The sequence below is a fragment of the Benincasa hispida genome, chromosome 2, assembly GCF_009727055.1.
Source record: "Benincasa hispida cultivar B227 chromosome 2, ASM972705v1, whole genome shotgun sequence".
Taxonomy (NCBI): Eukaryota; Viridiplantae; Streptophyta; class Magnoliopsida; order Cucurbitales; family Cucurbitaceae; genus Benincasa; species Benincasa hispida.
In genome coordinates, this window is record NC_052350.1 from 12,057,590 (window position 1) to 12,201,768 (window position 144,179).

The 144,179-nt window shown below is 37.1% G+C and overlaps 7 protein-coding genes across 14 annotated transcripts; 4 read left to right on the forward strand and 3 right to left on the reverse strand.

Annotated features, from left to right (window-relative positions):
* Positions 1 to 30,512: 30,512 nt before the first annotated feature.
* On the forward strand, positions 30,513 to 40,942 carry LOC120071410 (ATP-dependent Clp protease ATP-binding subunit ClpA homolog CD4B, chloroplastic). Its single transcript, XM_039023681.1, has 10 exons — positions 30,513 to 30,671; positions 31,160 to 31,739; positions 32,361 to 32,476; positions 32,569 to 32,691; positions 32,792 to 32,977; positions 34,247 to 34,462; positions 37,668 to 37,885; positions 39,100 to 39,175; positions 39,258 to 39,347; positions 39,497 to 40,942. Exons 2-10 carry the CDS (start codon positions 31,172 to 31,174, stop codon positions 40,673 to 40,675), a joined length of 2,772 nt encoding a protein of 923 aa, XP_038879609.1. The 5' UTR covers positions 30,513 to 30,671; positions 31,160 to 31,171; the 3' UTR covers positions 40,676 to 40,942.
* An 880-nt stretch (positions 40,943 to 41,822) lies between these two features.
* LOC120071110 (dual specificity protein phosphatase PHS1) lies at positions 41,823 to 63,003 on the reverse strand. Of its 2 annotated transcripts, none has more exons than XM_039023169.1 (12): positions 62,822 to 63,003; positions 62,523 to 62,671; positions 62,359 to 62,436; positions 62,111 to 62,253; positions 61,716 to 61,920; positions 61,082 to 61,258; positions 60,398 to 60,558; positions 48,466 to 49,537; positions 47,897 to 48,043; positions 47,575 to 47,802; positions 42,582 to 42,739; positions 41,823 to 42,457 (listed from the first exon to the last, which is right to left on the reverse strand). In XM_039023169.1, exons 2-12 carry the CDS (start codon positions 62,550 to 62,552, stop codon positions 42,097 to 42,099), a joined length of 2,760 nt encoding a protein of 919 aa, XP_038879097.1. In that variant the 5' UTR covers positions 62,553 to 62,671; positions 62,822 to 63,003; the 3' UTR covers positions 41,823 to 42,096. The 2 variants fall into 2 exon arrangements, 1 of the variants encoding a protein (XP_038879097.1); XR_005480157.1 differs by lacking the exon at positions 41,823 to 42,457 and adding an exon at positions 44,413 to 44,615 and having other exon boundaries at positions 42,601 to 42,739.
* Positions 63,004 to 63,110: 107 nt separating this feature from the next.
* Positions 63,111 to 90,220, forward strand: LOC120071111. 2 transcript variants are annotated; one of them, XM_039023170.1, is made up of 5 exons: positions 63,111 to 63,245; positions 83,271 to 83,443; positions 83,841 to 84,266; positions 86,909 to 87,097; positions 89,723 to 90,220. In XM_039023170.1, exons 3-5 carry the CDS (start codon positions 84,015 to 84,017, stop codon positions 89,810 to 89,812), a joined length of 531 nt encoding a protein of 176 aa, XP_038879098.1. In that variant the 5' UTR covers positions 63,111 to 63,245; positions 83,271 to 83,443; positions 83,841 to 84,014; the 3' UTR covers positions 89,813 to 90,220. The 2 variants fall into 2 exon arrangements, with proteins under 2 accessions (XP_038879098.1, XP_038879099.1); XM_039023171.1 differs by lacking the exon at positions 63,111 to 63,245 and adding an exon at positions 64,505 to 65,422.
* LOC120071973 lies at positions 72,860 to 73,942 on the forward strand. The gene has a single exon (XM_039024404.1). It carries the CDS (start codon positions 72,860 to 72,862, stop codon positions 73,940 to 73,942), a length of 1,083 nt encoding a protein of 360 aa, XP_038880332.1.
* Positions 90,221 to 119,049: 28,829 nt separating the features above from the next.
* On the forward strand, positions 119,050 to 120,605 carry LOC120072320. Of its 2 annotated transcripts, none has more exons than XM_039024785.1 (5): positions 119,050 to 119,288; positions 119,452 to 119,632; positions 119,723 to 119,781; positions 120,120 to 120,237; positions 120,333 to 120,605. In XM_039024785.1, the coding sequence occupies exons 2-5, from the start codon at positions 119,475 to 119,477 to the stop codon at positions 120,409 to 120,411; spliced, it is 414 nt and encodes a 137-aa protein (XP_038880713.1). In that variant the 5' UTR covers positions 119,050 to 119,288; positions 119,452 to 119,474; the 3' UTR covers positions 120,412 to 120,605. The 2 variants fall into 2 exon arrangements, with proteins under 2 accessions (XP_038880713.1, XP_038880712.1); XM_039024784.1 differs by having other exon boundaries at positions 119,054 to 119,288; positions 119,448 to 119,632.
* On the reverse strand, positions 120,387 to 128,930 carry LOC120072319 (serine carboxypeptidase-like 45). Of its 5 annotated transcripts, none has more exons than XM_039024782.1 (10): positions 128,486 to 128,927; positions 128,293 to 128,394; positions 128,100 to 128,195; positions 127,782 to 127,874; positions 127,598 to 127,686; positions 127,236 to 127,517; positions 127,046 to 127,170; positions 126,863 to 126,955; positions 126,625 to 126,742; positions 120,387 to 126,535 (listed from the first exon to the last, which is right to left on the reverse strand). In XM_039024782.1, exons 1-10 carry the CDS (start codon positions 128,736 to 128,738, stop codon positions 126,386 to 126,388), a joined length of 1,401 nt encoding a protein of 466 aa, XP_038880710.1. In that variant the 5' UTR covers positions 128,739 to 128,927; the 3' UTR covers positions 120,387 to 126,385. The 5 variants fall into 5 exon arrangements, with proteins under 5 accessions (XP_038880710.1, XP_038880711.1, XP_038880708.1 ...); XM_039024783.1 differs by having other exon boundaries at positions 127,598 to 127,677; positions 128,486 to 128,925; XM_039024780.1 differs by having other exon boundaries at positions 120,387 to 126,742; positions 128,100 to 128,192; positions 128,486 to 128,930.
* A 1,461-nt stretch (positions 128,931 to 130,391) lies between these two features.
* Positions 130,392 to 131,444, reverse strand: LOC120071555 (acyl carrier protein 4, chloroplastic-like). The gene is made up of 4 exons (XM_039023884.1): positions 131,236 to 131,444; positions 131,036 to 131,107; positions 130,835 to 130,957; positions 130,392 to 130,726 (listed from the first exon to the last, which is right to left on the reverse strand). Exons 1-4 carry the CDS (start codon positions 131,314 to 131,316, stop codon positions 130,598 to 130,600), a joined length of 405 nt encoding a protein of 134 aa, XP_038879812.1. The 5' UTR covers positions 131,317 to 131,444; the 3' UTR covers positions 130,392 to 130,597.
* Between the last annotated feature and the right edge of the window lie 12,735 nt (positions 131,445 to 144,179).

Genomic DNA, 144,179 nt, shown 5'->3' on the forward strand with positions numbered 1-144,179 from the left:
CAAGAAATATATTCAATATCAACATACTTTCATTTTTCTTATTACCTTTCCCCTTTTAGAATCAATAAAAAAATGAACAATTAAAAAAATTAAGATACATGAAAGGTTCTAAAATTATGAGCAAATACTATTTTGCATATTTCTTTTCCTATAATATGCCTTCAAAAAATAAGCAACAACATTGTAGATTTAAAAGACATCATAAAGATTCAACTAATTTAACAAATTTCTCCTCCTTTTGAAATCAATGGAAACACTCCCCTTAATAAAGGACAATAAGGCATTTAGCACATAATCAACTTGATGGTAGAAATAACAATAAAATTTTACTTTAAAGATAAATACTTTCCTAAAAGGATAAATAATATGTATAAGAAGGGTACATAACAATAAAAGAATATGAGAATCAATTTTATTTATATATAAAAACATAATTCCCCCTAAAAACAACCATCTCCTTCTAATAAGAAATTAAAAAAAAACATGGAGATAAAAGCTCAAGCAAAATTCAAACAATTGAAATATCAAAATGTCAAATATTATAAAATAAATACTAATTGTTGGAAAAATAAATATTGATACCAAATAATAGCAAATCAGTTTTAGCCAATCAATATAAGTATGGTGTCAACAAAAATGAACTTTTACCAATCTTGAACAAAATGCTATCGAAATTCAAGAAAGTATTAATTTTAAAAATATTGTCATATAGAAAAGAGTTTAACAACTCTTCAAAATAACATACTCATGGGACAAATAAGATGCTCCAAATAATTTTCATTCAATAAAGAAGTCAAAATAAAATACAACTCATGTTCAAAAAAAATATCTAATGAAAATCTACTCAATTTCCACCAAGGATAAACAACATATTTCAAACTCAATGTCCTTTGATCCAAACTTTCCAAGAAAACACACAAGCAAAAAACAAATATCTAATTGACCAAAAAGCTAAAATATAAACAATATAGATAAATTCCAAATAGATAGATATTCAATCATTTTTCATGGCCATTGAATTCTATATACAATATAATTCAAGAAAACAAAATTAAACTTTCCAAAACCCTTCAAGAGATATAATTTCCATAAAGATACCAAAAGCATAATTATCTCAAGAATAAAAAAATAAATGTTACCAAATATGCAATTTTCTTTGTTAAATTCAAGCAAGTTTTTTAATTGCTCCAATTTGAATTAATTCCCTAATTTTGAAGTCCAAACAACCATTTACTTCTTGAACTATACCTACAAAGAAAGTTCAACCAAAAGATTTTGCTATCCATTTTTTGAGTCCTTCATTGTTAGTGAGCAAAGATTTTGGAATCCATTTAAAATTAGTTTCAATCTTACTAGGATTGATTCTTTCTTGGCAAATAATAAGTATTAACTTGATAATCAACTTTGCCACAAGAGTAACAAGTCACATTAAGCAAAAGTTCATTTTTAGCCAATTGATTTTACACCTTTTGTTGATTTAAGAAATTTTTGTTGAGAGCATTTTTTAATTTAAAAACAGGTTGGTCTAATTTGACCTTTAACTTCACAAAAATGAGGCACAAATTTTGATCTCACATACACAAATTTAGTATTTATATGTTTAGGCACAAAATTAGCACTATGCGTACATTTTGATTTTTCATGGACACATACACAAACTATGATTTTTCATGCATATATTTACCTTTTTCAAACTTAGGCATACATAATCTTTACATTATGAGCACAAATTGATTTAGCATGAAATTATCTATGCACACATTTTGATTTTTCATGGATATATCTAACTTTTTTATGCTGTGGCACAAATTTAACTTTAACAAAATTAGGCATATTAGATAAAATATCATTAGACATATAAGGGGTTCCTTTAACAAAAGTAGTTTTAGAACTAGATGGTGAATTTTTATTCACACACTCTAATCTCCTTTTGTTATTAAAAGGTACACCTAAGTCAATAATTTTATCCAATTTTTGTTCACCTACACACAATTTTTTATAGGCTATTTTGCAACTTCAAGCTCTTTATTACCAAGCAATTATTTCTCTTTAAGCATATGCAGAAGATTATTTTTCTCATCAACATCAAATTTAAGAAATTTAATCTTATCCATAAAAGAAACTTTTTCTTTTTCTAATGTTATGTTGCTAGTTTCCAAATCGATAATTTTATTTTTCAAACTAATAATTTCATCTTTTAATTCTAAAGAATAAGATTCAATTTTTTCATTTTATCCCTCAAATCATTCATTTCACGTGATAAAAATTTGAGTTCATTATTCTCATTTTCAAGCAACTTAATTCTATCATTCAAAACATTTTTCTCATCACAACAATCAATTTTATTATGCAACATCACATTATTAATGTGAACCCCAAATCCTATTCTCCCTACTTTGATATGTTTATTAATGTGTTTGTTTGATAAATGGGTTAACTTATGAGTTAATGTCAAATTGTAGGGAAATGGGTGAGGAATAAGGAAGTAAAGAAGAAAAAGCTAGGTATTGAAGCATGACTCTCGGAATAAGTTTAAGTTAGCCTAGCAAGGAAAAATTTTGGCTAAGTCTTGCCATGGAGTTTCCTTATGCGTTAGCATTATGATGGGCGTGGAGGTGAGATCAAATGTGTTGGTCTTGCTCTTGGAGGTTAGGCGAGCTCTTGTGGAGGCCAAGTGTGGTCGAGTGTGTGGGAGCTAGGCGTTGGAGTTGTATACACCATGATGGTCATGATGGGCGCATGTGACCTATGCATTGACAAGGTGTGTGGCAGTCAAGGGTTTGCGAGGTTAGTGAGCATGCGACAAGAGTGTGCTAGGCGTTGGCAACGGAAGACGCAAGGCAAGGCGATTGTCTAGGCATTGACGTAACGCTAGGTGATGAACCTAGCGTATGTGTTCAAGGGTGAACGATAGTCGTGAGCTTGTGCGTTGAAGGCAGCGCGCGTTGACAAGAAGCCTTGGAGATTAGCATGCGTTATGGGCATGTAGCAAGGCAAAGCCTTGGGCGTTGGCATGATGAGGCACTAATTAGGTGTGGTGCAATGATCAAAGGCTTGACATGTGATGATGAGGGGTTGTGTTGGTTAGCCTTGCAAGGTTAAAAGCTAGATAATGCGATGGTGTTGAAGGCCAAGAAGCCAAGGCGTCAGCCTTAAGCAAAGGTGTTGAGTGAGGCATGAGATGACACATGCGTTAGTCCTAAGACATGCGTTGAGGATGGCATGTGGCATGTGTGTTAGGGTTGTTATGCGTTGAAGCTAGCTGAAGGCAAAACTTGCTTTGATAGCAAGGGAAGATGATCGGCATTAACCACCAATTAAAAGGCCAGCTGTGTTGATTTAGTAGAATAAGCCCACTTAGGGGTGAAGTGACAGTTTATTAAGGATGCATAACTGGCAGATTCAAGTATAAAAGGGAAGGTTGAGTTTAAAAACTTTTTTTGAGCAAATTACTCGAGCAATTGAGGAGATTCTATCTGAAAGCTGAAGGAGTCTAGTTGATGGTGTGGGGCTGCCAGAAGAAGAATCCAATGGGAACTAGCTGAGAATTTAAAGAAATTGCAAGAAGGTTGAGTTCTCGGGTTACCCAGGGCTAGTGCTAAAGTTTTGAAGTTTTCAACTAAACCACGAAGAATTCTAAGCTCAAACTTTAAGGTAAGCATCTTAAGACATTTTTTGAGCAAGTTTTTAGAAGGAAAGTTCTTAAGAAAATATCTGAAAAATGAGTTATTTAACGAGTAAGTTGGATTTGGAATTCTTTGAACAAGCAAGCAACTGCTTAAGTTGAACAAGTTAGTAGCTCAAGGCTGGACCCATGTGTGTGGGCTGAAGCAAGCCTTAGCGTGCATTGGGGCTATGCGTGGGGCTATGTTGCGACCAGAAGTTTCACGAAAGCCCAAGGGAAGTGGAACGCCTATGACAAGGCAAGGCCGAAGGGAGGCATGCGTTGACACCAGTGTTCCCGCCTAGCCAAGCTTGAAATCTAGAATTTTTCTAAGTGTTGAACATCTAAAAGGTACGCGTTTGGAGGTGAATTCTTTTAATAAGAAGATCATGAGTTTATTTATGGAAGTTAGTCTCAAAAGGGAGACCCTTTCTAGTAGCTAAAGTATAATGTTGTGTCCACAGGGTTGACACCAATAGAGGAAACTTATCATTCACTAAGAGTTGCCAAAAGTTGTGTGTGACTAAGTGTTTATGATGTTTTTAGAAATTCATGTTTCAAATGAAAGATTAATCTCATGCTAAGTTATTCTACAAAGAGTTTTCCAAGCAAATGTATGAACTTATTATTACAACACAAGCTAGTTAAAGAAGTCATGAAGTATGTGAAAGAAATCAGATATGAGGATTTTCGTGAGTAACAGAATGATCGTTCCAAATTTCATTTGTATATGAACATTAACAATTACAATCGAGAGACGGAAACATACAGGCTATGCACAAAACGAAATTACAACATGCTTTACTAAGATCAGGGGATAGAATTCACATACCTTTGAAGACTCATCTTTAACACCCTTAATCACGAATGCTCGAACAACCAGCAAGACGACAACACACGAACGCTCGTACACCACGACCGCTACAATGCACGATCACAGTGATCATGAACACAACGATCACCTAGATCACAAACACAGCAAATGGCCTCCACAAAAACCTCGGTTGTGTCGAGTTGAGTACAACACCACCACAATGACTACCTTGGTATTTTCGATGTGAGAATCCAAAAGTATGGGCTCTGTGTGGACTTGGTTAGAGGACGAGATCGGAGGAACAATCGTATAAACGATTGAGCAAGTGGGAGACGACAAGGTCTATCGTATAGACAATGTCCAATCGTTTAGAAGAAGCTCCGCAATCGTTTAGCAAAAGTTGCACGATCATTTAGCTAAAGGCCAGCTGAGTGAACTATCATATAGAATCACTCCACAATCGTCTAGTCTCTCTATCGTATTTACTTGACAGTCACCGTGAGAACTTTCGAGAATAAAAATCTCAAATCATCAACTACTAAATTTAAGTAAACATTTTTCCTTTTTATCTCACGGTTACTATGAAACCACCAATACAATTGGTTCTTAGAGAAAAAGAAATAATTATTCAATAATTAATATTATTATAAATATATATGATAACCAACTTACCATACTATATTTATAACCTATAGTTTTAATATTTCATCTCATGAAACACATAAACCATAGCTCTTTTTCTATTTCATGGTCCTTAATGTAAATTTCATTTACATCAATCCTCCACTCGATGTATTTCATACATCACACCGATCATACCATATATAATCGAATTACCTCTTGTCAATTTGAACATTTCAAATCAATACCAAGAACTGATCATCAACTTGAATCAATTGAGCTACTAAACAGACCTTATGGACCTGTAGCTCGAAGCTCTAACGATACGTGAATAACTGACTAAACTCATTAGTCACGGGATCCACCGACAACTGAATTCTCCTTATATAGATATATTATGTTTCCATATCAACCAATCAACAGTGTGATAACCCTTCACAGATCGCTCGTAAGTACAGCTGGGCTAGTAACTGTTATGCCCCTATAGTTACATCTAACTCCTTAAGTACCACTGATCCCTCTAATGAACATAAATCATAGTCCTACTATGATTGAGTCCTTTCTTCTAAAGAGAAGCTGTGGCCACTATGTTCAAGCCCTGGAATCAGCACTTAAGGGAGCAATCTATCTACTTATCTCTACTTTAAGGAAGGAGTGAATTCCATCTTGTGTAACTGAGTTCCCAGATCCCAAATCAGACAAGTCCCCTAAAAGGTAGGCATGTTGAGTTGGCAATCATGCCACTCTCACCTATACTAATCAAAGGATCGCCCTCAAAGGTAGAAGTTTCTAAAGCACTCAGGATTGAGGTCATGTCACCTATGGTCGTTTAGGTGAGATGTAAGTCTTTAGTGTCAACGGCGTTATATACAGAGACGAGTTATCTTATGGTCCGGTCTTATACAAACTCTTTATATAGAACACCTCTGTTCACATATCTCCACATGAATGGTCAGGATCTACCATCTGTAGTAGTTCACAACACTTGCAAACCTCTACAAAGTGGATCATATCCATAGTGCAACCAGGATTAGGAATCCCTCCTTAATCCTTATACTACAGATCTATTTAGGTTATCACTTAAGGCATGATCCGCTTGTATATCTCATATACATGCTTAAGTTTACATGCAATAACCATGGAGCTTTCTTTATTGAATATGAGTAAATGCTAGATAAAATAACTCTTATTTATTCATAACAATGTATTTATATTACAAACTACGAAATTCCAGAGAATTAAGACACCAATCCCAACAATATGATGTTTTCAAACGCATATCAACTCTTCAAAGTGAAGCTTTATAACATGTTTTGGTTAGAAACTATTTAAAAAACATGAGGCATGCATTGGTAGTTGTGTTTTGAGCTTGAATGTTGAACTTAGCTCATATTATTATGATTTGAGCTTACATGACTCAGTAAAAGAGATTTTGATACATCAAGCTCGATACTGAAGGACTTAGAGAAGGTATTTGAGCAGTAGTATTTAAGATATGATGGTACTTAGTTATAACCACGTGCACGTAGGTAGTTTGACATCGAGGGATCGAGCAAAAGGGTTCTCTCTCGACTAAGGCTAAATGTTAAGGGTTTGAGCAAAAGGGTTCACTCTTAACTAAGAATCAGTTTAAGCTATATGACTAAACATGTTATGATAAAAGTTTTTCATGTTTAGTTGCTTGGAAAGATTTTATATTTCAGTATGTTGTTTTCTAGTACAGTTAGAAGCATGAGAACTATGTTATATTAAGTCACTCACTGGGCTAGTAGCTCACCCCGTTCTACATGTTTCCTTTCCCCAGGTAGTAGCCAACTCCCCAAAAGATAACTTTATTGTTGTTCCGCCACTCAAGAACAAGGACTCTAGTTTCTGAATTGTTTAGGTGTTTGTCTGTAATTATTTGTACACATGTTTTGTGCATATAAGGACTAGGTTGTAAGTTAGGGCCCTTAAGATCTTGTATTATGATCACTTATTTTATGTTATTTATGTATGAGGCCTTGATGGTTATGACTGTTTGTCATTGAGTATTATATACATGTTTGTTGTTATCAGGTTTATCAACACGCTAAGCAGGTTAGTAGGCAGTAAGTGCCAAAGGTAACTGCTACAATCATATCTACTTCCAGGTCAAGAGGGTAGTCTGGGAGGGGTGTGACAAGTTGGTATCAAAGCCCAAGGTTTTGGGAGGAAGAGAGAGAATTCATGCATTAGTTTAGGTCCCTAAAGTGAGTCCCTAACATGTGTACTTATTAATTAGGTAAAATGCCGAGAAGAAATGGCAGGCTGAGCAAGCAGAGAGTAGAGGAGGATTCTGATCTTACCGCTAGAGATTCTGAAGTTAAAAGAGATCCAGACTCTAGTAGAAGAAGAGGTAAAGATCCAGTGATTCCATAAATGACCTCAGAGAATGAGTCGAGTACCCCGTAGGTGAGAGCAGATCCTCATCTAGAGGATAGGGTATTTGATAGGATCGCCTAGAGGTTGGTGGCGAGTGTGGGTTAGGTTCAAGCAGACCTAGAGAAGAAGTATGGCATCGAAAGGCTAAAAGCCTTTGGTGCAACGACGTTTGATGGTGCCACAGATCCAACGGATGTTGAGGTCTAGTTAGATCTGATTGAGAAATGTTTCAGTGTGATGAGATGCCCAGATGACCATAAGGTCAGGTTGGCAATGTTCTTATGACAGAAAGAAACAGAGAAATGATGGAAAGTAGTAGGGGCTAGGAGAAGTAGAGGCTATGTCTTGGCCAGAGTTCAAGAAAGTTTTGGAGGATAAGTATTATCTGAGTTCCTTCAGGGAAGCTACGAGGGACGAGTCCCTCAAGTTGGTTTAAGGATCGATGATGGTCGCTGAGTACGAGCAAAAATTCACTGAGTTATCATAGTATGCACTTTCGATCATAGCAAAAGAAAATAAGCGATGCAAAAGATTTGAGAATGGATTGAAGAAGGAGATCCATACTCCAGTTACTTCTACAGCTAATTGGGTGGATTTCACTCAGTTAGTTGAGACGGCTATCAAGGTCGAGAGAAGTTTAGTTGACATAGACCAGTTATAGAGAGACAAGGATGAGCAGCAAAGGTTCCAATAGAATCGAGAGGTAGAAGTTTTAGACCTCCATTCTCTAGAAAGTCAGCTCTGAGAGATCACGGTGGTGCAAGCCAGCAAGGTTCGAATAAGAAGAGATCGAGACTTGCAGCTGGGACAGCTAGTAGATCAGTGATGGGACGTACTGACGAGTTAGTGGCTAGTACAGGTAAGAAGTTGAAGGAGTCAGATAACATACAACGAAAGAATTCAGAATCAATAAGCACTCTAACTACTCAAAATTTAGGATTTAAACATGCTACTTATAACAAGTTTACAAGAGGGTTTGAGTTACACATTACCTTTGAAGAAACCTCCACGAATTCAGCAGGATATCTACTAATTGGAGCTTGAATCTTCTACGATCTTCTTTACTAATCTCAAGTGAGGATTATGTGGTGGAAACACTCAAATTGAGCTGGATTTAGATGTATTTGAGAGAGGGAAGAGGGTTTCACTTCAGCAAAACTTTGGTTCAAAATCACCGAATACATGCCCATTTCTCAGTCTTAAGCTTCAATTTATAGGGTGTTTGTATGGAGGCCAGCTTATGCTTCACCAATTTCATGAGATCAAAATGGATTTTGGTGATTAACCACTTAAATGAGATAGTGAATTTTTCCAAAAAATGGGAAAAGTCCACTAAATCTCATTTAATCATTTTTAACTAATGTTTAAAAAATGATTTTCTATTTAAATAAACTATTTTATTTAAATATTTAGTTTTATAAAATTAATTCAAATTAATTAATTTAAATAAAACTAATTNTTTAATTTTAATTAAATTATTAATTTAATATCTTAATATTAAATTAATAAAATACCAATTCACTACTGTGATTCAATTTCATATAATTAATATTTAAATCATAATTTAAATATTGATAGATTCTCCAATTTCGTTTAATTTTGATTAAATTAAACGTTTCAATTGTACCGTATACAATTAATTGAAACCCTAAAATGAATTTGAACATTTCAAATTCATAACCCTAATTTCCAACAAATAATACTCAATTTATTAATCCAATTTACAAGCTAGTAGAGGAACCTAATGAACCTACAGATCATGAGCTCCAACAATTTGTAATTAATTGGTTAAACTCTTAAAACCGAATTAATTACTATTTGTTAACTATCAAGATATACCACTATAGTTCGATAGTTGCACTCTCCTCACTGTAGATGTATTTCTGTCCATTTTAACCATAATCGGTAAGTCGATCATTCACAGGTCGTTCGTATTTACAACTGGGTCAAAAAATACTGTTTTATCCTTGTGAATACATCTTGCTCCTTAAGCTCCCACTGACCCTCTATTGAACAACTGATTCATAATACCACTTATGAATCATATCCCTCTCTACCAAGAAAAGGCGGGACCCTGTTGTTCAAGACCAGGAATCAGCGCATAAGAGAACAATCTATATGCTAACCCTAATATGTGTAGGAGTGAATTCCTTCTTGCAAAGTTATGTCCTCAGCTATCTATCTGGTCTTATCCCCAAAATGGAAGCCTTATTGAGCAATGTTGTTGGACTACCCTCACCTATGCAGATCAAAGGATAATCCCGAATAAAAAGGAATTCATAGTTAACTCAGGATTATGATCGAGTTATCCTAGGTTATTTTAGTTTGAAATAGTTAATTTTAACAGTAAATGATCGTTATAAAGCAAAGTGACTATTTTAAGGTTCAGTCTTATGCAAACGCATTACATAGGATGCCCCCTCATTCACATGTCTCTACATGAATGATTTGTGGATCACATCATTTGTATTAGTATACAAAATGGGCTGCATCCAATAGCGTTACTAGGATGAGATACCCAACTTCATCCACATACTTTATAGACTATTTAGGCTATATACTATAACTTGATCTTGTTTATGTCACCACATAAAGTTAAAGTATTCATACTATAGCCATGAATTTGTTTATTGGATTTTCATAATAGAATGAAATATCAACAACTTTATTGAATAAAATACTTAGTAATATTTTGTTGATAAATAGAATGTTTAATACAAAATTTACAAACTACGAGTTTTAGGACATTCCCAACAGAAGCCACTTTGCGCGAGTTGTGGTAAGCATCACTTTGAGACATGTTACAGCGGAAGAAACGTCTGTTTCCAATGTGGACAAATGGGGCATTTTAAGAGGAATTATCCACAGTTAAGCTGTGAGGCCCAGACAAAGTAGAGAGTAGTCTTCAAGACTGTAGATCAGCCTAGAGCAACAATAGGGTAGAGTTTATACAGTGACCCACCAGGAAGCTGAGAGTCTCTAGACGCCGTGACTGGTATAATAACTTTATGTAACTAGTCTTCTTATGTATTATTTGATCCTAGTGCTACACACTCATTCATATATAGCATGTTTGCATTGCATATGGATAGAGTGCTTGAGAGTATGCTTGAGGATTTGTTTATCTTGTTGGGGTTGATGCCCTAAATTCTCGTGTCCTGTAGTTTGTAAACAGTTTGTACGAACTCTTGTGGTGTATAATAAATAATATTTACTTCACTTCTTGTTTTTGCTCATTTGAATGTTTTAATTTGCTTTACCACAAACCGATAAAGTAAAATCCCTGGTTGTCTTTATGTAACTTAAGCATATATATGGTGATATACAAGTTGATCATGTCTTAAGAGATAACCAAAATGGTCTGTAGTGTATGGATATAGGAGGGAAACCTTATCCTGGTAATGCTACGGATGTGGCCCACTTTGTGGAATAGTTACAAGTGTTGTGACTTGTCACAGATGGTCTGATCCTGATCATTCGCGTAGGGGACATGCGAGCGAGGGCGTCCTATACAAAGAGTTTATATAAGACCTGACCACGAAGTGTTAACGTTTCGTTATATAACACTGTTCATGACAGAGACTTCACTTCACTAGGATGACCATAGGTAACATGACCTCAATCCTGAGTGAGTTGGGAACTCCTAGTAGGGCTAAGTAGATAGATAGCTCCTATAAGGGCTGATTCCAGGGCTTGAACGATGTGGCACCATACATCTTCTTGAAGGATTTCTTACCGAAGAGTTCCATGAGCGCGTTCAAATCGCTCCGATCTCACCGTGACCAAAATACACAATATACATTCAAACGTGCAGTTATGCAAACAAACAATAATTATCGGCATGCTATGAATAAGAAAATAACAAAGGAATGAGTTGTCATACCAGTTGAAGACAGTCTTCAAACTTTGAAACTCAACGCAGCGGAACCCTCCACCTGATCAACAACGCCCAGCAACAACGTTGACTACAACAGCACGAACAATCACACAAACACGAACGTTGTGAGAACGACACCCCCAGAAAAGAGCCCCAGGTATTCTTGGAGTGAGAACCCAAAGCGTGGTCTTTAATGAATTTGGTAGAGGAAGGAGGAAGCACGGATCGTGTAGGCGATAAGCAAGTGGGAGGGAAAAAGGCACTATCGCGTAGCACGATGTTTATCGTTTAGGAGACACTACACGATCGTGTAGGTTTTATTGAACGATCATTTAGAAAATGGTATACGATAGTTTAGCAAACTCGACACACATTACGATCGTTTAGGGAAGCTATCTGATCATGTAGGAACTAGTGTGCAATCATTTAGGCGCGAGGTGGACGATTGTTTAGGCAGAGAGTAACAATCGTATAGGCTCTCGATTTACTTAAGCGATCGTTTAGGATTCACCAGCACTTTCTCTCTCACTTTTTCGGATGACTAAACGACGAACTATTCAAAAATGAAACCAATTTCATTTTAATTCATCAGTTACAATAACCGACGTATTCCCACTAACCTACGTCCGAACGTATTCAATTGGCTTAATTATCATATAATTAACCAACTAAAATATTAATAAATATAATCATATTATATTTTTAACCTATAGTTTGATATCACATATTTACTATAGTATTTTCTCCTCTACTTGATATAAATCATATTTATATCTAATTTCCTCCAAAATAATATATCTCATACATTTAGCCAATTATATCATATATAATAAACTAGTCCAATTATATCATATATAATCGAACTTCCTCTTGTCAATTTGAACATTTCAAATTAACCCAACTCTGTTTCTCGACTTTATCCAAGCTACCCAAGGGATCGAATGGACCTATGGCTCAATGTAATGACCCGACCTACTAAGACTTAAGTTAGGCCGTTACTAAATACATGCATGCATGGAACTCAATACGACATTCGGTTATGGCGAAATAAATGCTAATTAAATAAGGTAAGTTCAAAAGACTTTCATTAAATTCAAATACTAAAACATTAGTAGGGTACCCATAAATCATAAAGGATAGTAAATGAGTCTGAAAAACGATTCTTAAAGTAAGTTTTAAACATCAAAATTAAAAGTTAAGAGAATCATGAAAACAACTCTAAATTTCATGATGCGGAAGCATAAAAACTAGTCTTAGTGGCTCGATCATGAATTCCACTTGTCCATCGTTAGTGCATCTCTACCCTTACCTAAAATAACAACATGATAAAGAATGAGTACAAAATACTCAGTAAGTAACCCCACTACTGGGGTCAGGCTAGGCATCTATGTCTCCTAGATACCCACCTCTGGTGAAATATATACATTGCTCTAGTTCTCATGGGACACATATACAAATGAAACAAGAAGGAGACTAAGTCCTATCCTACTATAGTTAAGTATGTCCACTACCACTAGTGAATCCCGAAGGAGACACAAACTGGTGAATCCCGAAGGAAACAAAAACTGATGAATTCCGAATGAAACACAAACTGGTTAATCCCGGAGGAAACATAAACTGGTGAATCCCAAAGGAAACACAAAATCTAATGGGCATCTAACTAATTAGTAAGGACATTTGCACAATTTCAACATCATAATCATCACTGTACGAATTTATGACATACATATAGACCTCAACATCATGGTTTTACAACATACATGTATACCTCAACATCATCAGATCAAATACAACCATACAGAAGCACATACCATCTCATACTAGCATTCAAGTGTCAATGTGCATAAATAAATAATTCAAATCTTGTACTAGATCATATTATACTATCAGTATATCATGCTAATATTATGCCATAACATACATTTATCATGCTAGCATACATCTAATGCATGACCTGTGGGCAGTTCCAATAGTAAGATTACTTACCTTGATATTAGGTTGAACCAAAAAGCAATTGAATCTTTGTGAAATTCTTGAATCCTTAATCAAGCCTAAACATAAACCAAGCTTTAAAATTAATAGTTAAGGCCAAATTCCAAACACCCAAATATTACAAAATATTTCCAGATAACCTTACCTAAGGTGTGGTCCAATTTGAATTCACCTTCCAAAACCTTCAATTTTAAGCCCAAATAATTAGCAAACCAAACTCTTCTTCATCTTGAATGAAATTCTTGCATCAACCCCTTAATCATAATTTGAAATTAGGCTTACATGATTAAAGTTTGAATCAAATACATACTTCACTACCAATGTCTCAAATAAATTATCCATATGTAGCTTCGTAAAAAAAAAATCACTTCCAAATGACTTTACCAAAATTTCTCAACAACCAAAATTAATCCACAACAGGGTAATCAAAGCATAAAACTTACCAAAACTTGCTAAAACAAACTCCAACTTCATTGAACAACACCTCAATACCTTCACAAACTTGAATCCAAAGTTGAAACATAATGGGTATCAACCAATTGATGCCAAAAGTAAATGAGTATTCAAGAATCAACCGAAAACAAACCCAAACAGCAGAATCTTATCCAAATCGATAGATCCAGTGACGACAAAAGCGAACAATGCTTGAGTGGTGGTGGACAGAGTTCATGAAGAAGAAACTGACATGGCAGCTTTAGGCGGCACTGGACGGGCTCACGAACGTGAGGAAGAAAAGGAGGTGAGGTTGACTTTTTATTTAAAAAAAAAAACATAATAATAATAATAAAACAAAAAAAAAAGAAATAAATATAATTACATTTAATTCCTTTCCATTTTATACTATTAAATTCCTTTTCGTTTCAAAAGAAAATTAATTCCTGCCATTAATTTCCAATTTGAATAATTTCACGCCAACAATTAAATTCCCGCACTTACACTTGAAGTCCAAAATTCCAAAAATGCCCTCCAACTAATACCAATTACTGAAATTACATTATTACTAAAAAAAATGTGTGTGGTGTTACATTCTTCCCTCCTCAAAGAACTTTCGTCCTTGAAAGTTCATTCTTGAAAAAAAAAAAAACTCCGGAAGTGTTACATTCTTCCCTCCTCAAAGAACTTTCGTCTTTGAAAGTTCGTTCCTGAAAAAACTCCGAGTACTGAGCCCTCATCTCATTCTCTCACTCCTAAGTGACCTTCTTGAACTGATGATTCTTCCACAGGACTTTCACAAGTGCAATCTCCCTGCAGCTCAATGTCTTTACCTCTCTGGAGAGAAATTCTACAAGCTTCTCCTCGTAGCTCAAGTTTTCATTCAACTGCAATGGCTCAAAGTCAACTACATGGGACGGATCTGTCACTTACCTTCCTCAAAATACAAATGTGGAAGACATTATGAACTGAAGACAGTGCTGGAGATAATGCCAATCAATAAGCTACAGGGCCAATTCACTCTAAGACCTCGAAAGGCCCAATGAACCTCAAACTCAGCTTCCCTTTCCTGCCAAACCTCATAATATGTACCACCCTTAAGAACACTTTATCACCAATATCAAATTCCAGGTCCTTATGTCTCACATCGACATAGCTTTTCTGTCTGCTCTGAGCTGGTTGCATACGAGCTCTGATCTTCTATATTGCCTCATTCGTGGTCTGCACTAGCTCAAGACCTAGTAACTTTCTCTCACCAACCTCACCCCGGTATACTGAAGACTTGCAACTTTTTCCATATAGGGCCTCAAATGGCAATGTGCTAGTGGCAGTCTGATAGCTATTATTATATGAGAATTCCATTAAATGCAGGTGAGAGTCCCAACTCCCTGAAAACTCTAGTGCACAAGCGCACAACATATCTTCCAGTATCTGGTTCAGACGTTCTATTTAACCATCGGTCTATGGGTGAAAAATTGTACCAAAATCCAATCGAGTACCCAATGCTAATTGGAGACTCTTCAAAAAAAAAAAAAAAACTAGATGCAAAACGAGGGTCATCGTTTGACATAGTTAAAACTAGTGGCAAAAGAGGTGTAACAACCCTTTCCATAAATAACTATAAAACTTAAGATGTTGAAAATCAGCAACGCTTCTACATGTCCGAGTTGAGAACTGTGAAAATGGTCATGAAGTTAAGAAAGTCTTATATACTAAAAACAAATATCTGAGCTTACCATTCTGTCATAAGGAAAACTTCATATATGCAGTGAAGGAACTGGTCATACTATATAATGCGTCATCTGAAGATACGTACCATAACAAATCTAGTCAACTGAAAACTACTTCTACTCTAGAAGCGCCAACTGTGATGTCTTTCCCAGGGTCTGCCTGTCTGAGAATAACTCTGTCTAATTAAGTCTCACATTCATGAGAAACTCATCATGAGGCTCTATGCTGACATGAGCTATAAAACTTGCTTGAGCCATCCTCATATTATTCTTTAAGCTTGAAACAATCACATATCATTACTTAGACTCCGCTGTGAATGAGTCCAGAATTCCCCCCGAAAATGAGGTTTTGAAGTCCCTGGATGCTAAAGTATAAGTCAATTGATAACACATTTTCATAACCTCGTAATAACCGTAATTGATCCTTGAAGTCATTTTTTTTACGATAAAACCTTCTTGATTCATAAGTCCTAGCTTAGATTACTCGTACTCCCTAAATCTAGTTAACTCATTGCCCATGCAAGAGAATACATACTATCTTGTAATGCTCCAAACCCACTTTTAGTAACTTCTTACTATCAACTCAACTTTATTGTCGAGTCTATCTCTTATACCAATGGTTATATTGGAAGATCCAACTTACTTATTTTTGTGCATATACTATTATTGTCTACCTTGAGTTGAATTATTTTCTTTTCTCAATCCAATTGATGGTCTTGCTAGTTCATGTTTCCAACACTTGCACACAATGTCAAAATCCCTTAAATCTTACTAATGCCCTCAATGTTTTACGTCTTAACTAATGAAGCTTCAACATACCATATCAATAGTTCTCGAACATCTACTGTTACTAGTAACTCCATTTTAACTAATCCCTTCTCAACCTTCTATTTCGGTAATAGATTCTTGTGTTAAAACAAAGTTCCATACCAATCATCTACATAAGCTATCTTTCCATCTAACATATATTGTCTTGAAATTCCACATGATAATGAGGTATTCTTCTTTTACACCAAAACAAATACCTTGTAACCCCTCTTATCAAGCCTTCAAACCATACTTAACTAGGAATTTCGAACACATTAAATTTCTTTCTCTTTTCAAAAGAGTAAGTTTTCTTGGATACTTTTCTCTCATTCACACTTATCTCTGATAAAACCACTAAATTCAAGACACCTCCCTTTTTTTTCCCACTTTCCATATGGAACATAATCTCTTTACTAAATTATATTTTACTTAACTTCTCCATAAATCTTATCTCTCTCACTAAGAATTTCCATCTTGTAGAATTCCTCTTTGCCAATTTGCATACGTTTAAACTCCAAAAGACTTTTGTTTCTTCAAATCTGTCTAACTTGGATCTCCTTAACACAATAAGGCTCTGGGTATCCTTCAACCTAAACAAATAACACCTTGCTTTAACCCCTTTAAGTCCAAGGTCATGTCCAACTATTTTAGCTTCCTTTAATGACATCCACCTAGCTAGATATTCTAAAAGAATTCTTTATATCATTACACATATTTTACCTAGTTCATCAAGTTGTAGTATTACCCAAATGATTATGACTTATGAATCCTTTCTAAAATTCTTCTCGAAATGTTGGGTTCTTAATACCTCAAAACTTCAATAAATTTATAGACTCTTTTTCTTTTCCTTCTTATTCATAAAACAACTTTTAACCTTATACTTGAGTACTAGTATGTGTATTTATACTACCACCGATTGCACTATCCAACACAAAAACATAACACTAGTCCTTGATCAATTCTTGTCTCGATAATTTTATTCTTTGACTTATTTAAATACCTTCATTCCTAAATTATCATAACTCTACATAGTTTCATCAACCTTTAACATTGTTGAACTGAGGTATATATTTGTTTGTTTCTAACATAATTTCCATGAGACCTCATAATTTACTAGTGCCAAGTAACCTCATAATTTACTCTATTTAATTTTTCTCCTTTTGTAGTGTCGTACCTGATAATCCTCTTATAATAACTTCTAACGAGTCACTGACCTAGCATTAGAACGTAACTGGTGCATTTAAGCTAAACAAATATTTTAATGCACAACTATCATAAAACTTGTAATTTATAAGATGTACCTGGTGATGACGAGGAATCCGTTCATGAGCCACAGGGAAAATCTAGACTTACATAGTAAGTCAGTCTACAGAACCTAAAACATGGGCTCTGATACCAACTGTAACGACCCGAACCCATAGGACTTAAGTTCGGCCGTTACTAAATACATGCATACATGGAACTCAAAACGACACTCGGATATGGTGAAATAAATGCTAATTAAATAAGGTAAGTTCAAAAGACTTTCATTAAATTCAAATACTAAAACAATAGTAAGGTACCCATAAATCATAAAGGATAGTAAAAGTTAAGAGAAACATAAAAAGAACTCTAAATTTCATGATGTGGAAGCGTAAAAACTAGTTCCAGTGGCTCGATCACGAGTTCCGCTTATCCATCGCCAGTGTATCTCTACCCTTACCTGAAACAACAACATGAGAAAGAATGAGTATAAAATACTCAGTAAATAACTCCACTACTGGGGTCAGGCTAGGCATTTATGTCCTCTAGATACCCATTCTAGTGAAACATATATACTGCTCTAGTCCTCATGGGACACATATACACATGAAACAAGGAGACTGAGTCCTATCCAGCTATAGTTAAGTATGTACACTACCTCTGGTGAATCCTGAAGGAGACACAAATTGGTGAATCCCGAAGGAAATACAAACTGGTAAATCCCGAAGGAAACACAAACTGGTGAATCCCGAAGGAAACACAAACTGGTGAATCCCGAAGGAAACACAAAATCTAATGAGTGTCTAACTAATCAGTAAGGACATTTGCACAGTCTCAACATCATAATCATCACTGTACGAATTTATGACATACATATAAACCTCAACATAATGGTTTTACAACATACATGTATACCTCAACATCATCAGATCAAATACAACCATACGGAAGCACATACCATCTTATACTAGCATTCAAGTGTCAATGTGCGTAAATAAATAATTCAGATCTCGTACCAGAACATACTTTGATCATATTATACCATTAGTCTATCATGCTAACATTCTGCCATAACATATATTTATCATGCTAGCATACATCTAATGCCTGGCCCGTGGGCAGTTCCAGTAGTAAGATTACTTACCTTGATATTAAGTCGAACCAAAAAGCAATTGAATCTTTGTGAAATTCTTGAATCCTTAATCAAGCCTAAACATAAACCAAGCTTTAAAATTAATAGTTAAGGTCAAATTCCAAACACCAAAATATTACAACCAGATAATCTTACCTAAGGTGTGGTTCAATTCGAATTCACCTTCCAAACCTCCAATTTTAAGCCCAAATAATTAGCAAACCAAACTCTTCTTTATCTTGAATGAAATTCTTGCATCAACCCCTTAATCATAATTTGAAATTAGGCTTACATGATTAAAGCTTGAATCAAATACATACTTCACTACCAATGTCTCAAATAAATTATCCATATGTAGCTTCGTAAAAAAAAAAAATCATTTCCAAATGACTTTATCAACATTTCTCAACAACCAAAATTAATCCACAACAGGGTAATCAAAGCATAAAACTTACCAAAACTCGCTAAAACAAACTCCAACTTCACTGAACAACACCTCAATATCTTCATAAACTTGAATCCAAAGTTGAAACACAATGGGTATCAACCAATTGATGCCAAAAGTAAATGAATATTCAAGAATTAACCGAAAACAAACCCAAATGGCAGAAATCTTACCCAAATCGATATATCCAGTGATGGCAAAAGCGAACGACGCTTGAGTAGTGGTGGACGGAGGTCATGAAGAAGAAACTGACGCGGCGTCGGACGGGCTCACGAACGTGAGGAAGAAAAGGGGGGTGGGGTTTGACTTTTTATAAAAAAAAAAAAACAATAATAATAATAATAATAAAACAAAAAAGAAAATAAATAAATTACATTTAATTTCTTTCCATTTTATACTACTAAATTCCTTTCCGTTTCAAAAAGAAATTAATTCCTGCCATTAATTTCCAATTTAAATAATTTCATGCTAACAATTAAATTCCCGCACTTACACTTGAAGTCCAAAATTCAAAAAATGTCCTCCAACTAATACCAATGACTGAAATTCCAAATAATAAAGTTACTAAAATTACATTATTACTAAAAAAAATGTGCGGGGTGTTACATTCGAAGCTCCAATGGTCCGTAAATAGCTGACTAAACTCTTTAGCCACGAGATCAACCATCCGTTAACTGTCAGGCATTCCACTATAGACCAACAGCTGAACTCTTCTTACCACAGACATATTTCTGTGTCCATCGAATATAACCAATCATGATACGATGAACCTTCACAGATGCTCGTAAGTACAGTTGGGCCAAATTACCGTTTTGCCCATGTAGTTATATCTCACTCCTTAAGTACCATTGATTCCTCTAATGAACAATACAACATAGTTCAACTATGTGTGAACACCTCTTCAGGCCAAGAGAAGATGTGTGGCACCACATCGTTCAAGCCTCGGAATCAGCCCTTAAGGGAGCTATCTATCTACTTACCTCTGCCTCGAGGAAGGAGTGAATTTCATCTTGTGTAGCTGAGTTCCCAGCTCCCAAATCAGACGAATTCCCAAAATGGTAGGTTTCAATCGGCAACTGGCCACTCACACCCATACAAATCAAAGGACCGCCTTCAATGGCAGGAGTTTCCAACTCACTCAGGATTGAGGTCATGTTACCTATGGTCATCCTAGTGAAATGAAGTCTCTGTCATGAATGGTGTTATATAATAAGACGTTAACACTTTGTGGTCAGGTCTTATACAAACTCTTTATATAGGATGCCCCCGCTCGCATGTCTCCAACACGAAATGATCAAAATCAGATCATCTGTGACAAGTCACAACACTTGTGAACATTCCACAAAGTAGGCCGCATCCGTAGCGTTACCAGGATAAGGTTTCCGTCCTATATCCATATACTACATACCATTTTGGTTATCACTCAAGACATGATCCACTTGTATGTCACCACATACATGCTTGAGTCACATACAGATAACCAGTGATTTTATGTTTATTGGTCTGTGGTAAAGCAAATAAAATAAGCAACTAAGCAAAATACAAGATGTGAAGTAAATATCATATATTACACAACACAAGTGTTCGTACAAACTGTTTATAAACTATAGAACACGATACTTTAGGGCATCAACCCCAACACTTCTCCTGGCTCGAGAGGTGTTCACACATAGTTGGACTATGTTGTATTGTTCATTAGAGGGGTCGGTGGTACTTAAGGAGTGAGATGTAACTACAGGGGCAAAATGGTAAATTGGTTCAATTGTACTTACGAGTATCTGTGAAGGGTTATCGTACTCATGATTGGTTATATCCGAAGGACACGGAAATAAATCTGTGGTAAGAAGAGTTCAACTGTCAATCTTTAGTTGAATGTCTGGCAATTAACGGATGGTGGATCTTGTGGCTAAAGAGTTTAGTTAGATATTCACGTACCGTTGGAGCTTCGAGCTATAGGTCCATAAGGTCCCCTTGGTAACTTGGATAAAAGTTGAGAATCAGTTTTTGGGTTAGTTTGAGATGTTCAAATTGACAAGAGGGAGTTTGATTATATATGATATAATTGAACTGATTAATTATATATGATATGATTGACTAAATGTATGAGATACATTATTTGGAGGAAATTGGATATAAATATGATTTATATTAAGTAGAGGAGAAAACACTATAGTTGATATATGATATCAAACTATAGGTTAAGAATATAATATGATTATATTAATTAATTAATTAATTAGGCGGTTATGAGATAATTGGCCGAGTTTTTCTCCGAATTCGTGTGAAAGTGGGAAGTTCGATTCAATTCTTGTAATTAAAGATTAAAATGAAAATAGTTTTCATTTTGTAAGAGATCCGAAAATTCGCTCACGGTGTGAAAGCCTTCGATCACTTAGTGTTAAGAGCTTATATGATAGCATCCGCCTTCCTAAATGATTGCACACCCGCATAACTAAACGATCGCCCGTGATTATCTAAACGATCGCTTAGCTATACCTACACGATCGTGTACCCCGATCTAAACAATCAAGCACACCCGACTATATGATAGTCTTCCTTTTTCTCCTACTTGCTTGTTTGTAGTACATGATCACTTTTCCTCCTCACCTCTACCAATTCCATCAAAGTCCACTATTTGGATTCTCAATCTGAGAATACTGAGGGCTTCGAGTGGTGGAGTTGTCCCTGGTTTCTTGTTGTTCGTGCGCTGCTGATCGTGTAGACGACCCTAAACAATAGCTTCCTGGACGAGTAGGAACGAGAGGAGTTCGCTCACGTTGGACTGAGTTCTTGTGAAAAAGTCTTCAACTGGTACATTCTCTCGGTCTTTTGCATTTATCTTTTAAAACATGCAAATAATTAGTGTTTACAATGCATATCTGTATGTTAGAATATATATATATATATGTGGTAATTTTGTCACAATGAAATCGGAAAGATCCGCTTCCGCTCATAGGCACTCTTGTTTAAGAGTTCCTTCAATTGGTATCAGAGCCAGGTTTCTGATATTCAAATTTCATTGATGCAAAGAATTGCATATACATTCTCGATGGGTGTTGCATATCTACTCTTTGTTTAATGGTTAATTCGTTTGTGGATGTGCAGATTAATGGAGTTTTCTAGGATGAAACCTCGGTTTGATTAATTCTTTTACATTTCCAGTTAATTGTAAAGGTCCCTGTGTTTTTGGTGTTATTGAGTCTGTAACTCGAAGTTAGTTTGAGTTTTGAGTTGTTCATGAAGGAATTAAAAGTTCACCTAGAGGAATTGGTAAATAAGGGGTATATGAGACCTAGTATGTCACCCTGGGGAGCGCCGGTCTTATTTGTTGAAAAAAAAGACGGTACTCTCAGACTATGTATAGATTATAGACAGTTGAACAAGGTGACGATCAGAAACAAGTACCCATTACCCCGTATAGATGATCTCTTTGACCAGCTGAAGGGAGCCACGGTGTTCTCTAAGATAAAATTGAGATTAGGCTACCATCAGTTGAAGGTAAAGGAAGCGGATGTTCCAAAAACAGCATTTAGGACCAGGTATGGGCATTACAAGTTTCTAACGATGCCATTTGGGTTAACGAATGCCCTAGCAGTGCGCATGGACCTTATGAATAGGGTATTTCATCCCTACCTAGATTGGTTTGTGATGGTCTTCATTGATGATATTCTAGTGTATTCCAATAGTAGAGAAGAATATGTGGAAAATCTGAGAGTAGTATTGCAGATGTTGTGAGAGAAGAAATTATATGTTAAGTTTGGCCAATGTGATTTCTAGTTAGATCAAGTGGTTTTTCTGGGGTACGTAGTCTCAGCAGCAAGAGTTAATATAGATCCCTAGAAAAAAGAAGCCATAGTTAACTGGGAGCGACCCACTACTGTATCAAAGATACGTAGTTTTCTTGGTTTGGCAAGTTCTTACTATAGGAGTATATTAATATGCAATGGAACCAACAAGGATCAATAACCATTCTAATTCATTAATTCTCGCTATAAATAAAGCATGCTTATAGAATAATAAGAGGGATTCAAGTCATACCTTTGTAAAACCTCTTGAATCTCGATTCTCAGCTGCAAATCTTCTCCAAATCTCGTTGTGAACCACCTCAAGATCTTCTCCACTATCCTTTGGAGCTTTAGATTGAGTTGTGGGAGTTAAGATAAGCTCAAATGAAGGGAACTTGGAGAAGAACTCACTGTACCAACCACTTTGAAGAACAACTTTTTCGACTCAAATTTTTTAGCAAAAACTCAATTGATGCATGCCTCAATTCCACCATCTTCTCTATTTATTACAGGACTTTCATGCAAAGAAGATGGTTGCATGAGATGCAGCTCATGCTTGGAAATTTGAAGCAAAACTTAAGTGGGATTAGTGTGAGCTAGTTGAAGGTGTTAATGGAAAAATCTATAATTCCATTTTATATTTTTCAAACTTTTCCAATTTTACAAAATAATTTAAAAAATCAATTTGATTTCAAAATTGAAAACATTATTAATTTTACAAAATTAATTTTTTAATAAATAATAATAATAATTAATTTAATATCACATATTAAAGTAATTTTACACAAATTCTACCTTCATGAATTTAATATTCAAATCAAATTTAAATATTAATAAATTCTCCAATTTCATTTAATTCCAAAATTAAACGCGTAATTATATCTCATATAATTACTAATTCCCTTATTTCTAATTTGAACATTTCAAATTAACTTATCACGCTACTCTAAAGCTAATCCATTTACGAGTTAGTACGGGGATCTCGTGGACCTACAGATCATGGGCTCCAACAATCTGAGATTAATTGGCTAAACTCTTTACACCAAATTAACATCTATTCGTTAATTAATGGGTCACTCCACTAAAGCTTATAGTTGCACTTCCCTCACTATAGATATTTTATGGCCACTTGATATAATCATGATTAGTAAGTTAACTCTTCACAGGTTGTTCGTAATAACGGCTGGGTCAAATGTCTATTTTACCCCTGAGATTACCTTTTGTTCCTTAAGTCCCACTGATCCTCTAACTCTTTACACAACTCTTATTTAACAGTGTTAGTTCAATAACTCTTTTATTGATATATGCAAGTTTTATGAAATAAACAATACAAGGTGATCTAGAAAAATATTGCAATTTTTGTTGAGAAACCAATTTAAGGCAATAAGAAAGTTTATCACTGGATTTCAAGTTCTATCAAATAGATCTAGAAATCGTTAAACTTGCATTGGTCTCATTAAAGCCATCAGCCATATGGGCCTTAATTTGTCTAAACTTTGTTGACTTGTGAAGGAGATTGTGTCTCTGTTTGAGGCCACCTGTGTTGAATCCTTCGTCTAGTGTCCATGCTCGACGAATAGGGTAGCCCAATGTCTTGCTCATGCAGCGGTATCATGTGGTAAGTTTGAGGTTTGTTTTGCAAATCCTTCTTCTTCCTTTTTTGAAAAAGTTTAATTCTTTTCCAATGCGTGGTTTGTTTTCCTCTGTTATTTGTGAGGAGGCTCATTGTTCGAATCTTGTTTAGTATTTAGTGAATCTTTCTTTCGGAAAAAAAAGGTTTAGCACTCACACTTTAATGGTAAGAAATAAGTCCTCAAACTTATATACGTTTTTTAAATTGAACCCTTGATAACGGGTAGAAATACAAGTTATTACAGCTTAAATAAGTAAAACAATGAGAGAATGCGATGGTAAAAATAAGCAATATCATGTCCAAAAGCGCTAAACTGAAGAAATTGTGATCGCATGTGCCCATCGCATAAAAGCAGTTAATTTACTTATTGTGTGCATGAAAAATGCGATGGTGCAAGTAAAATTGCGATCCAAAGGAATTATGCGTCAGCACACTTAAAGATTGCGATCGCAAGGCATACGATCATATGCGATCGTGAGAAGCTTCTTAAAAAGGTGGCTACATAAAGACTGCGCATCAAGTTGACAGCATAATAAATCATGATGGGACGTAGAGCTGATGATGGTCGAATCTAAATTTAGTTGACAAGTTGTTAAAGCCACACTGTAGCAAGTACACTCAACTTTTGGTGACCATTAATCGGCGCATCAGAGCATGGGATTTAATGATCGCCCATCATTGCAATCATTAGAAAGAAATGCTGCTTCACCTTGAGCTCTATAAATACCGAAGGCCACCATTGTAATAGACATCAATATATAGAAGAAGTTAAAGGGTTGTTAGTCTGTTCACGTAATATTCATACTTATACTTAGAGGATAGAGACGAACAAAGAGACGAGGAAGCCGAAAGATCATTCCCGGATAGATCGAGAGATTGCCAGAAAGCGCTATAAAGGAGAAAGGGCCAACACTTGTGAGAGCAAGAATATACATCTGGAATAGAGTTGGAGTCAAAAGAGAATAGTGTAAAAGGCCACGGGAAGTAAGACATTGCTTACCGGGCTTCTTATCTCTAAAGTCCATTTATTATTTTGTATTCAGTACTTATAGAAAATGGAAATCTCATTTCAATCTATGTTCAATCTCTCCACACTTCGCATGAATAGCTAAATTTTTGAATGGGTTGAGAAGTACTTAGCTAGCATGACTTAAGATTTACATTTTTATGCGATCATCTTGCCTTATGTATGTGTCATTCACCCTTTAGAGATACTTGAGAGAGTAGTCTAAAGATAGAATCTAGACTTGAGAGAGTTATATTAGAATCTAGGCTTGAGAGATTCAGATTAGAACCGCATAAGCAAGAAATAGAAACTTAGACGTAAGTTCTATTGCTATTTACACATCGCATGTACCCTAGAAATAGGATATGATAGTACATGGTCACCTTGTTTTATGTGTGCATCATTCATCATCGCATAGACAAGAATAGAGGCTTAGACATAAGTCCTATCGACTTTTTTGTATACATCGCATGCGTCTTAGAAATAGGAATTATGGCATTCTGCATTGAGAGATGACGTGTTGTTATTTGTGTGTAGCATGATTGCATAATCTGTACATAATCTTAGGAAGTGTTAGCTAAACTCCTTCGTCGCATACTCATTGTAACTCTCGATTTTACTCTTCATTCAAACTTCGTCGCATAGGAAATATTCTTAATCAAAACACCATCTAACTCATTTGTTTTCACCACCACAAGAAAATCAAAGTAAATGTCACATATTTACTCAGTAGTCTCTGTGTTCGACCTTGGACTTACTAGGAAACTTAGTGAGGCTTATACTTGGGTCTTATTAGGAAAACTTGCATGTTCACCGCATAACACACCACCACAAACTCACACCATAATCGCATCACAATTCACACGCATCAACCCTCAAACTTACATAGTTGTCAAAATTAAACCCTCAAACATTTAATGATAGAAGTTGAACCCTCGAACATATTCAATGGTGAAAATATGGGCCCTTAAACTTGCAAACATGTATAAATTTGACTCTTAAATATCTAATTTTAAAAATTAACCTTTTTATTAGGTATACATAATCTAGTTAAGACTTTTGTATCTACACTTTCTATTTCTTTTGTTGAACTAATGATATATTGTTAAGTTAAACTGGTCATTTGAGTTAGCATGCTAATAAAGTCTTAATACTGAGAAGGTTAATGTCACACCACCTCCCAAACTACTCTCTTAGCCTAGGAAAGGACATGATTGCAGTAGTTATCAACCCTTTTATGACACTTACTGCCTACTAACTCTAGCAGAAATAATCTGATACCAACATGCAATCTCAAACACAGTGGCTGCCTCTATGGCCAAAATAAAAATTAACTATTAAACACAAAACATTTACAGAGATTACATTACAAGTCTCATAAGTCTCGACACCTAGACTTAGTCCCTACATGGACAACTATAACATGTGTACAACTATTTACAGTAACCATCTAGCCAACGGGTTACAATAACTCGTCTTTTAGTGGCAGAGCAGATGCAGAGCTACCTTCGAAGGATTTGACTGCTACCTGGGGAAAAGAAAAACATTTGATAACGGGGTGAGCTTGCTAGCCCAGTGAGTGACTTGAGAAAGAAAATTGATTATCATTCATAAGTCTCAATAAAGAAATCATACTGTAATATAAATCTTTACAGTAACCTTGTACTGAAATATAAATATTTTCCAAGCATAAAACATGTAAAGTTGTTTTCATCATAAAACATTAAATCGTTCCTTAGTTGAGAATAACCCTACTGTGGTTAAATCCCAACGTCAACTGCCTAGTTAAGAGAAAACCTTTTTGCTCAACCTCTGACTTTAACTACCTATGTGCACGTGATTATAACTAAGTACCATCATACCTTAGGTACTACTGCTCAGATACCTTCTTAATGTCCCTCAGTATCGAGCTGCTCGGATACCTTCTCAATATCCCTCAGTATCGTGCTTAAAGTATACTAGTCATATTATGACTTCCTCTTTAAAGAATGTAAAGAAAAATGCATAGAAACATGTCTTTAAAGGATTTAACGCATACTTTGTGTATTTAAACACATAAATAGTTTTTCAGTAAACTTTCATACATGACATGTGTTTGAAAACATAACTCATAGTTTGTTTGGAAAACTAATTTGTAAAACTAGCTAGCATGAGAATAATCTTTCTTAAAAACATGGTTTCTTTAAAAACATTGTAAATATTTAGTCACTCACAACTTTTAGGACTACTCCTCAAAGGTTGATATGCTTCTAACACTGGTATCAATCTTGTGGACATAAAAGCATATATTTAGCTACTAGCATTGGTCACCCTTTTGAGACTAACTCTGAAATAAGCCTTGCGTTTAGCCTTCACCTAGAAAATCTTCACTCAAATGCATACCTTGCTGTAGGTCTAGTACTTAGAAATTTCCTTGAGACTTTGGCTCTTGCTATGCGTCCAACCACACCTCACAAACGCATCTCACTTGTGTAACCAACACTTGCTCTAAGTGTTCCTTCTGCTGCATATGGTCATCCACAAAGACTGCTATGCATCCAAGACTTCAAGGCAAGCCTTCCTCAACCCACAATGCAGGTCTAATGCATAGGAGTGCTCAACCCTTAGTTTGTCCGAGTGTCCACTTTGAGATGTCAACTTACTCAACCCAAGCAGCTGCCTGCTTGTTCATAAAATTTCATATTCTTCTTACTGTATTAATAACTCAAATTCTAGAGTTCATCTCAAGAAATTTCCTTCTACAAACTTGTTTAGAGTCGTATTAGAAAGCTTACCATAAAATTTCAGCTTCAAACTATTTGTGGTTCGTCCTGGAGCCTCAATTCTTCATCGACGGCCCGGATTCACCCGTGAATTGAACCTCTGGTCACTTTTTCCCTTCTTCGGCCTTATTCCGGTGATACCTTCTTCTGGTAGCATCACCTCTAAAACTAGACTCTCAAAGCTTTCCAACGGCACCAATATCTCTCAATTTGCACAGAGGAATTGTTAAAATTGAGCTTTGAAGTTCAACCTCCCTTTTATACTACTTCCCACCGTTTACCATTAAAGCCTAGCATGACACCTCCAACTTAAAGGAGTTAAATCTGGTGCTTAGGATAGCCGTTGCCCCTTAATCGGTGGTTAAGACTGATACTTCACTTACTAACAACACATGCTTATAACCAGGTTCAACGCACACCTTAGTTATTCACGCAAACCTTTTCCAACGCATGTGTTGTATGCCTTAGCCTCCTCTCGGCCTCAATAAATGCACATTCAACCCTTTTAGCTTTGTAAAGCCTGGCCCATGCAAGCTCTACTTATCGCATGATAAGCTTGACCAACGCACAGCCAGCCTTACTCCATCGCACAACTCTAACGCACACTGAGTAGCCAGCGCTCAATGTCCAGACTGGTCCGCTTACATGCAAGCCTCAATCGTTTAGCTCAGCGCCTATCGCATAGATCTCGCTGTCGCTCATCGTGTATCTCTCATTGTCGCTCATCATATAACGCTGACCCTATCGTCTAATGCATCATGCCCATTGTCTAGCGCCATCGTCTAGTGCATCACCTAGCGCTTATGCTTATCTTGTAGTGCTATCGCATATAATGTAGTGCCATCACCTATCATGTAGCGCTATCGTCTAGCGCATCCCTTAATGTCGCATGTAGCTACACGATCGTTTGCACGAACAACACTCCACCGCCCAGCGCCCATGCTCGCGCACACCTGATTTTACCGTATGCATGCTAACCTCTAAAACTTGATTGCTGCATGCCTTGTCCAACGCATGGCTTTTCTTCATTCGACCACACTTGACTTCCTTAAATGCCCAACTAACCTCTCAAATAGGTAAGACCAATGCCTAGCACAAGGCCAACACATGGGCAAACACTTAACTAATTTCTAGCTTTCAACGTATGGGTTACACTTAGCCAATTTTCTAGTTTCACCCAAGAGTTAAGCTTTCAAACTTAAACATTTCTTCTAACTTTTACCCTTTTCCCTACAACTAAACATTAATTCTCACATTAACCTTCTCAACATACTGGTCTTAGTAGGGAATATACACAAGTAGAGAAATTAGGGTTTAAGGTTTACATTTAAGATAGAAGTATGAAAATTTCTAGTTTCGTTTCAAAAAAAAAAAAAAAAAAGTGAAACTTATGTAAGAATATGAGACTAAAGCCTAGATATAGGTTGTCATGCGTCCTTGACATAAGATACACCAAATAAGCGATTGCATTAGCTATAGAGATATAAAACTAATTACTTAGTCTCTTAAAAGAACTTGTAAAACAAGATTACATAGGAGTTGATGATGCAATTGCGATACATCTGCATAGCCAAGACAGGTTACCTATGAGTTGAAACCCGACATTTAATCTTTGTTTTCATATACCGTTTAATTTTACTATTAGCAATCAAATGCCAAATTCACTTCTTCATTGGCTACCACTTGATTTGCATTGAAAGATTTGTTTTAAAAAGATTTGAGTTGTTTACAAGTTTGATGAGAAATAATATTTGGAATATTCCGAATTTTACTAGTTTCACTGGAAAATCATATTTAAAATACTCTTAGTTTACTACTTCATGATCGTGTATGCTTACACTAACATTGATGATAAAACCCATTAAAGGGCAAACATCAATATTTGAATACCACATCATCATAACTTGAGAGAGATAAATATAGCAACGAGCCAATACTAAATAGGTTCCCAAAAAAAAAAAAAAACCAAATCGGCGAGCGTGATATTTTTAAAATTTAATATTGAAATTAAAAAGAACGAAATTAATAGGTATAAAAATATAGAAGAGATATTTGTAATATTTGGAAAAATAGGAGTGGAGTGTTGAAAAATGACTCGTAATATTTGTGGTCACGAGACTGGCACACCACATCTTTGTATTTTATATATGTTAAGAGCGGAAGCCGACTTATCAAATAAACTCATCATCCATCATCAATATCATCATAATCATAACAATAGAAGAGGAGAGGCTCTTTCTCTCAGTCTCATCTTCTCCGCCTTTCCCTTCTCTTCCCTTCTCACCGAACGCCTTATCAGTATCAACTATCAAGTCTCAAGTTCAAGGTCTCTCTCTCTCTCTCTTTCTCTCTGCCTGTGCTCTATCTTTCATTTTACTTCTGATTCTTAACTTTTATCTTTTTCCCTCACCATCTTCCTTTATTTTAATTATGTTGTTCTTCGCTTCTTCCCGAATGAATTCACCTCTTCTTATCTGTTTTTGGCAACCGGATTTCCCCCTGCTTGCGTCCATCTTGGTAGATTCATAAGAGGATATGCCCGCTCCTATATCTTATTACAACAACCTTTGGAAGCCCTAATTCAGAAAACTCTACTCACTTTTATATAGTCTTTAAGATTCTGTCCGTGTCCACACATTATCTCCAATTTCTTTAATATTTTGGATTTTGCAGACTCCCTTTAATGTTAAAATCAGTTGTTTTTTTTTTTTTTTTCCCAAAGAAATTTAATCTAATGGATTATCTTCAGGCTAGCAGCACTAGCAACACCTCCTTCGAGATCCTCCATTAACATTTTTTCTTTAAACGATGCAGTCGGTGGAAATCATGGCTAGAGTTCTGGTTCAGTCGACAAATATTCCTGGTTTGGTCGGTGGAAGAAAGAATGGCCTATCGTCAAGGGGGTCAGCAAATGTAAAACGGGTTGTTAAAATGATGGCCACCGTACATGCACCTGGTTTGACAATAAGAAGTTTCTCTGGACTCAGAGGATTTAATTCTTTGGATAACATGTTGAGAACTGGACGAGATTTTCATTCCAAGATGGCCATTACAATCTCTTCTAGGCGACGAAAGGCTAGCAGATGTGTTCCAAGAGCTATGTTTGAGCGGTTCACAGAAAAGGCAATTAAAGTCATCATGCTTGCCCAGGAGGAAGCAAGGCGGCTTGGTCACAATTTTGTTGGCACAGAGCAGATACTTTTAGGTCTTATTGGCGAAGGCACTGGCATCGCTGCTAAGGTTCTTAAGTCTATGGGAATTAATCTTAAAGACGCGCGCGTGGAGGTGGAGAAGATAATTGGTAGGGGCAGTGGCTTTGTTGCTGTAGAAATTCCATTCACTCCTCGTGCAAAGCGTGTTTTGGAACTTTCTCTCGAGGAAGCTCGCCAACTTGGTAACCTCTCTTTCCCATATCCTCCTGGGGAAAAGAAAAGAAAGAAAAAGAACAAAACTGGACAGAATGTTGATTTAATTTCTCTCTGAATAGTTGTCAATTTCAATTTAATTATTTAATTATTTATTTCATTTTATTATTATCATGCATGTCTGTATTTTGGTTCTTCATTTAACATGACTTCACCCCCCATGGGCAGCTTTGTGGTAAGTAAGGGCTTGAGGCTTTGATGGGAGTTTGACTCAAGATCTGGGTTCAAGTCGGAATGCTTAATAAGAGAGTTATTGTTGTCTCCTGGAGCTAATGTGGAGCGCACATAATCTCTCCGTGTAATAATAGTGTGTGTGTAAAACTTCATTTGAGCCATGCTATTGATATTGAACTTGGCTAGCATTTCATTGAAGTAGTTTTTCTTTCAACTTGAAAAGTTTAAACATTTTACTCTTCTATTTTTGTTTTGCACTGGAAGATCTTCTTTGGCTCATAGCCAATAGTTTAGGGATGTGTCTATAGATATGTAGGTCTATGTTTCATTAGTTGGATCCTGTCTTATATATGCTGACTTCTTATCATTGTATTGACTATTGAACTTGTGTGGAACTTATTTTTCTGCATTTCCAGGCCACAATTATATTGGGTCAGAGCACTTGCTTCTGGGACTACTCCGTGAAGGTGAGGGTGTTGCAGCTCGTGTTCTCGAAAACCTAGGTGCTGATCCTAGTAACATTCGCACCCAGGCAAGAATTTCATCCTGACACTATAATTTAGTTTATTTACTCTAGATAAACATTTATTTTTTTAACTTAATGTTCTTTAATTGAGTGAACAGGTTATTCGAATGGTTGGTGAGAGCACTGAGGCTGTTGGTGCTGGAGTTGGAGGAGGAAGCAGTGGGAACAAGATGCCAACCCTGGAAGAGTATGGCACAAATTTAACTAAGCTGGCTGAAGAGGTGCTCCGAAAATACATTTCACTGTGACTTATGATGTGGAATTGTTTGTCGAATGGAAACATGGGTTCTAAATCTTCATGTCAATTTTTTGCCTCTCCAGGGTAAACTAGATCCTGTTGTTGGAAGGCAGCAGCAAATAGAACGTGTAACCCAGATTTTGGGTCGGCGGACAAAAAATAATCCTTGCCTCATTGGCGAGCCTGGTGTTGGGAAAACTGCTATTGCAGAAGGTCTGGCACAAAGGATTGCTAATGGGGATGTCCCTGAAACAATAGAAGGAAAGAAGGTTAGAATTCTTTTTCCACCATAACAGGATCCTTTCTTAAGAATTCAAGAAAATACTTCCTTCTTGTGCATAAAACAGTTAAGTACTGGTATCCTCATTAATAAAGCAGTAAGTTTTTTTGGTTTCCAACCGTGTGTGCTTCTCTTGGAAGGAAATGAACTATAAAATTGATAGTAGGGTTAGAGAATGGGTGAGGTGTGTGATATGATTCATTCTGTGAGCTCTTCCATTGGCATATTACCCCTTCTCCCGTGGTTTTTTTCTCTCTTACTTTCTTCTTATGTGCTCAGTAGATTTAGAACCTATCTGGATCGTCTTTGAATGAGCTCCTTCAGCTTCCCTCCGTTTTGTACTTAACTCACCTTTTTAACTGAAAGTATCTTTTCATCTCCTAAAAAACACGGGAGATGAACTTGAATTTGTGTAATTTCACGCCATGTACTTTCTTGTTTGATTTTTTCATCGAACTATTTTAAGATTGTGGTTTTAACTTTTGTTTAGGGATGCTGAGATGGTATAATGTTATAATTGCCCGGGCTTATAAATAAAAGAAAAGAAAAGGGAAAATATATATACACCCAACACATATTTAGGAAACTAACTTGATTCCAACAAACAGTAGAGATCCTTTGGTGATCTGTAAACACTATATTTATTCTGGATTTGATAAACTGGAGAACTTGTTCTTGACCTCCATTTATTTGTATGATTGGAACATGGACATCTAGCCCCTCCTTTTGAAGCTTTTGTTCTGCTCTTGTACTCGTTTTGAGGCTTCTTGTAGAAGTCCTGATGTCATTGGAAAATGCTATATTTATTATATTACTATTCATATTCTACCTTTGCCGCCAAGATATAAAAGTTACATTTTTAATGGTAATTTTTTTTTGACAATATATTAACCTGTATTGTAATATTTCTGGAATGATTTTTTCCCCAGAATAATATATTTCTTTTATGCGTTCATTACTGGTAAATCATGATCTGGCTTACGCATTTTCAGTAGATTGCACTATCTTTCAACCTTTCAAGAAATTATGCTAGATTTATGTAATTATCGTGCAAATACCGTAATTGTAGTTAAGCATTACACTGCTTTTTGTTATGTTTGCTAGTACCAGAGGTTCTATAGGCCATCTTTGTGGCCTAACTTGAATTAAAAATTGTCTTTTGATCTGTAAGTTGGCAAGCTCTGATAAATGTTCTCTTGATACGATCAAGGGATTGCTTGACGGATTGTAGTATTTGTTAAAAATTTCTGTTGTGTAGGTTATAACCCTGGATATGGGCCTTCTTGTCGCTGGCACAAAATATCGTGGAGAGTTTGAGGAAAGATTAAAGAAACTGATGGAGGAAATTAAACAAAGTGATGAGATTATCCTTTTTATTGATGAGGTGCACACATTAATTGGAGCAGGGGCTGCAGAAGGAGCTATTGATGCAGCAAATATATTGAAACCTGCCCTCGCAAGAGGTGAACTGCAGGTAATTCTGGGCTTCTCGTTAAGATAATATAGTTTAATCTCTCTTCTCTTTAATTTTGTGATAAGAAATCTTATAATGGAGGCCTCGGTAGAGGAAGTTCCCACTAAAGAAAGCTTATTGCATGAACACTTTCCATTGTAGGTTAATATTTGTTGAAAAGATCAAAGTAGTTCTGATATCACTGTTGAACAAATTAAAGTAGTTTTGATACCATTGTTGAATGCATTTTCAATCATTTTGACCCTTGTAATCTTCTGCTCCTTGGGGGTCATAAATGACACAAACTTGATCTTTGAAAAACATATAAACTTTATTATGCAACAAATGAGCAATACTAAGCAAGTTTTGAGATAACTTTGGAACACATAAAACATTGGATAATTTATGTTCACCTTGCTTAGTATGCATGACAACAGTACCTTTGCCTTCAACTAGTACTATCTCGCCATGTCCGCGAACCACCTTAGACTGTATAGATCTATCAATCTAGCTAAAAGGATTTACATCTTTAGCGATATGCGAAGTGCATCCACTGTCAATAAGCCACGAGGTTGTTGCTTTGTCATCAAAATGAGATGCCATAAACAAAAACAATTTGCTTCTTTATTGTTATTTATGAAATTTGCTAGTTGTTGGGAATTTTGGATTTGGTTTTGTTTACTATAACAAAACTTCTCTATATGACCATCTTTGTTGCAATAATCACAATGGTAGACTTGCTTGTTTTTTAACCAACAATTTTTTTTAGCATAGTTAGTCTTTTCACAAAAACAACGAGGAGGAAATTTATCTTTTCCCGATGCTCCTTTTTCCATACTCACTTGATTTTTAATTGCATGTTTATCATCTTCTCCAACAAGTTTCTTGTCTTTAGACTTTGCACGAGATGCATCCTCAACTTGCTCCTCATCACACATTGTACCCTTTGTTCATGGGCTTGTAATTTGCTAATTAATTCAGCTATAGAGAGAGTTGTTAGATCAGAAGACTCTATGGCCAAGATTATTGACTCAAATTTATCAAAAACACTAACCATTTTTTTCCAGAACTCTTTGATCTGGAAAATTTTCACCAATTAGTCTTATTTGGTTTACAATGATCATCACTTTTGTTGTGTAGTCCCTCACAGAATCTGAATCCTTCATTTTTAGCATCTCAAACTCTCTCTTGAGAGTCTAACAATTTGATAGCTCTCCCACCCTTACACTTCCTTTAAATTCCTCGTGTAATTTATCCTAAGCTTCTTTTATCGTTTTACAATCAATAATCCTAGAGAATATAGGATTTGATAAAGTGGCATGAATCATAGATAGAGCTTTGGGCTTCTTTAATTTCTCCTCTTCATCTGATTCTACGTTGGATTTTCCCTTAATGGTTGAGGATCAACATCAGTTGAAACAGATTCCCAAAGGCCAAGTGTCTTGAGATATGATTGCATTTTAACAACCCAAAACTGGTAGCTTTCACCATTAAGATGTGGAGGAAAGGAAACACCAAAATTGGAAGACATTTTTTCAAATACAAAAATGAAAATAAATCACTTTAAAACAAAATAACAGGCTTTTAAATCGAAGGCTCTGATACCACTGTTGAAAAAAATCAAAGTAGTTTTGATATCACTGTTGAGAAAATGGAACCGATGAAAAATAAATAAATGCTGCGGAAACAAATCAATATCTCAATCTTTGTTAAACAAAGAGAAACAAAGAGAATAAAAAACGAAAATAAGAGTAATATTCAAACTTTTTATTGAAGTAGGAAAAAAATTGATAATACACAAAATGTTGTATGTGAAATGTGATACTAAAATTGTGATACAGAAAATGTGATACTCAAAATGTGGTACATAAAATTGTGATACATATTTCACATGAGACATCACCCTTTTATAAGAACAAGGAGTAAACTTAATATCTTACGAAGTAAAGCATATTAAAAGCATAAACTTAATAACTTCAAATTAAAAACTTGAAAACCAAAAACTGAAAAATAAATCAAACAATACAGTAAATAACTTAACATTAAATTTGAAGAAGAAAAAACTCATAATTCAACAATATTGTTTAATTATCAAACAGTTGCTTGTGAAGGACACCCCAAAATGAGGTATATGAACAATATCACAACAAATGTATATGGATTTCTCTTTATCGTAAAAAAGTTTCAGGTTTCATTACAACCATATGAACCACAAGAAAAGCTCCAGGCCACACTTCTAAGGATCTCTAGGGTTTTCTTTCAACCACCATGGGATAGGGTTTCAAATAACCCCAATCTTCAATGTGATCCGTGAAGCAGAAGTGGACATCAACGGAACTCAATATAACAAACCAACTGGTAGAGGTAAAACGACAGTGTATGAAATGATGATCAGGCTTTCTCCATCAGGAAAGGAAAAACAGTAACCCTGAGGGGAGGAGCCCAACTTCGAGGGAGTCTTTTTTTTTTTTTTTTTTTTTGGAACAAGGGATAAAACTTTTCATTTAGACTAATTAATGCTCAAGAAAAACAAACTCTGCAAGGGAGTCTATCTATAGTGTTTAAACTTCTGTATGCATGGGACCACAGGAAAGACTCAACTTGGAGAATGAAAACTGTAACCTTAGGGGAGAAACGCCCAACTTCAATTTTCTTCCAGGTCTAGTATTTAAACTTTTCAGTGGAAGGGACCATTGAAAAAACTCTACCTCGAAAGGTAAATCAATAACCTGAAAGGAGAAGGCTAACTTCAACTTTTCTTTGGGAGTGTTAACTTGAGTATTTCAGCTTCTATATATAACAAGGGACCCCTGAAAAAACTCAACGTGTATAGCAAAAATAGTGGAGAAGAGCCTGACTTTGATTTTTCTTTGGAAGTTGGTTAATGGATATGAGATTTAAGCTTCTGTATGCAAGGGACCACTGAAAAACTCCACTTCCCGTATCTCAGTGAGACCAAACACTATTGACATTGTTCTTGTCTCTACTCTTATCCGCTCAATTTTATTTTGGGAAGATTCTAGGATTTTGTTTAATGGAGAGATATCCATTATGACATGAAGTACTATAGTTGCTAAATATAGGATTATAAATGCTTATGTATTTGAGTTTTCTAAGAATAGTTGGGTAGTTTTCAATCAATGCAAGTCCTAAAATGTTTCATTTGGAGTTGGACCTATTAATTCTTGTCTCCCGGTGCTGATTATCTGGTTCTCTATTTTGACAGTGCATTGGAGCCACGACATTGGATGAATACAGGAAACACATTGAGAAAGACCCAGCCTTAGAAAGGAGATTTCAGCCAGTCAAAGTGCCGGAACCATCTGTGGATGAAACCATACAGATTTTGAAAGGCCTTAGGGAGCGGTATGAAATCCACCATAAACTTCGTTACACAGATGAAGCATTAGTAGCTGCTGCGCAGCTGTCATACCAGTACATCAGGTATGTTATCATTGAGTGATTCGTCTTGAAGTATATCTGTTGCAAAAACTGATGAAGTATCAAAATGAAAATGTTCTAGATTGTCTGCCATACTTCTTATTTTCTTGACCAACAACTTCAGTAATGGGGTTCATTCTTTTTCATGTGAAAAGAAGAAACACCACACATCCTGTTTGAATATCTATTCTGGAATCAAGGATCAAACTTTTAATTTTAATTTTTTTTCCCAATTCCTTGAGTGGCTGTGCAGTTAATGTCTGAGGTTAGCTATTTATAGGGTTCTCATGGAGCTATGCCTTCCCATATTTGTTAGTTTGGGGGGCTTATATGGAAGCATCATGGGACCCTGGAACATGCGAGGTCAGTGTGACTGATGATATCAGCATGGTGCTGAGGCACCTGTTGTAATTTTTTAACCTCTCACTCTTCTTTCTTCTCTCTTGAACCCCATTTGGGGGACTTAGAACAAAAAGAGGGAAAACAGTTCGTCCGTGTATGCTAGTCTTGGTTCAAATTTAAATGTTTGTTAAGTTTCAGTTTTGGGATTATAAATTGAGTCTCCATTGAGGAAAATGAAAGAATAAGAAAGTCAGAAAAAAAATTCAACAAAAAGGGAGACCAAGAACTTACTACAGGACTTGTGGACTCCAATCCAACAAAATGGAACCAATATCACAATGTTGTCATTGAGTTCTAATTTCATCAGGGTAGCATATTTTGAATTATGAAGGTTTTCTATAATTGTGCACCTCACCTCGTTAATGTATTGAGTACTAATTTCATCAGGGTAGCATATTTTAAGTTATGAAGGTTTTCTATATTGTGCACATCACCTCGTTATGGCTCATTTCTTTGACCATCAGCTTTATAGAACTATTGTACCCAGTTCTTCTCGCCCTTTAAAAGAAAATGCCTTGAAAATCACGTTCTGATGTTTTAACGCTGACTTGTTCTACCTCCTAACTATTGACTAATGTTTTGGTAGGATAAAGATTTTATAATATTCAAGTTCACATATTTTAGTAGATTATAAAGTAAGATGAATGTGTGTGAAATTATTGCCTTCACATGTCCTTGCATTATGATAATATTGACTTTTTTAGTTGATGGGTTGCTTTTTCATATCTCTATTGTCTGATATTAGTTTAGATTCTAGTTGCTTTTCCTAATCGGTTTGTGGAAAGTTTGGTTTGATGGATAACTGTAAATTTCAGTGATCGATTCTTGCCTGATAAGGCAATCGACTTAGTTGATGAAGCAGGTTCTCGGGTTCGCCTTCGTCATGCTCAAGTATGTTTTCATCATCCTTGCAACTTCTCCAGTCCTCTTGTTCTTCTTCCTAATTATGCTACCCTTTTAATGTTATTTACAGCTGCCTGAGGAAGCCAGGGAGCTTGAGAAAGAGCTGAGGCAGATCACAAAGGAGAAGAATGAGGCTGTTCGAAGTCAAGACTTTGAGAAGGTAAATTTCTTCTCTTTCATTTTTCTGGTAACTTTCCACCATTTGGGTTAGTTTTCTGGAACTGCATGATAGTTAAATTTTTAGTCTTGCCATGCCATTTCTTTAGTTAATACAGTTCTAGCAAATGAAACTTAGTGAATTTAAAACAGGCTGGAGAATTGCGTGATAGAGAAATGGAACTCAAGACTAAGATCTCTGCTCTAGTAGATAAGGGCAAGGAGATGAGCAAGGCTGAAAGCGAGGCAGGAGATGTAGGCCCTGTTGTGACTGAGGTTGATATTCAGCATATTGTCTCCTCCTGGACTGGCATTCCTGTCGAGAAAGTCTCTACTGATGAATCTGATCGCCTCCTCAAAATGGAAGAGACCCTCCATAAGAGGGTCATTGGTCAAGATGAGGCAGTTAAAGCCATCAGCCGTGCCATACGACGAGCTCGTGTTGGTCTGAAGAATCCCAATCGTCCAATTGCAAGCTTTATATTTTCTGGTCCAACTGGTGTTGGTAAATCTGAGTTAGCGAAAGCATTGGCTGCATACTATTTTGGGTCTGAAGAAGCAATGATTCGCCTTGACATGAGTGAATTTATGGAAAGGCATACTGTTTCCAAGCTCATTGGTTCGCCCCCTGGTTATGTTGGTTACACAGAGGGTGGTCAATTAACCGAGGCTGTTCGTCGTCGTCCATACACAGTGGTGCTCTTTGATGAGATTGAGAAGGCTCATCCTGATGTGTTCAACATGATGCTTCAAATTTTAGAGGATGGAAGGTTGACAGATAGTAAGGGTAGGACTGTAGACTTCAAAAATACACTTTTGATAATGACATCAAATGTGGGAAGCAGTGTTATAGAGAAGGGAGGTCGCAGAATAGGGTTTGACCTTGATTATGACGAGAAGGATAGTAGTTATAACCGGATCAAGAGCTTGGTGACAGAGGAACTGAAACAATACTTCAGGCCTGAGTTTTTGAATAGGTTGGACGAGATGATTGTCTTCCGTCAGCTCACAAAACTGGAGGTGAAGGAGATTGCGGATATAATGCTGAAGGAGGTATTTGATAGGTTAAAAGCAAAAGAAATAGACCTTCAAGTGACAGAGAGATTTAGAGACAGGGTGGTGGAGGAAGGATATAACCCAAGCTACGGTGCGAGACCATTGAGAAGGGCAATAATGAGACTTTTGGAAGACAGCATGGCGGAGAAGATGCTGGCAAGGGAGATCAAGGAGGGTGACTCGGTAATAGTTGATGTCGATTCAGACGGAAATGTCACAGTGCTCAATGGCAGCAGCGGTGCTCCCGAGTCATTGCCGGATGCCATCCCCGTGTAAACTGCTCCATTTCATTAGAGACAATAACTTTACCAGCTCCTATAAAATGTATTTCCAAACTCTCATATTTAATTTAGTGGATTGTATACTCGGAGAAGAAAAATCCTCTTTTCTGTTTTTTTTTTCCTTTCTGGTCGTCGTTTGCTTCTAGATCGATGCTTACCCAATTGTGGATTCTGGATTTATTGCTTCTGTTCTCTCAAGTTGGAATATTCAAAAGAACACAGAAAAATCTCCAATGAAAAATTCATTTGAACTTCTTTTTAATTTTAGTATCTATACGTTTAAGACACAAGGGACTGTATGTCGGATTGTATGTATACACAAGGGACTGTATGTCGGATTGTATGTATGTCTTTTCATTTTCTTCCCTTGAGTGGATTTTTCAAAAATAGAAAAATAAAGAAAAATATTTACACATTTCTCTCATCTTCGATCTGATCTCCATCTCTCTCTCTTAACGTTCACTAGTCATTACACTCATACTTAATCAATGGTTCAATAGTCATTGCATTCATGCTTCTGTCGTTTGAGTCTACATCACAGATTTGGTTGGTTGATGTTGTAGTTGGTGAATCATTTTTTCTCTCTACCCAATTCACTCTCTCTTCCTTTAACTCTTAAATTCATATAGTCCAATCATCGAATTTTTTATCGTTAGGGGTAAAATTTTTGACGTTTTGGATTTAGTTTGGTTCTTGAACACATTAAATTTTGGTGTTAAAATTGATTTACTCATGAAAATGGATGCTAGATTTAAATTTTGTTGCTTTTAGATAATTGTGATAAACATTATTATCAATGTTTATCACGACTGTTTATCAATGTTTATCACGACACTAATGGATTCTATCAGTACTATCAGTGATAGAAACTGATACAAATTTGTCATTGATACTATCGTTGACAAAAACTGATACAAATCTATCATTAATAAATACTGATAGAAATCTATCAATGCCTATCCGTGATAAAAACTGATAGAAATCTATCACTGATAGAGGTTGATAAAAGTCCATTAGTACCTATCATTAATAGGGACGGATAAAAATCTATCATTGATATTATAGTGATAAAAACTGATACAAATCTATTACTGATAGATGTTGATAAAAGACCATCAGTATTTTTTTCCAATTCCTGTAAATGGTGGAAATAATTTGACATTTTTTTTATCGGTGAATAATGAATATTTCTCTAAAAAATTTCATACAATAAATTTAGTCATAACTTTGTATTAAAAGTTTCTACCGCGTAATCTTGCAATAGAGAGAGACTAAAATAGTCATCGCCTTTTAGTAGTATAGATTAAGGGAAACGGTAGGTGCTCAAGTGATGAGTCAAATCGTTCCTATACCTCTTTGGCGTGATCGCCTGGCAGGGGAATGAATCCAAAAGAGACTCCAAAGTTCCATATTTGCCTATTCATCCAAGATGAGAAGAGATTGTCTCTGGGTTGGGCTCACGCTTCCTCCGCGACTGATTCTCAGAGCTGTCAATGCTTTCTGTATTTCCATGGTCATTGCGCTGTCTACACTCCCAGATGATAGCTTCTTGTGTGATTTTTGCAAATGAAGTTTCAGTGAGCTACTGCTCAGTCCAGCATTTTTCCCACAAATTGGGCAAACTTTCATGGTTGGTTTTCGTGATTGCCACTCCATGGATACCTTTCCATGTATTTTTCGATCCAACTCTAATAATGTTTTAGCAAACCCATCATTAGGCTGAGCTCGACGGTGAACCCGTTTCAAGGCATTCCATGCTTTTAACAGTGTGTATCTCCTGCAACCGTGGCATCATAATATATATCGTCAGTACGAGTACCCAAGCCTTGGAAGTCGGTAATGGGGTGGGACGGTGGTGATAAACTAATGTAGCAATATACAAATCGCAATTGAACATTTACTTTCTGAGCATCAAGTAAGCAAGAACTAATGTGGCACTTCTGCTTTTCCCTTCAAAACAATGAACCAGGATCTTCCCACCCTTTCTTTCAACGTCATCAACAAAATCAGAAGCTTCTTCAAAGATGCTGCTGATGTTTGAGTCTTCATCATCACTTATCTGTTTAAGGCAACATAGCTTTATCAGACATCTGACAGATAAAATGATTTTCTCATAAATGGGGAAAAAAAAAACTTTATTCTTTTTTAGAACTTAACTCCTTTTCCTCCTCTGAAAAGGAAACTTGACAGTAGAATGTATGTATTGATGATATTAAATGTACATTGACAGTCACTTTATTGCAACCAACAAGCATATATGGACAATGACAACAATTTCTATTATTATGCATCTAAAATTTTACACGATGTGAGTTATGAAAATTGAAAGATATAAATAACATGGATCAGCACAAGGCTAACCCATGCTAAACAAATAGACAGATTGCTGATCTGTCTTCATTAGAATGAGAAATAAAGATGGTAGTGGTTCGAGACAAAGAAGGAATTAGTAACTTCTCTATGGCCGCCCCACTCTTTTTCAGGTCCATTGGACCCTCACTTTAGTCTTGCTGACAAATGGCAGATATTCCCAGAGTCCGTGGTCAATGCTTTGCACGTCCTTTCTGATGAGCAAAATGTCAAGTCACGATCTTGCAAACGACAAAGCTCATTTTGAAATTTCCCATCAAGAGACTGACCATCTTTCAGGAATTGAAGACGGGTTAGATGAATTTGAAAAGGCAGGCCAAAAATGCTCAGAGAGAAGAGGGAATGTGGTTGATTAAAAAAACTGGATCTTTCAATCAAATTGCTCGCCTAGACACTTTAGGGGAACAAGCTAAGAAGCAAGAATACGATACGTGACACAAATATGACACTGACACGGCGATGCGTCATTTTTTAAACATTTAGGACACGGACACGGCAAGGATACATTTTTTAAACTATATATCATTTTTAAACACGATGGAAATTCAAAGTTAATGAATTCTATTCATTTCTATGCTTCAAAATCAGTTTAATGTAGTTCGCTCTCAAAATTTATTATTTTTGTCATATATCTGTTGACTTAGTATATGCAAGAATTGTTTGATGCATGTCTATTAAATGTTAGTCTTATTTTCACTTTGTACAACTAGTGTCTAACATATCTATTGCACTAACAAGTGTCCGATACGTGTCAGAGTGTCTGTCATGTGCTGGACACGGACACGGACACGTTAACCAAACTAAAGTGTTCGTGCTTCTTAGAGAACAAGGCATTATTTCTCAGCGGCAGCTAGATGACAGAAGCAGGTCGAAGGATTCCTTTCCTTGCCTAAAGTTGCTATCAGTGAGCATCGAGTCATGAATAAGAAATGTAAAATCAAGTGGCTAAAAGAAGGCAATGAGAATAATTCCCTTTTTCATAGATGGGGCCTCATCCAAGAAGAATAAAAGCTTCATCTCCACCCTTGAGAATGACCATGGCACTTGCTTACTGTTGATCAAGGAATTGAAGATGAGATTGTGGTTTTCAAAATCTTCACACAACACGATGCACTTTCTACAGTAGATGGAGTTAGCTGGAATCCCCTTGATAGACAAAGTAGTTCTGAGTAGGAATACCCCTCCCATGAGGAGGAGATTTGTATGGCAAATCAGAACATGGGTAACCTTAATCTAAGGGGCTAGACGGAATGACAAGTGAGTTTTATAAAAACTATTGCAACATCTTTAAGCTTGATTAGGTGTTCCTAAGAGTTTTTTTTTCCAAAATGGTATTATTAATAATGCACTAATGAAACTTACATATGCTTGATTCCTGAGAAAAAAGATGCTCCTGAAGTCGGTGACTTCTGATCCATCAGGTTCGTTGTATAATATTATGGCAGAAGCCCTAGCAGAAAGTTTGAAAAAGGTACACCTTTTAGTGATTGCTAGGCAGCCTTTGTCCAAGGAAGCAGATTTTGGACGTCATTCTCCCGCCTTTTGAAGCGGTTGAAGATTGAAAACTGCCGAAACAAAGGAGCTATTTGTTAAATTAATGATTGACCCAAAAACTTAAGCTGATGGGTGAAAGTAAATTTAATATTATATCATCTAATATTATTTATTAAAGTTGATCATGAAAAGCTTACGATAAGGTGGATTTGAGGTTTCTTGACGTTATTATCGAGCTTAAAGGATTTAGTAGACTTTGGAGAAAGTGGATCACTGGTTGTATTAGAACAACCAACTTCTCGATTCTTATAAATGGAAGACCAAGAGAAAAATTTGAGGCCCAAAGAGGTCTGAGGCAGGAGATTCCCTCTCACCTTTCCTATTTACCATTATAGGGAAAGTGTTAAGTCGTATAGTGCATTTTTGTCTTCAAAAGAGGATTTTGAGGGGCCTCACTGTTGGGAAAGACTTGGTGGAGGTTTCACATCTTAAGTATGCTGATGACACCATTGTGTTCTGCCCCAAAATGTTGTGGCTCCAAAGAAGTGATGGGACATCAGACTTCATTGATTGGGATTAACGTGGATAAGGAGGAACTTGATAATTGGGCCCTTATTTAAGTATTAGGGGGAGATCACGGGAGGGAGCAGCTAATTGAGAAATTAAAAGCTAAATTGGATGTTTGGAGATCCATCCTTGATCCTTCTCTCTAAAGGTGGCAGGGTGACTCTAGCCCAATCCATCCTTAACAACTTTCCTCTATATTACTTCTCGCTTCTAAAGGCTTCAAAGAACATCATGGTTTCTATTAAAAAGTGTTCAAATATTGATATAATATTATATTTACCTTCACCCATAAGCTTAAGCTTTTGGGTCAATTGGTTATTTAACATGGTATCAAAGCTCATGAGGCCCAAATGGGGCATTCAGTCCAAAAACAAAAATTGGGATCCGATCCAAAAATGGTGAACCAAAGAGGTACCATGTTGAGGATCCCACATTGGAAAAATCAAGAAGCCTCCCACTCTTTATAACATATGGGCAACTCCTCTCATGGCCAATTGATTTTGAGATGGAACCTCGTTATAACTAATATGTAGATTTGTGTAGTCATTTATATATTTTAATTATTTTTTAGATGTCCTTTTTATACTGAATTCCTTAGATAGAATTTCTCACGTGTTATATTTACTCATTATTGGGTCTTTCCCAAAAATAAGAGAAAATACAGTATTCCTCCAAATATAACATGGTACCAAAGAAGTAAAACCCTACTTTTTGAAAAGAAAAACCCTAGCCGACGCCTGCCCATCTCTCGCAAAATCTTCAAGTAACCTCCAGTGCCGTCTCACTCCGGTAATCCTTTTCGTCATCATCTTTAGCGTCATCACATAGTAGTAGTAGTAGTTTTTTTTTCCTTTTTTTTGATTGGAAACAAAACTTTTCATTGATATAATGAAAAGAGAATAATGCTTGAGTTACAATGAGAAAAAGAAACCGTAGAGTTCTAAATGAAATAATAATAATGGCCAATAACCTATAGCCTAAGGGTCAAATCTCGTCATCATCTTCAGCGTCGTCGCATAGTAGTACATCCATGGGTTTCAAATCTTGCATCGTGGGTTGTTACTTTGCGTGGGTTTCGTCCCCATCTCTAATCGTTCTGCCATCGGTGAATAGGTCTTTCTCTCTCCCTCACCTCCTCACTCTCGGTTTTCATTTGCTGCCACTTCATCTCTGTCATCTTCTCCCACGAGAATCTAGCGAATTATATATTATATATATATATATATATATATATAATAAATAATATATTCTCTCTCCTCCCGTGGTACAATAGCCTCTGCACTCCGTGGGTTTCTTGTCAGCCATCAGCCATGTTATCTATAATTTATTTGATTGTTGGGACAATGACAGCCAGGTTTGAGACCTTGGTCTTAGTAGAGGGATTTTTTTACCGTGAGCACAGCTGGTTGGCCCTGTGGAAAAGCTTAATGGAGCCTTAATGCTATTCGGATAGGTGTGGGCAAGGATCATATTCCTTGGTCCCTTGAAGCCCCTCTATCGTGTACTCTACCAAATCAACTTTTAAACACTTTGCCACTACCGTCGTTAATACAACTCTAAGTTTCTAACCAAAGTAAGATTTGGAGGTACAATTACCCAGAAAAAATTGAAGTTTTAGAAGTCTAAATATCGATGACGAACTTTAAAGAAAGTCTAGAAGGTGGTCCCTCTCGCCTCCGAACTGTATATTATGTTTGAACATGGAGGAACCACTTGATTGGCTCTTTCTACATTGTGACTTTGCCTCGAGATCGTGGATTTACTTGGCTGGAAACTTAGGCTTGTCTTTTTGTCTCCCTGAGAACGTGAGCGATTGGCTTATGGAGCGCATTCACATGGGGAATTTGAAAGGAAAAGCCAAGATTTTTGGAAGTTGCGCTTTTAGAGCTCTCTGGCACATTTGGAAAGAAAGAAATATCCACTCTTTAGAAGATAAGTCCTCTAGCTTTGGCTTTTTTTGATCTTGTACATAATACGACATCTTGGTGGATAAGAAGAAATTGAGACATTTATTTTCCTGTTTTCATTTTCCTTCCCTTCCCTAATGTAAGACTAGTCACTGGCATTCTCTATCAGAAAAAAAGAATATAAAAGAAACGGTGAAGGCATGATAATCAACAGGCTAGATATGTTCCCACAAAATTCATAATGCACACAGTGCTGTTCTTATAGTGTTTGACCCAAGAAAATCAAATGTTAAAATATGAGCCAACATTAGGACAAACGCAACCCTAATGAAAAGGTAGATAGACAGTTCCTATAATCTCTCCACTAAAATTAGAAATAAAGAGGAGCTTTTAGAATATAGTGACTCTCAAAGGAGAGAATATAAAGAAACTGAAACACTTATTTTTCTTTTTCCTATTTTTACCCTTACCTAATGTAAGACTAAATGGCCAGAGAGAGAGAGAGAGAGAGAGAAATTGGAAACGGAATTAGTTATGGCAGGAAAAAAGCACTTACTGAAAAATTTTTGTATTCAAATAGATCAGGAAACTGAGAATCTGACTGCCCAATTTCATTTGAGCAGAGACATAAAATATGAGTAACTCCCAGATGCTGAAGGGTGTAAACAGATCTTGCAGCCAAGGCACCGCCTATAAACAAGGCAGGTGTAACTGAAGAAGGCCTTTCTGTATTTGCAGCCTCGGATATCAGTGCAATCCTTTCAAGAATGTGCTCAAGTCTCACCTGAAATATATATCAATCAAAGGATGGAGGTATTTGGCCGATTGGCTTCCTGGATACAAATTAGATATTAAAATGAGTGGAGTGGATATTTTACCTTCAATTCATAAGCATCCACAACTCCATGACTATCGCTGCCCTCAAAAAACCCAGTATTAAATTTATTCTCCTGGCAGAGTTTAACAGCTTCATTCTTTAGCACTTCATTCCACATATCCAATTCTTTATTTGATTCAGCATCAACCTATGCAGAGAGAACGTGAGAAGTCACATTTATGATGGTGATGGTCACTGAATGGCCGCACATTTGCACATAATCAACAGAGTTCTCTAGTGATTTAATGACTCACCATGTTTGTAGTCATGTGCACTGAATACATTACAAAAAAACGATTAACCTCGGAATGAACCGACATGACTTTTAAATTCCTCACAACTCACAAGGTACAGTATAAAAGCTAGAGAAAGTAGAAACCATACATGCAAGTATAAGTACCATTCATTAGAAAAAACATAAGAGTCCCAGTTGATTGATTTTATATATTTTTCATGAAAGAAAACATTTCATGAAGCAATTGCTTTTCTAAGTTGATCATAGATAAATGACATGGGAAAGTTTTGACAATAATTAAGAGAGAGAACGATCAAAAGATTTAAAAAGTTTACCTTGGCAAATTTATGAAAGTCTCGGAGCTTTGCAGTTAAACGAAGGCTATGAATGGGCTCTGCACTTCCCTTGTATAACTTTCCTTGTGAGCTATCTCGTGACAAGGGAGAAGATAAGTCTGAGCTTTCTTTATTACCTGATGATGATGATCTTGGAGCTGACTCAGTAACATCCATATTACCATCACTAGAGGCTCGTTCCTTACCACGTGGAGATATACAATGAATATTTGTAGAACCCTGCAAATGGGACTCAGGAACCCCTGCATCCTCTTTGTCAGATTCCCCCATGGGAAACTTATTTATGATATTCATGAACGCTCGTAATGAGTTGTCTAACTTTTGGTGAAGGGTAAGCAAAAATATGTGAAATCCTTGCAAATCTCTAAGAGCAGCACGAAACCCATATCGAAATTCATGGACAATAGAACTCATATCCATAAGCTGAATGCCACAAGTTGAGTTGGCATCCGGTGATGAAGGGAACCCTAATTTCCCTCCTGTAATGTCATGTAACAGATTAGAGGAGAACTCAGAACTATTAAGTAGTAACTCAACTAATTTTGGGTAAATTGATTGGTCATTAGCACGTTTTCCAGCAGGAGGTCGACGAGGAACACCAGAGTCAATAGCCACAATATTAAAATCACATGCCATTGCTTCATCTGATATTTGACTTTTTATACTTAGGTTACTAGATTTTGGGGATTCAACAATATCACAAAGTTCAGAGACCTCTGAAACCAACCCTGAATTAGAACTTGATCTATTATCCACTGAAGTTGTCCTTCTTTCTTTCTGAAGCGTTGTAATGACTTTTGGTTTGTATCGCTTAATAGCAGAATCAAAGGCTTCCTCAAGTGCATTCATATTTGCAGATGTCATTCTATCAGCCAAGAGCAAATTTGCCGAATTTCCACGCCAACGAAGAAGACGACAAGGGAGCCTATCTTCATTTCTGATGACAAGGTCCAACAATAAGATCCTTCCAATAGCAGCAGCTAATTTTTCAGCCATTTCCCGTGATTCAAATGCACTTGAGCTTTCCAACAATGGAGATCCATGCACATAGCTGCACGAATAGAGAAACAGGCTTTTGTGAAGAAGGAAAATAGAATTTCTTATTGAAAAGCAACACATATCATTTAACATCATGCTTCCTGCAGAAATTTCTATCCATGAAACATAGAAGCATAGTTTTAGTGCTGATTATATATTTATATCCAATAAAATGTTGAAATACAGATATTAGACCCTACGTAAGAGTTATCCTTTTTTACACGAATATTTAGGAGTTATCCTAAATATTTGACCCTTAAATATTTGCGGCAAATAGAAAATATCCTTATCAAATAATTTCCAATATTGTTATTTTTTATATTAAAAGTAGGTACTCTCATTGAAATTATGAAAAATACATCCAAAGTCTATTATCTCACTTGAGGCCAGGGTTCATGAAAATGGCAACCCAAATTTTTTATACAATAGAAGAATAATTACAAAAAGTATTAGATAAGAAACACATAAGCATATTAGACGTGGAGCTCAGCTAAACCAGAGACCTTCTAACCTTGTCACTGCAAATTTGAGTATTCCTTTATAACCATAATTAAGCCAATGAAATTGCTCTGACTGCATTTTTTTTTTAAATTTGATACGACAAGATAAAACTTAGGATCAGCAGGTGCACTAGGACATCTCAACTAGGTTGACATCCCCTTAGCACCATCATCATCTCCCAGGATAAAATGAGGGCATAATTAGAATGTTTCAGTACAATACAATATAAAACAGCCCAGAAAAATGTGAACTTAATCTAAAGGCAAACCTGCCCAAAAAAATTAAGACTTGAGACAAGTTCATAGGTCACAACTATAATTATAATTATAAACTACAAAGCAATCAACCAAAGAAAAATAAACTACACAGCCTGCAACAGTAATATTATGGCTCCAGGGAGGAAGGCGCGCCAGTTCAAGCTAATTTCTTGGCTGGAATGATCCGCAAAAGCCTTAGAGAGAGAGCTCCACATGGATGCATTTAGCCGAGCAGCCTCAAATCTGGTAAACCAAGAAGTTTCCTTGTCAGGAAGACTCTTTGGTTTCTTTCAAACCACAAATCTGCCAGCACCACCTTAATTGCATTAGTCCACAGAATTTATTGATTTTTCTTGGTCCTACTAACATCTGCAGTACATTGTCCCTGAAAACTCCTCCGAAAATCCAGCTGATTGTTGAACAATTTGAGTAATGAAAACCAGCAGTTTTGAGCATAACTGCAATAAAAAAGGAGATGTTGTAGGTCTTCCCAATTTCCTTTACACAATGCACATCTATTTGGAGATAAATAATGGGAGGACAGCTTCTTTTGCAAAACATTAGAGCAGTTAAGAGTTCCAAATAACATTATGCATAAGACAATATTTACTCACCGGGGGCTTTTGGATCTCCATAACGTCTTTCCTAAAGTTTTGTCAATTGGGGAAGCCTTGCATAAATGAGTGACTAGTGATTTGACGGTGAAAAAAACCACTTGTTTCCAATGACCATGACTGTTTATCATTGCAATCCTTCACTTTTCAAGTTGCAACAATACTTAACAAGTCTTGAAATTCTAAGATCTCATCTTTCAAGAGTCTTCTAAAAGAGATGGACCAAGAGGAAGTAATATTGTCCCAATGGTCCAACACTGAACCAATGGTGTATCTTCTCCATTTGTCCAGTTTACCTTGTATTTTATCAATAACCGGCTGCCAAAATTTCACCTTCTTTGGGTACCCTCCCAAAGGTAGACCAAGGTACTTAAAAAGGGCGATGTTCAACTTTGCAATTGAGTCTTGCAGCCACTAAAATCAGCTTGTCATCTTTTTACATTTATGCTGCAAAGAACTGATTTATCCCAATCAATTTTTTGGCCTGAGCACCATTCAAAGAGATCAAGAGTATACCATATATTATCTAGCATTTCATCTTCATATTTACAAAATATTAAAGTGTCATCCGCAAATTGTAGGATGGAGACATGGATTTTATCTTTTCCAACCATAAAACCTTCATTTTCCCCTTTTCATGCAGTCGTGTGATTAAAACTTTAAGCACTTCACTTACTAAAAGGAATAAGAAGGGAGAAAGAGGATCCCCTTGCCTAATTCCTCTAGTAGCTTTAATTCTTCCTCTTGCTCTTCCATTTATGAAAATGGAGAACTTTGGATTAGAGATGCATCCCATTATCTAGGAGATCCATTTAATATCAAAGTTTTTTTCCATGAAGCACCTTCTCAAGGAAGTCCCAATCCACTCCATCAAATGCTTTTTCTACGTCCAGCTATCCATCCTTTTTTCTTTTTAGACCTATAGTCTTCTATGGTTTCATTGGCTATGAGTATGGGGTCAAGAATTTGCTCCCCTCACTTTGAGTTGGAGCTATAATGCTTGACATGATCCCTTTGAATCTTTTAACTAGCCCTTTTGCAATTATTTTATACATAAGAGTGGTAAGACTGATAGGCCTAAAGTCTTTTACCAAAACTGCATCTTCCTTCTTTTGAATGAGACATATGAAATTCTCTTTAACACAAGAGTTTAACTTTTCATTACTGTAAATTTCATCGAACAGCCTAGAGAAGTTATCCTTTAGTTGATTCCAAAATTTAAGAACAAATTCTGGTGTAAATCCATCCGGACCAGGGGCCTTGTTCCTTCCCAACTCTTTCACTGCCTTTCTGATTTCTGTAGGGGTGAATCTTGCCACAAGCTGCTCATTTTGGTTTCTTGTTACTCTTGGCCATTCAATGTTGTATGGTATTGATCAAATTCCTTCACATTTGAAATAAAGAGAGGAATAAAACCCCAAAATAAGATCTACAATTTCTCGGTAGGATCTAGTTGGGATTCCATGGTCATTGATCAATTCTGCTATCAAATGCTCTGACTACATTTAATCATAGAGGCATTTCCTTTCAAACTGAGACCACCTAGCATGTATCATATTGTCATTAGTCGATTTATCCCAGAACAAGAGATATTAAAGCTGCGGAAGAGAGAAAGCCAACAGTTAATACTATAGGAACACCAAAACAGCAAGTGTGATTTGGTTTCTCCTGCCTCTCAGCAAACAACACACAACCTAGGCGTGAATCTTAAGCATCAGCATTTCTTTGTGCCCTTTCTACTTTATATTTAGAGCTTCATTACACACTGTGTAACAAAATAATTTGATGTTATTGGCCCTTTACTTTATAAATCGACACTCCAGTGTTTCAGGTTTCTGTCAGCATAGACTTGATGTTGGCAGAGAGAAAAGAGACCATTCAAAAAATCTCTAAACAGTTTCAATATCTCAAAGCTTCTATATTTCCACTTGTTCGATAACTTGTCCAACAAAGACTTCCAACTCCCTCAGGCCATCCTACAAATGTTTGTCTCCTTGAATTCTCTCCAAGATTGAGTTCCTTCATCCCATAATTCTTTAATAAAAATATCTCATTGTCCTTTTTAGAACTAAGGGTACTATTGTTCAACAAATATAACAGATTTTGTTCAAGTGAGGTCGTAAAACATCTCATTGTCCCACAACAACAAAATTAGAGAATTTCTCTTTGGTAGTTGGTTATCTAGCCGTCCTTGCAAAACAAAGTTTATTCCTGTTTCCAACATTGAAATAAGAACATTCCTAAAAAAAGCTGCCTTGAAACTTCAACCCTATCTTTAAATCTCTCACTTGAAGACTGAAGTTCAAATTCTTTTACTCTTCCTGGAGCCACGATGATGCCACTAGAGGCCACTAATTTCTCCCAAAATAAAAAAGATCTCATGTCAGTATAGAGAATTTTTATCATCACAAAGTAAGATTGTGTAGTCTACAGATTGTAGGTAGAAAAGAACTTCAGTCAACCCAGCCTTAAAGCCCCTCTCTCCAAAAAACCACTTCGACACCGTGATCAAGCAATTTGCTTAATATATCTCCAGAGAGAAAAGACAATAAAGAGAAAAGGAGAAAGAGAGTTTTCTTGGTTAAAAATTTCAAATTTCTAGTAACTAAGATTCTACCTCTGGATTTTCCATAAAAGATAAAGGAAACCTTGTGCTGAAATATAACTTCTAATTATGTTCAACCAGCTCAAATCAGATCCCTTTCGCTAAAAATTTTACCACTATTTTTTAAGTATATGCCTTTCCTTTACAGCCTCATTTGCTAATAAGGATTAAACCATCTTTGTACAGAGAATAGAAGCCATTTGGTATAAACTTTAGAGAGACCATCAAACTGAAAGCTTTCTTCAACCTCGTGCTTAGAACCTTAGAGATCACATTATATACCGTTGACCAAGCTGATTAGTTTGTGCTCCTGGGCTCTTTCGTTTTCCCTCTCTTTTCTTTTCATATGAAAAATGGCTTTCTCTCTAAGACAAAAGTTGAAATGACCTTTAAAAGTAACAGGCCACCCTATAAAATTCCAAATTGACTTTTATCAGAAAGCAGAATAATTACAAAGGGAGAATACTAGCGAAAAGAAAGGGAAGGAAAACAAGGACAAAGAAACTTAATATACCAAACACTTCTTACCAATCCCTATCATTTTTTTCTAATAAGAAACAACAAACAAAAGATAAATTCCAAAAAATGGAAAGTTCTAAAAAAAAGCTCTCTCCTCTCTCCTCTCCCTGTCTCTTATACACATCTAGATGTGTATAAGAGACAGCCAATAGGGCCCATAAATGCTCTCCCCCCTCCCCCCTCCCATCCTCCTCCCTCTCTGATTTTGACCTTCCTCCCCAGCCGTATCTTCTCCAACCACGCCCGTGGCACTCGTCTAACGGTCAGCCCCAGATCTCATGGAGGTGAAGAGTTGAAAAATAGGTGTTCATTTCTTTTGTATGTGGAAAGTGAGCAACGGTTTTTTCATAGAAGACATGAAAAAAGGACAAAAAGTTCTTTTCTCGTCACCAATGGCGCAATGGTTAGATGGTAGCATGAAGAGATTGTTGTACAGTCCATCATTTGAATTTTTCCTTCTTAAGGAAAGAGTTGATCAGTGTGTCATTCGCCTATCAAAATTCCGGGACAGCAGAGGATGGTTTGTGGAATGTGCGGTCTGGCCCTCAACGGGTGGAAAGAAAAACAACCATATCCCTTTTGGTGATGGCACTTCCGGCTGGCAAGAGTTCAATGATATGGTCAGCGGCTGCCTCAAGGATTCCTCGTCCAATGCGCTTCCTTCTAAGAATAACCTCCCCCCTTCAAAAGTTGACAAGTCACCATTGAGCACCTCTCATCAGCCACAGAGTTCCTCAAGGAACCCGAGATCCCCTGTTTCCCCTGTTTCGTTGGTCAAAAAACAGAATAGGCATCACCAATGGGTTATCAAGCATTCTGATGTGCTCCAACCTGACTTTTCCAACCTATGGATTGTCTCACGCCTCTTTGAGTTCGATAATTGGCTTGATATTAGTAAAACACTAAAATACCACTTCCAATCTAATGTTATTATCAATCCTTTATTTGCAGAAAATGCTCTGGTGACAATGGAACAAGACTCCTTGGATGAGCTGATTAAAAACTCAGGCAAGTGGCAGAAATTCGGCTCCTTCCACCTGAAGTTCGAAAGATGGAACAATTCCATCCACGGCAGACCAGCTTAAGCCAGAGGATATGGTGGTTGGATTTCTATTAAGAACTTACCCCTTGACTACTGGTGTAAGCAAACCTTTGAGGCGATCGGGAAATACTTTGGTGGGTTAGAAAGCATAACAATGGATACACTTAATTTGATCAATGTCTCAGAGGCCAATTAAAATAAAGGAGAATCTTTGCGGTTTTGTCCCAGCAACAATAGAAGTTTCAAATGAAAAAGAGTTCCATCTACTTGAATTTCGGTAATATTTCGTCATCCAACCCTCCAAGCAAGGTCAGGGGTGAATTATTTGAGTCTGACTTTACAAATCCCATTGATTTAATTCACCTGAATGAAGTTAAGTGCGATGAAGGCATTTTATGTGATCCATTAAATTCAAATTTCAACTTTCTCCTTCCCTCCAACTGTAATATTAAATTCTCCAAAAGCCCATGAGTTTTTGTTGATAAAAAAGAAAATAGGAAGAGAGAGAATAAGTTCAAGGCCAAAAAGTCAAGAGGCCGTTCGTCTTCTGAGCCGCGCACCCCGTTCCTGCCTCAGCCCTCTGTCGGTTGATCTTCCCAAGTTGCCCTCTTCAGATCCGCCTTTAGAGAAAAAAGCTTTTAATATTGAAAAGAAGCCTGAGAGTCGTGACTCTTCAACTTCTCCTCAAAAAGGCGCCAAAAGTGGTTTGCAAAAAATCAGAAATGCCGGTCGGCTTTTTCTTTTCAGGAAGTCGTTTCATCTCCAAACAATATTGAGGAGTTTGGTGGCCAAGATACTCTCACGAAGAAGTTGGAGGCCTCGGTCACTAATCCAATCTCCCACATACGGCTCCAAAAGGTGAAAAGGAATAAGTCATCTAAGTCTTTCACTACAGCAAAAAGGAAGTCGTATGGGCTGCAGCCTTTTCCCAGACATTTCATCAAAAAACACATGTCCTTTCAAAACCCTTGGTCAGCCATCTCCAACCCGGATATTCTTGAAGTAAGTTGTGCTAACCTCCAAGCAAATCCTCAAACCTCGGGCCTAGGTAGGGAGAGTTCTATGATCCTACCTTCTCTACACTGCATCCGAAGTGGCAAATCCTCTTCAGAAGGTCAAGTTCTCAGTTGTAACAAGTTTATTTCTCCTTCTCCATTCTCACAAGACTCAGAAGATGATTTGTTGGCTAGTGTGAATAGTGAGGAGCTGGATATTATAGATGTTGAAGACAACAAAGACCTCGAAGATTGCCAAGTGGGCGTTGATTTCTCCCTGAGTCAGCTTTTCCTTCCTCCCGACGATCCTGCACAAGTTAGTGCAAACAATTTCCCCATCCCCCCTCTAAAATTGTCAGATGTCCCCCAATCCTCACACTCCATCATAAAAGAGTGTGACTTCGTCTTGGCCTGATCAAAGGGGGAAGAATTAAAGAATCCTCGGTGGTCCAAAATGAAGATTGTTACTTGGAACACAAGAGGCTTAGGGGATTCTTCAAAAAGACTACTTCTGAAAAGATTGCTTCTGAAAGAGGAAAGTTTACTAAATGAACTTCAAAGAAAAGACACACTGACAGTGGATGTTTTTCACAGATCAGGGTTGATGATGCATCCTATTCCTTGAAAGCAGACCTACTGGCGTTATACCAACTAGAAGAAAGAAGTCTAATTCAAAAATGCAAGTTAAAATGGTTAAAAGAAGGGGACAAGAACACCTCTTTCTTCCACAGATTCCTTTTTGCTAAAAAAAGAAAAAATTTGATTGCAGAATTACTCAATGACCAAGACCTTCCAACCAGATCCACCCGGGACATTGAAGATATCATTTTGGGCTTTTACTCCTCATTGTACTCAAAAAGTGATGGTCCTCGGGCCATTCCCCTTAACCTTGACTGGTCTAGAGTCTCAAGAAGCCAAAATGAGCGGCTGGTAGTAAGTTTTTCTATTTTAGAAATCAAGTTGGCAGTGAAAGAGTTGGGAAGAAACAAGGCACCAAGGCCGGATGGCTTCATACCAGAATTCTTCATCCATTTTTGGTCTCATCTGAAAGACAACCTTATAAAAATGTTTGATCATAGCAATGGTAAACTCAATTCGTGTATTAAAGAGAACTTTATTTGCCTAATTCCAAAAAAGTCCGATGCAGTGAAGGTCAAAGATTTCAGACCAATCAGTCTCACAACCCTCTTGTACAAAATAGTTGCAAAGGTTTTAGCTGAGAGGCTAAAAAGAATCATGCCAAGCATATTAGCTCCTACTCAAAGTGTCTTTATTGAGGGAAGACAGATCCTAGACCCCATCCTAATTGCAAATGAAGCAGTTGAGGACTATAGATCAAAAGGGAAGAAAGGTTGGATTCTAAAGCTTGATTTGGAGAAAACCTTTGATAGAGTGGACTGGTCCTTCCTTGAAAAAGTCCTACTTGGTAAGAATTTCAGCTCAAAATGGATCTTGGGCTGCATCATCAATCCAAAGTTCTCCATCTTTATCAATGGAAGGCCTTGTGGAAGGATAGTGGCAACTAGAGGAATCAAGCAAGGAGATCCTCTTTCTCCTTTCCTTTTCATCCTGGTGGGAGAAGTGTTAAATGCCTTAATCAACCAGTTACATGAGAAAGAATGCTTTGAAGGCTTTTTGGTAGGGAAGGATAAAGTCCATATCTCAATTTTGCAATTTGCCGATGACACCCTTATCTTTTGCAAATATGATGATGCTATGCTAAAGTCTCTTCGAGCCACACTTGACCTTTTTGAATGGTTTTCTGGTTAGAAAATTAATTGGGAGAAATCATCTCTTTGTGGTATAAATATAGGCCTTGACATGCTGAATAAGTGGGCAGCCAAGTTCAATTATAAAGCAGAGCAGCTTCCCCTTCTCTATTTAGGCCTTCCATTGGGAGGTTATCCAAAAAAGACAGTTTTTTGGCAGCCTGTTATTGTTAAACTTCAAGGCACTCTTGACAAATGGAGAAGATACAACATTTCAAGAGGAGGAAGAGCAACTCTTTGTAAGTTAGTTCTTTCGAACCTCCCTACTTACTATATGTCTTCCTTCTTGATACCAAAAAAAGTGCTATCCATCTTAGAAAAAATATTGAGGAATTTCTTTTGGGAAGGCCACAAAGGGGGTAAACTAAATCATTTAGCCAAATGGGAGCATGTGGCTAAATCTCATGAAGAAGGTGGCCTTGGTTTGGGAGGCTTGAAAGAGAAAAATCTGGCTCTTTTAGCAAAATGGGGCTGGAGATTCCAGCATGAAAGCTCTTCCCTTTGGTGCAGAGTGGTCAAAAGTATACATGGCAGTAACAATTTTGGGAGACACACATTTGGTAAGATAGTGAGCAGCCTTAGAAGCCCATGGGTCAACATTTCAAGGGCTTGGTTGAAAGTGGAAAACTTGTCGGTTTTTGTTTTAGGCAATGGACTTAAAATTGCTTTCTGGTTAGATGCTTGGCTTGGCAATCCCCCCCTATTGTCCAGATTCTCTAGATTATTCAGATTGTCCACTCAACCAAACGGTTCTGTGAGGGAGCATTGGGATCATAACACTAAATCTTGGAGCATCTCTTTTAGAAGACATTTAAAAGATGAAGAGATTATTGAATTTCAAGATTTGTTAAGCCTCATTTCTAACCTAAAGGTGCAAGATCACCCTGACTCAAAGGTTTGGTCTTTGGAATCCAATGGAGTTTTCTCGGTGAAATCCTTAACCAATTATCTTTGCAAAGCCCCTCGAAATAATCCTCTCCTAAATGAAGCTCTTTGGAAATCAAAAAGCCCAAGGAGAATAAATAGTCCTTTGGATAATGGTTTTTGAAGCCTTAAACTGCTCAAGTGTGCTGCAAAAGAAGCTTGTCTCCCACTACATCTCCCTCAATATATGTACTTTGTGTAAAAAGAATGGGGAAGACCTCCAACACCTTTTTTTCGACTGCTTTTATGCACAAAGCTGCTGGTTTTCGCTCTTCAATGTCTTTTAACTTGTGCTGGACCTTCGGAGCAGATTTTAGCCTAAATGTGCAGCAGCTGCTGATAGGGCCTGTTCTCAAGAAAACTCATCAAATTTTGTGGTCAATGCTGTAAAGGCTGTGTTAGCTGAATTGTGGTTTGAGCGGAATCAAAGAGTTTCCAAGACAAGGAAACCCCATGGTTCTCAAGATATGAAGCAGCAAAGCTAAAGGCCTCTCTTTGGTGCTCCCTCTCAAGCTCCTTCACAGCATACTCTAGTCAGGAAATCAGTCTAAATTGGCATTCATTCCTTTCTCCAGCTTTTTGAAGTTCACATTTCTTCGATTTTTTAGTTCTCTTTGCTGTGATTGTTCCTGTTCCCTTAATTTTCCAGCCGGTTCTTTCTTTCTCGAATTTAGAATTGTATCCCTTTGTATTGCTTTAATTTAGAGGATTTTCTAGTGTTTGGATGTGATGAGAGGTGCTAAGGAGGTGTCAACCTAGTTGAGATGCCCGGGTACACCTACTGATCCTTATGACTTCCTTGTAAATTGAGCATTAGTCTCCTTCATTTTCTTAATGAATAAAGAGACTTGTTTCCTTTTTTTAAAAAAAAAAAGATAAATTCCAAAAAAATGCAATGGCCTAGGGGCAGGGTTAAGGCAACCCCACAAAGAGAGCTATACCAGGAGGGCCTTCCAATCTTGTTCTATCAAGCTCAAAGTTCGGGGTTCTTCCCTTATCAACACTCGGTTTGTTGTGGCAGCTGTTTTCTTTTTCTTTGGGTTTGATTTTTCGTCAATCATGCTTAGTGGGCTCTTCGTTATTCTCAAGTTCAACCTTTGCAAGATATCACGGTGGAAGCTTTTCTTCTATTTGTTTCGAGCTTGTTCGAGTTTAAGTCTTCTCGAATATGGTTTTCTCTTGAGTTATGAGTTTAATTGGATTGTTTTACTTTTTCTCTAGAGTTTTAGTCTTTATGATGCATTTTGGTTCTAGCCTTGTATTGGCATGTTTGAAGTTTTAACTTTTTTTTCCTCTTACGTACTTTGAGCATTAGACACTTTCATTATATCAATGAATAGTCTTGTTTCCGTTTTTTAAAAAAATGACATGTTAACCTCCACAACACTCTAAATAGAAAGGTAGCACCCTATACCTAACAAACCCAAATAAGAGTAACCCATATCCATAGGCATGTTAGGTAATTCATCCAGCGAACCAAACTCACTGCAAATCAGAATAGAATGAAGTGACGTACATCAAGTACAATCTAGAAATTCTCAAAAACTGCTAAATCTTATAAAGGAAAATGTACACAGACACAGTATCTTAGCCCCTATTTCCATTATGCTGAACTATAGACCGAAGCTGAAAAGAACAAAATTGAACCTCATCAGAAAAAGGCATCTGCTAAATTCAAGTGCTTCCAACAGTTCAGAACATGTCATTTCACCAACCTCATCACCCTCCAAACAGGCAATATCTCGTGCTTTCTCTGCAGCTTCTTTTATCTGGATCCATTCTGTGCTGGAATTATGAATAACTCTGGCCTGCAGTTCCCAAAAGGATATGTGATTAGATAAAGAATATTTGACAGGAAAATACAGAAAGGTTTTTTCTTTTTTTAATAACCAAAATTTTATTGAGAAAAATGTAAAAAATATATATTTAAGGATATACAAAAAAGAAACAATTTAAAGAAAGGGCCTCTAATCAAGAACTATAAGACCTTATGGACAGTTACAAAATAGCTTAGCCACCAAAGGCCGCAGAGACACATCTAACAAAGAGCCCAAACCTCACTCTAAAGACCTCTCAAGCCCCTAAAGACACTCTAATTTCTCTCCCCTAAAGACTTCACAGAAAAGCACACACCCCAACATGTCACAAAAACCATTCTCTCTCACGAAAAGGAAGGTGGAAGCAACTCCTCGATCATCTCTATGCAACCCCTATGTTTAGCTAGGTTCAAGTCAAAACTCCGTGAGGAAGCAACTCCAAACAGCATGGGTTAAATCACAGAATAAGATAGTATTAACAAAAGATAGAAAAATCACGAACAACAAAGAGAACCTGCGGAGTTTGAACCCCGAGCCACCTAGCAAATTCATAACCAAGGCGCTCAGATTGTGTGGCCATTCTGGAAGATGATATCTTTATCACAGCAGCTGCTTCCTTTGGGAGATTATCATCATATCCAAGCTGATTGAAGAGTGCAAAGAAAACGACTCCACCAGAATTTACAGTGACCTATATGCAGATAATTTTTTTAGGCAGCATATCGCAATATATATATATATATAAGAAATAACTATGTTATGAATGAAATATACAAAGCTTGTATCAGATTTTGAGGCAGGAAATATATCAGGACAGACATTTTGAATATATTTAATATGTAGAGATGAGTGTAAGGAAGAAAGAGAAGTTAATATCAAAATCTTATAAATGTTGCAAACATCAAGAAGCGAATGTTATATCCGTCTAATTTAAATAACCTTGTAACTGAAATTAACATATGTCGGTATAGAGAACATATGTGCAAAAACTACATTACAGAAATACATAAATGGTCAATTCTCACTTCGTTAATTGCCTAAAAGGGGGAAAAAAAAAAAGAAAGAAAAGCATACAATTTGTACGGAAAACTATTTTAAAAACAATGTTTAAGAATTGTCATAAAATAGTTAGTAAAAAAATTAAACACCTCAAGGGCTTTATTCATCTCATCTTCCGAATGTTCAGTGCTACTACTGTGTTCGGTGCGGTGAAGAGACAAAAGCCTATCCCACGAAAAAGAGCTCGACTCGATATCCAACATTGAAGCTTTAGCCAGTCTATCCCACAAATTCGTTTCAGTTGATTGCTCAGGAGCTGGAAGAGATATTGATTCATTGACAAGTTCCTCAGCACTGAATGGTAAACACCAAAGATTTGAATGAAAAGGAGAAGAGGAGACAGCAAATTAAGGCAGAGCATTCAAAGGTAAGTATGTAATGGAAATCATGTCCACTGGAACGGGGTGAAATAGTAGATAAGCGGTAATTGATAGATGAATAAGAAAAAGAGTGGAGGGGGGGAATAGCATATAATTGGGCAAACCCGAAAGGCATATCGAAAGGTGGATGAGGGCGGTTGTGGAAGCCAGAAGCGCGATGTTTGCCACTACGTTTGCGGACGAGTTCAAGCCATTGGGAAAACCTGTAAGCGGGACCTGCTGCGATGTCTCCCAACATGTGCAGTACCTGGATTTGAGGGGGCATTAAGCAAGTTAGAGAGGGAAATAGTATGTAGATGTAGATGGAAGAGAGAGTGTATGGAAATGCGAAAGAGAGAAAGAAAGAGAGTACCCGGGAAGTAACGGTGGGGGGGAGAGGGGCAAGGTCAGGGTCGTCGGGTCCGAGATCCAAGTCGAGGTCCTTGCTATCCTGGTATTCCGGCATAACATAAAAGAGAAGGGATGAGATCAGAGGAAGAGAATGAATGGAGTTGAGAGAGGGAAGAAAAGGGGCACCTGATGTTGAAGGGGATGGTGTTTTTCCATAACAGAAGGAAAGGTTGAGTGGAAATGAATGGTAGTACTGTAGTCCGTACAGTGTCTTCAAAAGCAAAGCAAAGCAAAGCGAAGCGTATGTATATGGTATCAGACCTCGCTTTCTCTCCCTGTTGGAAAAGGGAAAAGTAAACAAATTAGCAAAAGCAAATAAAGTTGGCGGTAGGTGATGCCATTGCCAATTGCCATGCCTTGCCCATCATGAGAAGAAGAAAAAGAAGAAGAAGAAGAAGAGGAAGGTGCGGCAGAGCAGGCAGTACCTTTTCGCTTTCTGTTTCTGGAGCGGTTGATTTGGATTAGCAACTGCACCTTGGAGGGAGGTGTGGACTGTAGATTATTGTTATTATTATTATTAACTACCTTCGTTATTTTTGCAATTTGTCATAATATATATGATATAACAAAGCCTTAGAATCTCTCTTCCAAACTTCCAATCCCAGCCGCTGAAGTCTCACGGGTCACGCGTCTCTCCTCACTCTGTCTCTCGGCCTCACGTTTCTCTTCCAAGCCCAGCGCCGTCGGCCTCACTCTTTTTCGTCCAAGCTCAGCGCCCCGCCGGTCGCCGTCATCGTCAACTATAGGTAGTTCTCTGTTGGTCGCCGTCGTTGTCAGCTACAGGTTGTTGTCGTCGTCGGCGTCCGGCCGGCTTCCAAGCTTGGCGTCGGCCGCCGTCGTCAGCTACAGGTACGTCCGGATCTTCTTTTTTCCTTCTCATTTCTTCACTTTAGGGCAATGTATGTTCATTTTCCATCAAGGCAGTGTTGGTGATTTCATTGTTTCTTTAGCTTAATGCCTATAGGTGTTGCTTGTGAGTAAAAGTAATGTTGTGAAACTTGTTAATTGAAATTAAATGCTTATTTTTCTCTGCCTTTTTCTTCTTATTTCTACACAATAATTGGATTGCTTGTCGCTCCTATCTGTGTGTGTATATATATATACATATATATATATTAAAATGATCAATATATGTACAAAAATATTTAATTGAAATCAAATAAAAAAATGGTTAAAAAACAAAGTTGGAAATTTTTTCCATGGGGAATCCCCCTCTATTCCCTGCTGGAAAATTTGTAGGGACGGTGAATGAAATAGAGGCAGGCCTTCCCCGTTCCCATATCTCTACCAAAATTAACACACACATTACTTCCTTTTTAAATACTACTTTTATGAATTCCTTTTTTAAAAAATCTACTATATGAATAATATTAAATTTTAGTAATATTTTTAATTATAAATTATTTATTAAAATTTAAAGATTAAATTGTTATAGAAATTAAATCATTATAAACTAAAGTTCAAATATTAGATTATTATTTCCATAAAAGTTTAGGGATTAAAAATATTTTTTAACCTAATAATGCGGTGTTTTTAAAACGATAAAATAAAAGAAAGTTTTGCTCAATTGAAAGAAGCCCATGGTAGTGAAATACCAAAAAAATCCCCAGCCCACACAAAAACCGTGCCCATCCACGTGACCCGCCCACGATTAGTCAGTGCCCAATCCACATGACCCGCCCACGATTAGTCAGTTTCCAATCCACATGACCCACCCACAATTAATCGGCTTACCCATCCAACCCGCCCAACACCCACGCTCACGACCCACGCTTTCCCATGTCTTCTTCCAACAGCAATGACTTCTTCTTCTTCATTAAACTGTATATGGTCACCATCTATCGCATTCTATCTCTTCGATCACTGACTTCTTCTTTCGTTGCTTCATCTTCTTCTTCCGTTGGTGCTACTTCTTCTTCTTCTTCTTCTTCCTCTGTCGTCGCTGCTGTTGATGCTTGTTAATTCTTGCAATCCATTGAACTGAAGTTACAATCTATCATCAACTAAGCTCTTCAAGGTTATAATCCTTCTATTTTCTTTTCATTTCATTAACTCCTTCATTTAATCAAACTTATTAAACCTTATTAAACCTATTTTTATGTATCTAGATGATAAACAAAAAAACAAAAAGTGGTCAAAGCTGAATCATCAACAAGCAAAGGAAATGTACGATTGAATAGTTTTGGAACATCGCTCTAGGCGAGCACAAAGGAAACTCTGGGCCGAGCAACTTAGCAACATGGAGGATGTGGATACTGGTGAAAGGAGATCGTACGACTAATTCTTCCAAATGTTGAGAATCATCTCTGTATCGCAACCTCGCGTCAAGCCTCTCGCCCATTACGTATCCATTGTTTGTTCAGCCTCAACAAGCTATCTACTACCATCTAATTCTCTCATTCTAGGCTGTTGGCTCCTTGGATTTGAATTCTCTCTTCGCCATTCTCCCACTTATCCAAACAGAAGGAAGGTAGCTACGACGTTGTTTCCCTTTTCAATAGAGACCCAATAGCTCCGCCGAAACTCTTCGTGGTTCAACCTCGTCTTCGTCCTAATGCATTTCTGCAAGCAAAGTTAAATGAGGCTTTGTGTCTTGCAAATTCTCTAGAAGAACAACGAGATGGGTATTTTCATATTGATTTCTTCGACAAGGACATACCCTCTCACGTCGTAGTTCAAAATCCTTCTGCAAGAGTGGCCCACGCTGATACATATTTTGGACCAGGGACTGTGGATACCATCAAATGCCATTTGAATGCGGCAGAGTCGAAAGTGAAGTTGATGCTATTTTTGTGATGCCATTCTTTCTGGTATTCAGCAAAGGAATCTGAAGCGGGCATGGGATAAACCTGTATTGGATCGCGTGGGTCTCATAATAGAGATATTCAATGCTCATGCCTACACGAAGGAGGCCAAGTTACAGGCTGAACTGGTTGCATCAACAAGCAAAGGAAAAGGAAAGAAAATAATGAAAGTTGAATCATAAAGCAAAAGAAAACAAAATAAAATCCGAAGAGAAGAAGAAGGTAAAACCAAAGTAGTTGTGATAGAGAGTGATAGTGTTATATCACTGTCTATCACAAATAGATAGTGATAGAACCACTAAACATTGTTAATAAAACCATCAAAGATAGACACAAATACTTGTCTAAGACTATCATTGTCTATTAATAGATAGATACAAATAGACATTTATCTGTGTCTACCAAAGTGATAGAAGTTCACCCACTATGTGCTTCTAATTTTTTAATTGTGTTGATTATTGATTGTTGTTGGTAGATAGCATTAATGGTTTGCACTCTATATTTTTTTTTGGATAGAAAGTGATAGAACCACTAAACAATGCTAATAGAACCATCTAACATTGATAGAACCATCAAAGATAGACACAAACACTATCTGACTCTATCTATTGATAGACAGTATAATAGTATAGTGTTCTATCACCGTCTATAAGTAGATAGACACTGTTAGATATCTATCTATGTTTATCAAAGTAATTATTGATTGTTGTTGGTAGATAGTGATTTTGTTAATGCTTTGCACTCTATGTTAGTGATAGTATTTTATTATTTTCAATTTTTGAAAGTGTGAATTTATCTGGGAGAGACATTAATAGTGGTAATTGCTGAAGTATACTTGTTCTATAATGTTATTGTTATTGTTGGACTATTTTTCTAGTTTTTGGTACTTAATTATTGTGATGGTTTCTGAAATATACTTGTTATATAATATTATTGTTATTGCTTTACTCTTTTTCTAGTATTTGGTACTTGTACTCTAACTTTTTTTTCACTATGCTGGCTGAATATAAGTAATATATAGCATTATATCAATGTTTATCAGCGATACACAGTGATAGACTACCATTGCTGTCAATATGGGATAAACAGTTATAGTGTTTTATCACTGTCTATTGTGCGATAGACAGTAGACTTCTATCACTGTCTATCTGTGGTAGACAACTATCACTGTCTATCAATAGATAATAGATAATAGATAATAGATAATAGATAATGAGTTTGTTGATAGTTATGTTTCTAGTTGTTGGTGTTATTCAAATTTTAGTTTCTGACATATTGTTAAATATATCATTTCAATAGGTGAAACATGAATTGATTATGGAAAATGAGAACATAAACTTAAGAGTTACTATCTACTTCAGTATAGAGGTGGAACAAAATTAGATGAAACAATTTTTCTTCAAGTTTTAAATGTCCCATTTGGACACTTAATATTAAAATGGCCAAAATTCCCAACCAATTCCTCAACTACTTAGTAAAAAGACAATGCTATACAAAGAAGCCGACTAGCATTCGACTTTAATGGCCATATAGTAGAATTTGGGTTGAAGGAATTTTGTTTAATAACTGGATTGAAAAACCAATAATTCCCTCAATTAGATTTAGGAGAGAGAAAAATATCTGAACTTAGAAATGCTTTTTTTTGCTCATGATGATCATATAACTTAGAGGGATATAGAGAGAACTTTTGAAGCACTATGCAATGAGGAAGACTCATTGAAAGTTAAATTAGCCAATCTCTACATCCTAGAAGCTGTTTGAATCCCCAAGCAACAACACAACCATGTCAATTTCAAACATCTCGACATTTTTTTACGATGAACAAGTCTTCAAAGACTATCCTTGTGGAGGATTGTCTTACACCCTAACCTATCAATTCTTTAAGAGAGCATCATATACTGAGAAGGTCTACAATACTTCCACCCCTTGATTGATGCTCCAAAAGCCATGAAGCAAAACTTGAAATGACTACTATCACCCATTTCTAAAGTAGTGTAGGTACCTTATTGATTTTATGGATTTAAGTTATTGATTTTCCATTATTTTACGTGAATGGCTTGCCTTTGCGCATGCTCATAAGGATTTGTTTGGAAACTAGAATTGTACCATGGATAAATGTTAGCGTGTCTCGAGCACGTCTAACGGGATTATGTCAACATGTGCACATTCGGTGGGCTATATTGGGTACTGGGATTGTTTCTTCACACTTTTGTCTTAGATTGGACTAGACAACTTGAAAAACACATGATCATGCCAGTATTATCTCAGCTTCCAGGCTGGGATGGTTATGTCTTATTTCTTAACATTGTTTATGATTGTTGCTTGTGAAATTATTTCAAAACAAATTACTAAAAGAAAAACTTAGTTTCCTAAAAGCCTTACCACTCACTGAGTTTCTAGCTCACGTTTTCCAATGTTTTGTTTTTCCCTCCCAAGTAGAGTGAGAGGATGTTCAGGAAGTGCCACTTGAGATTAGGATCTGTCACTCTAGCAGAGCAAAACCCTGGATCTATAATAGAACATCATTAGGCTTCAGAAAGAATCTCAAATATGTTTGTAAACCTACTTAGTATAGATAGTTGTAATCAATCATATTAACTTTGAACTAGACACATCTATGTTATAAGAATTATCTAGTATACAGGAGTGAGTGGATAGTAGATATCATAAAATGGTGGTATCTGTCATCTTCACATCTCCTTCCAGGCTTAAGATATACGCACGGGAGGGGGTGTGACACTATGTTTGGCTCGTCTTTTTAATTAAGAACTCACTCTGTGTTGATGTGTCTGGAATAGAGGACAATGAGATTTTCCTCCCACTATTCGCTGAGCTAGAGGTGTACATGGGTTGAGTTGGGTTGGGTTGAGGGGTATTTTTTGGACTTGGGTTGGCAACCCAAAAAACCAAAATAAAGTTTTCAACCCAACCCAACCCCTTATATTTTGGGTTGGGTAATTCAAGTTGTTTGAGTTGTCGAGTCATTTAAATATAGAGCTTGAGCTATGTTCCTCAATTGTGGGAGACTTAGAAACTTCTTTGTTCAGTTGCAGAACTTTTGTAACATTGATCAAAGGACTAGCCTCCCTTTTCTCCATAAAATCCTTGAGCATTCCCACAAAATAACACCAACCTTGCTTTGAAGCTCCCAAAGGAACGTGAATATAGGAACAACCTTGATAGAATATCAATTTGGAAATGAAGTTTTATTGAATTCAACACCTATTACAATGACAAAACAGAGGAAAAGGAAAATTACTATGATTCTCCCCCACTAGTCGAGAGAAGAACCTTGCCCAACCTCTTTCTTCCTAACCAAAATTCCCCCCTAAAACAGCCCCTCTTACTCCCTTCTTATACGTCTTCTCCTTTCTCTAACTAACTAAGATGGTCCCCTCACAGAAGTGGTCCCCTCTTTCTCAACGAAAACATTGCCATCCTTTCCTTCCTTACCATTTTTACCCCTACCCTTTCTTCTTTGATATTGAATTAGTATTGGTGGCCTATCAAAACTTCTGTCGCTGCCTAAACAACACATCTCAAAATCCAACTGGATGAACTTCTAAATTTCGAAAGTCTTGTTGCACCGCAATTATCTCGATTATTTTTCAAGAAAAAGCTATTAACTAAAGCTTGAAGTAGTTTTGAAATTGAATCTATGAACCAACTTAGGTGAGAATCGGATAAAACGAAAGTTTTGAAATTCCAGATCTTCCACATAAAAACAACCCAGAATCAAACTAGATGCAAAAGAAATAACCATCAATTTTACAACTTTCTATTTCCATGACAAAAAACTGGAGCGGGAGTTGAATTGTTGAGTGGGGGAAGATAGAAGAATGAGATATCTCTGATAATTTGAGGTGGTTGGAAGGATGGACAGATAAAAAATGACGGTAGAGGGCAAAGGATAGCTGGGAAGAGGGAGGCGGAAGAAATAACGGCAGAGGACAAAGCTTAGGTGGGGAAGAGGGAAGGGAAAACAGGGGTTGGCGAGTGAGAATGATTGGAAGAAAATGGATGATCGGACGAAGGAAAGAAAATGGATGGTAATTGGAGACGATAAAGGGTACTGTCAGATGGAAACCGATGGATGCTAAAAGGGTTGACTGCGACGTTTGAAGAGATAGGCTCCAGTGGCTGGAAAAGTTCGAAGATGCTTGGAGTTTGAATGAAACAGGCAGAGGTGGATGGCTAGGATTTCAGGGAGGGAGAAGCCTAAGGGAACCGGCGGCCGGAACCGACAATAAGGACCGAGGGAGTGAGATCGGTGGCCGGATGCAGGCGAACAAGTCCACGGTCGACCGAATGTGGTAAAGGGATATGGAGGTTAGATCTTGATAAAAAATTTACCATTAGATTACTGGAGTAGGCAAACGTTTGAAGCTATTGGGGCCTACTTTGGAGGATTAGAAGCTATTGGAATTGAAACCTTGAATTTTATAAATGTTACGGAAGCTAAAATTCAAGTTAAAAGAAATCTATGTGGTTTTGTGCCATCTACTATAGAAGTTGCAGAAGAGAATAGAGGTAACATATTCTTGAATTTTGGAGACATAGAGCCACTAGAACACCCCAATAAGGTCAAAGGAGCACTGTATGTTAAAGATTTTGCTAACCCAATCGACTTAGTTCGATTGAATCGAGTTATGAAGGACGAAGAAATAGCTGTAGATGAGTTGAATCAAGGCTGGGCATTCCTAGCAGATCCCTGTAACCCCTATAACTTCTCAAGGAATCCTTTTGCACCATGTTCGAAGAAAAATCAAAAGATTGAGTTGAAATAGAGCTCGTTGAAGAAGCCGCCAGAGTTTAGTCTCAAGAATCCTCTGCAATCATTTCCCACTCGCAAATGGAAGTTCTTCCCATCAGAAGCCCAATCTGGTTAAGTGTGAACAAAGATACTGTATTAATGCGGAAAGTGAATTCGAAGGTGCCTCAAATTTCAAAAGAAAGCCCAAGGGTCGTTACTGGTATTAGTGTGAACAGGCCTTTTCAAATTTTACCCGTTGACCGCTCTGCGAAGGAAGTCCAAAAGGCCAAAATTCATGAAAACACAGCTGTACCTGACACCCTTCATTCCCCAATCATTGAATCCATATCAAAAGTTGCCTCGAAGCCAACACAAAATGGCATTTCTAATTCCAAATCTGAAGCCGCCATCTCCTACATTAAGAAGGTGGAAGTTAATACTCTCAATTCCGTCTTCTCTCAAGGTCATCAAGAAGCTGATACTCTCCAACTGAAGAAAAGTCCCTCCCCAATGAAGTTAAAAATGAAAGGCTTCGCGAACAATCTAACCTTAGGCTCCAAAAAACAAGCACATTGGCCGAAGCCATTTCCCAAACACTTTGCTAAGAAGAAGACCTCCTTCTTTAACTCATGGATAACAATCACAAACTTCGATCGCCTCGAAGAATGTTGTTCTAAAGTTCACATCCCCGACATGTTCACAAATAGGTTAGAAAACTCCAATTTGCAATAATGTTCCTTTACTCTTTTAGACCTTAAAATATTAGGCTCAAATTTATCTTTCGTGCGAGGTTTTCCAAGCCGTTCTTCACCCAAGTCAAGTCAGAAATAGCAAGATTATGATACAGATTCTATTGTAAGTGCAAGCAATGAAGAGTTTGAGAACTTGGAGGTAGAAGAAACACAAGAGAATTCCAACGATTTGGATGAATATGGCAAGGAATTGGTTCAACTATTCAATTTAGAGGCAGCACCCACGATGATTAATTCTGAACTCTTCTCATTCCGTCCCCTCAATAAAAAAGACATACCCCAGATTCTGCATTCCTTATTGGAAAATTGTGAAATCATACTTGGATGATCAAGTTCGTGTTGGAAAGACAGTGGCTTAGGATTTTCTACCAAGCTAGCAGCGCGGCCTCGATGAAGATAGCTTCATGGAATATAAGAGGACTAGGAGACAAGATAAAAAGAGTGACCATTAGAAGTTTTTTGAAGAAATTAAATCCGGATCTAGTGTTAATTTAAGAAACAAGGAGAGCTACATTTGATAGGGCATTCATCAAAAGTATATGGAGTTCAAAGGAGGTAGGATGGTTTCACATAGAAGCAATAGGCAGATCAGGAGGTATCTTAACCATGTGGGACGAGGGGAAGATCTCAGTGTTAGAGGTCATTAAAGGGGAAATGTCCTTATCAGTCAAATGCTTGTCTATTTGCAAAAAGGTGTACTAGATAACAAATATTTACGGCCCTACGGATTATAGAGAAAGAAATAGGTTTCTGGCAAAATTATCTTCATTAGCTAGTCACTATGTAGAGCCATGGTGCATTTGAGGAGACTTTAACATGACCCACCGAATTCAAGAACGATTCCCTATTGGAAGAATGACTAGAGGAATGAGAAAATTCAACAAATTCATCAAAGATACAAATTTGCTGAAAATTCCCCTTTCTAATGGAAGATTCACTTGGTCAAGAGAAGGTATGTTAGTTTCACGATCCCTTATTGATCGATTCTTCATATCAAACAATTGGGAGGAGGTCTTCGACAATTCAAGAGTGGTTAGACAAGCTAGAATTCTATCTGATAACTTTCCCCTACTATTTGAAGCAGGAACATTCGAATGGGGTCTAGCCCCATTTCGATTTTGCAATAATTGGTTAAATGTAAAAGAATGTTGCCCGTTTGATTGAAAGAAATTTAGAGGCAAACAGTCAGCAAGGTTGGGCTGGCTATGCTATTTTGGATAAGTTAAGAAAATTGAAAAGCGCTTTGAAAAAATGGCATTCAGATTCAGATACAAAAAGGAAAAGCAAGGAAGAGTTTTTGTTGAAAGAAATTGAAAGACGAGAAATTGTAGGGGGAAACACAAATATTGATGAGCAGGAACAAAGCATCAGATTGGCACTAAAAGCAGATTTAATACATCTTTACCAAGTGGAAGAAAGAAACCTCCTACAAAAAAGCAAGCTGAATTGGTTAAGCTTGGGTGACAAAAATACTTCATTCTTTCATAGGTTTCTAGCAGCAAAAAAAGGAAAAGTTTGATCTCAAAATTGATCAACGACCAGGGCATCCCAGCCAAATCATTTAGAGAAATTGAAGACCTGATTGTAGGCTTCTATACATCCCTTTATTCCAAGGCTGATGGAGTAAGGTCAATCCCTACCAACCTGCAATGGGCAAAAGTATCAAGAGAGCAGAACTGTCAACTTGTAGCCAGATTTACACAACCAGAAATTAGAAAAGCAGTAATGTCTTTGGGAATGAATAAAGCCCCCGGTCCAGATGGTTACACTTCAGAATTCATCCTTAAATTTTGGGAATTATTAAAAGATAGTTTCACGAAGCTTTTTAAAGAATTTTATGGTAATGGAAAGCTTAATTCTTGTGTTAAGGAGAATTTTATTTGTTTAATTAAAAAAAAGTGGATATAGTGATGGTTAAAGACTTTAGGCTCATTAGCTTAACCACACTTACAAGATAGTAGCAAAAGTCCTCACCGAAAGAATCAAAGTAACCATGCCAAGCATAATAGCTTCTACACAAAGTGCATTTGTTAAAGGAAGACAAATCCTTGACCCTATTCTCATTGCCAACGAACCCGTAGAAGAGTATAGAGCCAAGAAGAGAAAAGGCTAGGTTTTAAAACTTGATCTAGAAAAGGCATTTGATGGAGTAGAATGGGCCTTTTGGAGAAAGTTCTACAAGGAAAAAATTTTGATCCTCGTTGGATTTCTTGGATGAGGGGTTGTGTTTCTAACCCAAAATTCTCTATTTTTATTAGTGGAAGGCCTAGAGGTAGAATTAAGACTACAAGAGGCATTAGACAAGGAGATCCATTTTCTCCTTTTCTATTCCTATTAGTCAGCGAGGTTCTAAGTGGGCTGATTGCAAGGCTGCACGAAAAAGGGAAATATGAAGGCTTTCTTGTGGGGAAAGATAAGGTGCATATATCCATTATTCAGTTCGTTGGCGACACCTTGTTATTTTGCAAATATGGTGATGAAATGATTGAAAATTTAAGAACTATCGAGATCTTTGAATGGTGTTCCAGCCAAAAGGTGAATTGGGAAAAATCTGCAATTTGTGGGATCAATATAGAGGAGAACAAGATGCTTTCAGTAGCGGCACAACTTAATTGTAAAGTGAAGCATTTACCGTTGATGTATCTTGGTTTACCATTGGGAGGATATCCCAAAAATGTGTCATTTTGGCAACCGGTAATTGACAAGCTGCAAGGAAAGCTAGATAAATGGAGAAGATTTAACTTATCTAGAGGAGGGAAGGCCACTCTATGTAAGTCCGTTCATTCAAACTTACCTACCTACTACTTATCCTTGTTTTTGTTGCCAGAAAAAGTGCTCGGTATTATGGAAAGAACCATGAAGAATTTTTTCTGGGAAGGTCACAAAGGAGGGAAGATCAATCACTTAGTAAAATGGGAGCTTGTCACTAAGGCACAAGAGGATGGAGGGCTTGGCCTTGGTGGACTAAGAGCAAGAAATCTGGCTTTCCTAGCCAAATGGGGATGGCGGCTATTACACAATGAAAATACTCTTTGGAGTAAAGTAGTAAAGAGTATCCATAGAAGAGACATGTTCGATTGGCATACCTCTGGAAAAGTAAGTCTCAACCTTCGCAGCTCATGGATAAGTATTTCAAGATCTTGGCTAAAGGTAGAAGCTTTGGCAGTTTATAAACTTGGAAATGGGAGCAGAATTGCATTCGGGTCTGATCCTTGGTCAGATAATACTCCATTATAGGTAATTTTCCCGAAACTATATAGAATAGCATTTCTTCCCAATGGCTCGGTCATGGAGCATTGGGATCCCTCCACCTCCTCTTGGTCCATTAATTTCCGAAGATCTCTAAAAGAGGAAGAGTTCATGGACTTTCAAAACTTGTTGGGGCATCATTTATAAGATATCAGTGAGGGAAATCCTTGACAAGCGCTCTTGGTTGCTTGAATCTAACGGATCTTTCTCGGTTAAATCCCCTGTTACACACTTATCATTGGCCTCCCCTCTAGAGAAATATTTGATGAAAGCTATAAGGAAAACCAAAAGCCCACGAAGGGTTAATATCAGGATTTGGATCATGTTGTTCGGGCTCCTTAATTGTTCCTCAGTCTTGCAAAAGAAATTGCCTACTCATTGTCTTTCCCCTAATAGGTGTGCCCTTTGTAAAGTCGATTGGGAGGATTCATAGCACCTCTTCTTCGACTGCAAGTATGCTAGAAACTGCTGGTAGAAGGTTTTTGATTATTTTAATACCAGCTCGGTGTTTGGAAAAGTTTTTAAAGAAAATGTGTTACAAGTGCTAGTGGGGCCTAAGCTGAAGCCGACACCAAAACTCCTTTGGACTAATGCTGCGAAGGCCTTGCTTACAGACTTATGGTTTGAAAGAAACCAAAGAATTTTTCACAATAAAGTGACTCCTTGGTTTTCTTGTTTCGAGACAACTAAACTGAATGCATCCTCATGGTGTTCCCAGGTAAAGACCTTTAAAGACTATTTAACTCAAAATATATGCATTAATTGAAAAGTCCTTCATAAACCCGGATTTCTAAGCTGCTGCCCTTGTCTACTCGCCACTCTTCCACCCGAGATTATCAGACTTGTTTAATGTTTGCAGGCTCATCATGGTTAGATTGACTCGGCTCGTTTTACTCCATCATCACCGGGCTCTTCTTACATTCCCCAGAAGTTTTCTACATTCAAGACTTCAACCTTAGTTAGATCGCATTTGTTTTGTCTTTATCTTTCCATCTTCATTTTACGTAGTTGGATGCGTCTAGAATTTATGCTGTTTGTATTCAGATTTTATTTTTGGGCTAATCTTCAATTTTCATTGTAATCCTCTGGTTTAGTTTGGGTCCTAAGTCGTTTTTAGGATTTTGTTATTGGTTTGTTCCCTTTTGGATGTGATGAGAGTGCTAAAAGGGTGTCAACCTAGTTGAGATGTCTGGATGCACTCACTGATCCGTGTGTTTTGCTTTGTTTTGACTTGTATCTTCATGTTGTTCCTCTCTTGTTGTAATGTCTATTCATTTTCTTAATGAAGAGACTTGTTTCTTTTTTCTTTTAAAAAAAAAAAGAAAGAAAGAAATTATTATCACCAACTTTAAAGAACACCCCTGAATCATTCCAACACAAATTCAGAGGTTGAAACATTTTCAAAAAAACATAAATATTGAAATAAAAAAATCTATCAAGAGGATTTTCAAAAGAGAATGAATGAAATTCGGGTTCTTTTTGGAAAAATTCAAGAAAAGCATAATTATTCACAAAGCATGACCACCTAAACATTAAGGTTTTCAAGAATCACATATGGTCTCAAGATGATCAAGAACTCATCCAAATGGGCTCTGAAATAGTGCAAAAAATGAAGGGAGGAGAAGAAAAGAAAAAATCAATTGAAGATGAGTTGAATAAGAAAGGTAGAAAGATCGAAGAGGAGCTTAAGTTGGAAGAAGAAAAAATCGATGGGACTAACACGGAAGTTGTTCAATTCGAACTAGATATGAGGAATTATTGATGGATGAAATCAACGATGGAGGTGTTGAAGAAGATGAAGCCACTACAAAGAATATGTCCATTTGGTCAAATCAATTAATTGAGCCACACAACCAACCATAATTACCTCCACTGCAAGAGAATAGAGCATGCTAAAAAACCATTATTCTTTTCTCTTATTAATCTTGGGAGGAAAGGGTTTCTTAAATAGAAGAAATACCCAATTACAAATAAGGAAAGAATAAAATAATTACAAATAAGGAAAGAATAAAATATAGCAAATATAATACAATAAGTACAATATAAAATTTCACAATAAAGGAAATAATCAACACTCCCCCTCAAGCTGGTTGGAAGTTATCATTCATAGCCAGCTTGTCAATCAACTTGTTGAATTGCCACTTTGGAAGACCTTTGGTTAACACATTTGCAATTTGCTCTATTGTCGGGAGAAAGGGAATGCATATTATTCCTGTATTAATCTTTTCCTTTATGAAGTGTTTATCAACTTCAATATGTTTGGTCCTATCATGAAGGACTGGATTGTAGGCAATAGAAATTGCTGACTTGTTATCACAATAGATGCGTATCGGCATTGTCTGAGAGAAATTCAATTCTTCCAATAGTCTTCTTATCCACATGCCCTCACAAATACCATGGGCTAATGCCCTAAATTCTGCTTCAGCACTACTTCTTGCAACCACACTTTGTTTTTTACTTCGCCAAGTAACCAGATTTCCTCCAACATAAGAGCAATACCCCGAAGTAGATCTTCTATTAGTCGTGCTTCCTGCCCAATTAGCATCAGTGTAAACCTAAATGCTTAGGTGGTCATGCTTCGTGAATAATATACCTTTTCTTGGAGTACCTTTCAAATATCTCAAAATTCTATAAACTGCTTCAAAGTGAGTTGACCCGGGAGCATGCATGAACTGACTTACTACACTAACTGCGAAAGCAATGCCAGGACGTGTGTGAGAGAGGTATATGAGTCTCCCTACAAGCCTCTCTGGTACTTTTCCTTTTCCTTTACTTCTTTTTCAGTTGCAGCAACCAATTTTAAATTTTGCTCAATAGGAGTTTCTGCTATCTTGCAACCAAGTAAACCTGTCTCATTCAGTAGGTCAAGCATATACTTCCTCTGGTTGACAAGAATGCCATTTTTAGATCTGGCAAACTCCATTCCTAGGAAATACTTTAAGGTTCCTAGGTCCTTGATTTGAAAATCATTAGCAAGGTTTTTCTTCAAGATATTTAGTCATGTCTCATCATTACCTATAAGAATGATATCATCAACATACACTATCAAAACGACCAACTTACCATTTCCAGTATGTTTATAGAACATAGTATGATCAACTTAACTTTGACTAAATCCATAGCTTGTGACTGCCTTTCCAATCCATTCAAACCATGCTCTGGGAGATTGTTTAAGCCCATATAATGATTTCTTTAACTTGCACACTTTGTTAATCCTGAGATCCACCTCAAAACCAGGTGGCAAGTCCATAAAAACCTCTTCTTCAAGATCCCCATTGAGAAAGACATTCTTCACATCAAGTTGATAAAGAGGCCAATCAAAATTAACTGCCACAGATAACAAGATTCTATTAAGAAAAAATTTATTTTTTTAGCTACTGGAGCAAATGTTTCTTGATAATCAATGCCATAGGTCTGAGTGAACCCCTTGACAACCAATCGTACCTTTCAATACTACCATCAGCTTTACATTTTACAGTGCAACACCCATTTGTATCCCGCCGTCTTCTATATTTTGGTAGTTCGATTATGTCCATTTGCAATTTTGTTTCAATGCATTGAACTCTTCCTACTGCTAATTTTCAATTCAAATCATTTAGGGCTTTCTGTTTATTCCTTGGAACAAATAGTTTGTTATTTTGGATGTGAAGGCTTTATGACAGTCGGACAATCTATGATAAGAAAAGATATGTTTTCAATGGGATATTTGGTGCATTTACGAGTACCTTTCCTATGACAATTGAATATCAAGATCAGAGACATCAGGTAAAGGATTAGAAGGAGATGAAGAACTAGGAGAAATAGGAGTAGAGTGTCTAATACCTGGATCTTCAGGATCATTCATCGGAGTATTTGATTGGTCCTGTGATAAGTCAATTGTCTGATCTCGGACTCTTTGAGTCAAGTTTCTTCTAGTATAAACCTGAAGTTTAGAGATTTCGACTTGTAGAGTCATTTTGTAGTGTTTCTCCCTGAAGAAGAACTCTCCATACTTGGTATCGAAGGACTAGAGCTCATAATGGCAGGACCACTGATGTTTGGGAGAGATAAAGTATCCAAAAATTATCTTCAAGGTTAGATATCTCATATCTCCCCTTGAAGAAAATTTGGGCAAAAAAAAGATTGATTTTCCAAAAAAACACATCCATACTCTCAAAATACTTGTGGGTCAAAGGATCAAAACATTTGTAAGCTTTCTTATGAGAAACATAGCCTACAAAAATGCATTTAGTGGTTCGAGGATCAAGCTTAGTTCGAGAAAGAGGAGAAGTGTGGACATAAGCAGTACACCCAAACAATTTAATTGGTAAATTAGAAGACAGCCGGTTATTAGGAAAAAAATTCATTGAAGTGATTAAGAGGAGTTTTAAAATTCAAAACCTTAGACGGCATTCGATTGATCAGATATGCAACTGTAAGAACGACATCACCCCACAAATATTTTGGAACATTCATATAGAACATAAGGGCACGAGCAACTTCAAGTAAGTGTCTATTCTTTCGCTCAACGATGCCATTCTGCTGATGCGTGTCACGATACGTAGCTTGATGAAAAATGCCCTTTTCTGGCAAAAAATTGGTTAATTGTTCATTGAAATAATTTGTGCCGTTATTAGAGTGAAGAATTCAAACTTTAGTTTGAAATTGAGTCTCTATCATATTGTAAAACCGAACAAAAACCTCTTTTACCTCTGAATTTTTTGTTAACAAATAAAGCCAAGTTAAAGAGTGTGGTCATCTATAAAGGTAACAAACCAACGCTTACCACTATGAGTTAAGACTTTAGATAGACCCAAACTTCAGTCTGAATTAAGGAAAAAGGTGATGAAGCCTTGTACGGTTTAGGCAAATAGTTGGATCGATGATGTTTGGCAAAAATGCAACTTTCACATTGAAAAATTGAACAATCAAATCCTTTAAATAAATCGGGAAATAGATACTTTAAATAAAAGAAATTTGGATGCCCTAATCTACGATGCCAAAGCATGATAGTTTCTTTAACAGAAAGAGAACAAACACTACTCAAGCCTTTAACTTTTTTATGACTAGCAGAAACTTCATCAAAGTAATAGAGACCATCAATCATCCTAGCATGTCCAATCGTCCCCCCCAATTCCTGATCCTGAAAGATATAATGAGTTTCACAAAAGATAACACGACAGTTAGCATCCTTAGAGAGTTTACTAACAGACAACAAGTTACAGGCTAATTTTGGAACATGAAGGACAAAACGTAATATAAGTTTTGTAGTCAAAGGAATAGTTCTTTTTCCTGCAATAGAGGTGAAGCTGCCATCGGCAATGCAAATTTTTTCATTGCAATATACAGGAGAATATGATTTAAATAAGCAAGAGGAACTGGTCATATGATCAGAAGCTCCAGAGTCTATAATCCATGGAGATGAATTAAGGCAAGAGAAAGCTTGAAGACAAGTACCTGATTGTGCCAAGGAAACACTAGGATTACCAGATGATGAATTGGTCTGTAGCAGCTTCAAAATTTGATCAATTTGTTCTTTGTTAAACGGGTTGGAGTCAACAACATTAGCATTAGAGGGTTTTTTTTCTAGGGTTTCAAAAAGAAAAGAAAATAGGGTTAAACGAACCAGCAACAACATTAGCATTAGCATTAGCAACAAAAACAACACAAAGGCTTAAACGAACCAGCAACTAGGAAAATTATAGCTGACGGACAGCGGCAACCGGTCGGCAGAAGATTGGGTTTTTTCTAGGGTTTCAAAAAGAAAAGAAAATAGGGTTAAACGAACCAGCAACAACATTAGCATTAGCATTAGCAACAAAAACAACACAAAGGCTTAAACGAACCAGCAACTAGGAAAATTATAGCTGACGGACAGCGGCAACCGGTCGGCAGAAGATTGGGTTTTTTCTAGGGTTTCAAAAAGAAAAAAATAGGGTTTTTTTTGGGGGGTATTTAAGGTTTCAAATATTTTGTTGCTCTGATACCATGCTAAAAATCCATTATTCTTTTCTCTTATTAATCTTAGGAGGAAAGAGTTTCTTAAATAGAAGAAATACCCAATTACAAATAAGGAAAGAATAAAATATAGCAAATATAATACAATAAGTACAATATAAAATTTCACAATAAAGGAAATAATCAACAGAGCAGAAACTAGCTTTGGCCACAAAGAAAGACAACAAGAGAATCAACAACACCTATGACATGCTAAAGATGTCCAAGATTTATCAAGAATCATTCAAGAACAACCAAGATCAAGGTTATATGAGAGGAAATATTGGGAGGATGTGAATTCTTTAAGTGTAGAAGAAAAAGATACTCATGGGCAACCTAATTCGAAGAAAATTGAAAATCTTTTTCCTTAATTCCTTGAGGAGTCTGCATATATTTTAACAACAAAGGATTCTTTAAACAACTTAATTCTTGGGTTCATTGATGATAGTATTAATGAAATAATTTTCCCTTTCAAGAATCAAATATTTGATATATTGTCATGACTCGTGAAAATTGGTTGTTATTGGTGCCCAATGTTCAGAGATGTGTCCATTTGAGTGGCTTACTTTTTTATTTTTATCTTCATTTTCGTTTTAAAACTCGAAGACGAGTTGTTTTTGGGAGGGATAAGAATGATGTAGTAGGATTAGGATAAGTTAGGGTGTTATGGTCAAATCCTTAATTGATTAGGATTGGGATTAGTTTCCATGATTGATTAGAATTAGGATTAGTTTCCTTGGGTTATTAGGATTAGGATTAGTTTCTTTGACTAATTAGGAGTAGGATTAGTTTCTTTGATTAATTAGAATTAGGACTAGTTTGCTTTCCAATTCTCTATAAATAGAGAGATTGTCTTCTTGTATTAACAACTTTTTGATTCATAATAAAGATTTTGATTTTATTATTGGAGATTTTCACCTTTTCATTTTAGTTTCTTTGTCGGTGAACCATGAAGGAAAAAATAAATTATAGACTAGAGGATTAATAATTAAGTGAGTCCATATTTTTCAATACAACTATTAACACTAATGCAGAAAACAAAATAATTTGAAACCATATCACTTACATAATTCATCAGAAACAAATTAATATAAATGATTTTTAAGAAACTATCAAATCCTAAAGAAACGTCTTTTGATGTCTCGTGCCAGAATACCAAACTTGACTTCTTTCATAATTGTCAATTGATCCTTCATTTGAAATATTTTGGAAAAGCAAAACCAAGTACAAAAATGCTCAATAAACAATTCTCACATCAACCTTTGAAGTTCATTTCTTTCAAAACGTTTATAAACAAAGAAACAGATCCTTGTAAAACTTTCCTTTAAACTTTGTTACAAATAGTGCTTTCAAAGCCAAAATCTATCAATAAAAACATTCAAAACTAAAATCTTTCCATCAAATAGACCTTCAATGAAAACAAAACTTTCAAATAAACTTTCAATGGAACAAAATATTCAAATAGACTTCCATTGAAACAAAACTTTCAATACTTTTTATACTTTCAATCAATACTTTCGTTAACAGAGCGGGAAAAATGCATAATTGCTAGAGTGGGATGACCAATGTGGTACTTAAGTGGCTTGGCTCTCCCATCCCAATAACTAGCTTTTGAGACGGGTGCTTAAGTAACTAACAATGGTATCAGAGCTGGTTGTTGACATTTCGAAGGGAAACTGGCAGAGAGTTCTAACTAGGTGTGGCCGAGTGAAGTACTGCCAGATAGCCGTCGGGACGTTAGCTTTCCGGGGATGGGTTGTAACGACCCAACTTTCTAGAATGAGAATCGGACCGTTGCTATATGCATGCAAAAATCTCAAAACAATATTTTCACAAAGTTTGACTAAATTCAAAAGAATGAAATAATTTTTTATTATAAAACCTAATAATAAAAAAATAAAGTCTCTATTTGGGGTACCCTTAACCTTAATTTAAAATAAATTAAAAAACACCGAAGGAAATATTCAAAGAATTTAAAGGTTTAATTACAAAGTTAAAATTTGCAAACATAAGAAAAACATATGTGGAAACATTGTCAAGTCCCAAAGCCCGATCACAACATTCGCCGTTTTGTCCTTTCCTTTACCTAAAAAAAATATAGATAAAAGAGTGAGTATAAAAAAATACCCAGTAAATGAACCACTATTGGGCCCACTAGGTGTACAGTTTAGTATCTCTATCAAAACAAAGGTGTGCATCCCGACATAGGCATAGGTATAGGCATAAGAGGCAAACCCGAAGGCACACTTTCATAAGAAGTGACTCCGAAGAGACACAATAACATAATCGTACGTGGTGATCCCATAAGGACGCCGAAACATACTCAAGGGATGAACACAGTCCATAGGGGTGCTAACAACCACCATCAGTCTACATACAACATACATCATCCAAGTTCATATCAAGCCACAACATAATATAAAAATCATAGTAACATATCTCATGAGTTTCCAGAATAGTCTCAATAGTTCATTCATCAATCAAAGATAGCAAAACCTTCACATAAAATCATATTTTTCGTAACATAAACACAGGTTTCCAGAACACCTTCAACAGTCCAACAATAGCAAGTTATAGCAATTCAACCCATCAAAATAGAATCACACTTTCAGCACAATCACAATCTTAACACCAACTCAGGTTCAAGGGCAAAGCGGTAGTAAATCACTTACCTCAAATTAAGCTCAAAATTGTTATCACAGCAACAATCACCCTTAGCCTAGAAGAAATCTTTAATCAAATCCTAAATCATGAGCCACAATGAATAACTTCAACCTTTAGGGTCTTATTTCAAAATATAACTTCATTTTAAGGACTCCAACAACTTACCCAATGAGTGGCTTGCTACGAAATTGCTTCCAAACTTAGCACGGTGATACCAATCTACACATAACCCATAATTAAGAAATTAGAATCTAATTCCAGCATTAATCTATTCCAAAAAGGGTTCCAAGGTCTAAATACTCACCTAAAGCATGCCAAGACACTCTTGAGCTTGCTGGACAACTGATGTAATAGAATAGGAATATTTTGGTAAAATCAACTTAATCTTGATTAATCCTTGATTAATTACATTTTAATTGCCAAGTTAGTTTTAATCTCTTTTAGTCATCCTTTTGGGACTCTTGTAATTTTCTATAAATAGAGAGACCCTCCTTGTATTAGGTCACATTCTCATTAATAAAAAGACTCTTGATTTGATTCTTGGAGATTTCTCTCCCTTTAGCATTTAGACTACATCAAATTGGTATCATAGCGTTCAAATCCTAAATCATAATGATCAGAATGGGCAAACTAATCCTAATTTCAGCTGATTTCATCGACTCCTTGTCTGTGTTAGGTACACACCTGTTGCCGGCCTTAGCATGCGGCTGCACAAATTCGATTACGAGAACGTTGGTAGGGTATAACAATTACCAATTCACCAGACAGAGATCCACACCACGCCTTCCCGTTATCAATTGTAAGCAAGATTACTGGATTTCTAAAGGCAAATCTCGATTGCTGAGCAAGGTTTGTAACTTCCACACTAATAGTTTAGTGAATGCTTGATAATATGGTTTGTTATCATTATGCTGGATTGGGGTGGTGGAAATACTTAAAAATATGTCCTTAATTTCAAATCTTAAAATTGTGGAGCATTTTCTTTTAGAGTACATTCTGGATAAGGTGACAGGTTTTTCTGTTTCCGACAGTGTCCTAACAGAATTCTGATCTGAATTAAAGAAAAAACAAAAACAGAGAGTAGAATTCTGATCTGAAGGATGATTCAAAGCTGTTTTTTGAATTTGAGAGATTTATATGTCAATTTTAATTTAAAAGATGAAAAAAATAATTTTCCTTATTTGCTCAAGCTTGTAGTTGTTATACAAGAACAAAATGACTTACATGAATCTTTTTGGATTTCAAGAAACAAGCGGATCATTCTCATTTCACCAACTTCAACTGTGAGGGCACCAACAAATTTACAGACCATACAAGATTACAAATACAATACATTTGTGGTCTACTTGAGAAACTCTCATTTGGGAATTGAAGCGATTTGCTAAGAGAGAAATAAAAAGAGAAATAGATTCCAATAGGCATGACAGGATTTGGGCATGGACTACGTGTACTTCGGAGACAGATGCATCTCCTTCAGCAACGTGAAGGTCCATCAGAGGTTCTAAAGGGAAAGATCACAGAGTTGGAGAAATTTAGGAAGAGGAAGAAAAGTACGAAGAAGGATCAGTTCATTGTGGACGTTCCTGAATCAAAATCTTTCCTTGACACTGCCTCTATGCCTATGATTCTCACTGCTGTTGGAGTTGCTCTCTTTGCTAAACTCCTTATGATGGTATGCGCTACTCCTCAACTTGGTTCTGTTTCCTCCATTTCTCTTATTTGATTATTTTATTGAGTATACTGAAATATCATGACTTTTGTGTGTAGTAGTTTAGGACATGTATAGAAATCTCAGTGATAATACTTTTTTTTCCCTCCCTTGGTTGAGATTCTCCAACCCAGTGGAATCATTGAACTCTAGCGTAGGTGTGGGGACAGAGTTGGATATATCATATATGATGTGCAATTAATTCGTGGATTTCAAGATGTTTTCTATTTTTATTTTTTAAAATATTATTTTGTTTTAAATTTATAAAAATCAGTAATGGCCCTTAAACTTAGTAGATTATATCGATTTTAACCTTGAACTTCCAATTTCATCAAAGTAGACCCAAGCTTACATAAGTGTTGCAATGTAAACCTTTTGTTATTCATTGTTTGAACTACCATTAAAATCACGTGATTAACCCTTTTTTTCTTCATTATACATTTGTACATGGGTTGAGTTTGCAGGAAAGGAAAGAAACTTGTTGGAGAAGTGGGTTTTTATTTATTTTTTTTAAATTCTATTTTTTCAATCTCTCCCAAACCGAGACACTATGATTTTAAAAATGGAAGATCTGGAGCGAGAAAAATGCAATCAACTATAATCGAACTTTGTGATTTTGAGTTTCATTTCGCCTGTTTTCTGTGGTGAAAGAAGCAGATTTCTGTGAGAAAATGATTCTTGGAGGGGAAAACCTGGATAAAAAATTTCTAGCACTGACTGTTTATTTTCTAGATGGATATTTCAGTCTCTATTCTTTCTGTTCTGATTGTCTTCATCTGAAATTTCAGTTCGACCTAGGTCTGATTTGTTTTGACTCTTAGGGGATGTTTGGGGCAAGGACTATCCTAAGACTATAATAACCATCTCTTGCTATAATAAATACTATTTTGTAGTCCCTAATTAGCTACAGCCAACATTATTTCAAAACCTTAATTTGCTATAGTATTTTCTATTTGCTACAATTTTTACTATTTTGCATTCATCATTTTTTTTGTTATTTGCTACAGCGTTTACTATTTCCTTCCCAAACTAAAATAATTTACACCTCAAACACATACTATTATAACCCAAACTAAAATAATCTACACCTTACACAAAAATTATAACCCAACAAAAATAATCTATGACTATAATAACCAACTTCTTACCTCAAATGCCCCCTTAAAGTTTGATAATTTGCTTTCTAAATTTGAAATTTTAAGTTGCTGCTTCCATGGGAGGATCTTCTATTTCTCACTGTGAGGCATTGGAACTCTGGATCCCCCCTTTCAACCACTAAATGTTTCCATGGGAAGTCTTTCTTCCTTCTTTGGGTTCCTCACATGTTCAAGATTTTTCCTCAACTCTTCTCTTAATTTCAGGCGGCAATTTCTTAACCCAACCCCTATGTTGTTTCTTTGCCTTCCCATTACTTCTCTTCAAAAACCCAAACTGCATTCGGCTTTTCAACTTTCATTGATCATCAATTTCATTTTCGGATAATTCAACCATGTTCAAGAGAACCCTTGGTTTGGTCTCAGATTGGTTTGATCATTGATGTTCATCTTCTTGAGCAAGACTTTTGTAGTGTCAATGTTGAAAACACCACCAAGCTTGAAATTTCCAAAGACTTTGTTTTTCAGAGTATTGAGAATAGAGAAAAGGGCAAACAAGTAAAAAGAAAAAAAAAAAGTGATTAACAAGTAGGGATCCGATTCGTGTGCAATGTGAATTAGAAAAAAATGAGAAAATTATACATCACGTGATTAAATAGGTGATTCAAACGAAAAGTTAACAAAGGGTCTACATTTTAACACCTATGTAGTTTGGGGTTCAATTTGAAGAAACTGAAAGTTTAGGGTTAAAATGGACACAACTTTCTAAGTTTAGGATAAAATTAACAGCTTGTGCGCACCTTAACTATTCTTACGAGACAGCCGCCTAAGTCTACATTGGTTATCAAGGAAGCTAAGGCTTGAATCCATTTCTTCTGGGCCCTTTAATACTTCTTGGCTCTTATTGTCCACTAGGTCAAGGTCAACCCATGGTGATTGACTTCAATCTTTTCCTATGTCCAATGTACTCCTTGATTGTCTTGGCCGTGTGGCTCATGTCCCTCTGTCTCTCTTTTGACATTGGAATTTTATTTGTTCTTCCTTAGCCTTGAAACATGAAATTGAAATGATTAGTGTTTAGATTTTAGTGTGATGAGTAGTTGTCTTTCCTCATTTTGTCACTGATATGGAGGTTAAGTGTTAACGTATGCCGCCTGCAAACAATTATTTATATAGCCAATGGGGAAGTTGAGAATCTCAAAATAAAAGAACCAATTAAAAGGATATTTTAGTGGATGTGGTCGGTTGGCTTTATTTTCTAGTTTATTAATGCCACCGGTTTGCCTGCGCTCGTAAGAATCTTGTAGGACATATCCTGTCTCATTCAATTAATGTGGCAATGTTTTTAGGAAATTTGTCAGCCCTTTTAATGAAATTATGATCTTATTTTATCATGTACTGGATGTATTAAGTTCAGTCCCCATTGGGGGTTAGGTTTATTTCTAGCAAATCTTATTTATCCCTTTTAATGTGTTCTTATCCAAAAAATGTGTACCTGTGCTTTTTTTTCAGTATGATGAGTCAAGATCTGAAGAGCTGATAGAGCGCAAAATAAAGAATGCTCCCCCAGGTCAAGGAACTGTGAGGATGCTTAGTCGTGAGGAGTGGGAGGAAATTCGAGATGTTCGACCAAGAACTCCATTTGAATCCAAGCTTGCTCGTCCAAATGCAAGAATTAGAACTGGAGAACCTTTACACATGGTAAGGCTATTGTATCACTGATCTGATATGGAAATTGATGTGAAAGCGTACATATTTCTCATCTTTTATTCCATCCTAAGTGATGGTAATGTGCTTCCCGTTCCCATCCTAGTTACTGATTTGCTTGATCTACGTCGTTGAAACTTCCTAGTTTCTATCAAATATGTGGGTACATTTTCAAATACTGCAGTTGCTATTCAAAATTTTAAGAGGGTGTTTGGCTCACCAACATGAGTTGAGTTGAGTTGGTATAATATACCAACTCATTATTTGGTCCATCAACTTTAAATGTTGGCGGAGTTGAGTTGGTATATTTTACCAACTCACCCAACTCACCCCAACTCTCTCTTCTTCCCATGTTTTCAATGGCTCCACCCATAGCCACTGTCACATTCCGAGAACTAACTCCGGACTCTGACAACTACCTTCGATGACAACTCCGACGACCAACTCCGGGCTTTGACGATCAACTCCGGGCTTTGACGATCAACTCGGGCTCCGACAACCACCTCTGATGACAATTTCGACAACGAAATTCGAACTCCGACAACCACCTCCAATGATAGCTCTGGCAACCAACTTTGAGCTCCAACAACCTTCGCGCGACCAACTCTAACAACCAATTCTAGCCTTCGACAACCACCTCTGGTGACCTAACTCCGACGACCACCTTCACGCTACCGATTCCGACAAACAATTGGTTTCGACAACAAACTCCAACGACCAACTCCGATAACCACCTTCATAGGCTTTGACAACCACTTCCGACTACAAACTCCGATAAAAATCACCTTTGATGATCACGTTTGAGCGAGCAACTCCGACGTTCAACTCGAGGCTTCGACAACCACCTTTGACGACAACCTCTGACAACCAACTCTAATACCACCTTCATGCGACTAACTTCGGCTCCGACAATCACCTCCGACTACAATTTTCAGTGAAAATCATCTTCGATGATCAACTTCATGACCATTTTTGCCCGACCAACTCCGGAATTCAAAAACCACCTCCAATGACAGACTTCGACAACCAACTCCAATACACCTTCATATGACCAACTTAAGGATCCGACAACCACCTCTGACTACAAACTCCAACAAAAATCATCTTCGATGATCAACTTTGATAACCACTTTCGACTACTATAAGACTGATGACTATTAAAATATGTTGTAGGGTTGTTGATTATATAAAAAATATTATTTTGTCTACATTAACTGCAATATTTGTACGTAATGAATTCGCATATCAAATGAGTGTTAAGAATATTTAGACGAAAAGTATGTATGTAGTTGAAAAGTATGTAACATATAACAAAAAAAAAACCATAAAATGAAAAAAAGTTTCCTAGAACATTTTCCAGCAAGAATTAGTGAAAAATAGAGATTTGTTCTCTGATGATCCTCCAAATTTAAAGGAAATGAAAGTGAAACTGTTGAAGAAATGTGGTGACATTCCATTGGTTGTTACGATAATGGGGGAGATTTAATTAAAAAATCCATGTCATAGTAAAAATATAAAGCAACAATAGGAAGAAAAAGAAAAAGAAGAAGATGATAATGAAATTCATGGAGAAAAATTAGCTAGAATCAAAGTTTTTATTTCGCTTTAGTTTCTCATTTTATTTAACCATATTTCTACAAGAAATGTAATGGGTTAATTGTTGTTCATTGCCCACAAAAGAAAGAAAGAAAGAAATGTTTCAAAAATTAAAAGAAAAAAATTGCAATCCATATTTTATTCAAATAAGGATGAGTAGAATTATTGAATAAAAATGTTTCAAAACAAAAATAGTAATCATTATGAGTTCAAAAAACTATCAGATACTCATGCATATAAACTCAACTCTGCACCCCAAACACAACATGAACTCAGACCAAATAACTCTACACCCCAAACACAGATATATAAACTCGCCAGACATATGAACTCCAGACATCCTATCTCAACTCAACGCCTCAAACAACCCTTTAGTGTTTTATTGTTTATCATAAGAAGATATGAAGGACAAAACTATCCTACCTAACCTTATAGACCCGTGGAAGTTTGTCCGTATGTGGCTTGGGGGCAGGTTGACCACGTAACGATAATGTAAGGAAACTTTCTCAGTGTATTGATATGACAATAGTATTGCGATTGTTATGATAATAGTTTGCCTTGAGGGAATAAAATCGTACTCCTCCCACTCTCGAGTAGAAGTCATACTAAACAAAGTAATAACATAAAAATGATAAAAAGGAAAAGGCAATGGTTGGGTGTAGTCTAGGTTGTACCTAATCACAAACTTCTCTTTTCTTACATGGTAAAAATAAAATTTTAAATTTTAATTTATTTTTAAAAAAATTGTCATATGACACACTTTGATTGAGTGCTTCTGGACAAAAGATGAGGGAACTCCTTTGTTTTTTCAAAAGGAAATAACAACTCTACTAATACTCTTCAGAACACTATTAATGGTCCCCGCACCAAACATTCTCAATGAACTCCCTCACTCCAACGTAACTAATTACTTGCTTTTCCAGTCATGACCTTTATACCCCTCTTGTATTGATATATAATCGGAGGCGGCGGCCTAACAGATAACTTTTTATAAGTACTTGCTTTGGTAATCGTTTCATGCAGGAAGATTTAAAGGATTGGACAATTGATGTACTGTCAGATGCACTTACTCGGGCTGAAGAAAGTGTAAGGCATGGTTCCACTTCCAAGTGACTTCAGAGACTGAAGAGTCTCCATAAGGTTTGGAGAATTTCAGGCTCACCTCAACTGGTGTTTGGGGCTGTGCTTTGAAGGATGGTTAGGAAGACATTTAGAAATTATCTTGTTTTTATGTCTGATATGATATTGATCATGTAGGTCTCCTGTTTGATATTTTATGTAGAGGATTATCAGGTAGCGATGAGTCAGGATAGAGAAAGTAGGTAATAAATTGTGACTGAATTGCGAATTGGTGGTGGAAAAGCCTGGATGGTGGTGGATAGTTTATGCAATTCCATAAACAAGGGGTTTGGCGGCAGAAACCAGTTGTGATCGTCCTATTATAATATCTATCTCTGGGTAAACCTCGAAGTCATTCAAATTTATTTATTTAGTTGAACCTCGAAGGAGAAATTTGAATTCTTTGACCTCCTGATTGGAGATTTTGATAAATAAATTGCCAAACCCAACATCGCAAAGTCATTCGGTTGAGCGATTTTGGGTTTGGCAATTTTGATTTTGATTTATTATTATTATTATTTGTTCCTACTTTAATTGTTTGGTTCTCTCGGAAAAAATTTACATCGTTTGGCTGCTAATTTTTATTATTATTATTCACAGCAGCTGGGTTTATAAAAACTGTGTTCAATTTCATAATTTTAGGCCATAAAAATTTGGGTAATTACCTACTAAATCTCTTTTCAAAACTTATTTTCATAAATGTCTAAATCTATTATTATTTGCAAATATAAGATTTTATGAGATTTTCGGTTACCCTTTTCGATGCCATATATTTATGAGAGATAAGTAACTAGTTGAGATTTTAAAATCGTTTGCTATTGGCGAGAGAAAGTCTATTTAATGAAAATTATCTATTTTCGTTGATATTGTTGAGAATTTTCAAAGCATTAATTTGTTAAGATTTTAAACTCATTTGCAATTGGAGAGAATATTTTTAATGAAATTTTATTCTTATATGTTGGTTCCACGTTTTTTATTAAAAAATTGACTCAATATTAACATAAATTACAATATATATCATAAACTTCATCTATATCACTATATATCATACCTTTCATAATTTGTTTTTCCATTTTCATGTTTGAATTTGTTAAGATTCTAAACCAAATTGCAATTCGAGAGAGAAAATATATTTAATTAAATTTTATTTCTATATGTGCATTCCACGTTTTTTGGTTTCACATTTTATTCTTTTTTTTTTCTCATTAAATTGTTTGAAAATATTATGTCAAGTGTTTAAAATATACCACAGTATAGAAATAAAAAATTTACCCAATATTTAACATAAATCACAGTCTATATCATAAACTTCATTGATATAATAGTATATATCATACATTTCATAATTTATTTTTTCAATTTCACGTATGAAGCATTTTTGTATTCTTCTAATCGATTGTTATTTTTAAACATTGTGTTAGGTGTTTGAATATGAATAACCAATATATGGAGTACTTTAAGACTTTTTAGTATGTTTGAAATGTACTATTCGAAAGTTTTGATATAATTGTACAACGGTAAAATAGTTGTGATCCATGTTATATTTAAATATACCTTTTAACATTGTACTAATTTTTGCAAATGTTCTAACCAATATATGAAATATATTGGTAAATATATTTGATGTGTATTCAAATATAACTGTTTTACGATACTCAATGTTCACTATAAATCATAGTATATATCATAAGTTCCATTTATATCATAGTATATATCATACATAAACTCAAAATAGTCTAATACTAACATAAATATATACCACAACATATAAATAAAAAATTGACTCAATTTTTAGAATAAATCCTAGTATATATCATAAAATTTTCAACATACATCACAGTATATCCTATATCATAATATATATCCTACTTGGGGATTTATATAGGTTAAACAAAATAAAAGAGGTTCCTTGGTTTGCTTGCCCAAGAATCTTCCCAGATCCATCTTTGTTGTCGTTCAATTGTCTATCGTGCCCATTCGTTGTTGTTTGATCGTCCACCACATATCCATTTTCGTCTGTGTCGCGTCGTTCTCCGCCATCAAGCCCAATCGCTCAACATTCGCCATTCGTCCATCATTTGCATCGCGTTGTCATATGTTGTACAGTCGAGCCCGTCATTTCGCTCCAAGTTTGTCGTTCCGTTCATCTTCTAGTGTGGTCGCTAGTGTTGAAGGTGGAAAGAGGGTCAGAGAGAGGGAGGGATAGAGAGAATGTAGGATAGAGAGAGAAAGAGAGTTAGAGAGAAAGAGGGTTGGAGAGAACGTGAGATAGAGAGAGAATATAACAACCCAAATTTCTAGTAGGTTTCTAGGATATTGGTCTATGCATGTATAAGTTTGGCAATATATTTCTCAAAGAATAATTAAATAAAAAAGATAAAAAAAAATTATTTCATTAAATAAAGCTCAAATAAAAAGGAAAAGAATTCCTGAAAATACCGTTCGAGGTACCCCTAGCCCAAGTTTAAAATAAATAATAATTAAATAAATCAATAAATGAAATCAAAGGAACATTTATAGGTTTTTAAAAAACGCCTAACTCTTAAACCTGACACTAGTACATGAAATCTAAGTGTAGAAACAATAACTCGTCCAAATGGTCAGGTCGTCGGTCTTTCTTGTCATTCGTTGGTCTACCTTTACCTGAAAAAAAACATGAAAGGAAAACCTCTTGTCATTCGTTGGTCTATCTCTACCTTTACCTGAAAAAACATGAAAGGAAAAGGACGAGTATGATGGAACACGAGACATACGCAGCGGAATAAGGATCTAATTACACTATAATTGCCTTTAATTAAAAGGAAATTAGCATGCAAATATAAAAAAAAAAAATAGTAAACTAAAAGAGATAGTGTACAACCTTTGTAGCTCTCGAAAAATGCTTTTTCTCGCTGAATCTCGACCCGAACTCTACTGGACCACCATTAGAGTTTCCTTTTTCTCTAGACTCATAACCGGATTGTGGAACCCAATGAATGAAGGAATGAAAAGAGAAAAAATGGAGGTTCAAGGTTAATGTGAGAAAAAGGGAGTTTTGGTGAGAATTTGGAAACCAAAAAAAATATAGAAAATTCAGCTTGCTAAAAGAAAAAGAAATTTATTTAAAAAGAAAACTTCCTTTTATAAAACAATTACATGCATCTAATGCATATAAAAACTCACCAAAAATCAACACCTCACAAAGCACTAAACCAAAGTGCGTTATGTGTCATTCTATAATGTTTACACATAGTCCACTTAAGTTGGTGGGATTATCCAACAAAAATGTTGGATAATTCCACTAACTCTAGTCAAGAGCAAAATGGTCTTTTTTTCATTTGGTCAAAGTCAAACTTTGACTTTCCCTAGCGAAAAAGTCGACCCTTTGACTTTTTACAGTTTTGACCCTCTTGACTAATTTTGACCTCCCGAACATGAATCCACATTCATATTTTCAAAATTCAAATCACATTTGAATATAGAGCGCCATACAAAAAATTGATAGCGATATCGCATATATTTGTCAGTTTTAATCCCTTTTCCTAATTCGAACAATTCGAATTAATCCAACATACTGTTCTAAGTTTAATCCATATGAGCTAGCAGGAGGACCTAATCGACCTATAGATCATGGGCTCCAACAATCCGAGATTAACCGGTAAAATTCTTTAACCTAATTAATCAACATTTGTTAACAAACGGGTCATTCCACTAAAGTCTCGTAGTTGCACTCCCCTCACTGTAGATATATTTCTGTCTATCTAATATAACCATAACCCGTAAGTCAATCTTTCACAGATTGTTCGTGGTCTTGGCTGGGTCAAAATACCGTTTTACTCTCGAGAACACTTCTTGTTCCTTCAGTCCCACTGAACCTCTAAAGAACAATTGATTTGTAGTCCAACCAACAAATCAAGTCCCTTTCAGCCTAGTGAGAGGGTGGGGCCCCTTGTTCTAATTCTGAAGTTAGCACTTAAGGGAACAACCTATCTACTACCACTAGAGATGGGTAGGAGTAAAGTCCATCTTGCACCCTATGTCCCTAGCTGTTTACCCAGTCTTACCCCTGAAATGGAGGCTTATTGAGCCAGTGTTGTTGAGCTGCTCTCACCCATGCAGATCTAAGGATAATCCCAAATAAACAGGAGTTCATAGTTAGCTCAGGATTGAGATCGAGTTATCTAGGTCATCAGATTGGAAATAGTCAGTTTTATACAGTAAACGGTGTTATAAAGCAAAAGTGACTAAGTCGTGGTCCAGTCTTATACAAACTCATTGCATAGGATGCCCCCACTCATATATCTCTATATGAACGATTCAGGATCACATCGTTTGTACTAACTACAAAGTAGGCCGCATCCATAGTGTCCTCAGAACAAAGCGGCCAACCTCATCTCTATACTATGGACCATTTTAGGCTATATACTCGAACTTGATCCATGTTTTATGTCATCACATAAAGTTCAAGTCTACATTAAAATAGCGCTGCAAGACCTTTAGTTTTATTGGATTCAAATTACAATTTCAATAACAATTTTATCGAAAAACAAAACAGAATATGTTTATCAATTTACAAACTACGAGTTTTAGGACGTAAAATCCAACAGAATATATAGGTATACTCAGTAAGCGACTCACTACTGGGTCTACTTAGTGATCTGTTAGCCTTCCCATCGGGACACAAGTGCACAATGGCATCGTAGGTGTAGACATAAATATAAGGGGCGAACCGAAGGCACACTTTCATAAGTAATGACCCCGAAGGGCACAATCATAAACATAAGTGGTGTTCCTAAGGAAACACCGTACATAGGCATAAGGTGTGAAGGCTCACAACATGTGATGTGCGTAGCCCAATGGAAATGCTAATAGTCACTGCAATTTCATATAGTCATAAGCATACAATCGAGGTCTTAAATCATATTAAGATCACATAACAGTTCACAACTATCAAGATATCTCATACTAACCAATACGTAATGCATGCTTGGGTTCGAGGACGAACCGGTAGTAAATCACTTACCTCAAATTAAACCAGTATAAGCAATTTAATTTCTTCTTTTAGTTTTGAGAGACCCTAAATCAACCACCATACCTGAACCAAAAAAATCAATTGAACCCATTAGGCTTAAATCCATACTTAAAATTATCTTAAATTTCCTCAAGTCATCTACCCTAAAATGTAAAACGGATCCCAAAAACCACCAAATGCCAAATAGACCTATCCTTAAGTGATATTTAATTCCAAGGATTAAAGACCCCAATTCCATCAAACAACCTCGTTACCAAGGGGCTTCCAGATTACTATTCACCAAAACTCCTCTAAAGTAACCATCAACTACTGGACAGCAAGCCCACGATCTCCACAACTCGAATCTAATAACACAATACCAAGAATCAGGCTGAGAATTTAATGGGTAACAACTAAACAACCAGAGACAGACCCCAAATGTTCCAAATCTGACCCTAAACAGTAGAATCTGACGAAAACTAACCAGGATTTGGCGACAGACGAGGCTATCCATATCAGAACAGTGAATGGGCACTTGGGCTAGGTTGGCGGCGGGGCGAAAAGTAGGACGAGGGAGCGACGGCACGCCGACTGACAAACTCGACAAAGAACGCGCGGCGTTGGGCGGCGGCTGGGCGAGTGATTGCCTAGGATGCGACAAGGGGGCGGCAGCGTGGCTAACGTGAAGAGGCAGCGGCGCTCGGACGGCTGGCGGATTGTAGAACCACGTGCGGCTGGGGCTAAAGAAAAGAAGTGGAGGGGTGGTCTCGCGTGCGCTGGGAGGAAGAAAAAGGGAACTAATTTTTTTTTTCTTTACTGCATGCTTCCCGAGACCATTAATTACCCTTTTAAAAAAAAAAAAAACTTAATTAATTATATAATAATAATAATTAATAATAATAATAATAATAATAATAACAACAACAATAATTTAACTCCTTTAATCCTAATTCCTCAAATCCCTCAACCGAATAACTCCAAACAAATTCATTATTTCCCCAAAATTCAATAAAATTCTAAAGGAAATTAAATCTCAACCACAAAAATCTAATTCCTCACTTATTTGTTCCAATAAAAAGGATCTTAATTAAATTATTAAAATCCAACCTCAATTAAAATAAAACCCCAAATAATTTAACAAAGCTTTACCTGAAAAAATTTGGAGCGTTACATTCTTCCCCCTTTAAGAAACTTTCATCCTTGAAAGTTCTAATCTTGAAAAAGCTCTGGGTACTGTGCTCTCGTCTCATCTTCTCGCTCCCAGGTTGTTTTCTTAAACAGATGATTCTGCCACAGCACCTTTACTAGTGGCACCTCTCTGTTGCACAAAACTTTCACTTCCCTTGCAACAATCTATGCAGGCTTCTTTTCATAACTTAAGTTTTCATTCAGCTACAAGGGCTCAAAGTCCACCACATGAGACAGGTCCATTAAGTACTTCCTCAACATGGAGACATGAAAGACATTACGGACCGCAGAGAGACGGTGGCAAGGCCAAACGATAAGTCACAGGACCCACTTGTTCTAAGAACTCGAATGACCCAACGAAATGCGGACTTAGCTTTCTCTTCTTCTCAAACCTCAGAACAGCTTTCATAGGTGCTACTTTCAAGAAAATTTTATCACCTGCCTCGAACTTAAGATCTTTATGCCTAACATCAGCGTAGCTTTCCTATCTACTCTGCACTGCTAGCATTCAAGCTCTGATCTTTTGCATGGCTTCATTTGTCATCTCCACTAGCTCAGTTCCCACCAGTTTTCTCTTACCAACCTTATCCCTGCAAAAAGGAGACCTGCAACCTTTACCATATAGAGCTTCAAATGGCGACATGCCAATGGTAGCCTGATAGCTATTATATAAGAAAACTCTGCCAAATGTAAGTGGGAGTCCCAACTCCCTGAAAACTTCAACGCACAAGCGCGCAACATATCCTCCAACATCTGATTCAAGCGTTCTGTTTGCCCATCCATCTGAGGATGGAAGGCTATACTGAAATTTAACCAGGTTCCCAAGGCTTCCTGGAGACTCTTTAAAAAACTAGAGTCAAAACGAAGGTCCTTGTCAGACACAATTGACACCGGCACACTATGCAACCTTACTATCTCCTTCATGTATAGTTGAGCCCACTTACTCACCGCGTATGTGGGCTTCCCTGGAATAAAATGCGCTGCCTTAGTGAGCCTGTCTATCACAATCTAAATCACTAAGAAGCCTTTCGATGTCCTGGGCAAACCCATAATGAAACCCATAGATACGCCTCTTATTTCCATTCTAGCATATCAAATGGTTGTAGTAAGCCTGTTGACTTCTGCCTAGGGGCCTTCACCTATTGACAGATTAAAAATTTGTTGACATAGTCAGCTATCTCCCTTTTTATATCGAACCACCAGTAATACTACTTCAAATCTTGGTACATTTTGGTACTACCTGGATGTATCGAGAATGGGGAGTTGTGAGCTTCTGCCAACAATTCCTTCTTTAGGCCATCATCTACAGGTATACACAACCGTCCCTGATACAAAAGGCCCTAGTCCATGGATACAGAAAATTCACCGACTTGGCCTGACCCTACCTAACAAAATTTTTGAACAAGGTCTGAATCACCCTGCTGCGCATCAATGATCCTCCGCCTCAAGGTCGGTTATACCGTCAACTAGGCTAGCTACAAGGTGACTTCCCCCTACTACCGTTGCAATCTCTATCTGCTCCAGGTCATTACGCAACTGAATCTACTTAGTGATCAAGGCAGCCGAATGAGCAGCCTTTCTGCTGAGGGCATCGACTACCACATTTGCCTTACCTGGGTTGTAGAGAATCTCGCAGTCGTAATCCTTTACTAATTCGAGCCACCTACGTTGCCTCATGTTTAACTCCTTCTGGGTGAAAAGGTATTTTAGACTCTTATGGTCAGTGAAAATCCAGATCGTTTCCTCATACTAATGGTGCCTTCAGATGTTCAGGCAAAAACCACCGCTACTAGTTTCAAGTCATGAGAAGGATAGTTTCGCTCATGGTTTTCAACTGACAGGAGGCATTGGCAACCACTCTACTGTGTTGCATAAGCACACAACCCAAACCCTTCTTAGAAGCATCACTGTAGATCACAAAACTCCCGAAGCCATCAGGTACTATAAGAACCAGTACTGAAACCAACTTCTGCTTGAGGTTCTGAAAACTGTGCTCACAAGCTTTGCTCCAAACAAACGAAGCTCCCTTCCTTGTTAACTGGGTCAACTGTTTGTCCATGCTAGAGAAATTCTCTACAAACTTACGGTAATACCCAACCAAGCCAGGAAACTGCACACTTCGTTGACCGTTGTGAGGTGGGGCCAATTCGTAATGGCCTTAATCTTTGTTGGATCCACCGAAACCCCGCCTTTCGACACCACGTGCCTAAGAAAGGACACCTTACATAGCCAAAAGTCACAATTTGAAAATTTTGCATACAGTTTGTTCTCCCTCAGTGTTTCTAGGACTTTCTAAAGATGTTCCTCGTGTTCTGCCTCTGTCTTGGAATAGACCAAGATGTCATTAATGAAAACAATTACAAAGGTGTCAAGAAAATCCCCGAACACCCTGTTAATCAAGTCCATGAACACCGCTGGAGCATTGGTCAAACCAAACGACATTACAATGAACTCGTAATGTCCATATCTAGATCGGAATGTCGTATTCGAGATATCATTGTCCCTTATCCTTAGTTGGTGGTAACCTGACTGTAGGTCAATCTTGGAAAATATAGTAGCTCCCTGTAACTGGTCAAACAGATCATCGATACAGGGAAATGGATACTTATTCTTGATGGTTACTTTATTCAACTCTTTGTAGTCTATGCATAAGTATAACGATCTATCCTTTTTCTTTACGAATAATACTGGTGCACCCCAAGGAGATACACTGGGTGTATGAACCCTTTATCAAGCAGTTCCTGCAACTGGACCTTCTGTTCTTTCAATTCAGTCGGAGTCATTCTGTATGGAGCTTTAGATGTGGGAATAGTGTCTGACTCCAACTCAATCGCAAAATCAATCTCCCTGGGTGGAGGCAAACCTGAAAGTTCTTCTAGAAACACATCAGGGTGTTCTCTCACAACTGGTTCTGAGGTTAAAGCAATCTTGGTTTCCTTAGTGTCAACTACACTAGCCAAGATACTCTAAGTACCTTGGTTAATCAACCTCTTGGCCTTCACAGCTGAAATCATCTTGGGCAAGACTATAGTCCGAACCCCCTTGAACTTAAAACTGGCTTCCCTAAAAGTGGTTAAAAATCACCTCCTTACGAGAACAATCTATGCTGGCATGATTGGCAGCCAACCAATCCATGCCTAAAATTACATCAAAGCATCGCATACCCAACACTATCAGAGTCACATCAAGGGAGCGATGCACTATTTCTAACTATCATGCTTTTATCTTTTTTCTTGCTATCATAATTTCTCCTGACAGAGTAGACATTGACAAAACATAACCCAAGGGCTCTAAAACTAGCATAGCATGCTTTACAAACAACGATGAAATGAAAGAGTGAGATGATCTAGAGTCAAATAACACCAAAGTATCGTGCCTCAAGATTGGGAGTGTATCTGTCATTATTGTTCCAGAATGCTCAGCTTCTCAATGTTGGTGGCATAGACCAGACCATGTTGATGCTGTCGATTTGAACTACCTTGATACAAACTCGAGGGCTGATCCTCTACACTTCTAGAACCACTACTAGGGCATTGGTCTGCCGTATGCCCTACCTACCTACATCTGAAGCAAATCCCTATGCTAATCAGACAACATCCCTAATGACGCTTCCCACATGACTTGCATACCGGTATATCCCTTTAGACTTCTTCTGAACCAGTAGCTTGCCACTGGATGTGTCCTGGCGATCTGTCTGTGCTCTGAACCTTCTGTAGAGGCCCCAGTGCTTTCTACTAAGCTTTCTTCTTCTGGCCTAGGGTAGGTTTTTCCATCAAGGACTTCAGAAACTCTATCCCTGAGGGACAGCCCACACATATTGCCGCTCAAAATGATGTTGCATAGGTGGGAGGCTCGAGAGCTTGTATAATACTTCGCACCCTGTCCTGAAGTCCCTGCACAAATCTTTCAGCCCTCTTTACTTCAGTAGACACCAAATCAGGGGCAAAGCAAGACCGTCTGTCAAACTTCTCCTTGTACTCCTCTACTGTCATGGTCCCCTGTTTCAGATTAAAAAACTCAGCTTGCTTGTTGTACCTCACATGAGCAAAGAAGTACTTCTCATAAAATCGCTTTTTGAATTGGTCCCACATTGCTTTTCCCCCATTAGCTTCTATCATTCTTTCGGCTGAGCGCCACCAACACTTGGCATTATTGACGAGAACAAAGGCAGCACACTGCAACTTTTGCTCTTCTAGGCATTTCATGTACTAAAAAATCTCTTCCATAGTGGATAACCACAACTCTGCTTTAGTGGGATCTCTCAGGGACCCGTTAAACATCAGAGGGTCATACTTTTTAAAGTCTCGTAGATATCTGGCCTCCAAGGAAGGGCCTACCATAGTTTGATTCGGTACCTTAACTTGATTCTGAACTTGTGGTGTTGGGGCTGGCAGGAATGGCACCTGTTGAGACTGTGCGTTGAGTTATCTACTCGGCCACAATAACCCTTAGTTGCCCTACCACATCCTTTGTGATGACATTCCCAATAGCTACAGCCATAGCAGTGTACTCTACTGGAATCTTTGAAGATGACGGTTTTGGTAGGGGCACGGTCGAAGTTCGAGGCTCGCTTCTTGGTCTAACCCCTTTTCAGGTTGACCCATAAGGATCAAGAGGCGGTGGGTCCCACACTTCTTGGCTTTGTACCTCAGGGTCTTATACGTCAAGGTCCTATTCCCCAACAACATTTTTACCTCGGTTGTCCCTCCTCTAGTTTGTGGTGCCATACTTGATAACCAAACGGAACGCTTTAATAAAATGCTAGTAGGGAAACCCGTAAAAAACGACTGTACAACAGGTAAAATTTCACACATAATTCCCTAGAGAACTTAAGAGGCATATCTGGCGATGATGAGAGATCCGTTTGTGGCCATAAGGAACATTTTGGACTCATGATGTAAGTCAATCTATAAAACCTAAAACTTAGGCTCTGATACCAACTATAACAACCCAAATTTCTAATAGGTTTCTAGGACGCTACTCTATGCATGCATAGGCTTGGCAATATATTTCTCGAAGAATAATTAAATAAAAGAGATTAAAAAAATTATTTCATTAAATAAAGCTCAAATAACAAGTAAGAGAATTCCTAAAAAATACCGTTCGGGGTACCCTTGACCCAATTTTAAAATAAATAACAATTAAATAAATTAATAAATGAAATCAAAGGAATATTCATAGGTTTTAAAAACACCTAACTCCTAAACTAGATACTAGTATATGAAACCTAAGTGTTGAAGTAATAACTCGTCCAAATGGCCAGGTCACGAGTCCCTCTTGCATTCGCTGGTCTATTCTACCTTTACCTGAAAAAATATGAAAGGAAAAGGATGAGTATATAGGTATACTCAATAAGCGACCAACTATTGGGCCCACTCAGTGACTTGTTAGCCTTCCCATCGGGACACAAGTGCACAATGGCATCGTAGTCGTAGGCATAGGCATAGACATAAGCATAAGGGGCAAACCCGAAGGCATGCTTTCATAAGTAATGACCTCGGAGGGCATAATCATAAACATAAGTGGTGTTCCATAGGCATAAGATGTGGGCCCGAAGGCTCATAGCATGTAATGTGCATAGTCCAATGAAAGTGCTAACAGTCACTGCAATCTCATGTAGTCATAAGCATACAATCGAGGTCTTAAATCATACTAAGATCACATAACAGTTCACAATTTATTCATCCATCAAACACTTTTACAACACATAACACCAACATTCCATGGCATAAGCGTTAACTTCCAAAATTTCCAACTTACCAACAGGCATATCAAGATATCTCATACTAATGTAGGAACAAATACGTAACTCATGCTTGGGTTCGTGGGCGAACTGGTAGTAAATCACTTACCTCAAATTAAACCCGCATAAGCAATTTAATTTCTCCTTTTAGTTTTGAGAGACCCTAAATCAACCATTACTACTTGAACCAAAAAAATCAATTGAACCCATTAGGCTTAAATCCATACTTAAAATTATCTTAAATTTTCTCAAGTCATCTACCCAAAACGTAAAGCGGCTCCCAAAAACCACCAAATGCCAAAATAGACCTATCCTTAAGTTATATTTAATTCCAAGGATTAAAGACCTCAATTCCATATGTTGGGGATGGTGCTCTAAACTCTCGTGTTCTATAATTTGTAAACACGGTTTTGAAGAAACGTTTGTGATGTACAATATATGATATTTTCTTCACTTCTTGTCTTTGAATATTGGATATTTTATTTGCTTTACCACAAACCAATAAACTAAAATCCCCAGTTGTCATTATGTAACTTAAGCATGTATGTGGTGACATACAAGTGGATCATGTCTTAATTGATAACCAAAATGGTCTGTAGTATATGGATATAGGAGGGAAACCTTATTCTGGTAACACTACGGATGCGGCTCACTTTGTAGAATAGTTATATGTGTTGTGACTTGCTACATATGGTCTAATTCTGATCATTCGTGTTGAGACATGCGAGGGGGGCATCTTATACAAAAAGTTTGTATAATACCTGACCACGAAGTGTTAACATCTCATTATCTAACGTCATTCATGACAGAGATTTCACTTCACTAGGATGGCCATAGGTAACATGACCTCAATCCTGAGTGAGTTGGGAACTCCTGTCTTTGAGGGTGGTCTTTTGATTTGCATGGATTCGAGTGGTCAGGTCACCTACTCAAACCTACCACTTTGGGGATTCGTCTGATTTAGGACCTAGGAACTCAACTACACAAGATGGAATTTCTCTTTTCCCGAAACAGGGGTAAGTAGATAGATTGCTCCTTAAGGGTTGATCCTGAGGCTTGAACGATGTGGTGCCACACACCTTCTCATGGCCCAGAGGTGTCCACACATAGTAGGACTATATTGTATTGTTCATTAGAGGTATCAATGGTATTTAAGGAGTTAGATGTAACTACAGGAGCAAAATGGTAAATTGGTCCAGCTGTACTTACGAGCATCTGTGAAGGGTTATCGTACTGTAAATTGGTTATATTCGATGGACACAGAAATATATCTGTGGTAAGAATAGTTTAGCTATCAGTCTTTAGTGGAATGCCTGGCAATTAACGAATTGTGGATCTCGTGGCTAAAGAGTTTAGTTAGTTATTTATGTACCATTGGAGCTTCAAGCCATAGGTCCATAAGGTCCCTTTGGTAACTCAATGGATTCAAGTTGAGAATTAGCTTTTGGGTCAGTTTGAATTGTTTAAAGTGACAAGAGGGAGTTCAATTATATATGATATCATTGAACTGGTTAATTATATATGATATGATTGACTTTATGTATGAGATACATTAATCAGAGGAAATTGGATATAAATATGATTTATATGTGGTGGAAGAGAAAACATTATGGTTTATATGTGATATTAAACTATAGGTAAATGAATATAATATGATTATATTTATTATTTTAATTTGACACTTATAGGATAATTATGCCCGCCATTTTCTCCGTAGTCGTGTGTTAGTGGGAAGTTTCATTCAGTTTTCGTAACTGAAGAATAAAATGAAAATCGTTTTCATTTTTAAAAAAGATCACGTAATTTGCTCATGAAGTGTATATTTCCCATTGCTTAGCTAACCGAGAGACTATACGATAGCTCAAAATTGCTTCACTACCATATACACACGCGCCATCTTCGAAATGATCACATACGTTTTTCTAAATGATCGTCTAGTGCCCGAGCGATTACTAAATGATCGTATAGACGATCGTAACTTATTTACTACACGATCGTGTACTTCTTCTAAACGATCAAGCACAGTCTATACGATAGACCCTGCCCTTCTCCCACTTGCTTGATCATTGTATACGATCTTCATATCCTTCTTCTCTCTACCAAATTCCAATAAAGCCCACTCTTTGGATTCTCTCCCCGAGAATTGAGGGTTCCAAGTGGTGGTGTCATCCCCATTTATTCTGTTTGTGTGGAGGTCGTTTGTGAGTAGACGACCGGTGGTGTTGGTGAACGATTGCTTGGATGTTTCAACAAGAACGAAAGCAGTCCCTTGGAGAGAACGAGATTTGCTGTGGAGAAAGGTTCTTCAACTGATGAATTTTCTTGTTCTCTTGTTATGTAATTTCAAAGCATGTCGGTAATTTATAGTTAAATGCATATCTGTTTTGTTTGATGTAAATGTGGAGATTTTGTCACAATGTATTTGGAACGATTCGCTTCCGCTCAAAGGTACTCTTGTATAAGAGTTCCTTCAATTTGTATCAGAGCCAAGTTTTGATATTCCAAATTCATTGATGCAAAGGATTGCATTTACTTTCTCGGTGGGTGAAGCATGTCTACTTTCTGTTTATGCGTTAAAATCGTTTGTGGATGCGTGGATTAATGGAGTTTCTGGGATGAAGCCTCTGGATTGTTTAAATTCTTTTACATTTGAAGTTAATTGTAAGGGCCCCTATGTTTTTGGGCATATTAACTGCTATCGAGTTTGTAATTTCAAAGAGTTTGAGTCTTTGATTCGTTCGTGAAGAAGTTTCGTAGCAAGGGTTGCTATTCTTCAAGGATGAAGATGAGCAAGCGTTGGTCGGGTCGTGTAAACGATGGGGTAAACAATTGTTGAGTATCGGATACTCGAGAGTTGGTTTACGCATACGCACTAGACGATCGTGTAGCTCAGCAAAATTCATCACTTAGTTACTGACTACACGATCGTCGAGTAAATCATTTACCAATAGCGTGTTAAGTGATCGTCTAGATAATCGAGCTTTGCAGCTTCGTTGTTGTCTAAACGATCATTTAGAATTCACGTGTTTTAGTCTTGTGCGCTACACGATCGTTTACCTGGCCATATTTACTAAACGATGGGGGGCTTCGCCTGACGGTTCAATACCCAACTCGCCTGTGAACCGGTTTGCTCGATGGAAAAATGTAATAGATAAAGTTTTTCTTTCCAATTTTGAGGTGGTTCATCCCGGTCCATTAATCTGTGTTAATATACATAGGATGTATGTTTTATGTATATGTTATATGGTATGCCATATAGAAAAATCCCACCTTAGGTTATGCATTGGTCATGCATCATCTCTTTATCATAAGCGTTATGATTTAGAGAAGCATGATTTAAATTACGTAAGAGCATACTCATGCATCATTTATATAAGAGTTATATTTATGCATGCATAAAGCATTAACATGCATCATCTTTATATTATAAGTGTTATAGTATAAGGGTGTATGGAGCATGTGTGCTTGGTTCATTACTTGTATATAAAAGTTATGTATAGTAATAAACGGACATTGCATGAAGCATGAACATAGGTTAAATTTATAAGTGTTATAAATACCTAGTTGTGTAGCAATGTATGGTTTTAGTTATTTATTTTATAATGGTTATAAAATGAAATTAGAACTAAAATAATTAGTAAAAGGTTAAAGTGTAGCAAATCTATCTATAAGGGATCTTTTGTCTAAGGCGGGTTCTGTCTAGGCTGGGGTTTTTAGGGTGACGGAAATGGAACCTACCTATAAAGGTGAGTTAGATAGATTTGATGCATGCATGCAAGGTTAAGGACAGTCCATTAAAGAGTTTAATGTGACTACTTGAACTTGTTTTATTTCAAAGACAAAAGTTTCTTTGAGTGAATTAAAATGACTTAAACTAAAATTAGTAGTCGGATTGTCTAGGTTAATGAACCCTTAGGTCTGTCTCTTATACACATCTAGATGTGTATAAGAGACAGGTGAGTGGAAGCGGGAAGTGCGACAACATATCCCACGGTCTCTCTCGTTAGATTGAATAAAGTTTCTGTGCATCGCCTCAAGGCACCTTGGGAGTGTCCCCCTGTAGGATGGCAGTTTTGCGCATTTCTTTATTTGATCTCCTATATAGGATAAGGTTACTTAGTCTCTTGTCCTAATCTGCTTCTTTCCTATGGTGGACGCATTAGGGCGAGACTCTGGGGCCAAAAACGAGGAGTCGTACTTATGCAAAATTGTTAAAGGTTAACAGTTCTGGATTGAACAAATGGTGGCTATTAGGTTTGGTTCCAAGAGTTGGTTTTGCCTAATGATTGAGAATGTCTCATCCGAGTGAAGGGGCATCTGATCACCCCACCGGTGACGTTTGTCCTGCCTCGTTGGGGCATCATTGCAAAAATAGAAGTCTTATCACTTAGGGTACTTGGTAACCATTTTACTAAAACTAATTGGTGTTAAAATATGGTTTAGCAAAAGACTTATAAAAGTTTGTTTGTTTTTCAGCAACGGTTTTAAAATGGCTACAACCACAATTGCTTTGCTAAGCATCGAAAAGTTAATTGCTGACAATTACTCAAGTTGGAAACATATGCTCATGAAAATACTGATCATCGAGGATCTTATGTTCGTCCTTATGGAGGAGCATCCTCCTATTCCAGTTCCAAACGCCGCTCAAAATGTTCGGGAGGCGTATGAGCGACGGACACGGGCGAACAACAAGGCCCAAGCCTATATCTTGGTCAGTCTTAGTGACGTGTTGGCAAAGAAGCATGAGCCCACGGTCTCAGCGCGTGAGATCATGGAGTCCGTGCGGGGGATGTTCGGACAATCATCTGGGCAGCTCAAGCACGATGCTCTTAAATACATCTTTAACTCCAAAATAGAGGAAGGCACCTCTGTTCGTGAATGTAGTAGAGATGAATAGGTCTAGAATTGATGAGGGCAGTCAGGTTAGCATAACCTTGCATTCATTGTCGGAAAGCTTCCTCCACTTTGTTAGCAATGCGATTTTTAACAATGTGGAATATACCCTTACAACTCTCCTCAACGAATTGCAGACATATCAATCCTTGCTAAAAAGTAAAGAGAAGAGAGGAGGTGAGGCAAATGTTGCATCATCTTTAAAGACGTTCCATCGAGGTTCTGTTGGGGTTGATGCCCTAAAGTCTTGTGTCCTATAGTTTGTAAACAGTTTGTATAAATGCTTGTGATGTATAATATATGATATTTACTTCACCTCTTGTTTTTGCTCATTTGAATGTTTTATTTGTTTTACCACAAACCAATAAACTAAAATCCCTAGTTATCTCTATGTAACTTAAGCATGCATGTAGTGACATATAAGTGGATCATATCTTAAGTGATAACCAAAATGGTCTGTAGTATATGGATATAGGAGGGAAACCTTATCCTGGTAACACTACGGATGTGGCCTGCTTTGTGGAATAGTTAAAAGTGTTGTGACTTGTCACAGATGGTCCGATCCTGATCATCTGTGTAGAGGACATGTTAGCAGGGGTGTCCTATACAAAGAGTTTGTATAAGACCAGACCACGAAGTGTTAAGTCTCGTTATATAACATCGTTCATGATAGAGACTTCACTTCACTAGAATGACCATAGGTAACATGACCTCAATCCTGAGTGAGTTGGGAACTCCTGCTATTGAGGACGGTCCTTTGATTTGCATGGGTGCGAGTGGCCAGGCAGCCGACTCAAACCTACCACTTTGGGGATTCGTCTGATTTGGGAGCTGGGAACTCAGCTACATAAGATGGAATTCACTCTTTCCCTGAAGCAGGGGCAAGTAGATAGATAGCTCCCTTAAGGGCTAATTCCAGGGCTTGAACGATGTGGCGCCACACACCTTCTCATGGCCCGAGAGGTATTCACACATAGTTGGACTATGTTGTATTGTTCATTAGAAGGATAACTGGTACTTAAGGAGTGAGATGTAACTATAGAGGCAAAACGGTAAATTGGCTCAGTTGTACTTACGAGCATTTGTGAAGGGTTATCGTACTTATCATTGGTTATATCCGATGGACACAGAAATATATCTGTGGTAAGAAGAGTTTAGTTGTCAGTCTTTAATGGAATGCCTGGCAGCAGTTGGTGAATCTCGTGGTTAAAGAGATTAGTCAGTTATTCACGTACCATTGGAGCTTCGAGCCATAGGTTCATAAGGTCCCCTTGATAGCTTGGATAAAAGTTGAGAATCAGTTTTTGGGTCAGTTTGAAATGTTCAAATTGACAAGAGGGAGTTCGATTATATATGATATAATTGAACTGGTTAATTATATAAATGTGATTGACTAAATGTATGAGATACATTTTTTGGAGGAAATTGGATATAAATATGATTCATATCAAGTAAAGGAGGAAACACTATAGTTGATATATGATATCAAACTATAGGTTATGAATATAATATGATTATATTTATTAATTTAATAATTGGGCGGTTATGAGATAATTGGTCGAAGTTTTCTCCGAATTCGTGCGATAGTGGGAAGTTCAATTCAGTTTTAGTAACTGAAGAATAAAATGAAAATAGTTTTCATTTTGCTAGAGAGACGCATAATCGCTCACGGTGTGATAAGTATTGTATCGCTTAGTGTTGAGAGCTTATACGATAGCGTTTGCTTACTAAACGATTGCACACTTGCGCTTTTCTAAACGATCGCCCCCGATTTCCTAAACGATCACTTACCTCTTCCTAGACGATCGCTTAGTGCCTGAGTGTATCTAAACAATCGCTTACCTTTTCATAGACGATCGCTTAGCCTTTACTACACGATCGTGTAACCCACTCTAAACGATTAAGCACCCGACTATATGATAGTCTTTCCTTTCTCCCACTTGCTTGTCCGTAGTACACGATAGCCTTTCCTCCTCCCCTCTACCAATTCCATCAAAGCCTACCCTTTGGATTCTCACTTCGAGAATGTTGAGGGCTTCGAATAGTGGTGTCGTCCCTGTTGCCTGTTGTTCGTGTGCTGCTGTTCATGTAGACGATCGTGGTGTTGCTGGGCGATCACTTGCTAGACGAGAAAGAGCGAGAGGAGTTCTTTCACGGAGATACCGAGTTTTTATTGAAGAAAGTCTTCAATCGGTACGCTCTCTCGGTCTTTTGTTTTTACCTTTTAAAGCATGCCAGTAATTTAGCGTTAGCAATGCATATCTGTTTGTTTGAATGTATATGTGTAAATTCTGTCATAATGAATTGGAAAGATTCGCTTCCGCTCATAGGTACTCTTGTATAAAAGTTCCTCCAGGTTTGACCTTTAGGGATGAAGTTTGCACCTTCTACTTCTAACACTGCAAAGTGGAAGAAGAAGAATGGTGGTAAGGGGAAGGGGAAAGCGCCTGTTTACTAACCACCTGTCGCCCAACAGAATAGGCATCCGATGCCGGTTGACAAGGGAAAATGTTTCCATTGCAACCAAGACGGACACTAGAAGAGGAATTATCCTCACTATCTGAAGGAAAGGAAGGCAGACAAGGCTAAGGGTCAAGGCGAACAAAGGTAAATATGATTTACTAGTGTTAGAAACTTGTTTAGTAGAGAATGATGATTCTGCCTGGATAATTGATTCGGGCACCACTAATCATGTTTGTTCTTCTTTTTAGGAGATTTGATCCTGGCAGTAGCTGGAGGCTAGTGAGATGACGATGCAAGTAGGCACCGGGCACATTATCTCAGCTGTGGCAGTGGGAGGAATCCAGTTAACTTTACATAGATTCCTTGTTTTAAAAGATGTATTTGTAGTTCCTGAGTTGAAAAGGAACTTAATTTCTGTAAAGTGCTTGCTACAATATAAATATACTCTTAATTTCAATGTGGATAAAGTGTTTATTCATAAAGATGGAGTTGAGATTTGTACAACTAAACTGGAAAATAACTTATATGTACTAAGACCGTTAGCATTAAGTTCCCTCCATAATATAGAGATGTTTAAGACTGTCGTAACTCAATCTAAACGTCAACGGGGTTCTTCAAAAGAAAATGTCTAACTTTGGCACCTTCGATTAAGGCACATCAATCTCAATAGGATTGAGAGGTTGGTAACGAATGGCCTTCTAAGTGAGTTAGAAGAAAATTCTTTACCGGTGTGTGAATCTTGCCTTGAGGGTAAGATGACTAAAAGACCTTTTACTGGAAAAGGTTATCGAACCAAAGAGCCTCTAGAGTTAGTACATTCTGACCTCTATGGTCCAATGAATGTGCGAGCCAAGGGAGGTTACAAGTATTTTATCAGTTTTTTTTATGATTACTTTAGGTATGGGTATGTTTATCTAATGCAATGAAAGTCTAAATCATTTGAAAAGTTCAGAGAGTTCAAGGCTGAAATTGAAAATGCATTAGATAGACGAATTAAAACACTTTGATCGGATCGAGGTGGAGAGTTTTTGGATTTGGGGTTCTGGGACTATTCGATAGAACATGGAATCATTTCCTAACTCTCAGAACCGGGTACACCTCAATAGAATGGTATAGCAGAGAGGAGAAATAGGACCTTGTTGGATATGGTTCACTCGATGATGAGTTACGCTTCCTAACCGAACTCGTTTTGGGGTTTTGCAGTGGAGACTGCGGTATACATACTCAACTGTGTTCCCTCTAAGAGTGTTGCGAGAACACCTCTGGAGTTGTAGAACGGGCGTAAAGCTAGTTTATGTCATTTCCGCATTTGAGGTTGCCCTACACATGTGCTTGAGGCTAGTCTCAAGAAGTTGGAACCACGGTCGAAGTTATGCCTCTTTATAGGCTACCCTAAAGGTACACAAGGGGGTTATTTTTATGATCCGATGGAAAACAAGGTGTTTGTTTCAACAAATGCTACTTTCCTGGAGGAGGATAATATCAGGGAGCACAGTCCACGTAGTAAAGTCGTGATACGTGAGCTTTCTAACGAAACTACTAAAATTTCAACAAAAGTTGTTGAATGGCCTACTTCATCAGCAAGAGTTGTTGATGATAGTTCATCTGGTAGGTCGGTTCCACCCATTCGCTATCTGGGTTTCATGGAAATCCTGGTTATGGTAGTTGATGGCGACGTTGAGGATCCTTGTCTTATCAAAAGGCAATAGAGGATGTTGATCGGGATGAATGGGTCAAAGCCATAGATCTCAAGATGGAGTCAATGTACTTCAACTTAGTATGGGATCTTGTAGATCAGCCTGATGGGGTATGACCTATAGGTTGTAAATGGATCTACGAGAGGAAACGGGGTGCTGATGGGAAGGTGCAAATCTTCAAGGCTTGACTTGTGGCAAAGGGTTATACCTAGGTGGAAAGAGTCGACTATGAGGAGACTTTTTCACCTGTTGCCATGTTGAAGTCAATATGCATCCTCTTATCCATTGCCGCTTATTATGATTATGAGATTTGGCAAATGGACGTCAAAACGACCTTTTTTAATGGCAATCTTGAGGAGACCATTTACATGATGCAGTCCAAGATCAAGAGCAAAAAGTTTGCAAACTGAATCAGTCCATTTATGGGCTGAAATAGGCGTCTTGATCTTGGAACATTTGGTTTGATATTGCGATCAAATCGTACCGCTTTGATCAAAATGTTTATGAGCATTGTGTTCTATAAGAAGATCGTCAACAGTTCAGTAGTTTTTTAGTGTTGTATGTAGACGATATCCTACTCATTGGGAATGATGTAGGTCTTCTGACTGCAGTTAAGAACTGGCTAGCGACCCAATTCAAAATGAAAGATTTGGAAGAGACTCAGTTTATTCTGGGTATACAAATCTTTTGGGGTCATAAGAACAAAGTGCTCGCACTGTCTCAAGCATCGTACATTGATAAGATGTTGCTCAAGTACTCGATGCAAGACTCAAAAGGCACCTACTGCCATTCAAGTATGGAGTTACACTGTCTAAGGAAATGTGTCTTAAGATGCCTCAAGAGGTTGAGGAGATGAGACGAGTCTCATATGCATCTGTCGTTGACAGATTGATGTATGCGATGCTCTATAGTAGGCCAGATATCTGCTTTGCTGTGGGGATAGTCAGTAGGTATCAGTCTAACCCAGGGCAGGGTCACTAGACTGCAGTTAAGAACATCCTCAAGTATCTTCGGAGAACGAGGGACTACATGCTCGTGTATGAATCTAGGAATTTGATCCTTATTGGATACACAGATTCTGACTTTCAGACTAATAAGGACTCTCGAAAGTCCACTTCAGGGTCAATTTTTACTCTTAACGAAGGAGCTGTAGTGTGGCGAAGCACTAAGCAAGGGTGCATCGCCAACTCCATGATGGAGGTCGAGTACGTGGCGGCTTGCGAAGCTGCTAAGGAGGCCGTTTGGCTCAGGAAGTTCCTGATAGAGCTAGAAGTTGTTCTAAACATGTATAAGCCCATCACCCTCTATTTTAACAAGAATGGTACTGTAGCAAACTCCAAGGAGCCCAATAGTCATAGGTGCAACAAACATATAGAGCAGAAGTATCATCTGATCCATGAGATAGTGCATGGAGGGGACATGATCATCACGAAAATCACTTTGGAGCACAACATTGCTGACCCGTTTACGAAGGCTCTTATGGCTACAATGTTTGAGGGACCTTCAGAGCATGGGTCTACAGGACCGCCCGCGACTAGACTAAGGCAGGTGGGAGATTTTATTGTATTGGGCCTTAGTGCCCTAGTTTATTGTTTTGTACTATTTTTATATACACCCCATTCGCTTTACGACAAGTGGAAGATTGTTGGGGATGATGCCCTAAACTCTCGTTTCCTGTAGTTTGTAAACACAGTTTTGAACAAACGCTTGTGATGTATAATATATGATATTTTCTTCACTTCTTGTCTTTGAACATTGGATGTTTTATTTTATTTTTACCACAAACCAATAAACTAAAATCCATGGTTGTCATTATGTAACTTAAGCATGTATGTGGTGACATACAAGTGGATCATGTCTTAAGTGATAACCAAAATGGTCTGTAGTATATGGATATAGGAGGGAAACCTATCTTGTAACGCTATAGATGTGGCTCGCTTTGGTAGAATAGTTACAAGTGTTATGACTTGCTACAGATGGTCTGATCCGATCATTCATGTGGGACATGCGAGTGGAGCGTCCTATAAGAGTTTGTAGAAGACCTGACCACGAAGTGTTAACATCTTGTTATATAACGTTGTTCATGACAGAGACTTCACTTCACTAGGATGACCATAGGTAACATGACCTCAATCCTGAGTGAGTTGGGATCTCCTATCTTTGAGGGCGTTCCTTTAATTGCATAGGTGCGAGTGGCCAAGTCGCCGACTCAAACCTACCACTTTGGGGATTCGTCTGATTTGGAGCTAGGAACTTAGTTACATAAGATGTAATATTCATTCCTCAAAGCAGGGGTAAGTAGATAGATTGCTCCCTTGAGGGTTGATCCCGGGCTTGAACAGATGTAGCGCCACACACCTTTTCATGGCCCCAGAGGTCTCCACATATAGTAGGACTATATTGTATTGTTCATTAGAAGGATCGTGGTACTTAAGGAGTTAGATTAACTATAGAGAAAAAACGGTAAATTGGCTCAACTGTACTTACGAGCATCTGTGAAGGGTTATCGCACTGTTGATGGTTATATCCGATTGATAACTGGTAGAAATGCAAGTTATTATAGCCTTTTATTTAGAATTATGAGGGCTAACAAGTAGAATATGCGGTGATTATACTAAGAATTCATGTGGAAAAGTGAGCTTGCGTCGATCAACATCGAACATCTCGGCTAACCCAATCTTATGCATTATTCTACGTCAAATGTCTATCTTTTATAGCTATCGCAGGAATTGATCGCATACGGAGAATCCCGCCATCGTAAAGGCGATTGCGTACGTTCGTCACATGGATGTTGCGACATTAACCACATGCGTCCATCGCATAGAGGTTGCGACTACAAAGTAATAACCATAATAGAGGGATGAAGCAAGGGTGGTGGAATGCGATGGTACTTCGAAAACCAAGCATGAACACATACCTTGGGAGTATCAAAAGATGATGTTGACATTTCACCTACCATGCGTTAGTAGCAGAAATTTAGAGCAGGTCCATCATCCGTTAGTAGCATAAATTTAGAGCAGGACCATAATGTTGTGGGCGATTGAGCTCTATAAATAGAGCCTTAGAGCCCAACTTCAAATCATCCGAGCTTCTGCCTTGAGGCAGATTCTTGTGATCATAGATGAAAGACATGAGAAGACATTCTTTGAGAGTTTTTCATTCCTTCAACCATTCCGAGTGACGACCGGAGCTTCGCCAAAGATAGATCTCGAGAGAGACTACTTCACCGCCCATCCGCCACTGGCAACCTTGACACACATTTGATGGAAGCAAGATATTGCCTACATCTGCCCTCTATCTCTCTTCCATCTCTGTATTGTATTACATTTTGTAATCAATGCATCTTTTGTTTTCCTTTCCATCTTCATTTACCTTTTCTTTATCATCCGTTACTTTCATTGCAACGACTAAGTAAGATTGCTAGAGTATCACATACTTAATCATGCGACATAGACATATGAAGCATGTAGCAAACCACCGAGAGGTGTGCATTGGCCAAGTATAGTGAGTAAATCCTCTTTGCTTCGTCTGAGGCTTGTCAGCAACGCTTGTCTATGAGCTGTCGCAATGCTTGTCTATGAGCTTATCAGCGTCGACTAACTGCCCAAGAGGGTAAGTAGTGGAACTCACTGAGCAAAGTAAGCAATGTTCCTAGAGATAGGAATAATCTTATATCAACCATGCTTTATATGATCATCTTGTCTTATGAGTGCATCATTCCTCATTTGGACATACTTGAGAGAGTAGTATAAAAACTAAATCTAGGCTTGAGAAAGTCAGATTGGATCGCATGAGCAAGAGTAGAGACTTGGGAATAAGTTCTATTTGCTATTACACAACACATGCGCCCTAAAACAATGATATGGTGGTATGCGGTCACCTTGTCTTGTGTGTTAGCTCATATAAGCAAGAATAGAGACTTAGACATAAGTCCTATCGACATTATCGCATATGCATTGCATGCATCCCAAACAATTGTGTATAGTATGATCGCATAACTTGTGCTGGCTGGGGTTACTCTTGCGATCAAGCTTAGTGATGCGGTGAAGTCATCCCCGCCACCATTTTATCTATTTTTCCTTGCATCTTATTATGCGTTAACAGCTGTCGTGTCTCTACCAACTCTCATAGTCATACTTCCATAGCTTAGTTTGTTTAGTTAGGAGTAGGAGTAGCGCATAGTCCTTAAACTTCATTATTCTTTTATTCTTCGCCGCAAACACATCACTTCGCAACATTTAGCTACAAGTCCTTGAGTTCGACCTCGGATCACCTCGAGAAACTTGTGATCTTGTTATACTTGGCGAGAGAGCAAGAAAACTTGTGGCAAAAACACATGGTCATTGCACAGATTCTTAAACGCATATCCCTTAGTCCAACGCATGACTAGTGACACATAGAGAACGAATGCATATCATAAGATGAACACATATTTATTTACTCCATTTTTCACGCATCACCGATGGACACAGAAATATATCTGTGGTAAGAAGAGTTCAGCTGTCAGTCTTTAGTGGAATGCTGGCAGTTAATGGATGATAGATCTCATGGCTAAAGAGTTTAGTCAGTTATTCACATACTGTTGGAACTTCGAGTCATAGGTTTATAAGGTCCCCTTGGTAGCTCAATGGATTCAAGTTAAGAATCAGCTTTTGGGTCAGTTTGAAATGTTCAAATTGACAAGAGGGAGTCTGATTATATATGATACGATTGAACTGGTTAATTATATATGATGTGATTGACTTTATGTATGAGATACATTGATTGAAGGAAATTATATATAAATATGATTTATATCTAGTGGAGGAGAAAATACTATAGTTTATATGTGTATTAAACTATAGGTTAATGAATATAATATGATTCTATTTATTATTTTAATTTGACACTTATAGGATAATTGTGCCCGCAGTTTTCTTCGTAACCTTGTGTTAGTGGGAAGTTTCATTCAATTTTTATAACTGAAGAAGAAAATGAAAATCGTTTTCATTTTTTAAAAAGATCACATAATTTGCTCACGAAGTTTATATTGTCCATCGCTTAGCTAACTGAGAGACTATTCGATAGCTCAAAGTTGCTTCACGATTGTATACACGCGTGCCATCTTCGAAACGATCGCATACGTTTTTTTAAACAATCGTCTAGCGTTCGAGCGATTACTAAATGATCGTATAGACGATTGCAGCCTATTTACTACACGATCGTATACTTCTTCTAAACGATCAAGCACAATCTATATGATAGACCCGCCCTTCTCCCACTTGCTTGATCGTTGAATACGATCTTCATATCCTCCTCCCCTCTACCAAATTCCAACAGAGGCAACTCTTTGGATTTTCTCCCCGAGATACTGAGGGTTCCAAGTGGTGGTGTCATCCCCATTTGTTCTGTTCGTGAGTAAACGATCGGTGGTATTGGTGAACGATTGCTTGGACGTTCCAACGAGAGCGAGAGCAGTCTCTTGGAGAGAAGGAGATTTTTTATGGAGAAAGGTTCTTCAACTGGTGAGTTTTCTTGTTCTCTTGTTATTTAATTTCAAAGCATGCCAGTAATTTGTAATTAAATGCACATCTATTTTGTTTGAATGTAAATGTGAAATTCTGTCATCTGCTTAGAGGAACTAGAGTTCCTTTACCATCAACCAGCATCGTTACCAAGGGGCTTCCAAGGATTACTACTCACCAAACCTCCTCTGAAGTAACCTGCAACCACTGGACAACAAGCCCACGTTCTTCACAACTCGAATCTAACAACAAAACACCAAGAATCAGGCTAAGAATTTAATGGGCAACAACTAAACAACTAGGGACAAACCTAAAATGTTCCAAATCTTACCCCAAACAGCAGAATCTGACGGAAATTAATCACGATCCGACAACAGACGAGGCTGTCCGCGTCAGACCTGTGAATGGGCGCTTGGGCTAGGTTGGCAACATCGTAACAATACAGGGACAAGGGAGCGGCGGCGCGACGACTGGAGAACTCGGAAGGAACACGCGACACTGGGCGGCGAGTGCTTGGGACGCGACGAGGGGATGCCGGCGATGCTCGGACGACTGGTGGATTGCAGAACCACGCACGACTAGAACTAAAGAAAAGAAATGAGGGGGGAGGGGGGGTCTCGCGTGCGCTGGGGGAAGAAGAAGGGAACTAAATTTTTTTTCTTTACTGCACACTTCCCAAGACCATTTATAATATGACTCTTTTAATCCTAATTCCCCCAATCCCTCGAAACAACTCCAAACAAATTTATTATTTCACCAAAATTTAAATAAATTCTAAAGGAAATTAAACCTCAACCACACAAATCTAATTCCTCACTTATTTGTTCAAATAAAAAGGATTACAATTAAATTATTAAAATCTAACCTCAACCAAAATAAATCCCAAATAATTTAATAAAGTTTTACCTGAAAAAATTTGGGGCATTACAGAGAATGTGGGATTTTGAAAAATAATTTTGGGTAAAATAAAAATTACATGTGGATCAAATAAACTTTTGAATTTCCTTTTTTGAAATGTGTAATTGATTATAGGTTGGGAACAAAAAGAAATGGAGCCATAATATTTATGTAATTAAGAAGTTAACTTCAACATTCTTGTAAATAATAAAAAAGTTGGACATAAATATAACGTGAAATATTTATTAAAGTCTTATATGTTATTATCCCTAAAAAGTTGACTCATAAAATGAATTCCTCGTCAAAGTGGTTTATTTATTGGAATCTTTAACGATTTTTTTAACTCCAATAAATTGTTAATGTGGATTCTTTTGTTTTCATTACGTTTTTTTTTAAACAATATTTTGTTAAAGAATTTTATACTCTCCAATGGAGAAAATTTCTAGTTTTACCTTAGTATGAGATCAATGTCTAATTTTGATCTCTACACTTTTAGTAAATCTTAAGGTTAATCCTTATTCTTAGTTTATTGTTGATTTTTCCAAAAATCTATTATCATTTATTACCCTTATTACTCTAATTTTGTTTAAATATTCATATTATGTATTTTATAAAATGTATAATAATAATAATATTATTTAATAAATTTTGAAAAAAAATTAATTAACATTTGAAAGCATATAATTAAAATTGAATAAATTTAAAATATAAGGATGAAAATGATATTTTAACTAAAACGAATACGTATCATTTTCCTTTCAATTGCATATACACGTTGAAAATGCACTGAAAACGAGAAACTGTGTCCTTGAGCGTCAATGAGGTAAATATGATATCCTAGTGAAAGATAATGAACCAAATTAAATCAAACTAGTTATATAAATTGTTTGTTTATTTATTATTATTATTATTATTATTTTTAAATTCAGTTTAGACTTTAAAGCAACGATATAATTTACTTGTATAGTTAATTTGTATTAAGTTTTCTTTTTCTTCTTTTTCAACAAGTGAGATGGAGAATCAAGTCTAGCATTTTAGTTCAAGAATATAGAAGTCATTTAGGACACCAACTACAAATTGGTGGGAATGAGTTATTATAGCTCACTCCATGTATGGGACAACAAATATAAAAATGGTGTATATAATTATTTATAACTTATAATTAAGTATAGTAAATACTATTTTAAAATTTTCTTTACTCTAATATTTATTATTTGTTATAATTATTTATAACCTACAATTAAGTATAATAAATACTATTTCAAAATTCTTTTTACTACGATATTTATTATTTGTTACCATGTAATACTATTTATAACCTACAATTAAATATGGTAAATATTATTTCAAAACTCTCTTTGCTACAATGTTATTATCAGTTACAATATTTATTATTTTTCACTCTATTGTTTATTTTCTTCTTGACTATAGTGCTTACTATTTTATATTCAAATAAAAATAGTTTATACTCTAGACACAAACTATTGTAATCCTCGTTAAAGTAGTTTGTATCTAAATATTAATAATTATCACCACCTATTATAATAACCAATTCAGCGCTTCAAATACCTTAAGTCTGAACTAATCGAATTATGGCTAGTAAAAAAATTATTTGTATAGATTGATTATTCAAAAATTTTAGTCACTTCTATTAATCTATATCTCTTGATCGAGAATGCATGAGTTGATCTATGCTTAATCTTCAAAGATAAATTGGAAAAAGAAAGAGGGATAAATTGACTCAAATCATTAAAAAAAAAAAAAAAAAAAAAAACTCTCTAAGACTAATAAAAAGGAGAGGGAAAAAAAATACATAAAATAGAGAGTAGAAGAACATGAATTTGTTGGATGTTGAAAATGGGAATGGATGGTAGTGTAAGTTTGAAGAGGGTGAGGAGTGTGGAGAGATAGGATTAGATCAAAATGGTTAGGAAGATTGATTGATTGTCCGCCACTCATATAGTTTGCATTCACTATTCACCCATTCTCTCAGTGAGTTTAGCTGGTTCTCTCTGTGCTTTGCCTTCTTCCTTCAATGGCTTCCGTTTCAGCTTCTTCTCTCAGCTTCCACTTACCATCGAAGCCACTTTCCAAGGTTAACCACGTTTTCCCCTTCACATTCTTTTCTTCACACTTAATTTACACTTCCACTTCCATTGCATTGCATTGCTCTTTGGTTCCTACTTCCCGCTCTGCTCAACCCTTGCTTCCTTCGTTTTAATATATTTTTATAATTGATTATCATTTCTTTAAGGAAGACGGCGGCGCTGATAGGAACTCCATGTTCTCGGGCTCTACCTCCAACCGCTTATCTTTGAAATCCTCCTTCATCTCTCCTTTACGTAAGATTCCGACGCAAACCTCTGCTGCTGCTGCTGCCGCCCCCAAGTTCTCCATGCGCGTCGCTTCCAAACAAGCCTATATCTGCCGTGATTGCGGGTATCACTTCCTATCTCTGCCTTTCACCCTAATTTACCACATCTTCATTTCCAACATCCTTCTAAACCTCTCTGTTCGACGAATATGTAGGTACATTTACAACGATAGAACTCCTTTTGACAAATTGCCTGATAAGTATTTCTGTCCTGGTAATTTGCTTCCCTTTCTCTGGCTTCCACTATATTGACCTGTGTTTTTTTTTGTTTCTTGTTTGTAATCCCACTCATCCCACCTTCTTTCTTCAAACCAATCGGACCAATTAGTTTACTGTTGACGTTGGGTCGCCTTTATTTTTAACACAGTTAAGTTCCTGCTATTATTTTAAACTGAAAACTTAAAACATAATATCTGCAAGAACCAAACAAATAGAACTTCTACAACATACAATTCTCTTCATGTAACTGAAACCAACTTCAAATCATTTACATTCTGCTCCAACTCAATAAAGAAATTGAAATCTAATATAAATTTTATCATGTCTTGGCAGTCTGTGGTGCTCCTAAGCGAAGATTTAGACCTTATGAGCAATCTGTGACTAAAAACGCTAACGAATTTGATGTGAGGAAGGCGAGAAAGGCGGAGATCCAGAAAGATGAAGCTATTGGGTAAGACGGAAAAATCAAATTACTATTTTTATAAATGACCATAGATTTTAATGATTGTTTGCTCAGTCTGATTGATATCATGTAAAATGGTATAGGAAGGTGCTGCCTATTGCTGCTGCAGTGGGAATCGTGGCACTTGTAGGTTTATACTTGTACCTGAATAGCGTCTTCTAGATCGAGTGGCTTGCTCAATGACCGGGGCTTAGCATCATTTGTTAGCTCATTTTCTTCACGAGGCTGTTTTATATTGATTTAAATATTATATGTATTTTTTCCATCCACTATCCACTATCAATGACCGGGGCTTAGCATCATTTGTTTAAGCTTTGCAATATTATATGATATATATATATATTCAATTATTTATTGATTATGCTTCTTTGCACCCAGTGTAATAGCCGTGTGCCTTACCTAATTTATGGACCTCTGGATGTGGCTTTGGGGTAGACTGACTTTGGGATGGTTATATTTTGGAAGATTTTGTTTAACTAGTTCTTTCATGGACTGATGTGCTTTTAGGTTCGGTTATTCAGCCATAAGTGTTAGACACATTTCTAAGCGACCTGTCACGTGGTTATTGTTTGCAACAACCAATCGTGTGGCATTTGGGTGAACTCAGTAGCTAAGACACTCCAAGTAAGCCTAAAAGAGGTTTTAATTATGCTATGGCACGAGAGAAATTGAAAGGGACAAGGAAAGAGTAGGCACGAGAGTTTGGGAGAATGGATGTTATATTGCTTGAGCTTACAATCGATGATTGTACAAATGGGGCCTCCCCACCGACCTAGGGAGCTCGGTTGTGGCTCTTTCTAGAGCCTTCTCGACATTTCTTGGGCCATACTAAGCCTTTCTACAAGCATCTAAGTACATATTAGGGCCTTTTAGAGTGTTCCAGACATTTTCGGACTCTCCCAGCACCTTCCCATCCTTGACCGTCACTGCCTTGTCCAGACTCATCCAACATGTTCTAGACTCTTCCATAGGTGTTCGGGTCTGTCTAGAGCTTTCTAGACGTGTCCGGGTCTGTCTAACGATCGCTAGCTCTGTCTAGACCCTTCTCGCGTGCACCAGCTCCATCTATGGCCTTCCAGGCTTGTCTCAGGCCGTCTGGGTGCTTGGCATGGGCGCTGGTACTGTCCAACGTTCTCTAGAAGCTTCTAGGCTTGCCTAGGACATGGCGAGACGTCTAGGACATTCGCTGAGCATCGAGCGAACGCGCGCGCCATTGATAGGGCCACACGTGCAGGGACCTCTGCACGAGGCGACTGGGGTGCGCACCTGGCATGGCATGCGTGCGTGTCAAAGCCTGCGTTCCTCTTGGACTTTACGGTGCCCCAAGGCTCCCCCTTGGCTAATGCTAGGGAGCTTTTTGTGAAAATTTTAGGGACTTCTTGCGGGGCGTGACACCTTCCCCCACTTAATTTCGCAATGTTCCCATTGCACTATTCTCCCGATATCTCCTGATGTCATCCTCGAATTGCCACAACAAGTCTTCTCGTTCCCAGCTAGCTTCGCTCTCTGGCAAGCCCTGCCATTTCACCAAGTATTATGTCTAACTTGGGACTCCTCTCTTTCTTATCTTCCGATCTACCAATATTTCATCAATCTTCTTTTCAAACTCCATTACTACAGCAGTCTGAGTAGGCTTTTAGCCATGGCATCTCGATCCATCCCTTCCTTGATTCTATCAAGGAAGTTGGTTGTGGGCATGCTGGTAAGAGGAGCAAGCTCAGCTTTACAGCTGAGTGCATCAGCTACTACGTTGGCCCGTCCTAGTTTATACTTAAGCTTGTAGTCAAATTCTGCCAAGAAGTCTTACCATCGAGCCCGTTTTGGTGTCAATTTCTTTTGTATTTGAAAGTAGCTTGTGCCTTGTGGCAATGTTATCGGTCAACACAGTGAATTGACATCCAAGTAGATAGTGCCTCCAAGTTCACAAGCAATGAATGATAGCCGTCATCTCCTTCTCTTGGACGTCATCTCTTTCTCTTGGACAGTATAGCGCCGCTCTATCTCATTCAGCTTGTGACTTTCATATGCAACTAAGTGCCCTTCTTGCATTAATACGACACCAATGGCATAGTCAGATGCATCAGTATGCACCTCAAAGGGTTTGGAGTAGTCTGGAAGTATCATGACTAGTTCCTATGAAACAGCTTCTCTGAGGTATTCAGAGACTTTTTGGCACTCTTCTTGACTGATCCCAAGGTTGATTCTTTTTCAACAGATTGGTAAGGGGGGGCAGTTATGATCGAATAACCCTTGATGAACCGTCTATAGTAATTTACAAAGCCCAAAAAGGAATGCAACTCAGGTATCTTAGTAGGAGGTTTCCATTCTTGTATGGCACGTACCTTGGCTATGTCCATCATCAGCTTCCCATCTTTTATCCAATGTCCAAGAAATTCCACCCCCAGCTGAGCAAATGGACATTTTTCCCTATTGATGTATAGCTTGTTGTCGCGGAGTACATGGAAGACCTGTTTCAGGTGCTGCACATGTTCCTCAAGGGTTTGACTGTACATCACAATATCATCCAAGTAAACCACCACGAAGCGATCTAAGAATGGGTGGAACAACTTGTTCATAAGTGTGCAGAAGGTGGCTGGCGCATTGATCAGACCAAATGGCATGACTAGGAACTCATAGGCATCGTACCGTGTCATGCACGTGGTCTTGGCTTCGTCTCCCACTTTGATCTTCACCTGGTAGTATCTTGACCGTAGGTCTATCTTGCTGAAGTACCGAGCCTTATCAAGTTGGTCAAAGAGATCTACTATCAAGGGTATTGGGTATTTGTTCTTGACAGTGATCTTGTTGAGTGCCTATAATCGATACATAGGAACCATCTTTCTTCTTTTGAAAGAGCACCGGGGCACCATAGGGTGCTTTTGAGGGTTGAATATAACCTGCATCAAGTAAATCTTTTAACTGTTTCTTCAACTCCTCAAGCTCTGGTGGGGCCATGCAATAGGGGTCCATGGCTGGAGGCCTTGTGCCTGGCTCCAACTCTATCTCGTGGTTTACCTCATGTCTTGTGGCAATTTCTTGGGCAGCTCGGTGGGCATTACATCCTTGTATTCATCAAGGACTTCTTATATGCATGTCGACACAGGAGGTTGGCTCGGGCTTTCTTCTTCCTCATCTCGAAGGTCCCTTGCCGAAGCTATCATGTAGTTTTGACTCTTTGAGATCCCTCTTTTGAATTGTAAGCCAAAGATCATATTGGCGGATCTCTCCTTACTCCTCAAGGGGACCACTCGGAACATATGTTCATCTAATATTACCAGGGACTTCGAGAAAGGAATAGGAAAGGCCAAGGCACTATGAAAGAATGCTAGACCAAGGACTATTTTGAAGTCATCCATGGGCACAACAGTAAAGTCTAGCGTACCTTGCTAGTCACCGACCTTGGCTAGGACGTTCTTGGCTATGCCCCTTATAGGCTTGGCTCCCGAGTTGACAGTCTTGATGGTTCCATGTTCTTTTTTGAAGCTCAGGCCAAGTCTCTTGTTCATCCATGAAATTATGTGTGGCACCAGTATCGAGCATGTTCGTCACAGCCTTCTAATTCAATGATGCATCGGCATAGAGTAGACCACTATCTTTTCCTTCGTTTTAGGAAAGGCTCTTTGGAAGGGTAGCCAGTTGTTGGAGCGACCCCATTATGGCTTCAGACTCCCTCGCATCTTAATTTCTTTTGTTAAGCTTAGCCACGAGGGCATTCATAGCTTTTCGATTTGGACAATCTCTTGTTCGATGGGGCCCATCACAAATAAAGCATGGTTTAGGAGGTTTAGAGGACCGACCTTTATTCCCATTGTGGGGCTTCTTATGCTTGTGGAAGGCCTTTGAGCTCTCCCCATCCTTCTTGTGATGATCTTTTCGTTGGTGTGCCTTGTTTCCCTCACTTTTACTTGGACTAGGATTCTTCCCATTGCTTTGAGAGGAGTAATCAACAAGCACTTAGCAATAGTATCGTCAAGTGTCTGGACATTTCTCCTATCCAGCTCTACCCTAGCCCAATCCTTCAAGCCATCGTTAAAGTGGATGAGGGCATCCTTTTCAGAAAGATCGTCTATCTCAAGCATGAGGGTGGTAAACTCCTTGACATAGTCAAGGATGCTACCGGTGTGCCTTAGTCGTCTCGATTTGCCCCGTACCTCCACATCGGCATTATGAGGGACAAAGTGCTTTCAAAGCTCCATTTTGAATTGTTCCCACGTACTGATATTACATAACCCTCATTCATGTTCAGCATGTTTCCTTCGCCACCATAATTGGGCAGCATCACATAGGAACGTCGGTGCGTTGCTTATTCGTGCATTATCATCAAACACCCCTAGAACTTCAAAGTATTGCTCGAGCCCACGCAAGAAATTTTTTACCATCGCGGCATTAGGAGTGCCATTATAGGTGTCCGACTTGGGCACCTTAAGGCCGGATGCACTGGATGCAGCGGGAGTATTGCTAGTGGAGGTTAGGCCACTAGCATTTCAAGGTGCCCTATATTCGGCTCGAACATTATTTATTTCAGTGTAAAGTTTGTTGATCTTACCTTCGACGAACTTTCGAAAGTCAGCCACCTTGGTTGTTAGGGCGCTGATCTCCCTCTTGAATGTTTGTCCAAGCTCCTCGATCATATCTTGGGCTGCCGAGGTGTTCTTAGCATTCTCTTGGACTAACCCATCATAATTGTCGCTTAGCCTACCAACAGTGAGCTAAACATCTTTCAAACCTTGCTCAAGGTTGGTAAGGCAAGCATCACCGTGCTCTCTTATTGTCGGACCTTTTGATTTTGAGCACTTGGTTGAGGAGTGATGTTCCTTACGTCCTCGAGTGATGGGGCTCTCGATGACGTGTTCAATTGGTGATTCCTTAGTTGCCACATGCGCAACAAGGGTGTGAAGAGGTACCTAGGTCTCAAAACTGTTGCTCTGATACCACCTGTCACGTGGTTATTGTTTGCAACAACCAATCGTGCTGCACTTGGGTGAACTCAGTAGCTAAGACACTCCAAGTAAGCCTTAAAGAGGTTTTAATTATGCTATGGCACGAGAAAAATTGTAAAGGACAAGGAAAGAGTAGGCACGAGAGTTTGGAAGAATGGATGTTGTATTGCTTGAGCTTACAACCGATGATTGTACAAATGGGCTATTTATAAGGGTGCCCTCATTGACCTAGGGCCTTAAACCGACATAGGGAGGTTAGTTGTGGCTCTTTCTAGAGCCCTTTTGACATGTCTTGGGCCATACTAAGCCTTTTTACAAGCATCTAAGTACATACTAGGCCTTTTAGAGTGTTCTAAACATTTTCGGACTCTTTCAGCATCTTCCCATCCTTGACCATCACTGCCTTGTCCAGACTCATCCAACACGTTCTAGAGTCTTCTAGAGGTGTCTGGGTCTATCTAGAGCTTTCCAGACGTGTCTGGGTCTGTCTAGTGATCGCTAGCACTGTCTAGACCCTTCTCACGTGCCCTAGCTCCATCTATGGTCTTCCAGGCCTGTCTCGGGCCGTCTGGGCTCTTGGTGTGGGCACTGGTACTGTCCAGCGTTCTCTAGAAGCTTCCAGGCTCGCCTAGGATATGGGCGAGACGTCTAGGACATTTGCTGAGCATCGGGTGAACATGTGCACATGGCCACGTGTGCACATTGATAGGGCCGTGTGGATGGCGTCCAGCAGAGGCGTGCGTGCTTGGGACCCACGTGCGAGGCGACTGGGGTGCACGCTTGGCATTGGGCGCGTGCGTGTCAAAGCCTGCCTCCTTTTGGACTTTACAGGGCTCCAAGGCTCCCCTTGATTGATGCTAGGAAACTTTTTGTGAAAATTTTAGGGACTTTTTGTGGGGCGTGACAGACTGCCCTCAACAGTTGTACTGAATGTAGGAGGTTATGTAAAACTGTTGAAGGTGGAGAACCAGGAAATGTGCTTTTAAGGATGGTTACTTGGTTAGCGAGGCATCCGAGGAGTGAACTTTTGACCTTATGCGATTTGGATATTGTAGCTTCCAAGTATCAGTTAATTTAGCACATTGTCAACATTTTATGTAGAGGAATCAGAGTTAAAGAGTAAGTAGTGAATTGCAAATTGGTAGTTTTTCATTGCCAAGCATGTATGAGGTTTTCACTTATACATTAAATCTGCATCACAGAACATGTGGTGGAGGCCTGTTATCCAGAAACGACTTGAATAGTATAAGTGACCGTTGAGGTTGAGAGAATGGAGCTTCATGAGAGGCACCTCGAATGGTTGCAAACGAAAGGATATTGCCATAAACTTGGGTCCAACCTGCGACCTGAGAGAGAGAGAGAGAGAGAGGGAGAGAGAGAGAAAAATGCTCAATTGAATTGTGGAATTCGAAATGAGGACAAATAGCAGACTTACCTGCTTTCCCTGGAACCAGGCACCGTATGGAACACTAGTGTTAAGACCCAGCTCTGTTGCCAACCTATGAACCAGCAAGCGACTACCCATCAATGGAATTACCGAATCCTGATCTCCACTGGCAACAGAAAATGATATAAGAAAGATAGGCGTTGGCGTTGTATTGACTATTGAGATCCACCATCCATCTGATTTATGGTTTTGATAAGGGAATATAAATTAGATTTCACCCACGTACCTGTAAATCAAGATTCGTATGCCCGCTTTGACAAGTGACCCAACAATGGAGATGGTTGGAATTTCCAGGTTGAGAAGCTCATAGTCCAGAACTCTGGTGTGATAAGTCATGTCAAACAACAGTAATAAGAAGGGCCTTACAGTTACAATAATGTAATACAAAGACGAAGCACAGTTGAGTTACTCGCTGCAAACAGCCCACTTGTGCACTCCGACAAGACGGGCATGAAGAGCCTTTCTCACATCCTCTCGGTTCAGATATTTAACAGTTTCATCTTCAATGCAAACATCTATCCTCTCTCGCACATGCTGCCAGATTAAGCAATCCTTAAACATCACTAGTTTAATATTTGAAAAAGAGGACTATTTTGTACCTGTGGGCTTAAATACTTAATCTGCGAGAGCACTGAAGGAATACAGACATCAAGAGTAACGTCATATTTGTCCACGAATTTACTGGTTTCTCTGTTGACTTGGGTCATCACGTGCAAACAAACCCCCGAGACTGAGTCTCTGTAGTACTCACTAACATATCGGGAATAGTTACAAGCAGCAGTGAACAATCTGTAAGTGGAGTCTGATATTAATCCATGTGACCAAAAGAATTCTGCCCTTGAATTGAAGTCTGTCGCATACTCTAAAACCGGATTCCCTAGCTGCAATTATGAGTGACCCACCCTTACTTTACGTATCAAACACCTGCAGCCTTTTCTTTTTCACATAAAACAAAACTTACTGCAATTCCCTTCAGATTAAATAACTTCTCCTTCCTGTCCAATTCAGTCATAAGCCTTGCCAGCTGAGGAATGTAATGACCTGGTATAACTAGGAAAATGATTCGGTCTCTTTTTTTTTTCCCTGGGTTTCCATTATAAGAGAGATAGGAAGATGATCAAAGAAAGACGTTTATCTGGTTTTACCTGCATAGCTTTCCCCTGTTAGAAATAGATCTCTATGCTTGTAATGAGGGAACTGATTGAACCACCTTTGCAAGAATATGAGATTGTCTTTTGCTGAAGACACCAACACGCAAAAACATAGGTTTGAAACAAGAATAAAAGACAAAAATGAAACATGATTTGTTCTTCTTTTCTACCATTATAAAAAATCAGGTTGTTTGTGGCAGTGCCAAGTGTTTAACAAGTAGAAAGATACTTTAAAAACATGAGCACTATGCTCAGCAATTTCTTAGCAAAATCAATATTGATCTTCCTTGAATAGAAGGTATGCAACAATACCTGTGGCTTTATCATCCATTGCCCCATGAGAAGCGGTACCATTAGCATAAGAGAACCCAACTCCTGCGGGCGTCTCTAAGTACAGCATGTTTGCTACTGAAATTATCGAATTTGAACTTGCCTTTACTGATCAGCAGCTATATAACATCCAAAACTATGAAGAAAATGGTGTAATTGATAAAGAAACTAATACCTCGGTTCCAGCTATATTCATTTTTCTCTAAAACCTCCCCGTTTGGCCTAAATGGTCCATTTTCTGAGAATGCCCCAACTCCTAGGGAAGAACAACCAGGCCCTGCAAAAGATTACCAAAAAAAAAAAAAGTTCCATTCAGCCGGAAATTACCTACCTACTATAATATTGAAGTAGGTAAGAGTGAAGCAAACCTCCATTCAGCCAGAGAACCAAAGGCTTGGAAGCAGGGTCAATTTCTGCTTCAACGAAGTAGTAAAACAGTGCTCTGTGCTTTTGGTCATCTACATGAATATAACCTGAAAACTGATGAAACTCCACAGGGGGCTGCCCTGGAAGACTAATAATCTTGTCAGAATGAGCATGAAAGGAGTCGACCTCCTTGTGAATGAAAAGATGAAAAATAAGAGCAGCCATTGCCATGGTCTTCCTTGTTGAAGAAAGCATGGTTTAGGCAGTGAGAGACAACTAAGGCAAGGACCTATACAAAGTGCTGCGGCTGCTTGTGCTTAGTGGAGAAATACACATAGCAGGCAATCTTATATTTAAATCGCCATCATACTTGGCAGGCCTGATATAGAATAGAAGTAATCCATTTTGTGACACCCAAAACATAAAAGATTGTATTTTTCGAAAATGAAAAAACAAATAGAATATAAGGCTGCTTTATCAAAATTCAGATCCCTGAAAGTACTGTAATGATGGTTCCCTATCTTCTGTTCCTTGACAACAACAAAAAGTATCCACTGCCAGTGTCTGGCATTCTTTTTTTTACTGTTGAGTAAAAGGTGAGAGTGGCGTATAATAATGTCAAGTGGTTTTACACAACCACTTCCTAGTTCTTGTAAGACAAGTTTCAGCTCTTTCATTTTGGTATGATTTTCTGACAGACTCTTGGGGGATTTTGAAGAATCTTGACCGAATCTCAGGGGTTACTTTTAAGTTTTTCGAGTTCATTTTTTGTACATCTGCTGTATTCTGCAGCAAAGAATAAGTTCAATCCCAGATTTCAAATGATTTTAACTAAGGAAAGGCGTTCAGTTCTCTACAACAACCAAAAAGGTTATGAAGGATTTCAAAGCATTATTCGCAGTGAATACGTCTGGTTTAAACTAAAGTTATATCAGAAACAGCTAAAATCTGTCCCAGAAATCTGTGAAAAGATTTTGTCGGTCCTTCAAATAAGATAATCCTGAAGTTTTCAATGTAAGTCAGCCTGCAACCGTAACTTTTCATATTCACTCGTTAAACTTTCTGTGTTTTCTTGTGGGAAAGATTTTTTTTTTCCGGGAGCCTATGCGAAAAAGGCACCCTTGAACTAATTATTGTCATGATTAAGTATTTGTACACAAATGCACATGCTTAAACCACATGTTCCCCATTATGCGTTGTCAAATCCTGGTTTTTAGTTTATGAGTACCAATGGTAATGGGGCCTCTGCCGCTCTCTCTCCCTCGCTTCATTTCATAACATGCCTATTTGTACTAATTAGGTGAGATACCATGTCTGCATTTCCTTTATTTATTTTTATTATTTTTATTATTTTTTTTGTTTCCTCCTTTTAATAAACATATGAAGCAATGGAACACAAAGATCTAATTGAAATCATCTTCAATATGAAGCAACGGAAACTCAAGGATCCAAATGAAACCATCTTTGAATGATTTAGATGGATGGAGATAGGCCTTTGGACCACTGCTGAAAAGGTTGAGGTGTGTGAGGCCAGGGCAGAGCCAGTGGGGTTCCCCTGCTTTGCATAAATTATGGCGGTATCCAAATAAACCAACAACCATAATACAAAGGGATGACAGGAATCATTTTCAAAACCATGCTTCCCATTATGCAACTCGCTTAACCTCAAAGACACTCTACGCGTATTTTTTTATAAAAGAAAACAAACCCCCATTAAAATGGGTTACTTATTTCTCAGTAGATGGCCCACTTAATCATAGATTATAATTAGTATAAAAGTAGTGTTGAAAAACCATCTCTTTCCATTGGTTTTTTTTCTTCCCTTTCCGAGAGAAAAGGTCAACAACTTTATTTTTAAAAGAAATTTGATAGTAGTACTGTGGTTATCCACCACTGCAATGCATGAAATAGACTGATCGATCCTCTCCCCGTTTAGAGAGCAGAAAACATTCATATTGGATTATAAATTTGTAACTTATAAGTTGGAGTAGAAGCACATTAATTTGCTCAAGAAAAACATTTGAGGAAAAAAGAACATCCTAACCTACTAAACTCTTCTTATCATCTGCCTCTTGGAATAATACAACTTTAACATACTAAAAGCCTATAGTGATTTAAGATTGCTGTTTAACAACAAGGTCCTCAATCAAATCGGCAGCTTCTTGCACTGTGGTTATGTTCTGAGCGTTATCCTCTTCGATGTTGATGCTAAATTCTTCCTCTAAGGTCATAATAATCTCCACCTGTGGGCATGCCAAAAAGTATATATATATATATTATATATTTGATTTTGTCAAATGGAACAATGAACAGAATCTTAAAAGAAAAGTGAAGAAGGATATAAGACGTACTGTGTCGAGGGAGTCAGCACCAAGAGCTGCGAACTTGGATTCAGGGGTGAGCTCTGAGGATTCAGGCAAAGCCAATTGTTTCCTCACAATTGAACACACTTTATCCACTGTCTCTGGTTTGGCCTGTTCCATACACTTAATTAAGTTCCAAAGTCTGTCAATTGATAAAGTTCAAATAATGAAAATGGGAAACTTAGTTACCGCACAAGAGACACGAAGGTGGAAAGCATTATTGTTGAGCAATCCCCGGCCAATGGAGCTTGTTCTGAGAAGCTGCCAGTGCAAGTGCCAGCAGCAGCATACAATTAAATTAATGATATAAATATCATTTAGGTTTAGGCTAGGCCCTTGGGAATTGTACTTACAATAGAATAGAATACATTAATAGATAGGGAGAATACCTGGTTGTGGTTCATCTTGGTAGGTTGGTTGAGAGGCATGCAGAATCTGAGGGAAGTAGCTGAAATAGAAGCCATTACCATTACACACCTAACACTAACAGAGAGTGAGTTGGATGGTATTACAAGGCAAGGAGGAGATGGAGGAATTAGGAATGGATTGGATGGATAGAGCAGTTTTGTTGGTTTGGAGCGCTCAATGGAAATGAGTAATGAGTGGCGGACATTTCTTCTCCCTCCATCCATTTTATCAAATCCTATCTACACATTTGCCCCACACACTCACCTGCCCTCTTCCAAAATTTCTATTTCTATCTCCTCTCCTTAATCTTTCATTGGATTCAAATTTCAACTATTTTTCTCTCTCATTCAGTCCTGCAAAACTCTCTCTCTAATGTTGTTTTATTTATTTTAAAAAAAATTATGATCATATGAAGGATTATAAAGTATTTAGTTAACCACTTTAGAACTTGTCCGCTCCACAAACTATATTGGTTCTATACTCTAAAATATAACACTCAATTCTAGTGGACCCACAAAAATGTAAATAAGCAAACCTTTTATATTGTGAAACATGACATAACAATCCACAACTTGGTGTGTGCATGTGTGTGCGTGCATGCGCGCGTCCCTTTTATCAAATCCTATCTACACATTGTCCACACTCACACTCACTTGCCCTCTTTCAAAATTTTTATTTCTGTCTCCTCTCCTCTAATAATCATTTATTGGATTGAAATTTCAACTATTTTTCTCTCTCATTCATTCCTACAAAACTCTCTATCTAATGTTCTTTTATTTATTTTTAAAAAATTATGAATATCTGAAGGATTATAAAGTATAACCACTTTAAAACTTGTCCGCTCCCCAAACTATATTGGTTCTATACTCTAAAATGTGTGTGTGCCCGCTCTACAAAATGTGTGCGCGTGTGTGTTTTTTCTCTCAATAGAACTTTATATTATAATATATCATATACATTATTTACATTATATCTTATATAATTAATTCTCTTTAATTAACTTGAACAATTCAAATTAATCTAAATTAATTTGATTCTCTTTAATCCTTATTGAGCTAACAATGAAACATTAATGACCTAAAGTTTCAATGATACTTGATTTATTAATTAAACTCTTTAATTAAATTAATCAACCTTCATTAACTGTCGGTCACAACCGACAATTGCACTTTTCGTACTATAGATATATTTCTGTGTCCATTAGATATAATCAATTAACAATGTGTTAACTATTTACAAATTGCTCGATAAGTATAGCTGGATCAAAATTAATATTTTACCCATATAGTTAAATCTAACTTCTTAAGTACCATTGATCCCTCTAATGAACAATTAGATATAGTCTGACTATAACCAAACCTCTCTCGAGCCAGGATAGGATGTGGCGTCACATTGTTTAAGTCCCGGAATCAGCCTTTAAGGAAATAATTTATCTACTTACCTTAACAATAGGGAAGGAGTGAATTTCTTCTTGTGTAGTTGTGTTCCCAGCTCCCAAACTAGACAAATCCCCAAAATGGTAGACTTATTGAGTCGGTGAATCTAGCCACTCTCATCCATACAAATCAAAGGACCGCACTTATTAGCAGAAGTTCACAACTCACTTAGGATTTAGGTCAAGTCACCTATGGTCATCCTAGTGAAATGAAAAACTCTTCTGGTAACGGTGTTAAAGAGAGACTATTCATTTTGTGGTCTGGTCAAACTCTTTGTATAGGATATCCCACTCACATGTCTCCAAATGAATGATCAGAATCAGATCATTTGTAGTACTTTACAACAATTATAACAACTACAAATCGTACCATATCCGTAGTGTCACATGGATAAAGTAACCAATCTTATCCATCTACTATAGACTAGTTAAGTTATCACTTAAATATGATCCACTTGTATGTATCCACATACATGTTTAAGTTACATCTAATAACATTGGATCTTAGTTTATTGGTTCTTGGGTTAATGTAACCAAATATCAAATAAAATTGACAACTTATTAGATAAATAATAAGTTTGTACAAATACAATTACAAACTACATGACCATGAGATTTAGGACATCAATCACAACAAAACATACATCTGAACGCATAGTAAGTATGTACTGGACCTATAGTTAAGATTTGATTAAGTGTTTAACAACACATAAGTAGGCTTAACTCATCAAAGTGAATTAGTCTATAGAATGACTAAGTTGGACCCATAGAAGGTGTTTTAGATGCCTAAAAAGATATGTGAACACTATTGTGGACACATGAGAAGCATAATCAAAGCATAAAACAACTACCTTGAAGAGAGTTTCACCAAGAAACTTTAGGAGTGAAGGTTTTTGAATACCCATAGCGAAAGCATTAAATACAATTGTGTCTCTTAGAGGATGAAAACAAACGATAAACAACATTCAATTTAAGCATGCTATCTATTGTGATATACAAAGGAAATAGGGAATTGAAAGACTCACCCTTGAAGAGTCGTAATCTTCATGCTTCCTCTTCTTTCACAACAATGTCAAGAACTCTTCTAACACAACAATTCAACTGTAACAAAATGAAATTTCGTTTGTTTCCACCACGAGGCTTCGTTGTTATTCTCTAGGATGAGAATCGTCTGAGAGTTGTGGACTTTAGTGGTTAACTTTAGGAGAAGGGAGAAGAATTTTTGTTTGAGAGAATTTTAGAGAATTTTTACAAAGCACCGTGTGTTTGGAGAAAATGTAGGTGGTGGAAAGATAATCACCTCTCTATGAATTTGTTCATGATAAAAGTTGAGAGATTCAAGGGGAGAGGGGGAGTTATAAAACTAAATCTCCCTCCTAAAATTCATTGAAAATTCGAAATTCAATTTAAATAAAATTAATTTGAATCTTAAATAATTTATATATAATAACTAACTTTATTATATATAAATAATCAACCAACCATATTTTATATCATATATAACATATAACCTATAGTTTATATTACATCACATATAATAAAACTTATAGTTTATTATTCTCTCATATAAACTATAGTGTTAATATTGAAAGGAAATCATTGAAGGTTTTAGGAAGCGGGGATCGTTCCCAAATTTTCTTTTTCACAAAATTGTAAAATTACATAATAGAAACAAAAAATTATGCATTATAAAACATAAACTACAACATGTTTTTTTGGAATAGATTAGGGAAGATAACAACGTACTCTTGAAGAACACCTTCTTTGCGTAATTCCCTCGATCTGGATCACGAATCCTTCGTCCTGGATCTTGATCTCCAAATCGAAATCCCAATTGCGTACTACCACTTGAGAACCATTTGTTTTCTCTTGGATTAAGAATTCAAGCAATAGTTGTAGGCTTTGCTTGAATTTTTGGAAGATGGAAAAGAGGATGAAAAGGAGGAGAAGAACTTTTCTTTTTTGTGTGATTGGGAGTGAGACCAGAGAGAATTCTCTCTTTTTTTTTTCTTTTTTTTTTCTTTCCAGTTCCACAAAAAATGGAAGAAGACGATTTCCTTTTCTCCAACTCCCACACTGCACGTTTTCCTGAGAGAATTAGGGGAGGAAGTTGTAACTCCCTCCCTTTAATTAAATTAAAAAATTAAATTAAATTTAAATAACATATATATAATAATCACCTTATTATATATATATATACTATATGTTATATCAAATATAACGCATAACCTATAGTTTTATATTGTATCAAATACAACATAACTTATAGTTTTATTTTCTGTCAATAATACATGACATTTAATATAAATCATTTTATGTTAAATTCAATTATATGAATATCATCCATATAATTAATATTCAAATCATACTTAAATATTTTAATTCCTCTAAACTATTTATGATATTTAACATAAGTCATATTTATATTAAATTTAATTTTATGAATCTCATTCATATAATTAGTATTTGAATCATATTTAAATTCCTCTCAAAATACTTTATATTGCAATGTATCTAATACATTATATTAATTATATCACATATAATTAATTTAAATAATTATATCATATATAATTATTTTTTCTCAATTACTTTACTCCAAAATTAGTTCTCAATTAAATCCCTGTTGAGTTACAGAGAGGACCTTATGACCTATAGAATGAAGCTCCATGGTACTGGGATAATTAATTAAACTCTTTAATTAAATTATCCAACATCCATTAACTGCCTGTCATTCCACTAAAGACCAATAACTGCTATTCACACTACAGATATATTTCTGTATCCATTGGATACAACCAGTCAATAGTACGATGACCCTTCACAAATTGCTCGTAAGTACAGTTGGACCAAAATTACCATTTTGCCCCTATAGTTACATCTAATTCCTTAAGTACCACTGATTCCTCTAATGAACAATAAGTCATAGTCCAACTATGACCAAGCCTCTCTCGGGCCAAGAGAAGGTGTGGCTACATTGTTCAAAATCTGAAATCAGCCCTTAAGAGAGCAATTTATCTACTTGCCTCGATATTAGGGAAGGAGTGAATTTCGTTTTCTGTAGTTGTGTTCCCAGCTCCCAATCGAACGAATCCCCAGAACGGTAGGAATTTTGAGTTGATAATTTGGCCACTCTCACCCATACAAATCAAAAGACCGCCTTTATAGGGAGGAGTTCACAAGTCACTTAGGATTCAGGTCATGTCACCTATGGTCATCCTGGTGAAATGTAAGTCTTTATTATTAACGACGTTATATAATAAGACTGATCATTTCATGATCTAGTCATATGCAAACTCTTTATAAAGGATACTTCCGCTCACATGTCTTTGCATGAATGATTATGATCAGATCATTTATAGCACTTTACAACACTTGTAAAATTTACAAAGCGGGCCATATCTGTAGTGTCACCAGGATAAGATACCCAGCCTTATCCATCTACTCCAAACCATTTAGGTTATTATTTAAACAAGATCCACCTATATGTCCCTACATACTTGTTTAAATTACATCAAATAACCTAGGATATTAGTTTATTGGATTGAGTGTATGCTCATAAAACAACAATTTGTTTATACAATGTTTACAAACTACAGAATACAAGAGATTTAGAACACCAATCCCAACAATCTCCCACTTGTTCTAAAGCTTAGGGAGCCTAATGTACATATAAATAAAATATAAAATACAATAAACTAGGGCATACACTATACCCCATTAACATCTTCCACTTGCCCTAGATAATATGCCGCATATCCTGTAGACTTAGACTTTCTAGATGACCCTTGAACACCTTAGCCATGAGAGTCTTTGTAAACGGATAAGCAACATTGTGCTCTGAAGCAATCTTCATGACAATCACGTTACCTCGATGCACAATCTCCCGAATCAAGTAATATTTCTGCTCAATGTGTTTGCCTCTACGATGACTCTTAAGTTTCTTAGAATTTGACACAACACCACTGTTATCATAACAAAATGTAATGGGAAAAGTCATATTTGGAACAACTTCCAAATCAATAAGGAACTTCTTAAGCCAACCAACCTCTTTAGCAGCTTCACAAGCAATTACATATTTGGCTTCCATAGTGGAGTCTGCGATGCATTCTCGCTTGATGCTTCGCCAAACTATAACTCTTTCATTCAGAGTAAACACTGACTCTGATGTGGATTTTCGAGAATCTCGATTAGTCTGAAGGTAGTCTGTATATCCTGTAAGGATCAAATTCTTATCTTCATACACAAGCATACAGTCCCTCATTCCCTAAAGATACTTGAGGATTGTTTTAACCGTTGTCCAGTGATCTAATCCTGGATTGAATTGATATCTACTGAAAATCCCTACTGCATAGCAAATGTCAAGTTTGGTACATAAAATTGCATACATAAGGCTACCAACAGTCGATGCATAGGGAATTCGTCTCATTTCCTCAACCTCTTAAGGATTCTTAGGAGACTGTTCCTCATGAACATTTTGTGTTGCATCAGGTGTTGGGACTTGAGACAATCCTCAGTCATGACAATGTTGAGGTTGTTAAGCAAGAGAAAGGTTATAACTGAATCTTTCCACGTCGAATAATTAAAAATGGTCAAATTAGAGGAAACTAACGGAAAATTACAGTTTTTCATATTTGCTAGAAAAAAATAAATTAATCTACATTAGATTTTAGCATAACTCTAAAATATCCAATCAAATTTAACAAAAACTAAATGAACCCCATTTAATATCTAATTTTGCAATGATGCTTCAATGATTTAGGACAAAAGTCTCCGAAGGGTAGTCAGTTGTCCTTTCACTGAATTGAGACACTCTCAACCAATTATTACACCAGAATAACTTTCGTTCCTATAACAATTAGACATCATTTATTTGGTCAAGAAATCATTAACTAGCTTAACAATTTCTTTCTTGTAAGTGTGACCCTTCATTTTAGATCCTAGAGTTTCGCCCCAATGAGCCAAATGAAGGGAAAGATCGATTGGGGAAAAACTAAAGCGATCCTATCCATTTCTAGAGTTTGTGTTGATATTGACCAACTGCACAAACCATCTGAAGGGGGAAGCTCCTAGGGCGCCTCGAGGCCGTGCAAGAAGGTCTCACGGTGCAAACCAATGAAAGAGAACGTAGGACATGTTGACACACATCCCTCTCCCATTTACTATAAATACTCTCTCCATTCACCTTGATATTGACCCATACAAATACCATTCGAAGGAGATGCTCCCAGGGCGCCTCATGGCCAACCGTGAGTCTCACGGTGGAACATAAAGGGAGAAACGTGAGTGAAAATTGATGTATAATATACATATTTTTCCTCCCACTGAAATTTTAATAACCTAGGGTTTATTTTACTTAGGAAAAATACGGTTAATTATTCTTACTAAGTGATTATTTGTGTTTGCCCAAAAGTAACACTTACTTTGGATAGCTAAACAATTTTGATTAATGTTCTTTAAACACTTTAACAAACCGTAATCAACAATTGTATGCTTGTAGCAAATCTATTTAATTCACTTTTCCAGGTTAGTTACCAGGTAGGAGTGTTACATTTTCATCAACTTAAATACCCCAGCCTAGATAAAACTAGCCTTAGACAAAAGGTTCCTTATAGATACGTTTACTATAATTTTAATCTTTTATTAGAACTAATTTAATCCTATTAAACTAATTAAAAAGATTAATCTAATTTCGAATCTCATTATAAATTTGTGATATTAGATTTATGTGAATCAAATTACCAAAAACGGAAATGCAAGACGTTTACACGCTTTCACTTGGGATTCGATCCCTTCATATTCGTGAAGCGTGCCAAAGAAAAAAATAAGAGAGATTCGTCTTCTCCTTCCTCTTCATCATGAACTAGTCGCCTAGGTCTATCTCCTTTCGTCACGTCACCAGTCGCTCCGTTTGCTTGGGTCTTCTGCCGGTGGGCTCTCCCTCTCAACCCACTTCAGCCCCACTACCACACGAACTCGACGTCGTCAACCCCTTCAGAATCGCCACTACCGCTTTTCGTTTCAAGCACCGTCGTTCACCAACCAATGTTCAAACGCCAGTAGTCATGTTCTTGTCGGTTGTCTTCGTTGGAGTTTGTTTTGGGTAAGTTAATGATTTTTTGTGGGTTTTTTGAATTATCTTGAATGCCCATGAAACGTTTGCTCATGATTATTGATACCCAATATTATTGAGGCCCTAAATTGACTAACCCATGATGTTTGGATTTTAGATTCAAGATTTGGAGGATGTTATGAGGTTGTTCATCAAGTGTTAAGGGACTGTTTTCTAGGTGATTGTTTTGGGTAAGTATCAAAATTTGGAACCCCTTTGGATTAATTTATGATATTGTAATTTTGGGTTCCCATCCTCAAAATTTTGTTGTTTGACTTAGAGTCGTATGGAGGGAAAGTTTGGAAGTGGTTTTAGGATCAAGCCTCAAGTTGGTTAAGTTCAATGAATACATTTGAGATAACTTGTGATTTAAGAATTTAATCCTAAAAGTTTAATTTGATTTTTTTTTTTCTGTTCATGCCTTAGGATTTAATCTAAAGGTTGTGAAGGTTGATTTCTTGTAAAATTGTTATTTGGGCTTGTTATTAAGGTAAGTGGCTTTACTCCCGGAACACCTTCGTGCCGAGCATTTTAGTTCCTCAGTTTCAGTTGGAAATAAGTAAATTCAGAAGCATGTATTAGACCTTAGGAATATGATGTATGTTGAGTGATTGAATTATGCGCATGTCAGAACCATGAGAATGTTTTATTCATTATGATGTGGGACCTTAGATAAATATCACATGATTCATGTTCAGTGGTGACAATTGCCCTTCTAAACTAGCCCGTTTTCGTGAACCTTCGGGTTCACTACTATGTTATTAGGATTTGACGGGTTCGCTGCCACGTTATTGTGATCCTTCCAGTTCACTGTCATGTCCAGCATTGTGATACTTCAGGCTCACTACCATGTTCAACTCTAGGGATCGACAAGTTCCTTATCATGTTTGTGTGCTTTCGGACCACCAAATATGTGTTAGAATGGGTTTAATTGTTCACTAGATGTCCATCCATGTTTTCATGTTTTTAGGTGTTCATGAGCTAATGCTTTTTAATGAATTTCAGTATGCTTGTCCCACCAGTATGCATGCATTGCAAGTATGTATGCATAGCTTGACCCTGGTAGAAGGTCACTATCAGAGTTGATGCTCTAAATCTCATGGTTTTTTAGTTTATAAATTATTTTTTGAACAAATTATTTATTTAATAAAATAAAGTGTTATTTTATTTGACATTTAGCCTACGTTAACCTAAAACCAATAAAATAAGATCCTAGGCTATTTAATGTAGATTATGTTGGGGTTGATGCTTTAAATCTCGTAGGATTCAGTAGTTTGTAATTGTATTGTACAAACACTCTATTTATTTAATAAAATATGAGTTGTTTTATTTGACATTTAGTAGCATTAACCACAAACCAATAAACTAACATACAAGATTATCATCTTTAACTTAAACATGTATATAGAGACATACTTGTGGATTATGTTTTAGTGATAACCTAAATGGTCTGTAGTAGATGGATAAGGTGGGATATCTTATCCTGGTGACACTGGAATACAACCCGCTTGATAGATATTACAATTATTGTAAAGTGCTACCAATGATATGATTGTGATCATTTATGTAGAGACATGTGAGCGGGGGTATTCTATACAAAATGGTTTGTATAAGACCAGACCACAAAATGACTAGTCTCATTACGTAACACTATTCATAATAGAACTTACATTTCACCATGATGATCAAAAGTGACATGAGCTGAATCCTGAGTGAGTTATAAACTCTTGCCTATGAAGGTGATCTTTTGATTTGTATGGGTGAGAGTGGCCAGATCGCCGACTCAATAAGCTTACCATTTTGGGAATTCGTCTCATTGGAAAGCTGGGAACACAGCTATACAAGACGAAATTCACTCATTCCCCAGTGTTGAGATAAGTAGATAAATTGCTCATTTAAGGGCTGATTCCGAGGCTTGAATAATGTGGACACCCTCTCTTGGCTCGAGAGGGGTTTGGTCATAGTTGGACTATGACTTATTATTCATTAGAGGGATCAATGGTACTCAAGGAGCTAGATGTAACTACAGGGGGCAAAATGGTAATTTTGTGAAATTGCACTGTTGACTGGCTATGCCCAATGGACACAAAAACATATCTGTAGTGCGAAGGACACAACTTTGGTCGTGGAGTGCCAAAAAGTTAATGAATATTGAATAATTAATTAAACTCAAGAAGTTTAATTAATTATTCAATTACCATTGGAGCTTCAATCTACAGGTTCATGAGATCCCCTTTGTAGCTCAACAGGGATTTAATGAGAATTAATTTTGGATTAATTTGAATTGTTGAAATTAATTGAAGGAATTAATTATATGTAATATAATTAATTTTACTTAGTTATATACAATATAATTACTATAATGTATTTGGTACATTATTTGAGAGGAAATAAATATTTGAATATGATTCAATTATTAATTATGTGAATTGAATTCATATAATTAAGTTTTGTATAAATATGATTTATATTAAATACCTTGTATTGTTGAGAGAATTCAAACTGTAGCTTATATTGTATTTGATACAATGTAAACTGTAGGTTATATGTTATACTGGTGATAGGTCTTGAAAAGAACTATATGTTACATGTTAAATCCCTCATTTCATACTATTAATTTGCTTGATATCTCAATTTTATAAGTAAATTAGTCCCGGGAGTACTTTTGAGCAATTAGAAAAAGTTTGGAGCTAAAATGAGCAAAAAGGAGCAAAAATTCACCTAACTAGAAGAAGACAAGATAATTACCATTGTGCCATCTGAAATAGTGTTGCAACGCTAGAAATTGCAAAGATCCAATGCTGCCTCAACACTATAAGACAGAAAGCATCAATATGCTACAAAACAGGGCATTTGCAACTCTATCCTCGAGCATTGCAATGCTATATACATTGACAGAAAAAAAATATAATGTGCGCGCGCACCTTCCCGCAAGCAGGTATTGCAACACTAATGCCAAGCGTTGCAACGCTGCAACCTTCAATAGTTAAAAGTTAGTTTTTCAATGAATTTTAATAGTGAATGAAAGGTGAAGAACAAGAGAGACATCAATTTTGATGAATTAGAGAGCTATTCTTTGTATATTTTTTGAGAGATTGTCATAATTCTTTCAATCTTTGTACATTTTAATGCAAGATTCAATTGATTTTTTTGAAGATTTTGCCACTTCATGAGTAGGTATGTTCTTTTCTTGGGGATTATGTTTGATTAGCCAATTCTTGAGACTTTTTTTTAAATTTCTTCTTACAATTTGTTTTTCTTGAATGTTCTTGCAATTAATTTCAATAAAATCTTTTAAAGATGAATTGACAACTCAAATTTAATTGATTTTTGTATGGAAAATTACATAACTCTATAGCAAAATAGTTATTAGGTTGGGTGATTTTGACGGAAAATCTGGACTTCTATTCCTATTTTCTTGAAAAGATTTACTAGTTTAGAACATTCATATTAATCATGTTTGATTTTAGTCTTCTTAATTTCAATAATTCATAGTTAAGAAAACTCAATAAATGCATGTAATTTAGGATTTAAATGTGGAATGTCTTTAGGAAGCATTTATGAACTAAATTAGGATTAATTGACCAAATTAGGTTAGTTGGCTATTAATTGACAAATTTAGGTTAGTTAGCTAATTAGGGCATTAGGACTTAGCCTTAATGAACCATGTAACAATTAAATTGAATGAAATTATTTAAGTCTATGATGGAATTATATTAATCTACATAAAATCCCTAAGATTCTTTTGAAAGATCTCATATCAAAGAGTTTCATGAGCACGTTCAGATTGCTTCGATCTCACAGTGACCGAAATACAACAAAATACATTCAACATATGGTTATGCAAAAAAACACTAATTATCGGCATGCTAAGAACAAGAAAACAACAAGAGAAAGAGTTCCATACTAGTTGAAGACAGTCTTCGACACTTTGGAACTCAACACAGCGGAACCCTCCAAACGATTTACCAATGCCTAGCAGCAGCATCAACAACAGCAACAAGAACAATTGCAAACTCACGACCGCAACGGGGATGACACCACTACTAAAGAGCCCTGGGTATTCCCGGAGTGAAAACCCAAAGGGTGGTCTTTGGTGAATTTGGTAGAGGAAGGAGGAAACACGAATTGTGTAGGCGATAAGCAAGTGGGAGGAAAAAAGATTCTATCGCATAGCGGAAGTGCTTATCATTTAGGAAAAGGTATACGATCGTTTAGTAAAATGAGCACACTATACAATCGTTTAGAGAAACTATGCGATCGTGTAGGCTACAGTTGCGATCGTTTAGGCGCGAGATAGACGATCATTTAAGCGGAGAGGACTATCGTATAGGCTCTCGTTTCTTTAAGCGATCATTTAGGATTCTACCAACGCACGCTTGTGAATTCTCTTGGGCGATTGAATGACGGACAATTCAAAATGATAACATTTTTCATTTTAATTCATCGGTTACAATAACCGACGTTGCCCACTAACCCACATCAGAACGTGAATTTTGGATTAATTATCATATAATTAATCAACTAATCATATTATATTTTTATACTATAGTTTGATATCACATATCTAATATAGTATTTTCACCTCTACTTGATATAAATCATATTTATATCTAATTTCCTCCAAAATAATGTATCTCATACATTTAGCCAATTATATCAAATATAATTAACATATATAATCGAACTTTCTCTTGTCAATTTGAACATTTCAAATTAACCCAACCATTGGTTCACGACTTTATCCAAACTACCCAGGGGACCAAATGGACTTGTGGCTCGAAGCTCCAACGGTCCGTGAATAGCTGACTAAACTCTTTAGCCACGAGATCCACCATCCATTAACTGTCAGGTATTCCACTAAAGACCAACAGCTGGACTCTTCTTACCACTGATATATTTCTGTGTCCATCGGATATAATCAATCATGAGTACGATGACCCTTCACAGATGCTCGTAAGTACAATTGGGCCAAATTATCGTTTTGCCCCTATAGTTACATCTCACTCCTTAAGTACTACTGATTCCTCTAATGAACAATACAACATAGTCCAACTATGTGTGAACACCTCTCAAGCCAAGAGAAGGTGTGTGGCGCTACATCGTTCAAGCCCTAGAATCAGCCCTTAAGGGAGCTATCTATCTACTTACCCCTACCTTAGGGAAGGAGTGAATTCCATCTTGTGTAGTGAGTTCCCAGCTCCCAAATCAAATGAATCCCCAAAATGGTAGGTTTGAATTGGTGATCTGGCCACTCGCATCCATGCAAATCAAAGGACCGCCCTTAATGGCAGAAGTTCCCAAATCACTTAGGATTGAGGTCATGTTACCTATGGTCATCTTAGTGAAGTGAAGTCTCTATCATGAACGGTGTTATA

Coding starts and splice junctions, on each gene's coding strand:
- LOC120072319 (XM_039024779.1), bottom strand. CDS start 128,738: ATGCTTTCTTCAACAAGGAAGACCATGGCAATGGCTGCTCTTATTTTT. Junction 128,395..128,485: donor GGTTCTCTGGCTGAATGGAG/GTTTGCTTCACT, acceptor AATCTTTTGCAG/GGCCTGGTTGTTCTTCCCTA. Junction 127,171..127,235: donor TTAAGTATTTAAGCCCACAG/GTACAAAATAGT, acceptor TTAATCTGGCAG/CATGTGCGAGAGAGGATAGA.
- LOC120071110 (XM_039023169.1), bottom strand. CDS start 62,552: ATGGAAAAACACCATCCCCTTCAACATCAG. Junction 62,437..62,522: donor ACCATCCCCTTCAACATCAG/GTGCCCCTTTTC, acceptor CCGGAATACCAG/GATAGCAAGGACCTCGACTT. Junction 61,921..62,110: donor CCTTTCGATATGCCTTTCGG/GTTTGCCCAATT, acceptor TTTACCATTCAG/TGCTGAGGAACTTGTCAATG.
- LOC120071973 (XM_039024404.1), top strand. CDS start 72,860: ATGGGCCTTTTGGAGAAAGTTCTACAAGGAAAAAATTTTGATCCTCGT.
- LOC120072320 (XM_039024784.1), top strand. CDS start 119,229: ATGGCTTCCGTTTCAGCTTCTTCTCTCAGCTTCCACTTACCATCGAAG. Junction 119,782..120,119: donor TGATAAGTATTTCTGTCCTG/GTAATTTGCTTC, acceptor ATGTCTTGGCAG/TCTGTGGTGCTCCTAAGCGA. Junction 120,238..120,332: donor CAGAAAGATGAAGCTATTGG/GTAAGACGGAAA, acceptor AAAATGGTATAG/GAAGGTGCTGCCTATTGCTG.
- LOC120071555 (XM_039023884.1), bottom strand. CDS start 131,316: ATGGTAATGGCTTCTATTTCAGCTACTTCCCTCAGATTCTGCATGCCT. Junction 130,958..131,035: donor ACCTTCGTGTCTCTTGTGCG/GTAACTAAGTTT, acceptor TGTATGGAACAG/GCCAAACCAGAGACAGTGGA. Junction 130,727..130,834: donor GTGCTGACTCCCTCGACACA/GTACGTCTTATA, acceptor GCATGCCCACAG/GTGGAGATTATTATGACCTT.
- LOC120071410 (XM_039023681.1), top strand. CDS start 31,172: ATGGCTAGAGTTCTGGTTCAGTCGACAAATATTCCTGGTTTGGTCGGT. Junction 31,740..32,360: donor CGAGGAAGCTCGCCAACTTG/GTAACCTCTCTT, acceptor CTGCATTTCCAG/GCCACAATTATATTGGGTCA. Junction 32,978..34,246: donor AAACAATAGAAGGAAAGAAG/GTTAGAATTCTT, acceptor TCTGTTGTGTAG/GTTATAACCCTGGATATGGG.
- LOC120071111 (XM_039023170.1), top strand. CDS start 84,015: ATGACAGGATTTGGGCATGGACTACGTGTACTTCGGAGACAGATGCAT. Junction 84,267..86,908: donor TTGCTAAACTCCTTATGATG/GTATGCGCTACT, acceptor CTTTTTTTTCAG/TATGATGAGTCAAGATCTGA. Junction 87,098..89,722: donor CTGGAGAACCTTTACACATG/GTAAGGCTATTG, acceptor CGTTTCATGCAG/GAAGATTTAAAGGATTGGAC.